The sequence below is a fragment of the Corvus moneduloides genome, chromosome 14 (genome assembly GCF_009650955.1).
Source record: "Corvus moneduloides isolate bCorMon1 chromosome 14, bCorMon1.pri, whole genome shotgun sequence".
In the NCBI taxonomy this organism is placed as follows: Eukaryota; Metazoa; Chordata; class Aves; order Passeriformes; family Corvidae; genus Corvus; species Corvus moneduloides.
In genome coordinates this window covers 4,790,482-4,934,660 of record NC_045489.1, presented here as the reverse complement: position 1 = coordinate 4,934,660, position 144,179 = coordinate 4,790,482, and the positions used below count along the sequence as shown (strand labels likewise).

Here is a 144,179-nt window from a genome sequence, read left to right as displayed (position 1 = left end):
TCAACATTAAATAGCACATTAGATAAATGCAGGCAGAATTCTCCAAATAACCTTAAAATATTAGCAGTTATCCTCTCAAACTGAAAAGCTGTGGTTTTCTTATTGGCTTTAATTGCCTTGATTGGGGAAAAAATAATCCAGAAGAGATTGTCCTTCACCTCTCCATTTGTTTTTATTCCCAGCAGAAGCCAAGGGATGCCTTTTGGACATTTTGGAGCCAGAGAACATGTCAGAAGCCTGAGCAGCCCTTGTTTTGCTCCCTTGTGCCTGGGGACAAATGGGGCATCCCTGAAGCCAAAATTGGGAAGGGAGAGGTCGATCCCTGTCCTTGCAACTCTTGCTGGGCTATTTTGAATTTCTGAGGATCAGCTAGTCAGTTTAATGATGTTAAAAACACAGTGAGAGAGACCCATGTCTACCATGTCTGCTCTCTGAGCAGTCAGCACTGAAAGTAGCAGGAATCTAGTTTTTCATATTTAATATGTTATGCCACGTCCTCTGCTCGGTTTTAGATCACAGAGATTACAGGATTATCCCTCTCCCAAACTTTGAATCATCTTCTCACATGTGATACTGTTAAAATTGCTTTCTGGCCTCTTTTCAAATGGTGGCTGCTGAATGATCTGCTCTGAATTCTAAATAAAGTGACACTTTAAATATCCCATGCTCTGTGCTTGGAGCATTCAGCTTTGGAATGTGCCAATTCCACATGCTCAGGAAAAAAAAAGTCCTTTTAATTAGCAGGTCAATCCATAAAGTCAGTGCTATTGTAACCTTCTGTGTAAGAAGGAGCTTTGCTGGATGCTCCAAACTCTCTGAGAACATCACAGAAACCCCAGGTGTGATAAAGAGGAGCACAAGAAATTGGCTCTATTTTTGTTTCTGGGATCTATTGTTACCTGGCACAAGAAATGGATGGAAACTTTTCAACCCGAACATTGAGATTATGCAAAGATCCCTGATGCACCTGGAAACAAAGCAGCAAAGTGAGAGATGCCTCATACAACACCCAAAAGGAAAGGACTGGAAAGCAAGTTTTCCAGTAAAAAAGATGAATAAAACAACGGATAATTGAAGTCAATTTGAATCTGGATTTTCTCATGAGAATTGCCATTTTATCCATGGCACTGAAGATGAGTGAAGAAGAATTTTTTTCACTGTTTGGGTTTTTTGGGGGGTTTGTTTGTGTGTTTCTTGGTTGGTTGGTTTGGGTTTTTTTTCCTCTTGGATTCCAGCAGAGATGATTGGCATCTTCCTTAAAAAAATAGTATTTTTTTCATGATTTCACATTTTGGTTGTTGCTTTAGTTACAAACTGCTCAGGCAAGGCAAGGAGCTCCAAAACCCTTTCCAGCCTGGACAAGTAAAAAAACCCCATCCCTATTCAGCAAAACCTGAAGTTTTGAGATGCTCTGATTTAAAGAGCTGTTCCCTTTCCAGGTAAACTCCACCAGGACACAGCTATAGCAGAGTTCCTGTCCCAGGATTTTGCCTGGAACACTGAGTAATCTTTAGGGATCTTCCTCTGGCCAATTTTTTTCCAAAAACCTTGAGCTGCCATGGGTTCAAGACAACCTGTATTACCAAAATTGGGGTAAATTCTGATTTTACTGCTAACATTTCTCAGGAGGACAAAGGAGTAAACCAATTTTTACAAACATGGACATAGGGAAACCTCTTGAGCCAAGTTCTTCCTTGTTGCCTGATGATTTAAGTATTTCACCACTTCACCTGACTACAAGAAATCCAGGTTTTCCAGCTCCTTTAGTGCTCCTAGACTGAGTAAGTGGATCCCCTACCCTTGACTCCCCACATTCCAGATGTGGCTGAGGGTGGTTCACATCTGGATGATTTAACCATTATACTCTGGTTTTGCTGCGCTGTCTCCAAAATGAATAATCCAACCTAAAGCTTTGCCGTGCCAAGAACCTGCAATTGTCCCCTGAAACCAAAGGTTTAATCACTGAGATCCAGCAATTCATGTGTCTTCATTTATTCCTGACATATATGTGTATATTTGACTTGTAAAATTTACTGGGTGGCTAAACGGGATTCAGTTGTTTATAAAGAATGTAATTTTCCCTGGAAAGTTTCCTACAAGTGCCTCATTGCTTTGGAACTATTTTCACATTCCTTGCTATTTTTTATTTTAATTTTTTTTTTTTTTTTACTTGCTAAAAGACTAAGCATTATCTACTAATAACGTGAAGATGCAGAAAAGAAAAGGTCAATTTAATTGGAGCTACTATTTCCTGGGGTTTAAAAGGAAAATGTTGAAGCTAAGATGACATTGACAAATTGCTACTATTTATTTAAATTGTGTAATGCAATCTACCAGTAGTTCTATAATCTGCATGTTTGAAGCAGTTGACCCGTCCAACTAATGCAAACAAATTAGCCTCCTGGGCCCTCCCTAGATCCTATAAGCCATTAAATATCCTAATCTAACATCATTTAACACACAAACTCTCTTAGTTAAAGTGTTACAGTGAATATGTGTTATAAAAATTACAATATACGGGGTCTAAGCGCACTGAAGCCCAGGTCAGCAAATTTGTCTTTTCTGCCACTCAGTCCATTATTTATTTATTTCTTTTACTATTTCTTGGCTATTTAACCACAATAGGGACTCATTTTGGGTTTCCCTGTGCCATGGGGTTCAGTCCCTCAAAAGTCCAGCACTGGTTTAAACGTTTTAAGTTCAAGAGTTCCTACCAGGAATATATTGTACAAATTTCATCCCAATCAGTAAACTGGTCTCAGGGAAGTATTTGCATGTTAAACGTTCCTAAGGAAATTAAGGCTCTATTATGCCCATGATACACAGGCTACCAACAACTCTACTTCTCCCCCTGATTTATAGAAATGCCAATCCCGAGACTTCACAATTCATGCAAATAAACTCACCTGACGGGAATGGGATTGTTTGTCTCAGTAAAAAATGAATAAAACCTGGTGTAATTAGTAAAGCAATAATTCCCCCGGGAACTCAATTCTGGTGCTTTGTGAAGAGGGAAAATTGCCTGTTCTCCATTATGATAAATACACCAATAGAAACCCATGTAATTATTATTTTATCATACTCAGAGGTCTGTTCTGGAATTTATCCATGAGTAAAGTCCACCTCAGGCAGGAGCAAAACCTAGAGACGTCTGAGGGCTGCCATGTCCTCCCCTTGATTTCTCTCGCCCTTGGATCAGTCCTTTAAAGAGCAGGGAGTCAATCGAGTTTCATAAGAGCGAGGAGATAGACAAAGGTAGCATGGAATGATTAAATCAATCAGGAAAGTAATAGTCCCATAACCAAAGGAAAGTCAATAGGTTATATATCACTGACAGCCTATAAAGTCATTACAGGAGCTTATGGGACTGAGTCATACAATTAATTGCCAAAGAAAAATCTCGTGGTTGCAGTAAAAAAGTGTATTTTTAGCATATTGGTACAAGAAAGCTGATCCTTTCCATGGACTCTTCTGGAAGATAACTAAGCAACAACAAAAATAACCCCACAAAACTGAATCCCCTCAAATTACCAAACCATGTGGAAGAAGCTTTTTCCAAGCTGTTATTAAACTTCCTTCTCACAAAATATGTTTTAGGTGGAAAAAGAGACCTTATAAATTTCATAAGGAACAAGCTGAACCTGTTTTTCACAATGGAAAGAAATAGATGGGATCAAGGACCACCTAGAGAAATTGCACAAATGAGGAGAAAAAAGAGAGATTCTGCAGAAATTTGGGAAATCTTGCTGCCAGAGTACAGATATTAATAGTTTCACGTGCCTGGTTGTGAAAAGCACAATGGATTTGAAGAGCTCTCTGAAGAGATTTAATTTCAATGAATGTAAGAGCGAGAAGGAGCTGAGCAAAGTGCTCTGATTCAGAGCCTGTGACCTTTCTCAGCAGAGTCATCAACAACTGCTCCACTTCTCATATTCACAAGTATAGAAAATAAACTCTTGTTGTTTTAAAACCTTGATCAATAAATTACAAAACCAAAGAGACTTAAGCCAATCCGATCACGAGACCCTGATCTCTGCCTCCTGCTGCAGGTGTGATGATTTTACCTCAAAGGGGGCTGTTTTTTCACTACAGAAATTACCACATATTTTCCTTTCTCTGAGGAGTAATTAAGTGACTCACGGATGAGATCTAGAAAATTGATACTTGTCAGAGGTAAAAACAATGATCAGTGGAAGAGGTAAGTTTATCATAGAATTGTGATTTTAGGCTTTTTTCACATTCCTTACCTAGTTTGGAACTGTTCTGGTTCATAACAATCAGCTATTGTCAGCTGCTAATTACTAATTTCTCTTGGTTTAAGATCTTTTAAGCTGAAATGACGTTGAAAGGAGGTTTGGAAGGTAAAGTCACTCAACCTTTTCTGACTTTCAGTTCAAAAACCTGTTCTTTAACTGGCCCAATACCAACTGGTGGTTCAATTTTCCCTTTCTATATCATATTGGAATACCTTGGACCTGCATTAAACATCCCATCACCCTGAGAAACCCGAATTACTTCACAGGTTACTTCAACCTGCATTTAGGATTTACAGAGAAACGTTTACAGAGAAACAAATCCGCATTACCATGAATGATAACATATGAGGTATTTTAAATGAATAGTAATTAAAATTTAGTAGGATGATAATATGGTAATTAAATATCAATTGTTTGCGCAGGACCACTTATTGAGTTTAATAAGTATGTAAAAGATATTAATCTAGTTGTCATGCAATTACCTCATTGAGGGGGAGTGGGAATATGTGCGTGTGTGTGGGAAGAACAAATCATGAAATGCAGAATTCAGTTTTAAAGCTGCCTTAAGGTTATGACAGAACCAAAGGAAAAAAAAAAAAAAATTAATAAATTGCTCTTCCTCTTCTCACTGTGGGGTATCCGGGGAGATGCAGTGGGGTGAGCTGTGGGCATGCAAAGGGCTGAGGAGGGGATGTGGGCAGGGAGCAGAATCACAGGATCATGGAATGGGTTTGGATGGGAGCGACCTTAAAGCCCATCCAGTGCCACCCCCTGCCATGGGCAGGGACAATTTCCACCAGCCCAGCTTGCTCCAAGCCCTGGCCAAGCACAAGAAACCATGGCAAACACAGCTCTCTAAATGTTTCATTTTAAAAGAGCATCTTTGCATTTATTATAACACCTGCACAAGATCAGGTATCAACCAGCACACCTAAAGCCCCTCTTTTAGCACTCAAAAGAATTATTTGGGTTTCTACCAGCTGTGGGCTGATGTTGCACTAAGTGTCCAATACATGAGAAGAAAATCTTTGGCCATTTCCCTGGGATTTGCACATTAATGACATTTTCTGCAAGGTTATTGTGACAATTGCACACATCCTTATCAACTTCACAACCCCCCTCCCCCCCCCCCCATCCCAAATCAAAATAGGCACTTAGGGATCATAATTCCAACCTGGCAGGTTTTGAAAACAGACGATGGGACAGTCCCCACATTTTTCTTATAAATTATCCATCCTTTCTGCAGCAACTTTGGAAGCAGTGCCAATTTTTTTATAGCTCAGAGCAGTTATAAAATATTAACCATATCAGACTTGATTTTTCCACAGCCCTGTGTGGAAAAAGGCAAGATTTTTATGCTCCTGTGTTTACATAGACATTAGAAGCAGAGAAGGGTGGTAGGAGATTTGAGTTCACTTCCCTGCCAACCAAGGGGAAAGGACTTCACCTACACTTTAACCAGCAGGACTTTGACAAACCTGTTCACGAAAACTCACTGAGAAGAGGAGGTCTCACTTTCCAATCTTAATGTTTAACCACCCTTTTTATCCAAAATCTTTGCTGCAGAGGAAGCTAATTCCTTCTTTTCCTAAGCCCAACAGAGAGAAAGAGATATTGACTTTTCTGCCAGCAAACCCAGCTCCTTCAGCCCTGTCTCCAACCCACTTTTCTGAATCTTTCATCAGTTTTGGTCCTTCTCAGAGCTCCGATTCCTGCACAGCATCCTTAAAGAACTGTGTTTTAAAAGGGATCCTGCGGCACCCAGAGCCTCTCCTGCCCCCAGGCTTCAGGAAAACAGCAGAGGCATCTTAGAAAAATGTTTTAAGCACAAACAGAAATGAACATGAGGAGAGGCTTCAAGGTAAATTACCGGGGACAGTGCTTTTCCCACCCCCTCCCAGCGCTGCTTTGTGAAGGCGCCAGATTTAGGAGCTGAGGGCAGAGAATGGGCAGCAAAATGTGTTTTCTTCTTTCAAACACGAGCTTTTAGACTATCAGAAAGCTTAATATGAAGAGAGAAAGGAAGAAAAGATGAGTGAGGTAAAAATTAGGGTTTGTGGAAGCAAATGGCACCCAGTCTGTGTGAAGACTGGAGTACCACCAGTGGGGTCACGGCACGGCAGCTCCCTGGAGCCTCTCAAGGGAGCTTCTCTCAGCCTGGTTTTTTTTCCCTGCCAGTCATCCCTGCAGCCCTACTTCAATGCATCCATGTTCTGAGCCTCTTTAATTAATTAAAAGGAGAGAATAATTAATGCATCAACTCTTATTCTGGTTTAGGCCATCACAGATAAGGTGGGAAGGGAGGTGGTGGGCAAATGCACCTGAAATCGAGCTCTTGGGTGAGGCAAAGCTGCTTCAAACCCAATAAAGAGGTAACTCCAAACAATTTTAATACAGTTCTACATCCCCCGAGGCAGCTGCAGGATACTGGTGAGTTCAAGCTGCAGAAACAGCCGAGCTGGAAACCTTTCTAGCAGAGAAAATACTCTCTCTAAATATTAGGAGCTTCTGTAGGCTCAGATATGTTGATGGGTCGCATCATTTTTGCAGATCATACCAGTAGATATTGGGAAGACTTGCTGTGCCCTATGTGCATCCTTCTTCTCTTTCAAAGCCATCACTTGTCGAAGGGAAAAAATAAAGAGTTGTGTTTGGGGGAGAAAAAGCAATATGCACTGAAGCTCAAAAGCAGGCACGCGTTTGAAGTGTCACTTTTGGTTTTTATCACCATTTTATCACCACTAAGGGAAAGTGCTCTGCAGCTCACAGAGCGCTGCCTCATCCAATAACCCGTTCGGAGCAGGCTTTTTAGCCTGGTGATAGAAACAAACAGAGGCAAAGGTAGAGGCAGATGATTAAATGGGCTGAAAATCCAGCCTGACACGTTGGTACCAACTGAACAAAACTGGGGTCGGGCGAGCGGTACAAGAGCACGAACCAGAGCTTAAATTATCCAGCCTTAATTCCTGCTTTTCACAGTACACCCCCAGCTCCTGGCATTGTATCACCTTGATTTCACGTCTGTATTCTGCAGATGGGGCAAAACCTCCTGATTTTGAGGGTGTAGATGAATATTTCCACAATTCTACGATTATGCAGGAGCCCAAACAGGCTCTTCCAGCATCATCCCCACACGGGTAGTGCTGTAAAATCCTGTTGTTGACTCAGACCACTGGGCCAATTCCCTGACAGGATTTCTTAGGAGATATTGCTCTCTAAGATCTCTAAACCTACTTACAGAATTTTTTTTCTTCATTTGAAGATCACTGACCTGGTGCAAGAAAATATTTTCTCTCCATAGGAGGCAGACCTCTTCCCTTCCTGTGACTTTCAAACCACCAGAACTTTGAAGAGTTACTGTGCATCTTTTCCCACTCTCTCGAGCACCCAGTTCCTTACCCAGGCAGACCCCCTGATGTTTTCAAAACATAAATAAACACTGTATACATTCAAACTTTCAACTTGCATTTATACCTGAGTATGTTGTGCAGCTTTCCCTCCCAGCCCACTAAAAGTTTATTTTTATCGACCTCTGTAAGGATTCAAATGAACAAAAAATGATTTTTATCCTTGATTCTGCCGCTCTTTAATATTGGATCCATGTGAAGTTCTTCCACACTTTTAGCAAATTAAGGCTTATTCCTAGATTTACCAGAATAGCAGGAAGCTGACCTTCCAACTGCTCTGACCTGGTCTTAGGAATGGTTTTTATTCTATTGCATAGATATTTGGGGTTGTAGCTACACAGAGCTGGGTGGGCCAGGTCAGTCTGGTTATGATAAAAGGCTGGTGGAGAGCTGGAACTTTGCTAGGCTGTTTTGGTGGCAGGCATTTGAATGTTCTGTAAAATCAAGGACAGTAGAGGAACCATAAAAAGGAGAATTCCGAGACTTAAAGAGCAAATTTTCACTGGATTTGAAATCAAAGTGAGGGAACCAAGTCATGGACGTAGCACATCCAAAAGAACCAGACTTCAGCCAAGCACCCAAACTGTGAGAATACAAAATCAGCTGGAAAGACCATTATTTGTCAAGGCATCACCATCTTTGGACTTTGAAAATGTCCTGCCTTTCTGTGGGAATTTCCATGTATAATAATGAAGAAAAAAAAAAAAAAACAACTTAAAAGAGAGCTTCCAGAAAAACAAATTAGAACTTTGTGGTTGTTTTCTATTCTAGTGCCTCTCCCTGCCCAGGGCTCTGCCCACACATCTTTTTCTATAAAATATTACTGTCAGGGTGCTCTGGAATGGCCATTACAGCTTCCTGCAGGGTCACAACAAAACCATTCTTAGAAATAAAGGAGTCACAGCATTCCCAGGTGGACAGAGCTGGAACAGGAGCTGGAGGACTCGGTCTGGTGCAATGCCTTCCACATCATTCTTTGCTCCTCAGTAGCCAACAGCTCCTCACAGAAAGGGCTAATCTTTCTTTTATTCACATTTACAAGATCTATAACAAATATACCCCAAAAATTAAAAGGGTCTGATCCTGCTTCCTCAACAGCAGTGTCTAAAGCAGCAGATGGACTGCGGCTGCAGTGCTTCAATATATTCATTATTTAGGCCATTAATTTCCTTTGCACTGAAAACATCTGGCTTCTGATGCTCAGGGGGAAAAACAACATGACCCAAAACTAGTTTTAACTACAGGTTCATCTTCTAGGAGGGCAGGTTAAATTCACAACCAAGTAAAAAAAAAAAAGCAGATTTTGTTCACTATTGGAGAGCGGGGAAGGAGATAAAATTTTTTTATAACATTCTTTAAGTGATTTTTGTAAGGAAAGCTCACTGGATACAGTTTTCTAATTGCTGCCTGGAAAACCCATGGGAAGAGCTGCTGCTTCTTCTTTTTCCTCGGGTGTTTTAGTTACTGTACCAGTAACTAAAGCAGTGGAGAATCCCACACGGGGGCTCAGAGCATCCCCTGTCCCCAAAAACCCTCTCCCTGAAAGATTCCAGCCCCGACAGGGATTCCCACACATTCCTGCTTCCCTTGGACCCTTCCCCATGACACTAAATGTGTTTCTTGTAAAACCAGCAGTGTCTGCTCAAATGTAGGTTTTTAAAAAGAGACTTTTATTGAGATTGCTGAGAAACTGGGGAGGGATTTCACACGAGGGAAGGCAAATCCCACCTAGTAAGACAGGAAGGTGTGGCACAATAGCCTGGAAATTAAACTGTATTTTCCTACAAATAATCTCAAATGAAAGGTTATTAAAACACAGTGAAACCAATTATTTTCAGGCTCTGACACTGTAATTAATTATCTTATGGCAGTGTCCCATGTTAGATGGAACTAAGGTTGTTGTTTAATAAACTAACAGTCCCAGGGAGAAATTATTAACCTGTTTCTAGATTATTATGATTTCTTAAACTCTCCAAGTTTCATGGTCTCAAGTAAAAAAGACAGGAAAAAATAATCTGGTGGGATTAAAGAACAGGAAACAGGTTTGTTTCCTCCAGATCATCTCCCTCACTCGCCCAACTGGTCAGAAAATTTGTCAAGATTTTCTGTGTTCTCATACCAAGATGAGCTTTCTCAAAATTACTTTTCTGACTTTTTACCTCTCAAATGACAGGGGTGGCACAAGTCTGTAGACAAATCAGAATTTCAGAGCCAACATGTGTTTTTTCCACACAAATTCATCTTTGATGAGGTAGAAACAAGCCTTTGAAGAGAGGTGACACCTCCAGCCACATGCTCTGTGTTGGGGACCTTATTTATAAACCACCCTCACCCACCAGGTTTGGAGAGAAGGGCTCCCAAAGTTTAACAAAAAAATGAATCACTGCTTTATGTTCCTGGGTTTGCAACTTTTTAATCTTTTTATAAAATACCTGTTCATTAAGCATCAGGAAAAAAATCCAGATAAGCCAAACTGTATTTCCAACATATCATTTTGCAATGAGCTGTCCTCTTTCCATGCCTGAAAGCTTCCAAACATGGAATATGAAAAATTTCTCAAGTGTTTGTGGTTACAGATGAGCTTATTTTTAAGCTGCTCACAAAAGGAGAGAACTCCACTAGCCTGTAAAATAATTATTCCTGCAAGAAGGTGGATTATGCATAAGAAAGATTTCAAAGTTTAGATTTTTCTCTAAGAAAATACTGCTTTAAATCTGAAGCTACTCTTCAGCTACAGCATCCCCCCAACTTTGGTGCTGGCCTAAACAGATGATTTGAGGAATTTCCTGCCCAAAATGTTTTACCTTTAAATTATTGGAAATTAAATTCCTGATGACAGATTGAGAGAACATGAAACAGATGATGATGTCCTGCTAAAAGCAGAGGGAGAACTTACAGAGCACCTTCTTCTGCAGTGGTAGCCTTTAAAATCTCTCATTAAAAGAGCTGTAATTTTAGATTTACAGATTCTCTGGTTCCTCCTCACCAGAAACCTGAAGTCCTCAGAATTCACCTGTAACTGGGACAAAGACACCTCTCCAAGAATTCCGTGTACAGCAATGAAAGAGTCAACAGTGCTGCACTAATCCAAGGGAGAAGCAGCTCTCATTAGATGACTATCTCTGCATGAATAATGCACTATTACCTGTTTGGGTTTAATTAAATGTAATACATAACATTTTCTTGTAATGACTATAGGTATCCATACACCTCTATTATACTTGACTTCAATAATTCATTCATTTTTCTCACACCCCTTCATTTGGACAATTTATCATTTTGCCAGGCTCCTAATGTAAGTAATTTATGAGAAAAGTTTTTATAGTGTTTTCCAGGCTAACGGGGATTATCACAGCCACTACAGACCCTCGGCACTCCTGGAAACTTGCACTGGACACTAATTCTGACTTGATAACTACCTTTGGAAGGAAAAACAAAGAGCATCCTGACATGATGAAAGGGTTTTAGGAGGATTTAGCCTTGGATTGCTCAATTCTTGTATAAAGATTGATGTGCACGTCGAAAATCCCATTTCTTTTCTATTGTCCCTTCCCAAAACGCAGGGAGAAGAGGGAAGGAATACTTTGCCCAGCCTGGGACAAACAGTAACTCAATCTGTACTGAAAGTTGGGATCTGCATAGATGAAGCTAAAAAGTGCTGGAGTCAACAGCCCTGGAAGGGTTTAAAAGATGTACAGATGTGGCTCCTGGGGACATGGGGCACGGGTGGCCTTGGCAGTGCTGGGGGAGTGGCTGACCTCTATTATCTTTGAGGGTTTTTCTAAGCAATGCTATGATTTTATAAAACATTTCTTTGCTCCTTTTATTCCCTTATTTTTGGTGCATAGCATTTTTGGTGTTGATGGATTCCACTCCTTTTCAGTCTCTGGGTACTTGGAAATCTCGCTACTTGCAGACTCCTAAACTTGGAAACTCTCCAGAAGAGCTTTTTTCCCTTTCTCAAGACTCACCTATTCCTGCAGAAGAGATTCCTATATCCCTGGGCTCCTTGTATTCAGTAAAACCTGCTTTGTTTTGGGATCCCAGCTGCAGGTCTGACCCACCCCAGCTCTCCCACCCCACCTGATTTCTGCAAAGCGAGGAGAATTACACCTCCACATTCCTTCCCCAGCATCTGCAGATCTGATTTCCCTCTGTAAATAGATTATATCCAATATTTATAAAAAGATTAAGCTAATCTGACATTTAATTAATGGAAACGGCAATGTTTGACTTTTTATTTTAATAAGCAACACCCTTTGTTCCCATAGAAATCATTACTAGAGGTACACTCGAAAAAAAAAAAAAAAAGGCAGAAAGATTTAACAAAAGGTTCCATTAAATTAGAGAGCAATAAACAAACACAGCCAATTTATGCATCAGAGTCATTAAATGTGTATCCTCTCCACCACTTCCTTCACAGACACTACTTAGGGCTGCTGCAATGGATCTGCAGGGAGCAGTTACCTTAATTATAAAATGAAACACCTCTGCTAATGCAGTCTTGGAGCCTTGTTAGTTTACACCCCAGACATGTGGCTCCGAATGGGCTCCAAATGCTAATTCCAGGGATGCTCCGAAGTGCCGTGCCCGGCGTTCCATGACCGCGCTGCCTACAGGGCTCCCTGGATTTCTTTCCCCTCCCTCTTGCCCTTGGGGTGGAGATAAAACGCAGGAACTCTTTGGTCCAGCTCAGCATGGACTTGTGAATAGTTCATTCATGGGCAGCCATTTGGACAAGCAGCCTCTTTATCTGATTATCTGCCCTCATTGTTAGAGCCGTGCCTCGATGTGATGAGCCTTGCAGGAAAAATTAAAGAAGATGTAAACAGTAAATGCAGACATTTTGCAACATAGCTAAAAATAAATTGCACTACAGGCAATTATGCAAGTTTTACTGGATACATTAAAAAGACATTAAATGCACAGCTGTTTTAAGTGTCTTTTAAGCTGATAAATTAACTGTCTAATAAATTGTAAGATTTGTCAGCTAATAATGCTATTTTATCTGCTTTAACATATGCCTTCCTAGTTCATGAAGCATTATTGTAAGTGCCAAAAGGAGATAATGTGCATTTTACAGTGTTATGTCTTAAGTGGAATGGATCATTGGCCATGAAGAAGTGTGTTAATAAATCTCCTAGGCTTTGTTAATTGCACTCAATGAAGTGTCACTGTTAAAACACAAAAGATGTGATAGAGAAAGCTGAACATAATGTCTTTCAGTTTTACAATTAACAGTTCACTAGGCAAATCGACCAAAAAGACCATAATTTGTTGAAGCCTTATTAACTTACATTTTCCTAGTCAAGGTCATAATTGTGAATGGCTCAAAGCTATCTTTTAATGCTCATCAAGAAGAGTAACCTTGCTGGAGAGAATGAACTTTTCCATCTCTCAGCAGCACTTATCCCTTGCTTTGCAGGTAGCAGACAAATAAAGCTGAACTTTGCTGTACACCCCCAATGAGCACCACTCCTGAGGTGGGAAACACGACTTCAACCAGCTTTCCTTTACAGCAAATAGAAAAAGTGACAACAAATTTTAAAAAAAAGGCTTTTGAAGAAGTGCATAAACCTATCAGCGCTGTTGTCATGCAGAAAGAGTGCTGTTAATTTTAATTTGAAGAATTACTCATCAAGATTTGAGGTTTTTCCCCTGGAAACTGAACCCAGCACAGAAGACAAAACAAATAACCCAACACACTTCGCAAACAATTATCAAAATCAAATACAATCACTAAATACCCTTCATGAAGAAGAGCTATTTCCATAATTCTTATTAAATATTGATTATTGAACATATTAACACATGTCAGCAACTCATCAGACTGACACTACTGGGCTTTGTTGCAAAATCCTCCCACTTCAGATTGTTTTGTGATAATGTAAAGTGTTTTCTCCACCAGGGTAATCAGAGTAAATACCAATGATGATGCCTTGGCACGCAAATACAGATATATGATCAGCAGCTTCCTAATCCTCATGAAGCAATGAGAGCACATGATTGAACAATAATGACCAAGTGTTAACTCAAGTCTTTCATTTCTTCCTAAAAGCCTCAAGATGCAGAACATGATGATTTAGTGGAAATCACCAAACATTTAAATCTCAGACCACAAATGCCACCACTCACCATTTGAGCACTTTAAAGTGCTCAGCACTGGTGGTTTGGTTGTGACACTCTGTGATGCACGAGATGTTGGGATATATAAAAATACACATTAATAAATCATTCAATGCATTAAAAATAATGAGAGTTGCCCACTCTGCTGCTCGGAGGTTACAGGTTGCACCCTGAGCCACGCAGGAGATCAGAGCCTGTTTCTCCTGAGCTCAGTGATTGCCTGTGACTGGACAAGGAGGGTGTTTCGCACTGCGGGACCAGGCTCCTTGCTGTAGGATAGGTCATGGAAGAAGGTAGAAGTTGAACAGGATGGGCATCATAGACAAGTATGTGCAAAAAACCACAGTTTGGGATGAGTCTGAGAGATTGCACTGGCACAAGACTCACAGGGATAAAACAGCCATCAGAAAACAAAGAGAATTCCTTCCCTTCCCATAAGGCTCTGCCTTAATGACAGGATTGTTTAATCATAAAATCCTGGTATGGTTTATGCTGGAAAGGACCTTAAAGCTCATCAAGTTCCACCCCCTGCCATGGGCAGGGACACCTTCCACTATCCCAGGTTGCTCCAAGCCCTGTTCAGCCTGGCCTTGAACAATTCCAAGGATGGGATGGACACCCAGCAGTGTATGTCCATGTTAGAGAACACCTATTATAAATTAATTAAATTAATATCTTCAATTATTATCTGTGAACATGGACCTGAGAAACTCCTCCAGAGGAAAGAACTCATCCAACCAGAACAGGGAGAGCGAACATATCACTCGTGTCCCTTTCAAACTCCATAGGCAGCAGAGGTCAGAAATTCTCCTTAAAAACTGTGCTGTGGATGATTTTCATAATTTTCTATTAATAAGTAGACTCGGTGGAAGAATTGGACTAAAACCTAATTGAGAATAGTATCTGATAGGGATGTTCACGCCCACAAGTAGAGAGTGAAATACAAAGGAGTACACATAAATATATTTCCAACTCCCAGTTACCCCACAGCTGACAGAAGCAATTTCAGGAACTCATATTGAAACCACTGACACCAAGATAACACAAAATAGCTGAAACACTGTGTTTTATAAATAAAGAGATTTATGTTTGCACTAGAATAGCTCAGCTCCATAAAGAGTAATAGCTATGGGAGCCAAACTGGAAAGCTGGGAGGCCTTTAAGGATTTGAACATCACTGTTGCAGCTGGCTCACTTTCTTCTTCACATTCCTTCCCAGCTGAAGGGCTGGGACAGGAGAACCTGCAGGAATTCAGGGATGTGCTGCTCTGCTTCCACTGGACTGCATCTTCTTGCACAAGACTTGATACCACAGCTCAGTCTTGTCCCTGCTCAGGTACAATCTCGCATCTGAACCATTAGGGGACAAGCAGGGGAACGCTGTGCTCCCAGCTACACCCAGACAGCTCCCACCCCTCTTACCAGTCGCTTTCTCACGGTTTTACAAATCAGAATGCCGAAGCCTGTTATTTGTCTTTGTGTGCTCTTTCTAGAAACATGATTAGCAGAAATGCCCTGAAGGTTTCGCGTTTGATTTCCTGTGTAAATCATGCAGGCATATGCCCATCATGAAAAGAACTGCAAACTTTGCTCAGTCTGGGGTTTCACACACTGCTTTAAACCATCTAATCAGGCTGTACAGTCAGATTCCAACCTCTTCGAGTGAAACTGAGTCCAGTTTTGAGAGCCTGGATTTACTTTATGATGATGCAATTTGATGAAGGAGAAGCCGTTGCTGTTCATGGACTACTAGAGTGAAACCAGGTGAACAGAGCTGGTTTGGCCTTGGCAAATTGAGATCCCTTTAAATCTCAACACCAATTGATGCTTTGGGAATCACAGCAGGAAGGTCTCGGCCATCCCCCATCGACCCAAGCCCCACAAACAACCTGCAAAAATGTACAGCACGAGTTTTGCGGAACTCAGGGAACGAATCTCCTGTGAAATATATAACAATTCCCTCCTCCAACCCCAAAATGTTTAACTTAAGTAGCAGGATTTCCTGAGATAATAATAAATTGCCATTATTTGGGTTGAAGGAGGTTTGCACAACCAGATACATTTCCTGGGCCTCTCCCACGGCACCCTGGAAACTGCACTTGGGTGGAAAGGTCCCCGTGGCTCCCTGGGAACAGCACTGGCTCCCCAACTTCAGAGATGCCCAGGCAAGAGCAAACAAAGCAAACTTCAAGGTGCTCTGCTCTGCTTTTTGTTTTAAGTTAGGTTCAGCAGTTCTTAAAGAGTTCTTAAATCACCTTGAATTTAATTTCTCTAAGCCACGTTTAAAGGGAAGAATTACCATCTGTCACAGTTGGTTAATCAGAATCAGCGCGCTCCATCTCACTCACTTTTTATTAAAAAATAACCCTTCAGTTACTAAAGTTTCTGGGATCTTTTCCATGAAGATGTAAGCCATGCTTATCCCATAGGAGCTACTGACACCACTCACAGAAGTTAACTAACCCATGAAAAAGCTCTGGATGCTGGTTTATATAATGTTACCACATCATTTTTATTACCCATGCCTATAGCAGTGGCTTCTTTTTTATTTCTTTAGTCTCTTGTGAAGCTCAGGAAACATTAACATGATTCAGATAAATGTCCACACCATAAAGAGATGGAAGTTTCAGAAAGTGGAGTCACCGCAACAATATTAAGATTGTAAAAATAAATGTTCTGCTGGTGTCAGTTTGAAAACAAAATACTCAAGGAAAAGCAGAAAAAAGAAAAAAAACCCCAACCCTGCTCACTCCCAGATTAGTGGATGTGAATGAATCCAGGGAAACCTGAGCGTTGGCTTAACCAAGCATGGCTAAAGCTGGAACAGTAGCAAGAAAAGATTGCAATTTTCTCCAAACTGTGAACAAAAGACCTGAACGCCGGCAAAAAGCAATGAATCCTCTTCATTCACCGAAACCAACTAAGTGGTAACAAATTGTGAGTTTCCAGTTGGAGACAATCGGGCAGGAATAATTATGCAGGATGCTAAAGGCTGATTTAACCCTTTCTTCCTCCATTTCTGGGAGGCATCACAGGGAGAACAGTCCTGAGCACACCCATACAACCAATTCACTTTCCCACAGAAGGTTCACCCTGCTGAGGAAGCAGGTTCCCACAGATAAAAGATGGGATCTCAAGACAAATTCAGGCTACATGGGGCCTGCCCATGTTTTTCTGGTGGCAGGGAGAAGGTGTTATGACTTAAGCAGGTACCCATCTGAGATATTTCAAATAAATGAAAGAGCTGAAGTTTCTTAATCAAGCCCAGAGCACTGGAAAGAACAATAGAGGCTGTAGCCTTTTCTTCCTCTAACATTTCAATCCTTCATTATTTAAGAGCAGCTTGGTGGGAAGTGTAGTCCTTAGGCCAAAAATAACCCCAAACCAATAAAAAATTAAAAAAAACAAAAATGTACTCAGAGATGGCACAGGATGATTTCAAAACCTTTTGTTTCAGATTATATTGAAGCACTGGGGAGGTATCCCACAAGTCTTTTGAGATGCTGTTGGATTTCACATTGAAATGTTACATTATCAGCTCCTTGTTTGGGTTTAGCAAGGAGTACAGATAAGAAGAGTTTTTTAAAGCACTTTTTTCTGAGTCATTTTGTTTACAAGCCAATTTTTTCGCATGCATCTCTGTGAAAGCACATTTGTTTTGACCCACCCTCCACGGCCTCGCAGAGAGGGGGAAATGGTGAAATTATTCGCAAACGAGAATCATCTTCACATCCAGAGACTGCAGAAGAGGCAGAGCAGAAATTGCCAATCCCAATAGAAATTGCTCAGCATAGGCATGTAATTAAATTTCTCACTGAAACAACAAAAAACCCCAACACCATTTGAAACATGAGAGACCTGAGCTTAAAACTTTGGCCAAAAGCTACATAAAGTCAGGCCTCTGAATTATTTCCTGTATCGTGGCATTGACATGGATTGAGCTGCAGGGGTTCTGAATCCCAGAATCCCTGAGACTGGAAAAGTCCAGCCTGTGTCTGATCCCCACCTTGTCACCAGCCCAGAGCACTGAGTGCCACGTCCAGGCCTTCCTTAGACACCTCCAGGGATGGGCACTCCAAACCTGCCTGGGCAGCTCCAATGTTTAACAACATTTCCATGAAGAAATTCTCCTGATGACAAACCCAAAGACTTTGCTTAGTTTCCTTTACTTATTTCTTTCTCTTCCCTAAGGTGTCCTCAACAGAACTCTGGCACTGCTTCCCTTTCAAACTCAGGGAGAATTGTTTGATCTTGGATTTAAGGAGAATCTATAAAGCAGCATTGGTGCATTATTATACTGGGTGTAATAATAGAATCATTGCAAGATAATTATACTGCAATAACATTATATTATTATAACAGCAATATAGCAATGCTATAATAACATAATACTATACATAATACTGTATAATAATAAAAATATATCCTAAGATTACACCCTTTAGTAATAATAAAATAATTACAAGATTAAATGCCTGCAGGGAAAAAAAACTTGTTGATACACCACCCTGCAAACCCTCCTTGCACAAGTAAAAGCCCAGTTCTTCCCAAATTCCCACTTCTGGCACTATTACTTTCTTATCCTCCTGTAGTACAGACCCAGGTGTTATTCACACCTTTAATTCACAGAGGTGATTTATTAGGAGATCTACTGGAATGCACTTGCCAAGGGAGGATGGGGAATTTACTTTTTCCTGATTATGGCCCATTCTTTAAGAGCTCAGTAAATATTTTCCTCATCCCTTTAACACACATTTGAAGGATAAACAACCCAAAGGAGGGAAATCAGTCAGATTAAAAAAAAAAAAAAGCCATGCAGGTTTCCATCAGCCTAAGTGTATATTTTGGCAACAAACAAAACAGATTGCAAGAATTTCCAAAAGACAAATGCACAGATTTGGGGAAAATTTGTCTATTAGTCTGCTCAGTGCACAGGACAAGCAGCCTCCTCACTGAACTCCAGGATATATATGTGCACCTTCTATATATAAAGGATTATAAATAAAGAAAACAAGGGGCTTGCTGTTATTTTAGATGAGATAAAGCCGAGCCCACCTTTGGTGTTTATATAATCTCAGTATTTTAGCACTTAACAACTTTCTCTCTTGCAGATGTGCGCGCATGGAAGCAAAGCCCAGCCTTGTCTTCAGGGTGTGGATTGGGAAGACAAAGCTGGGAACATCTCACTGAGGGGCCCAAGGACCAGGAAAAGGCATTTTCTGACCAAATATTGAAAAACAGCCTTTTACACCTGCCCTCATCCTCTTTTTCAGGCCAGCATTTACACACACACACACAGAACAGACTCACAGCTTCCACCCACCACACAAACTCGCCCCATTTCAGAAACTTTGTTTCAAAATAGAGATTAGCAGCAGCAAAACAAATTCTAACCAATCCTTTAATGATCTTAACCCCTTTTGAATCCTCCCTACAGGATTTATGCTCGTTATTCTGCATGATACTCCCCACAAAAGCCAAGCCTGCCTCCTTCACACCCGGGCTGGAGCAGCACTCCTGCTCTCTGATCCTCTTCTCAGCTTTTATCAAACTCTAACACTTTTTGAAGCCAAAAGCACTTTGGTCTAAAGACGTAAATTACATGCAGATATTGGCATAATCTTTCTTTTTATACTAATTAAAAATAATCAAGTGCTACCTTCATTCTGACCATTGAAAAATTGTGGTGAGGGTTTCAAAGTGGGGTGTTTTGATTCTTTATTTGTTCCATCAAATCCAGAAGATTTCTGGTGCAAGGAACCAGGATCAAAGAACACCAAATCATCTGCTTGGTTGCAATCTCCATCAGAATTTTATTTCCTCAAAGCACAGGAACACTTTATAACGTCACAAAACCTTACGCATGGACCCTAATGAACAAAGTCCTGGAAACCTCACATGAAACCCTCTGTGTCAGCCTCAAGTAGTAGCAGCAACATGCCTAAAATAAAAACTCAGGTTTAAACAGCAGTTCTTGACCCTTGGGTCTAAGCAGATGAGCAACATCCATCCATCAATCGCTCAGAATTGTTGTCATCCTCTACTCATATGCTTTCCATAAATCCCTGCTGAATCCAATGCAGCTGTGCTGTTGGAAACATAAACCTGGAGTAACCACCACCCAAACTCAACTACTCCCCAGCTCACCCTGTCCTTTTGCCCCACTTGCCCAAGATAATCTCCTTTCAATAGGCCATCGCCGAGGGTTAACAAAGCTCTTGTTACCTTCTGTGGGAATTTCAGCCCCAAAGTGTTTAGGAGCTTAAAAACCAGAAGGCAAACAAGCCTAACATTCACCACAGAGCTTGTAGCAGCCAGCAGGATTTACCATGGGTATTAAGGAGATTGTGGTGTGCATATGCCAACACCACGGCCCGCCGCCATCCCGCTGCTCCCACCACGCTCCAGCCACCCCTCCAGCGCCGCAGGACTCGGAGCTGCAGCTCCCTTTGTTTCCGTTTCGTGCAAGAAAAAACTTGAGTTACTAAAATATCCCCCTCTCTCTCTCCTTTTTTTCTTTTTTTTTTTTTTTTGCTATATTAGGTTGACACGTCGGTGTCAGAGCGAACCCTCCCGCTCTCCAGATGCTCCGCCCGCTCCCGCAGCACGCGCTGCGGAGGGGAAGGTGGCAGGGAGCCAGCTGGAGCGCTCATCCTGACAACATATTTTTGCAGATTATGCAAAAGCGGCAACATTTAGCTTTAGAGGAACATCACAGCTGTTCCCCTTCCCCTGTCAATCCCAGGCTCAAACCCGCAACAGGTTTCATTTAGGAAGGGCCAAAAGTGCTCCCAAAGCGGCGCTTTCCGCACGCGCGGCCACGCATGGGGAACGTGAGAAGTTGAAGAGCCACCCTTCAAGGACAGAACCAACTCTCCCAGCCAGCAGAGATATCACAGGCTGCCAGGAAGGAACCAGAACAGAAAACTGATCTTTGTCATCACTTTAGGTGCTTGTGCCAGATTTACTTCTTGATGAATTATTAAAAAAAAAAAAAAAATTAAAAAAATACAGTATCAGGCAGATTTCATTCATTCATAGTTGTACAAATGCTCAGAGCCCAGAAGGCTCCTGCTCTAACAGAGAGGCTGAAATCGAGGAGTCCTTCAACCACAGAGGTACCTCCCTGGCTCTGGCCAAGCTGAATGAGGCTCCCAAAGAGCACAGGAACACTCTAGAGACAGAAATCAGACTGAAACTCCCATTAACAGAGTCAGGGTGACTCAACAACGCACATTTAAGAGGATATTTTGATTTTAAAACTGGAGCGAGCATTGCACTTGCTGATACACAAACTATTACAATGCTCCAGTCATCCATAACCTGTAAACTCTTTGGTTCATGGCTCATTTTGGACCAAATGCCTTCACATGGTGCTAAAACCAGATTTTTGTCCATCAGCAGGAGGCTCATCTACTTATTAATGCATTGCTCCTAACAGCAGTACATGATGATTTTTCTAACATATTTCTAAAGGCCCATATGGGGAAAATAACTTGTGAAAAACTTGAATATTAAGCCCATAAATAAAATTAAACTTGACATCTTATTGCACGATAAACCAAATGGAGGTGACACTGAATGTGTAGGTGTGCTCAAAGGGAACAGAGATGCAACAGAACAAGCTGCATTCAAAGTCTCAAGATTTCTCCAAACACCCTTTAAGATAAGCGAAAAATTTCTGCCCCAGATTAAGACAGTTCCTATGGTAACTTTTCCCCCTGTATAAAACCTATAGAGCTTCCTGTACAGAAAGAAAAATGAGAGCCCCCACAGAAGACCAAAAAATTAAATTACTGTGAAAACTGTAGATAAAAGTGAGATCAGAGCCTCAGTTTCCTTAGGTTTTAACCTGTTTTCTTCAGTGTGGCTTCACACCAGGAGTTTATTTACACAATTTGTGGCAAAGGAACGTGGGGCTGGGTCCTGCCGTGGTGCCTCTGCTCAGCTCAGGCTCTGCAGCCATTCCTGCTGACACAGCTGAGACTCCATTCCTCCCATTGATTATTTTTTACTGTCCATTAGTGCCATTTCTGGATTTCTGACACAAACTACAACCAGGTCCCAGGTTTATGGCATCTTACAGTGCTCCACTGCCATGAGGGACAAGACCACTGAAAGGCAGAGGACTGTGCATAAAATCATTAAACCAGAGCAAACCTTCACTGATTTTTTATCTTATTTTTGTTACGATCTACCAAGAGACCTGTGAAAAAAGTATGAGCTATTGAAAGACTAAAAAATGTTGAAGGACTTGAAGCTCTGTGGCAAACTTCTTTCAGTGAACTGCAGAACAGGAAGGGCAATCACAGCCTCCTGTGTAATTCTAGAAAACCTTTGGTCACGACTTTTTTCTCTAATAAGGAGTTTATTCCATGGTTGATTGTTCCTGGCAGCCAGAAGGTGATGGTTGCTCTAGAGAAACTGCTGATAAATCTGAACCAGATGCTTTTTAAGGTCCCTTCCAACCAACACCACCCCATGAAGAAAAGCCAGTGACCAGGGATGAGCTGTGCTCACGTGATAACCTTGACACAGGGCAAGGCTGGACTCACAGGAAACGCCACATCCTTTTTTAGGTGCCTTTTAAACACTATTTAGGTTTGATCACATTGGTCTAGGCAAGCCCAGGGTTTGTCAGGTGGTACAATGAGGCAGAGCTGTTCCTGCTCCTGCATTACAGCTACATTTGCCATTCCACAAAACACATCCAACCCCACTCAGTGGAAAGAGGGCTACCTGAAAAGCTGGAAAGTTAAACTTCAGTTCTCCTAAGTTCTTCAGTTCATCTCTCTAAGATGTTTGAAGAGAGCAGAAGGGGTGGCTGTGAAATGGAGCAACAGATGGGAGGAAGATGGGGCTGCACAAAGGTTTGGTTTAAGTTGTAAATTTGCAGGATTACTGGTGTCCCCACTCCATGTATCAAGGCAGAGCATTGCCAACAGCTGCATTTGATGGGCAAAGGGAGCAATGAATTTCTTATCACAGAGAGACGTGAGTTCTCGGATCTAATCTTCACTGATATTGGCACAGAATTTTCACAGCTTCTTCATCTACTCATATTGAAGTCAGTTTTAAAATAATACAGGAAAATTTATTTTTATTAGAGGCTGTGAGCCTGGTTGTCCGCTCCAGTTTGCCCAGCAATGGACATCCAGAAAAGGTGGAGTTCAGAGCCAAACATCAGCACTGATATCCAGTGCAGGTAATGTCAAATTCTTCCTATGAGGCACAAAAAGGCACCAGGCTGGAAATCTTGTGCTGAATAAACATGTCACTTCAACAGCAGCGAGCATGAAACACCAGCCTGGCTCTGCACATTTCTAATACGTGTCAAGGTGTGTTAAAGGGCTCAGTGCAATGATTTTCAAAGGGCTGACATCAAGCACCAGGAAAAAAACCATCTCTTCCCTTTATTCATTAAAATACAGCCAGGACTGAAACACCCCATGAAGGGATTTGAGGGGTTAAATTGTTATTTCTGCTCAAATGTGTTGCAAAAGGCATTTGAAGAGGCTGTTGTGTGAAAGGAATGGAGGTGGTCTTTTTTTTTTTTTTTTTTAATTGAGAGTTAGAACTAAAAATTCCCATATACTCTCACTTCCCTTTAGAGGTCTGCTGGGCTTGGCTTATTCCTCTGCTTTGATATGCAAATGGGCAGCTTGCTTTCCTGCAGGGGACACTGGCTGGGGGCCAAGGAACACAGAGGAGATGTCCTGTCAGGAGAGCAGCCCGGCCACCTCGAACGCTCCTTGGGCAGCGCCGGAGCCAAGCTTGTGCTTTGGCTTCAAAATAAAATACCTTTGTTAATAGTTTCTCCTTCCAATATAAATGTTTATGTATTTACCCTTCAAGTAATCTCTGCTGGCCAATGGCAGGAGCATAACAGTTGAGCTGTTCCTTTCAGGCCAGAGTGGTGCTAAACTCAGATTCCCCTTTGAAGATGCTCTTTAAGCTGCCCTTCATTTAAATCATAGAATATGGATTATTTAAGGAACATTTAAACCATCCAGCTGCAGTGAACAGCCATATTTTTAGAAATGTGATAAATTTATTTCTACTGGGCAGTTTTCTCATCACTCTTCTATCTGGCCCATTTTGGGGGGCATGGTACAAGGGAGACCCCATTTAGTTTCTGTGTCCTGGTCCCTTTAAGTTCCACTCTCTCACTTTCTTGTTTTTCTGCCTTTTCTTTTAACTGACATAATGGAATACCTATAAAAAAAGATTAAATGGGACCATAAAGTTTTATTAATGCCTTACATCACTGATATCGTCTCTGTATTGATAGTTCCACTTCCATTATTGCTACTTAGGCATTTAATTAGTGATTCATACAGTATGTTGTAAACTACAGTATTAGCGTTAACCATCTATATAAAAGCCCTCATTATGTAAAAACTCTTCCCGATATCATAATTGGAGTATAGTTATCCACTTTAACTGACTTGAATTAGATTATTATAGATTAATTTATAAAAAGTTACTTGTAAAGGACATTGAAGATCATGGAATATTAAGAGTGGAACTTCATTACAATAAAATGGACTTCAAGAACAATGGCACTGTCTGAGTTTTATATAAATCCATTACAATCTTCTGGTAATATGAACAATAACTGTGTTATCTGGCAACTCAGTGATACTTAAGGATGGAAAGACAGAAGGTAAAAAAAGAAGTGCGCAGAATTAAAGGGAGGACGTGCTCTTAAATCCTGGATAAAGCAGCAGAGAGATTAATTGCTCTTTGCAGAGGAAATTTGGGTAAGAGCATAAGCTATAACAGATGCCTCACGTGGAAGAAGTGCGTGGGAATCTGTATTGTCCAGAGATTGATGGTTAAATATCAGAATCATCTAAGATTAATATGAACTCTTAAGAAACCTTTGATCCAAATGGAGTTGTTATTAGATCACCGTAAAAAAGAACAGAATTTGGGCCACCTCTCCAAAAAGCTATTCATATTTTCATCTTTCTTCTCTCCGCTGTCCCCATCTACATAATTCCACGCAGCTCCTGAAATTAAATGGTCTGATGCCCAATTTGCTGACCTGGCAAAGGAAGTGCTGAGCTCAGGCTGCAGTTCGGCCCCGGTGTAAGGGAAGATGCTGAAGTTCCTGTAAATGGGGTCTTGCCACACATAACCTCCACATGCCACTGGATCCCTCCTGGTGAGCAGGGGATGCAGAACCTGTTTTTCTGCCCCAGCTCCGTACTTCATCCTTTATGTCCAAGCCATCCACTCTTTGCCAAAGCCAAGAGATGAGCAGATACCTCTCTGCTCTTTGCTGCTGAGAGATTCCCCCTTCCTATGGGATTTCTTAGAGAATCTTCTCTACTGGCTTTATAGAGGCTTGGCACCATCAAGCCCAGTGTGAGCTTGGAATTTGTGGCCTCATTTCTCTGCAGTCATCCCAGGCTTTGGGGCGGGCAGAGTCACTTTTCCTCTGCAGTTTTGTCCTTTTCAGAAGGATTTCACTTTTCCTGACAGACAACACATTCAATAACACTCTCTCAAATATCCCAAGTCCATTTTTATGTGGTTGAGTATTTGCTTGCCTCCCAAAGAGGAGGTCTTCCCCCTGTTTCAGATTTAATAGGCACAACATGCCATGGGACAGCAATACCCCATTTGCCACCTGGATATTTGCAGGGTCCCTGAATGGCCAGGCTGTATTTCCTCTGGGATGCAGGAATTCCAGGAGTCCTTTCACTGAGCAAATCAACCAGCCTCTCTACCACCTGTCAGGTGAAGTTGATGGTCAGTAGGAAATTTCCTTCAGCACACACCTGCCCCAAATGGGCCAAGAGAAGCCTGTCAAAGCTATCACCCCTCTGCACTGATTTCCCATATAATGCAGAGTCATGTCAGAGGCTCAGACTACAGCTTTTATCTGGCTGTGGACCATCATGCACCTAAAAAAAGATTAATATGTAAAGGATGTCAAATAACTCCTTTCCCTGGCACAGTGAGATTTTCTAGATGTACCCCTGTGGGACACAACTTCCTTGGGAGCTGCTTCAGGAGGAAAGCTCATGGGGGAAAGCTCCAAGGGAGAAGATGAAAGACAGAAATCATCACTTTACAGTCACAGAACCAGACATGGTTCTTCAACATCAACCTTCATACCCACACACCAAGGGGTACCCCCCGAGTGAAACCTCGGAGGTGTCTGTATGGCTCTTGCTGCAGGAGAAATAAGTCCTCCAGTGTTTGGGGGCGTGGTTCCAGAGGTTAATGCGCAGCTGGAACAGGACCAAACAATGCTAACAAGGGCAGTGAGGAGAAGGGACTCGGCTGCAAGAGCACTTGCCATCTCAGGCCACTCCAGAGCTCTAATTAATTAATTTCCAACACTCATTTCCCTGCTCAACAGCACCATCTCTCCTTCTGCCTGTGGCCAGGTTGACTAAAGGCACTTCCATTACATCCCACCTCTATTAAAGCTGGTTTAGGTCACATTTTTTCTGTCTCTCACACACCTCAACCCCCAAAATTTTGTTTTAATTAAACTAATCTGACATCCTTTCCCAGCTCCCTCCTTGCTCTTTATTTCCCTTTTCTTCAACTATTCCAAACCCTTATATTTTTTAAAAACCTTAGTGCACTACAGAGAGTAGAATCCAGCTCTGCCTGCCCATACTGTTTCTTGCAGTCTCTCTCTGGCCATAAATTTTGTAGGAGAGCAATAGAATGCAAAACACATTAGCAGTAATGCGCCGAAATCCCTGTGCTACAGGGTAAATAGGAAATGGAACAGCACATTTACAATTTTGGCCAGCAAAGTACCAGCACTATTCATTGATCTCATTAAAGACCAATCTACATTCAGGGAAGAATAAGATTGATGAGCTGTTAGACTCTTTAAACACAAAAAAAAGTTACCAGCTACATGCATGTGTAAACAGCCCAAAGAGACGCACGAGGGGCTCTCTGCTCCTCCAGCCTAATGGCAATAATCACTGGGTAAAGGACGTGGAGCCTCCTGCCATTCCAAGAATTGCATGTGAACCTGCTCTGCCACTTTAGAATAAGCAGGAAAAAAAGTGATATATTGAAGTTTGATTTATCCTGGAAATTTAATATTTCGTTTAATTCTTATTTTATTGTAAAAGGAAAGGAGAAAAATACTTTCCTTTAGATATTTCTCATCTCTCACTAAGCATAAACAGGTTTAACTGCTGCACCTTCACCCACACTCAACCCAGACATTACAGGTGCCTCTTCCTAGGATCCTGAATTGTTATCCCAGTTCTGCCTCAGCCTTCACTCCCTTTGGAAAATGTTTTTTTTTTTTTCCCCTCTAATCTCAAGTTTCCCCAACTGAAAAATAGAAATGCTGATACTTGCACAGCTTTGGAGCCCAGAGATGTAAAGCACTCCATTGGTGCAAGGTATTACTGTGTTGATGATGATGAAATAAGCTTTCATACACCACTAAATTATTCAGGAACATCTACTTTGGTTTCACCCCTGGCACTCCCAGAATGCACCTCCAGTGCCATTACTCTGCAGGGAACAGCAGTGGTGAGTAAATGCCTATGAAACTCATATATTAACCTCACTTGGTGGCTGGAATATTCATTTCTTTTTGAGTCATTTCAAGCAAGAAAGGAAAATCTTCACTCTTGGAAATCATCTTTAGCTGACACATTAAGGAGCAGAGCTGAACAAATAATTTCCAGTGAATAATGGGATGAATTTATTTTCTTTTTCTCTGTCCCCAAGCAGACTGGGATTTCCTCAAATGTATTTGTTATTCAAATGTATTCCACAACTATCCTTTGCAGTGTTTTTCTTCTGTGTTTATCGTGCCTGAATGTGCTTAATATCCTTCTTTCCTTCTGCTTTCAGCTCTGGGGCTTTTCTGGGGTTTTTGGGGAGCAGAGTGTGGGGGATTGCTTTCATTGATCATCCAGGTGTATTAAAGGGATGTGAAAACATCTGATTTGCAATGTCCTGACATAGTAAAAAGGTATGACGGCTGGATGTGCCTGTCCAAACCCACTGCCCAGACCTCCCTGGAGAATTCACCAGGTTTTTGGGGGGATTTTGAGTGCCCTCTGTGTCTGGCACATAAAGGAGCAGGTGAGACACAACGTGTGTCCAACGTGCTGCCCAGGAGCTGCTCCTCACCCATCACCTGACGTGCAGCAGAGCCCTGCAACTCCAACCACCCGAGCACAGACTCTGTGACAGAAGGAGAGGAACTGCTGAGGATTTTTTTCTCAGTTTGGACAGCCTCTTAATGTGTTAAGAGAGACATCTTGTCAAGGATATTTTCAGTTTTGTCGTTTGCTTTATCCCAAGCTATGGAGTTGGCACATTTCGGAGCCATCCTAATGTATTAGCAAAAGTATGGCCTTGGCTGTTATCCTTAACTCTGCTGTAAACCTGGCACAGGACTCTTCCCTTTTCCTGCTGTAAGTTTTGCTCCATAAAAGGTGGATTATATCACTTTTTGAGAGCTCTTCCAAGACCCCCTGACCCAGGTATTACAGTCATTTATAGGTACAGAGCTAAAGAAGACACTTCCCAGCAACGAGTGCCCAGAGATGTATTTCCTGAGTTCAGAGAGTAAATCAAAGCTGGAGCTTGTACATTCCTGCTTAAGAAAAGTCTGAGCACATACTGCATATTTTAGATGATTTTAGTACCCTCTGATATGTCCCATGGTGGCTCCCCTCCATACCCAGAAATATTTGAAGCACAGGCTTACATGTTTTCTTACTGTGACTTTGCTACTGAGCAGCCTGGCCATACAAAGGGAAATAAAGCAGCTAATCAATACTCTGGGATTGTGATATATTAACAGGCATCCCCAACCATTAGCTGAGAATTACCCATTAACAGATTAATAAGCAAGGAACAGCTGGAAAAAATACGTTGTTATTGCTTGTGAGGCAGTGGTTTTTTTCCCCCTACAGCTTAATTCAAAATAAGCAGCCAAATTTCAAGAAACTCAGAGGTCCCTTCTTCCAGAAAACTTTTTCTGCCTTTAATTACATCAGCATATTCTCAAGAACCACCCCTACCAGAACCAATCCTTGGCAAAAATTGCCTCTTCAGTGACTGGAATTGAAACAATTCCATTATTTAACTGAAAAAAGGATATTTTCAGGCAGTTGCTGGCCCATGCTCAGGGCAGTCTCCCTTCCCTATGCGCTGCCGGAGAGGCCAGGTCTGGTTCTGTGAAAACTGACACTTTGTACAGGCTATGCCATTCTTATCCTGACATTCCTTTCCATTTCTTAAAAATTACATGCCATCAAGTTTAACACCACAGTTCGGAGTGTCATCGAGCCATTTCTAACCAAGAAGCCACACAGAAATATTTGGGGAGTTCCAAACCTGTCCTATTTCACGTGCCCCACCCTTAACAGGCACCCAACACCCGCATGAGAAACTGTGTGAAACATCATTTTTATAACAATTTTCCAAAAATATTTCCCTATTGAAATAAACAGAGACTTCAGTGACTCCTTTCTGCCTTTCTTCCCAGCCTCCACACCTCCCAAAGCCCGGGGAGTGGGAAGGAAATGTTTCTTTCAGCGAGATGCTTGTACCCCTCGCCTTTGAATTCTTAAAAGAAGAATATTGTTTCATACTCTTCCAAATCTGCTCTGCCTTCCCCAGCTCTCACCTTACCTTCTCTTCCTCCCTCTTCTTGATGACTATTTTCTTTCTTCCTCACTGTTTTTCTTTCCTCTCGTCTTCTCCTGCCTCTCCTGCTCTGGTTTCACCATCTGGTTCTGTTCTCCTTATCGCTCTCCTTCCCTCTGCCACAACCCGCGTTTCCCCCTCTCGCACCTTCCCCATCCTTGTTTCTCCTCTCCTTTCCACTCACTCCTTTCCTGTCTTATTTCCCCCAAGGTTTTCAAAGGGAAGCCCAGCCAGGGCCAGCTTTCCCTTCCTGCCTGCTGCTAATTGAGCAGTTCATGAATTCCCACTTCTGGTGGCGGCTTTGCAACTTTCCAGTTTGCCGTTCAACGAGACGGGGACAGCACAAGACAAATCTCAACCAGAAAATTATCCTGGAGGCTGAAAGTCACAGTTCCCACTTGGGTTTATTTTATTTTAGCACTTTCTTTTTAAAATTTCTTTACCATCTTCTCTGCTTCTTAAACAGGCGAGTTGGACTTTAATATACAGTTAAAAAATTCTTACCAAGAACCTTTATACGTTTTCAAGGCTGAAGCAACAAGTAACTAAATTGGGAGCCTTTTTGTTTCCTTATCGAGCAAATCTGTTCCTGAATGCTAACAAGCAGGTCTTTATATACTTTGTCCACTTGATAATAGACTAATAATCTTATCATGATGTTTTCTTGAACTTGAACTAGGTGTACAAAGTTAAGGCTGGAAATGTGGGAAATTACTAAATTATATAACGTGGCAGAGATATTACAAGGAATTTCTTATATTTCGCAGCGAAATATTGCCAATTATTGTAGCTGTCAATTTAACAATAGGCTTATTCACTATGGTGTTTGATTAATGTGAAATTATTCAGTTGGCTACCTTGTAGTTGGCCTATTTTTGTGTCCAATTAGTATGCTAATAATGGTAATTATGTTCTATACTGCATGTCTCATCACCTAGAGGGTTTTTAAAATGATAAAATAATGAGAATAAACAAGCTGATGCTGACATTCACTGGGCCATTCTAATTACTTACTGAGAGCACACTGGGGAATCAACACTCAACCAAAGAAAATGATTCTTGCTTACTTTGTTAAAACTACTCTTTTCAAAGAGCATTAATAGTTTGCTGCTGTTTTCTTTATTACAAGGGACTGCACTATTTTCCCTTTTATTTGCCCTGTTAATGTACAGTACCAGGAAAAAAGGAAAAAAAAGATAATTTGATTATGTTTGACTGAAGCGATAACTGTTTGCAGGGGGTGTCAGAAAAAACAAATAACTGTAATTGCTGAATTATACACCTTTGTAATGGCTCCCATTTATTTCTTGGCTGCGTGATAAACATACCATCACCTTTCTCACCACGGGAACGGGGCGTTTTTCCAGTGTGCTGGGCGTGCTGTGGGATGGAGAGCTGCCAGGGATATACCCGCGGGTGGGATGCCCGCGGCAGCCGGACCCGCTGCCTCCGCCTTCCCTCCATCCTCTTCCCCACACTTACACACCCCTCAGGGTTTGGGGCTTTTTGGTTATTTGGAAAGATTATGCCCTACAATTTTTTTCTGATAAAAGCTTCTGCAGTGCATAAGGAATGTTATCAATAAATAATAAATAGTAGCACATACTCTTGTTTATAGGCTCAGCTTTAAAACAGTGCCTGGCACCTTGTGAACAAACACACAGAGTTTGAAAACCCCTGCCATTCCTTAGTCCTCTCCTTTATCCAGCAGTAACAGCATCCCTACTCACTGGCTGCTCCAGAAACACCGGCTGAGCATGGGGCTCAGACATCTGTTGCACTGACACCGGAATAAAGAGTCAGGATTTTCCAGCTTCAGCACAAAAGAAAACAGAGCCAGGCACAGAGGGTAAAGCTGAGCCGAGCGTGTGGGAATTCTGAATCCTTCATAGAGCATTTTGAGATTCATGCACAGCTCTATTTTTTTTTAATTGAATTCAAGTGATAAATGATATAAAAGGAACAAATATGATAAAAGGAAAAATATTATTTGAAAAGTTTCTATGCCAGGTACAAGGGAAGCTGTACAAAAATTTAGGATGTTGGGAAAAAAATGCAAGGAAGTTGCAGACCCGAGGCAGACAGTTGGTCAGGTATGCCCTAACCCTCAGATTAATTGATTGTGCAGAAGAGGGGTACTGAAATACCTCCAAGCTTTAGAATCCAGGCTGCCTTGGGAAGCCTATTTAAAACTATGAGCTGTGATTAAAAAGATTGTTTGAATGGAAATCCCTACAAAGACAGTATAAAGGAAAAAACCCTCCATTATAGCAACACTGTGTGTTTATATGGATGCTAATATTTTACTCCACATACAACCAAGCTCCAGGACAATCCATCATAAAGCTGTGCTGGGGGATGGCTGGAAATGCTGTTCACCAACATGGAGCAGGGGCTGGTTTTAATAAAGGATGTAATACGTGACATGTTAACAGGGAGTCATTTGTGCACCATGTATTGGTTACTCCTGTCCTGTCATTTTGAATTATGTCTCAATAGATCTCACTTGCTAAAGGAACCAACTACCAGCAAACAAAAAGTTACTGTAACCCAGGAAAAACAACAAAAAAATATTGAGATAAGGAATTCCAAAAGACTTTTTCTTTGCACCAGAACATATATGCAACTTCGAAATACAGTTGAAGTGCCAAGCAGAAAATCCCTGGATGTGCCTGCTCCCCTTTCCCACCTCCTCCCACACCAGCAGCAAAATCTTACCCTCATCTCGTGGACTATGAGCTTAAATTTCTGTTTGGTGAATAATCTCCAGTGTTTATTTTCCACCTCACTGTACTGGTGTTTATGCAGACAGGGAGAGTTTGAAGAGGCTCAGGAATATTTGGAATTGCTGTTTGAACTCCGCAGCGTTCCCGCCGATGCGGGAAGTCTCCCTGTCACCTCCTAATTATTTTGGACATAACTTTTTTTTAATTTCAGAATAGCAAGCTACTGCAGGGAAGGGGAAACAACTGGGAATTTATTTGAGATCAGTGTTTATTTGTGCCTTTTGTGTGTCAGGGAGATCACCAGCAGTATTTATGCTGCAAATTGCTAAGAAATGATCCCTTTAATAATTCTCGAGACAAATTCTGAGCGACAGCTTCACTCCGAGGTGTGTGGAAAGAGTTCAGGGTGGAGAGTTTGAGTCACCAGTGCCCAAGATAAATTCATCAGCCTCGTGGCAAATATATTCCATAATCTTAAGCTGTTTTTAAAAGCAAGACTGAAGGAGCAAGGAGGTAATTTAGAAGTGAAAGCTGGTAGTGCAGGAGCTAATAATTAACTGCTGTACAAAGGTGATCTGGATCAACTCATCTGTAAATCCTGGAACTTTTACTAAGAGTTGTTATAAATGACAAATTATGCCACGCTGCAGATACCTTCTACTTGATACCCTCAGCAATTACCACCTCACAGTAAATTCTAGGCTGATATCTTTGATTTAGCATGGAATTTAGCACTATATTCATCATTAGCCTTGTAAGTTTTTCCCAAATTAATTAGCCATTAGCATGAACAAATAAGTACAACCAAGTATTAATAAACGAACATGCATTTGTAGATAATGCTTATATGGACATAATTTATATAAACATTCTTACAGTGTGTGCATCTTTGAGGAACAGTGGGAAAATCATAAGCAAGGAAAATTCTGCTCCAAATCTCCAGGTTTCACTGCAAAGGTGAACCATTAATGATTTGTAGGTATCCTGGATTATATTGTTCAATAGGCACGGTGTCAGAAAGCTGGGGACTTTTACAGACGGGTTGGAATCTGATAAAGAAAAATACAGAGAATGTGAACTTGGTAGTTCTGAGACTTCAGATCTCAGTAGCTACAGGAGATCGATCTGTAAAATCCAGATTGCTATCTTGGCATTGGCTGCTGCTATAAATTAGGGATTTTCAAATACTAGCTAGAAAAAGTAGCTGATATTTCTCACAAGTGCTTTACTGATAACTATTTGCTAAAACTTCATAGAGGGAAGAGGAAAACTGCCTGATTTTTTCTTCCACCCTGAAAGAATTAAGAGGGAAAAAATGTATTTTTCTCTTTGTGTTTGCTGAGCACTGCCTGGTGAATTATCTCAGAGCCGTATTTTCTTTTTGTTACCCAAGGGTGAGGTTTGGAGGGCTTTTATTACTTACTTAAATTTGCATTGCTGTTAGCAGTTGAACTTCTGAGTACTTTTACAACTAAGACAAGCCCCTCCATATCTTCCTGCGAGTCTGCTCCCTGTTAACAATTTCCCTGAAGTAAAAATATGGGGGATTCCAAAGGGGAAGGGGGGAGAAGGGAAAAAACAGTTTGGAAAATGACATAAGCAGCTGACAGTGCACACAGCAAAGCTTGAGAGGAGAATTTACCTACAGACCATCACTGCCTGCCATGACTGCCTTAAACCAGGGCACGATTTAACTAATTCTTCCCAAAACAAGGTAGCCACCCACCTTTTAAATCCCTCGTTCTCTTTAGAAGGGATGTTTTGGGATGAATTAACCTTTGTTGCTGTTAGTGAACATCTCTGTTGGAGATAGAGGGAAATCACCTGAGTTTAGCACCCTCTCAGCTTTTCCAAATTGAACAGAGGTGTTAGAACAGAGCGAGTAGGAGACAATGTTTCCTCTGGGGCTTCTGCTCCCCTTCTGCATTAAAAATCAGAGGGGAGAAAAAACAGATTTCTTAATTTTTATCAGAATTTGGATGGAGCAGGACAACGAAGTAGAAAAAAAGGGATGTGACCCTCATCCCCTACAACCACCACCAGGAACTGCAGCCAGTCACGGAGACATTTATATTTTATGCCATTTTAAGCCTGGCCTCTCATGTATTTTTGCACTCTAACATCTGATTTCCCAGCACATGACATCAGCAAGAAGTGGAATAGATAAGTATCTTCCACCAAAACATAGTTCAGTGACCTAAATTACATATTCAGCAATGGGAACGCTGCGAGTCCTAAATCTCACCACCATCTCTCTGGGATCAAAGGCTGTTTCTGCTACAGCAGCACTTTTGGGATGAGGAGTGATCCCTTCCTGAACTCAGTCTCTCCTCTGCTTCCCAAGATCAGCCATAGCAGCATAATGGGAAAGGCAGTGCACATACAAATAAATTGCACAGAATCCATTAATTAACGTAGGTTACAGGCAAACTTTGGATGTTTTCTTGTGCAAGAGTAATGCAAACATCAGGGCATTATGTTTCTTCTCTGGGTTGGTTCCTTTAGAACTGTAATTAAATCATAAAACACACTTTTGAATATGTATTAATGTATAAATTCACTCCTGATTCATCTGAACCTATATTGCTCACTTCAAAATGTGCAGCATATTATTACAGTTAATCACTTAATTATTAGCTAGTGTTGGGTTTTTCTCCTTTCAAGTCTGAAGATGCAATGCACTAAAAATAACATTTTCAGTGGACGTGAAAGACAAGCTCCTGGCCTCCACTGACACCTCTGATATAAAGACACTGAATTCATCCACTAGGATTTTGGAAACCTTTAGTGCTGTCCCAGCCAACCAGGGGGTTTCTCATCTTTGCAATATGTCTGAGATACAGGAGGGGGTTTGGAGCTGTGTTGCTTCCCCTGCCCTGGTGATGGGCTTCGTGAATACCCCAGGACAAAAGGCTCCAGACTGACCAAAGCGGGCTTTCCCAGCCCAGCTCTGCAGTTTTTGGGCCACCAGGTCAATAAAACAGACTGAGGAATGTTGGCCACTCCCAACCTTAAGTCCCAGACTGATACCAAGCCGTGCTCTACAGGCGGACTCAGGGCAAAAGCCTCGTCAAGGAAACTGGGTAGGGCAAATTTGGGTTTGTTTTCATTTTAAGGCATATCTATTTCTAAGATCTTTCTGTCTGTTTGTCTCATTGGTTTCATTTTACAGGAAATACTTGGTCAATTAGGAAGTCTCCCATATTTTCATTCAGCCCCAAATTCTCTCCCCTCTCCCCATCCAAATCTGTGGTAATTAATTACACAGTTAAAACCTCAACTGCTCTTCCTTTGCTGGAGCCAGGCAGCGATTCCCACTACCCAGAGCTACTCCTAGACACCACTTCAGTGCCAGCAGCTCCAACCTATTCTTGGCTGGGAATTGCCTTGCCAGGGGAAGCTCCGGTCCCTGCAGCATCATCCCATCCTCCCTGCCAAAGTAATTGGGGCCAGGCAGGGAGTACCCAGCACTCAGAAACCTGGGACTGCACGTGCCACTGGAAAGAGAAAACAAAGTGTTGCAGCCATTAGTGAGTTGTCATTAATTGTTCTCCCGGCGAAGGAATGAATGAGGAATCTTGGAGGGAAGAATTCCCACCTTCTCCCAGTAATAATTATTTCTGCCAGCCTGACAAGACGTCTCAAACCAGGAAATCCACACAGAAGGGAACACTTCCCTGTTTTATGTGAGTGTTGTTTAGGCTTGGATGGCACTTCAAGCATGTGCTGTGGGTTCAGTGGGAGCTGCCAGGAGTTTTATTCCCTGGCAATTATTTCTCACACACAGCCCTTCTGACTTGGGATAAACAATTGGATAAAGACTCCTCTGCATTATAAAAAGCCCAATTCTCCACACTGACAGCCCTCAGATCCCTACAAACACCCTGTCCAGTTCAAAACAACCTCAAACTGAACAAGATACAGCAAAATAAGCAGAAATTCCATACAGAGCAGTTTAAGTTTTATAAACAACCACAATTTCTCCTCCTCGGTTTAACACAGAAGGATTTGTAACCCTCATTTTAGGGACTAGATAGAGAGCTTTTTTGGGGTTGGGAAAACCCTTCTCCCAAAGATTTGCAATTATTGTGGTTTATTGGATGGGAATGGTCCAGCTTTTGATAATTTTCTTGGAAGATGCTTATTTACAGATTGGTGCTGTGGCCCCAGCTGACCTCCACATGGGTTTTCCAAGGGCTCTCTCCATCAGCAAAGCACAAAGATCTACATGTGACACTTTATCTGGTTTTTGCTCCAACAAACAGGAAACACCAACTGCAAATAAATGCCAGCAGTAAAAAAACTCTGTAAAATACTGGGAAAAGACCTCTCCTCACCTAAATATTTCACATTAAAAAAAAAAAAATCAAATAGGAGGTGGAACCAATGGGTCAAAAGTGCAAAAATCTCACCTCTGAGCATCTGCTTGAGCAACCCCTGGACTGGGCAAGCAGGGAGATGATGTTTTATTATTTGTGGGCTGCTGTAAGTGGTGTTTCAGGGAGCTGCAGGCCCAAGGAAGGGCATCCAGCATCCGTGTGAAGGACGTGTGTTTACAGCTATATTGAATATTGATCTATGCATACTCCACTGGCAATAAACTTCTTAATATGTACTTGAAAATCCCAACTCATACATCCTTCCCGCGAAGGCTCAAGGGCAGGGGGAGGTCTGATTGCTCTGTGTAAGTGAAATTTCTTCGTGTGTCTCTTGAAGGAGTTAAACAGGGTGTGATACATGGTCTGCCCTGAGGAGGGGAGAGCCAAGAGCAATTCTGCAGGTTGGTAAAAGCTACAGCAGGAACTATTGTGCATTGCTGAAATTTAAAATGGATGCACAAAAATTTTTTTGAATTCACCTCTTATTCTGCAACTGTTTTAACAGCCACTGTGAGAAAAATAATTTTTAAAAAAGTCAAGAAACTACCAAAAAATAAAAAGAAATATCAAGTGTTTTGACTTGCAAGTGCATGAAGAGCCCACCTCAGCTTTATATTGATGTACAGGAAGCCTAAAGCAAATCCAAGAGGCTTTAATACCAGCTCTGCCACTACAGTTCAGAAGTTACTGTGTAACCAACTCTTCCTGCCATTCCTTGGCCCTGGGAATCAGCACTAATAAATGTCAAGAACAGGACTGACCAGCTTCCATCTCTTATCAAAGGGCAATGGATGTGGTGCCTTAGGTGTCACTTTGATGCGATTTTTCATCAAAAATAGTAAATTATGTAAAATCGTGTGCAGGTGACTCTTACTGCAGGGGATTTTACACCTGAAAAGGTTGAAGATATCAAAGTCTTGCAAGTAAATTCAGACATTTGTTTCCATACTGCCAAACTCCAGCCACATTTTACACTCTTATCCAGTAAAAGAAAGGGGGAATAAAGCTTATTTGCTTTCCAGTCCCCACTGCAGCATTCCTTGTAAGTTAGTAGCAATTGCATATCCACAAAAGGCAAGTATGACCCCAGGTATGAGACTAACAAGAAAAAAACCCTTAATTTATTGCATTGCCTCTTTTTCCATGTGGATCTTCCAAGAAACAACATAGAACAGACCAAAATTACACACACAGAGACTCTTGCTGACTTTCATTTCAAATTTGACATTATCCTCCTCACCACTGCTTTAGCACTAAGTTGCCACAAAATTCATTCAAATTGGTTTCCCAAAACTACTGTAGAAGCTGGGTCTGGGGGAGAGGAGCATCCAGCCAGAGACTCCCCTCTGGCAGTGCCCTGTCCTGTCCTCTTCCCAACTAAATCCACCTCTTACTCTCTGTGCTGCCCCTTTCCCCCAAACCAAACCAGGTTCCTGCACCACAGACCAGGAGCTGCATAACCTCCCCAAGCCAGATTTAGCATGAGAGATGCAACCTCCAGGCCAATTTCCAGGCTTCTGGTGACCTTTGAACAAGAAATGGAAGTAGGAACAAGCCAGGATGAATTCCGACATCCGGAGTTCCAGTGAATCCTACGGACGGATTCAACACTTCCTCCACCACTTCCGCTAAACTCTGCAGCTAAGCGTTATTGGGAGTTTGTTTCATCTTTCTCGATCACCTCCCAGAGCATTTCCACTTGACAAGAGCTGAATCCAAGCTTCAGGGTGCAGGATTTGGATGCCTTGGTCCATCACTTTTGGTCAGCATCCTACGAGTCACAGAAATATCGCAGGAAGAGGGGCTGGGACATCCCCAGGAACAATGTGTTCTGATATCCATGAGCATTAACTTTGGCACAGTTAATATTCCCTGTCTTTCCCAATTTTTATGCTTTCACAGTTTTTCCCTGCCTGTGACACCACTCCCAAATAGACTTGTTGGTGTTTTGGCTCGTGGGCAGTCCCACCTGACACAGCTTGGCACAGCCACAGCAAAAAGTGAAGTTTGTGAAGCACAATGTCAAAAATATGACTTTAGAGGGAACAGAATCTGTTCCTGGGAGTCACATCCTCCTGCCTTTTCTGAGGAGAAAACAGGAGAAAACAAATGCTGGGAAAACATGGAGAAAAACAGGATGCCTAATTCTTGCCTTAAAGCACCGTGTTTAGGTTGAGGTCAGCTCCAATGGCAGAACACAATGACGGAACAAGTTGACCTTCTCTGGCATAGACATGATTTCTCAAGCAAATTAACCTTTTTCTCACCTACAGACAGAACAACAAAAACAAAACAAACAACCCATAAATCAACCCGTAAACCTGTTATTTTAGAAAAGACAGAGTAGTGAAGTAAATTCTTCCAAAATGCCCTTACATCATTCATAGAGACAGAAAAACAATTACAAAGCAAATCAGATCCTCTCTTTAATTGATTGCGCTCAAGTTCTTTCCTCAAGTAGAAATGTTGCAAAAAAAAAATAAAGTAAAAATCAACGAGCATTTCAGTTCCAGGCATCAGTGAAAGCATAACTGCCACTGGATTGCTTTCCAGCAGTTTATACACTACAGGAAAGATTAAAACAGTCCTTGATAATCCCTTCCAAAAATGAACTTCGAAATGTTGCCTTGGATTATTACACAAACACAAGAGATCATTAAAAATGCAACATGGAGCTCTGGAGAAGGTCCTGTAGGTGTGCAGTTTTTGCTATTTGGGAGCTTAAAACTTCTCTTTTAGCAAGAAGAGGGACAGAAGGGTTAAAGGAAAGCAGCAGGTTTGAAAGAAACCAACCAAAACCCTCTCGTCACATCTGTCATCAACCCTGGCCATGCCCTACTGACACAGAGCTTCAGCAGGAGCTGGAATGATCCTCTTCCATGGTGGGGACAGCTCTGGAACCCCGGTAGACCTGGGCTAAATGAAGCAAAACCAAATTAAAGCCATGAGAAGCCTGTTTTTTCCACATTTAGCATTGAAAGCAAGGTCAACCCACGCTGATGAGGAGTGTTGCACTTGTTCAGTTATTAAGGATGTACTAACTCAAAGTTTTTGCCCTAAAGCTTTAGTTTGGTGACTTCAGCTTTCAGCTGTCACTGCCCCAGCACATCAGTCCAAACACCACGGAAAATATCCTCACACATGCCCTGAAAAAGTGTCATACTTGGACCTACACAGTGCTCCTCTGCTCCTGCTGCAGATTTTCCTGGGAAAAACCTTCACTCCTTAATGCAAACTCCACCTGTCACAGCACCTGCCCTGTGCTGGAAAGGCACGAAGATGAATTGCCCTGATTTTGGAGCTTATAACAGTGCAGTGCCACTGTTGTCACCTTCTAGGAGTGCCAGAGTTCAGCAATGGGGAAGAAAGAAAATGGATTGAAGTCAGAATTCTTCATCATTTGAGATCCTAGGAGTGTAAAAAGTTACAGCAACTTGCATCCTTAATTAGGGGTGTTTCTCTGGGAAGGCTGACATTCCCATCCCTCTGGCTGGGGGGGATACAGCTCTGGTGCCCAGAAAAGCAGCTCCTGACAAAACCAGCTCTTCCCCTCTTGGCCCTTCACTGCAAGTCAAAATAAAATTCTTATAATGACCTGTCCAGTCTCTTCCCATAACTTGCTCAAGAATTTGTTTTCATTTACGAATCCCTCTTTTTCCCAGGTGGGGCTTCTGGCCCCTTGTCTCACTCAAAACATTTCCAATTCTCTTGGCTTCTGCCTTGGACTTCTTGCTCTTATATTCCAGTTGAAACAAGGCAGGGATCTGGATTGAAACCCTGTTGAATCACCTGACACAAAGTGGTCTAATGGAAAGTGCAGCCAAACCCAGGAATACTTTTCCTGTGTCAAGTCCCCGATTGCAGCTCAGAGGGCACTTTGGCCAAGCTGGGTGTTGAACTAATGACTGAACAAATTCCTGGGCAAAAGCCACCAGAAAGTGCTAATCCTTCTCCTGGAGAAAGTTTATCATGCTGGGGTTAGGTTACAGCCATGGCAGAGAGACCAGATAAATCCTTTTAAATTATATTCCACTAAATGATTATCCATTAAGTGGAAGAGGTATCTTCTGCGCTAAAAGCTTTGCTACTCAATAGAACTAATGACAAATTAAAGCTGACCGTGTAAATAAGCAAGATGGGAGCTGATCTGATTTTGCACTTTACTGAAAAAAGTGACAGATTAATCAATTCAAATTCACTACAGAAATATTTATTGTGAGACCCAACAGTTACAATTAGAGCTTTCTCCCCCTCCAAACAAACACTTACTTGTGAAGAATACTTTTCCAGTTTGAGCAGAAAGCACGGGTTCTGAGTGCAAGTTTCCGCTTGAGATTAAATACCAAATAAATAAAAAGAGATTTAAGTTGCTTTCATTTAACGCAAGAAACATTCCTTCTTATTTTTGTCAGCTGCCTTTCTGGGAAAAAAGGCAGTAGGTGGAAGACAGAAAAAGCAATGAAGGTAAAGACATGTTTTCATGTTGCACTTTATAAAAATTTAACTACACCCAGATATATCTTTTACTGTGCTTGAAAGAATTTCTGAAAAGCACTTGGCATTTCAATTGTATTTTCCAAAATACATGCACTCAATTTATGATAAACAAATGTATGTGATCATTCAACGGAGAGGGGGGAAAAAAAAGAACATTACATGATAAAAAGCTTAATAAGCCATGACATTGATGAGGTCAATTAAAGTCAGTATTAAATGTCTTAAATACATATAATATGAGAACTAGATAAATATATGGAAGAACAAGACAAACACTCAGGTTTCCACTCTGATAAATTCCCAATGCATATAAAATTCTATGTGGGTATAAAGAAGTGCTTTTAATGGAAATAACCACCAGGAGTTTCCTGAAAATAGTTTTTCAGGTCTAGAAAAGTCCAGGGCTCATCCAGAGTGTTTCAAGAATTGTGCTGATTAACATAAAGGCCTTGTGCTTAGCAATCCAAGTTGGTTCTTTTTTAGGGAAATGTATGGAAGTGTCAGAACTGCAGCACTTGAGACCCACGTCCCACTTGCTCAAAATCAGGCAGATGCTGAAACATTCAGCTGAGACCACATTAAGGGGAAAGAAATCTGGAGAGGGGGAGAGGATTGTGAGCAACACCTGGGGATTTGGAGAAAAATTATTTCTTTACTGTGCAGGGGGTCCCAACACATATTTTTTCATCATCTGAAGTATGTCTGGGAAGAAGGTGGCTTTTTATAAGGAATAATTCCTGAGCAAGGCTCCTGCACCAGCAATTATGAGTGGATGCGAGTGTGGGGGAGACTCTGGGCTCAGCCCTTAAGGATTTCACCAGGATTAATGTTCAACCAGAAGTTAGAAAACAAGCAGATTAGATTTTAGCAGAGCAAAGTTGGGAGAGTAAGTGCGGGGTGAAATTCAACATGATAAAGCTGGGGAGAGAAAGGACACAGAGGAAATAGAAAGTGTTCAAAGATAAATTAATGTATGCCCGGGGGTTGTGTGTGCCACCTCCCAGTAATTGCACAGGGAATGTTCAAGTTGGGTTGTTTTTTTTTTTTTTTCCCCTGTAAAGCCAGTGTGAAGGAACATCAAAATGTAAAAGTAATCAACAGTGGAAGAAAAGGCAGACACGAGTTATAAAACATCAAATACAGAGCAGGGTTGGAACAATTGCATAATGAAGTTGAGAGCATAAAAAGCGATAAGAAAAGCAAAGGCAGTGAATGAAAAGAAACTTTACAGGGAGGTAAAATAAAATTAGAACAGTTTTCAGGTCCAGGGAGGAAACAGGAGGCTGGAAAAGCAGCCCAGGTATCTGCCAGAGTCAGGACAAGGTGCTACCCAAAGAAGTGACAGTGCTCAAAGCCTAAAATATTGCTGTGTGATTGGGAAAATGACTAAAATTTCAACCATCTCACAGAAGGTGGCATGGAAGAAATGAATCCAAACGAGTTTTCTGTCCTTTGAACCGCCAAGGCAGCCCGATGAGGGCTCCTGGGTAAACACCTCAGCAAGCTGACCCAGTCCTGAGGATCGGGGGACGGAAAACACAACCCGTGGACAAGGTCTCCCAACCTGGATGAGCCCAGGAATCCACCACCATCCCTCAGAGCCCTGCCAGGATCCAGACTTCCTGTGCCAAGTCCTCTCCTCAGAGAGTCCTTACATGGAACAGGTCCCACAGAAACAGCCTCAGAAAGGACACAAGAAATATCATTAACTTTTGAAGAAAGAAGCTGGAATTCGGCTGCCTTGACAATTATCAATCCCAGTTGGAAGGAACAGAGTTTGCACTTCGCTCTGAAGTCATCAAGTTCCTCCCTCATGGAAGAGTTTCCAGTTCCTGGACTAATTCATGTGACCTCCCAGGTCAGCTGTGTCCCAGGGATGTAATAAGGTCACTACAGATTCTGGCCGTATTTTCCTCCTCAGGCCTTCCCAAGGCAGAGCTTTCCACCCCCGCAGGGCCAGATGGAGCTTCCCAAGGACGTGGGGGAGTCTGCACAAGTTCTCCCCCCAAACCAGCCAAGGGCAGTTGTTCTGCAGCCCCACATCAAAGGGGACCTGAGCTGCACCCCAATCACTTTGGGGTTGGGGGTGTCTTGTGTTCTCTGTTGATAACAGAACATCCTTTGGCTCCACACTATTTTCAGCACCAGAGCCTGAAGGACACATTCTCCCTGAATTTAAGATGCTGTTTCAACCTTCTCTCCATGTAATCTATTAAAGTGAGAGTTTACACTGAAATCCTCACAAAAAGCAGGGACTGAGTCATGGGGACTAAAACACCAATGACAGATCCAGAAGTCAACCAGGGACAAATGCTTGAGCCAGGCTCCCTCCACAGATCAACCTTTCTGCCCATCTAAAACAAGTATTAACGGGTTTATGCTCTTCTTGGGCAATTAAAGCACCATCAGGAGATGGAAAGCAGAAATAGGACAGAAGAGGGAGGTTTTATAGAATCCCAGGAGGGTGTGGGTGGGGAGAGATCTTGAAGCTCATCCCATTCCACCCCCTGCCATGGGCGGCAACACCTTCCACTATCCCAGGTTGCTCCAAGATCCATCCAACCTGGCCTTGGACACCTTCAGGGATCCAGGGGCAGCCACAACTTTTCTGTGTTCACTGTGCTTATTATTTGACTTACAGGTGCTGTTCAGCCTCTCCTGCTTAGATACAAAATGCTGTTCCCTTTCCTGTGGGGGCATAAGGACAGTTTAGTCCTTGAGAGCACATGGGTTTACATTTTACATGTCAAAGAAACACAGTAGCCCCAGATATGATTCAAACACTCCCCAAGGCAGTTCTCTGAATATCCTTATCCCTCCCCCTCTGCAGGCTGCACAGTGCCAGGCATTGCAGGGAGGGATGCTGAGCTGATTCCAGTGCTTATTCCCGAGCACGGTGTCTGCCACATGGCTCTGCCACCAAGAAATAGCAGGACGCCAAACTAACCAGAATCTGTGTTTCTCAAGTTGTCTCTGTTGTACTTTGAGCCTCAAAGTCTTTTTAAAAATTAGAGAAATACCCTTCAGTGTGTTGGTTTTAAAGTATTTCAGTGACTAAAGAGAACCAGGAGGAAGCTGCAGATATTTTGTGCCATATGAATATTTCTTTGAAGCTGTAAATAAACAGCAGCTCTTTTACCTCATATGATTTCCCAAAGGAAAAAAAAAGAAGGAACTGCCTGGTCCAAGAGCTCTGCATCTCCCTTTCTGCTGCCACTAGAGGGAGAAACCTATTCCTGGGATCCCATGGCTTCTAGGCTGTTTTTTGGAATAGAATCGGAATTATTCCTGTTACAGGGAAAGACGTTTGTCCCTCTGTGATAAGCAGGGATAAGGCAAAGGGAGAGCCTCTAAAATGAAGTGAGATAAACATTTCCTCCCCCCACCCTCAAATAAACTCCAACTACAATGCTCAAACCTTGTGAATTTAAACACTGCTGCAATTGTTCTTCTTTGTTGGAATACAAATCCTTCCACTGTGTTTACTCCCGTTGCATCCAGGGCAGAGGAGGGCAAACAGGAAGAAAGCAGAATACTGCGTTCCTATCAATATAGGAACAAAGGATGTTTTCTAGTGGCTTGAACTAATTCTGATTGAAAAACCATAAAATTTTCTATTAGCTGTAAGGAACAGTGGAAATTCATTGTGGACAGGAAAAGATCCTAAAGTAGCATTTAAATTAACTAAAAATCCTAGAATTCTGGATTTGCACTTCTTTTTCTTGTCCTAATTCAACTCAAAGGATCATACTGATGAATCATTCTTATGTCACTATATTTTAAAGGTTTGAACCAATAATGATTGCTTTGGATAAGTGTTTATAGCAGTGGCAAGGTCATTTCACTGCTATGGAAGATATTGCAAATCAGCCTCAAATGTGGGTGCAAAAAACTTTAGCACCTTCCCTAAATATGAAATGTCTCAGTCTCAGACATGCAGAGTTACCCCCAAAATGTGCTTTCAAACACAGGCTGCTGGTGGCCAACAATGTGCAACTCGACCTGGCTTTGTGACACAGAACCTGATGAACATAACACACTTAGAGGGTGAAAAAGTCATTTTTCCAGACAATGAGGCACTTTGCAGGCTCCAGGCTTGGCCACATCTCTTCTGGGATACTCGTTTTTCTCTCCAAAAAAGAGCAGCAACACTGATCCTTAAGGTCATCAACGATGAAACTTTGCTGATCTTAGGCTTAACAGCAGGTGCAAACGTCGCTGTATTTCTAGAGGAAAACATATCCCAAATCATTCCTTCCTGTCCTTTAATGGGTCTGAAAAGGGACTAAATCCACCCAAAAAAGCCTTCTCATGGTTCATCTGTCCCAGCCTGCTACTGCAGTGGCCAAGGTTAGCAAGTTAGCCCTCCTACATCCACTGTGTTTTCCCCCAAATATATCAGAGTATCCTGTCTATGGTTTTGACTGGAAGAATACCAGTCCCCACCTGCTCTTTTGTCACTGTCCTACAGCCTGGATACAATTAGCTTAGATATTGTTCCTCACCAACACAGCCTGAATTCTGCCTCTCCTCATCATGCACTAAACAGGAAAACTAGTTATTCCAAATGTAATCCCAATTCTCTGACAATTAATAAGGACATTTTTAAAAAGCAGGATGAGCAAAGCAACAGAAGGCTCCCAGGCTCAGTGCAGGGGCTGCCACTGAGGCTTGGAAAGAGGCACATCCTCACTCATCAGCCGAAAACCTGGGGAGCCAAAGCTTCAACTCCAACAAGCTTTTCTTTTCCTGGTGCTTTACTTGATGTTTTTTCAGACCAGCTGCAGTACTTCCCTCACTGAATGGGAGGTCACTTCAGCACTGTTTCTGTAAAAGAGGCTGGAATCTAAAATTGGTGTTAAAAGTTCAAACTCAGGACCCATCCCATCGACAGTATTTTGTTGTCATTTTTGTGAGAGTGACAGGGTTTGGGATTTAAAAACTGCAGCTATATTTGTATGATTCAAGTGATTTTCTTCTCCTATGATGATTTCATAGCAGAAAGCTTAAGACAACATTCCAGATTTTTCACCCTTTGGTGTGCATGTGTCTATGTACACGCACACATATACAGAAAATAGAAAACATTCCCCAGTAAGTTTTCCTTTCTGAAAGGATTTTCAGCAGCCTTGCAGAGTAACAGCATATGCAATATGTGTGTCACTCAAACATTTCCCTTAGCTGCAAAGTTTGTGTCAAAATCTGTTCTGAAACAACTCCACAACGTGCACTTCATATAACCCTGAGCTGCAGGTTAGGCTCCACTTTAAGCATGAAATATTAAGTGAGCTCATAATAGCTAAATCACTCCATTGTCATTCCAGCACTAACCCAGGTTGGCAGAGCTCACGCTCCATGATGTCACCATTCCTACCTTGCTGCAGTTGCCAGCAGAGCCCAGTTTGCATAAATTAGCTTTGATCGATGAAAAGTGTTAACATCTTTTATTTTTACCTTGGAGCACACTTGGAATGATCCTTTTTAGTGTTTTAAAAATGCATATGGGTGGCTTAAGTGCCAGGTTAGAACATACTGCGGTGCCAACCACATGAGAATGGTCAGTGGCAACCACAGGAGAATGGTCAGTGCACTGGAAACTGGAGGGACTGGGGACAACAAACACCTCAGACCATCAGCAACACCTTGATAACATCCAAAAAGCCACCTTCCAATTTGCAGGTTGGAAAGACTTTCAAAGCCAGCCCTGAAATAGCAAGGACAGCTGTAGGATGGATTTCACCATCCCTCCACACATTAAACCCCATCCCACTTTGCATCAACTCCCACTGAAATAAATAACTCAAGAACTACACAACATAAATAACAGCAGAATGGTTCAGGAAAAAAAAAATCATCTCTCCATCTTCTAAAAATAGCTTCCTTTTGGCTACGCTGCTCCTTTATGTCTTTCCTTGAGAAAGCAGGGATGAACTGAATACTGATTGGCATTCACTGGCAGAGGCAGCCTCAGGAGCAGCATTAGAGGCACATTTGTCCCCCAGCCTGCTGATTTTCTAGAAGGAGAGGGTATTTTCCATCTCCTTTTTCCCAAGGCTGGCTTTGTGGCTGCCCTTTCCCTGCTCCCCTTCATTCATGTGGCTCTCGAGGCTGTCTCTGCCAAAGATGTGCCATGGAGCGGCTGAGATTCTGAGCTCCCACACCACATCCAGCATGGCCCCAAAACTCCCTCTGGGCTTGCAGGGAAGTCTCAGAAGGACCTACAGACACACATGGAAGTGCAGGTTTATCCATCCAGCCTTCCACAGCCCTTCCCTGGCCATCTCTTATCATCAATTCTTATGTTCACAAATGCAGTGGTTAAACTCTGACCAGGGTTAAGCTGAGGACTCCCATCCTTGCTCTTTTCAATTTCCAAATCCTCATGGATCAAGTGAAATCTCCCTCACATCAGCAAGTTTAAGCTTGATCACAGTAGGTTCACACAAATCATGGAATCACAGAATGGTTTGGGCTGGAAGGGCTTTTCAACACCAGCTAATCCACCCCCTGCCATGGGCAGGGACACCTTCCCCTATCCCAGGCTGCTCCAAGCCCCATCCAGCCTGGCCTTGGACACTGCCAGGGATCCAGGGGCAGCCACAGCTTCTCTGGGCACCCTGTGCCAGGCCTTACCACCCTCAAAATAAGCTCTACTCCGCTGCTCCAAGATCTTTGCCCCAAAGCAGAAGAGATTGTAAAGGAATTTTTCATTTTTCTATTTTTTACTATGTACCTGATTGCAAGGGTATCTTTGGAAGGAGAAATCACCATCCTCTCCCTCCCTGGACTGAAGCCACAGAGACCTGGGATGCTGTTGGGACTTCACCCAGAGGCTGTGAGCAGATGGAAGGTTTGTTTTCCATCCAACCCCTCAAGCTCCTCCGAAGGAAGAGCTCGGGCACCCAAGAATTCCTTATTTTCCCACATTGCTGTATTTTTGAAATTCCCTGAAACACCGTGAAACGAAGGGAAAATACCTGTGCTGCTGGTGTTTGAGCTTTACAGGCTGAGGGGAGCAATGGGAGTCACACACACACTTACAGCCCAATAAATGGAGAAGAGGTCAAATCAAAGACTATCCCCATCTGAGGTTTATTTCGGGACCCCTTCTCCAGCACTACGAGGGGAGCCCCAGCCCTTTCAGAAACAAGCTGTTCCTGCTATTGCTGGCTTTGGACAAAAAGCACACTGCTGCTAACCTCTTACATAAAGTGAGCAGACAAACAGCTGAATTGCTGACCCCGTGTGGCCTTTCCCCCAGGATTTGCGGGTTTGCACAAAGAAGCCAACGTTTTACATGCAGCCCTCGATGGAGTTTGGAATTGTGCAGAAACCCTGTTTGGAGTGCACACTCTTAACCCAACTGTTTGTGTACGATGTTCCTCCACTCTGATGCCAAACACTGTAGGTCTCTGGGTTCTTTTTTCTATTTTTGTTTTATTTTTTAAAGCTGCTGGGTCATACACAACTTTGAGTGCCTGCATATACCTCCACTGCCATTAGTATTGCAATATAATAAAAGTCAGGGATGCTTTTTTTCCTAGGATCTATCCTTTTTTTTCGGCTGAGCACTCAGAGCTTGCTAGATATGAGCTCCAAAATTATTAAACACTCCTTGGCTCAGAGTTTTCTGTGCGGGCAGAGATATATATCAGGTTTATTTTGTGAGTGGGAGATACTTCGCAAGAGCAGTTGACTCAGTCTGCGTTTTGAGTAAACAATTCTCTTCATCTTTACTTGCAAATTGATTGATTTAAGATTTGTGGAGGCTTTTGCCAATTGGTAACAGATATAAAACATTCATAAGGAAGTGCCACTTCCCTTTGAGTGGGGAAAAAACCTCAGGCACAAGGTGCCAGCAGCTCCTTTCATTGAGCCAGAGGCTGCACTGACTTCCCCTGCTCAGCAAATCCCAGTGCCTCCAGCACTGCCCCCATTAGATCCATGAAAACCACTCGAGCACACCGGGAGAAGCCTGTGCTGCAGCAGGGCAGTTCAAGGACCACACACTCCTGTTCCCAACGCTCTGGATGTTTAAATCATCCCCGAGTAATCAAGTCTCACACCTCGGAGGATGAGAAAGTGCAAGTGATCCGAGAGCCCAACTGGTGGATTACACAAGGCGAGGATGAAAGCACAAAGCACCACAATGCTCGAATTCAACAACAACAAAACAGCATTGAGGCATCACAGCACAAAAATCCCCATTGTACGTTTGATTTCCAGCCATCCCAGCTCCGAGCTGCTAAAAACTACAGGGTATACCATTCCCTCCTCCCCAGCTATCCCAAATCCAACCTTGGCATTTTTGTTTTAATTCAAAGACACATTGATTGTTGTAAAGGCACAAAGTATTACCTGGAATAACACTTCAAATGCAAATTAAGGGCTGTGTAAAATTATTGTAGTGCAAGAGTACCATGGTTTATTAACAGCAGATTTGCAAGGTTAATTTTCAATTATGTATTTCTTATTAGTTTTCTAGCTGTCTTGCTATTATTAAATTTAAAGAGGAAGATACTTTCAATGTGTCCAGCTTCTGTGGCGTTATTACTGATAATTATTCCTATTTTCCAATTTGTGTTACTCTCATGTCTTGCAAAATTTGTAATTAATGAGCAAATAATTATAGCAGCACTTACTAGAGCTGCTTTAGTTAAAGCTGTGTCAGCTTTTGTATTAGGATCCCCATTTTTCAAGGGTTTATAACTCAAGCATGAAAATTCACTCTGGGCAGAGCCTTGTCATAAGAGCTGTCTGCTGAGCATGATTTTTTGTTTTTAAATATTTCTTAGCAGCATTATTTTGTTCTTTTTTCTTAAAGTTACGGACATTTTAACATAGCTTAAAGCTTCCAAGGGCACTAAGTTTACAGCACTCAGTTTTTCTATGCTCCAACATCTCAGAAATAAAGACATTTTATTTTAAGGTGAAGGCATTCACCTTTACAAATAGGAAACAAGATGCCTCAGCATCTCCAAAGCCCAAGATTGGGTTTTTAATGCCTGGTGGTCATTAGCTTTAGAAAACTGACACAGAAGAGAGCTTGACATTCGGGGATGTTTGCGCTGATCCCACCCAGTTAAAGCATTCAGGCACTGCCTCAATTAAGGCACACGAGTGGTCCTTGGGAGTCAACAGGGCTGGCCAGGCTCTCTGGGATGCCCAAACCATTCACTGCCCAGTTCAGCAGAACAAAGCTCTGCTTTTGACGGGAGTTTTCAGCTGTCCCCACGCCTGGGAGCACTGAGCACCACAGGGATCACTCCTTCAGGATGCTGAAGGCCCACAGGGCTTAAACAGCTCAGCACCTTCTCAACGAGGTGCTCAGAATCCCACAGGGGCCTGGCTGGTGCCAGTTTAAAATTTAGCACAAAACCGGTGTTTGGTTTTTTGTGTGGAAGAGGAAACCCCAAGGGAAAAGCAGCAGATCCCAACACACCAGGTTTGCTGGACACACTTCGCCACAAAATAAAATTGGAAAGTGACAGCTCTAGAACAGACATTCTGCAAAATTTGGGCCCTACAGGAGAGCCCATCACAGCTGCTACCTCCAAGAATTCCATGTGGTCATTCATCCAAAAACACAGGACACATCCCTTCATCTCTCCTGGTCTTCTGCACCCCTTCTCCTGCAAAGGGCCTTGGAGCAGTCACCCAGCTCCTGGAGAGCCACCATTAGAATCCTGGAATCATTAGGGTTGGAAAAGACCTCCAAAATCATCAAGTCACTCTTTGGAGTGTTTGACCTTTACACCAAGCTTAATACTGACCCTGTTTGACCTTAATGCTGAGCTTAATTAAAGCAAGATCACCATAACTCAGCAAAGAGGGAATAGCAGCAGGGCAGCAGTGCTGTGAATAGCAGCTTTAGTACATTCTACTTTGAAGAGCAAGGTGGATTTAGACTCTTCTAGTGATGCCTTTTCCTGGTTTTAAAATCAGGAGTCGAGCACGGTTAGAAGGGAAAAAGGGATTTTACCTTGGTATTTATTTTAGGGATCCTTAGGTGCACACGTCCAGGTCAAACGCACCAAAATGCACACCACAAATGCACACCCCCAAAAGATCTGGTCTAACATTATAGGTGTTACTAATTTGCAGATCTATCAATGATCCCCCAATGAGAGCCTCAAGTGAGCCCCCCTCCCCAAGGAATCTTCCCCTGGATGGTTCTATCTTGGTTTACAGAATGTATTCTGGAGAGGACCTTGGGGTCTGGGGCACACTGATCCCTGGCTACAAAGCTTCTAAAACGTTTAGTCTCTTACCTTGACAAATAAGTCCAAGAATGTAGGCAAAAAACAGTTGTAAAAAAGGTATAACCACTAAGAACACAGAAGTTTTAAAAAGGTATAACAGGAGCATAAAAGAAAAGGCAAAAAACTCTTCACGGCATCACCAGCGGCAAACAAACAGCAAAGATGCCCAGCAAAACCTCTCTTTTACTGGAAAACATGGTCAGAGATGAGCTAAAACCAGAGAATGATGAAACCTACCTGCATCAGCCAGAGCAAGTCATGGAATGCAAGGTTTGAGCTCTTGAAAATCCAGGCAATTTACTCCTTAAACCTCTTCAGCAGGAAAGGAGTCTGGGCCTTCCCTGCACCTTCTGTTTACCCTTCTGTGACTACCATCAGCTGAGGCTTTCCACACCCTCATTTGGGATAATTATCTCCTCGTGTTTGAGTTAATTGCTGATGAGGGGGACCCAGTTTTTAATCTGTTGGTTAATCCAGATTTGTGGCATTTGGAACCTTTTACTGGCCAAGGCATTCCAATGACTGAGAGATCCCAATATCCCTCTTCTCTGGTGCCACTCTCATGGCTAAACCATATTTTTAAAGCCTGCCCATACTGGCAACTCCCCAGTCATTTGCAAACCTGTCTGTGTTACAAGAATTCTGGTATCTTTATTTTACAAATATGCAGAGCCTGGTCCAAATAAGGCTGATAAATATATTGTATAAATAATATAACAAATATAATAAAACCCTGCCATCTAAACCAACTGCTCCCCCTCATTTTAGGGGCCTGTTTATCTTGCAGGTAAGTAATTTTCCCTAACTAACCTGCGTCATGAGTTTCCCCTGGTTCAGACTAGTCTGCAAAATCATGGGAATCTCTATGTGCTGATATTCCCTGGTTTCTGATGGCCTCTCATTTTGGCTGTAACCATGGTGCTGCTGGATTTATCATGGCTGCATGGCACAATGTGTATCTCATTCTCTCCTGGCAGCTTTGTATGGCTTTTATTTAGCTGTAAAAATAATTTCCATTTCTTGAGCATCTGAATTAAAGATAGAATAGAACTATGACATCGAGAGCTGGAGATTTTATGCAAATTTATTTATAAATATAAATCACATTTAGAATGCAAAATTACACAAATGTCTTCTACAGATTGCCCATCTCTTAAAGAAATGATTTCTTTACTTTTTTAAGGCTAATGCCTTAACATGTTATCCATGTATTTGCAATGGGAATGGAAACTCGGTAGAAAGTCCCAAGTGAAATTTGGGAACCCAGTGGGATCAGTTATGTGACGAGGAATTTTTCCAGTTCTACATCAGTGGCTTGACATCGCTCCACGTCACCAGCCCGTGTCACACTGGGATGGAATTCCAGCTCTGCTGAAGTCACTGACAGATTCCTGGCTGGATTTACCGGGATCACGATGCTCCAATGTGCCAAGGGATGCCCAGGAAGAGCAGTGACGAGTCCACCTCCCAGTGCTCCTGTGCCCACACCACACCCCCCAAGCGCCTGTGCTAGAACTTGTGTTACTCAAATATTCCAGCATAACATTCCTGGGAAAACCCAGCTTCTTGCATCTAATTCCAACACTCCCAAGCATCGTAAATTCAGGTGTTTTTCCTGCCTTTTGGGATTTCAGAATGGTATAAACTTATTAAAGTGGGATACAAGTGATGAGGGTTTTCTGACTATACAGCTCCTCCAAGCAAATAATTTAACAGTACTTCCTTGGATTTCAAAACAATCATGGATTTTGGATACAAATATGGCTTCATCAGATTTCTTTTACAAATTTTGATACTTTTTCTCTGCTCTAATCGCAGGTTTTCCCTTTTTCCTCTTTTGGGGCCAGGTTGTTTTCTCATTGTCTCCTCTAACACTGGTCCGGGGAAAAATTCGGTGGTTGTTTTCTTGACTGTCCAACAAAACAATCTGTGAGGTCTCGGTTTTGATGACCAGTTTTAGCATTACATTCCTTCTACTGGATGGAGGTGACATCCAAACCATCTCAGAAATCTCCATGCTGCCCATCCTTCTGCCACAAGGAATTTTCCACTGAGCAGTCCTATTCCCGTTGCACTTTATCCCCTCAAAAAGGGGAGAACTGTTTCCTAGGGAAAGAAAACAACAAAAAAAACCAAACAAAAAACCACTGTAAAAATATTGACTGCCAATGCCCTGCTCTTTCCTTAGCTCTGCTTCCACATGGAGGTTAAATAGAACTCCAGAATCAAAACTAACGCAGAAAATTACTTTTTCTTTAGTCAGAGCAGCTCCACAGGGTGTTTGCTACCCTGAACCTCTGTAATTCACATCAGGATCACAAAATCATTAAGTTTGGAAAAGACCTCCAAAGTCATCCATTCCAACCTTTGACCCAATTCCACCATATCCACTAAACCAAATCACCCACATTTCTGAGCCTCTGCTCACTATTTTACCTATTAAAGCGTCCAGCTGATGTCATTTGGGTTTTTTTTTTTTTAATTCCACCTTCTGAAAAACTGCAAAGGGAAGAAACTCCAGGGTTACAATTGAAAAACTCAAATGTTGATCCTCTGGAATTTACCAGGTCAGAAACTTCCTGTTGGTGTTTTTAACCATGCCACAAAATTCCTTAAAAGACACATAATTTTTGGTTCAGTGTCATGAAAAGCTTTTAACACAAATAAAATGGATATTCTGGTGGATGAACACTGAGGATACGTTTCTAATTTTATACATTTAGGGTGACAGAAGGAAAATACCTTTTCTGGGAAATTATTGCTTCATCAGCATGCTCAGAATTTGCCACGGTGTTGTGGGCAGAATAAAGTCTTATTCCTCAAAATCACATTAATCTGGGTATTTGGAAGACAGCAACATCTACTGTGAAGAGCAGGAGCATGATGGCCGTGGATGCTCAGCTTTGCATCCTGGCTGGTACTGGACCAAACACACCCATCAGGGCATCAGAACATTGGAGAAGAGATGAACATATTAAAAAGAAAAAGGACAAAAGGCAGGTGTAAGGATGAGAAAAGTTGTAATTAAGGAGAGCCGAGTTAACTGGAGACTGATTTAACAAATGTAGAATAATTTTGTACCTCAGGAGGGAATTGTGCTGGTACAACCTCAGGAGCAGTTGATGTGCTCCAGTCCCACCTCCGACAATTGGATTTAAGCACGAGTTTAAGGACAAAGCTGAGCTGGGATAGTTTGCAAAATCACTATAAAAGCACAACCTTCCGTTCTCCCAAACCATATGGGTTTGACTTCCCATATGGAGTCACAAAATAAAAATATAGTCTAAAAATAGCTCTCAAAAATGCACTGGCTGAAGGCTGCTTCCTGTGTCACGATTTGATTGGCCTTGTGTTTTATTTCTTCAGCAGCAATTTCCATTTATCTCTGATTTGGAGCATGAAAAGCTGCTTTTATAGTTGTAAGCAGAGGAGAAAAAGGCATCCGGGAAGGAAATATGGAGAGCTCTTCTGGCTTTACAGGAGCTGCAGGAACAAGGAAAATTATTTTAGAGCAGCACAAAACAAAGTGATGCAGGGAGAGGATCTCTCCTTGCAATCTGCACTGAAGTTCCCTGTCAGCCCAGTGCAGAGCATTATATATTCCGTGCAGCTCCGGAGGAACCTAAAGGAGCCAAAAATTGTCAGAGCAGAAATCCCCCGTGCACAGGGAGCGGTGCCAGCACGGCTCCCAGCCCGCCCGGCGCGCCGGCCCTGACAGCTCCTTCTGGCCACCAGCGGAGCCCGAGGAGCCGCTCCCGCCGTGATGGATGGCGTCGAACGCGAACATTCCCACTTGGGCTCTGCTGGATGGTGCCTTCTCAAAAATCAGAGATTTATTTTGGGGGTTTTTCAGGGGAGAAAATATACCAGCCACTCCTCGATTGCTGCGTTCAGTGTTGGGCTGCTCACTACAAGGGAGACTTCGAGGGGCTGGAGCGTGTTCATGGAAGGGAAAGGAGCTGGGGCTGGAGCACCAGGAGTGGCTGAGGGAGCTGGGAAAGGGGCTCAGCCTGGAGCAAAGGAGGCTCAGGGGGGACCTTGTGGCTCTGCACAACTCCCTGACAGGAGGGGGCAGCCGGGGGGGTCGGGCTCTGCTCCCAGGGAACAGGGACAGAAGGAGAGGGAACGGCCTCAAGTTGCACCAGATGAGGTTTAGATCGGATATTAGGGAAAATTTCTTCATGGAAAAGGTTTAAAGCATTGGAATGGGCTGCCCAGGGTGATGATGGAGTCACCATCCCTGGAAGTGTTCAAAAAACATGTGGATGTGGCACTTGGGGATATGGGTTAGTGGTGAACATTTGGGTGGTGCTGGGCTGACAGTTGGATTTGATGATCTTAAAGGTTTTTTCCAACCTTAATGATTCCATGATTCTAAATTTTAAATTCTTTCCTGCTTCAGCTGGGGCAGGAAACAGACCATCATCCAAGTACCTGGAGATCTGCTGGTGGCATCCAAGACCTGAAACCCCTGGCTCTGGAGGAGGAGAAGGAGGGAAGATCAGTCTTGGTGGGAGCCTCCTACCATTGAGGAAGACCTGAGCCACTACATGAAGACAAAAAGGAAATGTTCCAGCTGAGCTCCTCAGCGATTACTTCCCCCACACTGGAGAGCCCAAGCTCCAGTGAGGTATTTCTCATTATTTGTGACTTTTGCCAAAAAAAGGTGAAGAAATAAATAGCAGATAACTAAAAGAATTCATATACAACTTTTCAGGATAATGGAGAATATAATGTCTTGCTTTTTCAGCACTTCAGTTTTCCCACATCCATGGGTTGGCCTGGGTTTATGCAGGTTTGTGGGTTTCCTGCAGGCTCTGACACTGCACAATCTGGGACAGTTTCTGTCCTGTTTCTGCATTAACATTTGTTACTGTGCATGAAAAAGTGAAATAAAACTGAGAAAAAAAAGGTGTTTGCAAGAAAAAAATGCCCCTCTCCTCAGCACACGAGTGGCAGAGCAATGCCAGGGTGGGGTTGGGGAGGGAGGAGCAAATCCCGGCTCTGCTTCAGCCCAGAAGGAATGAACAACCAGCAAAGGGCCAACCCCTTCACTCTCCAGGAATCTGGAGTGAGGAAAAGCCAGAGTGAAGTCCAGCAGCCTGCTCTGGACACAGGTCAGGCTCTGGACACACATCTCCACACCGCGGCCCAACACCTGCCACAGTGCACAATAAAGTTCTTCTATTTGATGTTTTCTCTCTTTCTTCTCCAGTTTCTTAAAGCTCTAGGAATGATTTTCCCAATCTGAGCAAAAGCTCTGCACTCCCCCTTAATAAAGATTTTTATAATATCTAAGAAATATTAAAATCCAAAGAGGGGAAAGAAAATATATCTAGAGTGGGAAAAGGCTGTTTGTCATTGGCGGAATAAGGATTAGAAATCAGCTTTTCTCTGAAGAATTTATAGAGAAGGGAAAAAAAAAAAAAACCAACCCGACACTTTGGAAACAATTATTTACAAAGTTCAAAGTGTTTGGTGCCCTTTGCTTGGGTAAAATAAGGGGCAACACATAACACCCACAGTCACGAGGAGTTTAACCCAATTACTCCTGTCAGAAAAAACTAATTTTACAAAGCACATTTCTGCCAGGAAGAATCCTTTCCTTGCCTCCAATTCCTTTTTACATTGCTAATAAGTCTCTTAGCAGTCGATTAGAGGTGCCTCTTCAGCCAGGAGCAGGCGGATCGCCCTGAGCGCAGCCAGCGGTCCCTGCTCCGGAGAAAACCTGATTGGAGCCGAGGGGAATTTCGCCTGAGGAGCTTCCCTGCAGGTGTTTGGTCCCGTGGCAGTAACCTGTGTCACTACAGAAGCTGCTAATGGCTATTACACACTGACAGCTCTCAGGAACGGGATCTGGGACTGTTCTGACCCTTTTCCCCCTCTGACATCCAGAAATCAGAGGGTGTTTTTAGGGCTACATGCGCAGAGAGGGGAAGAGGACCCACCTGCCTGACAACTGGATAAGGCTCACAGACCTTAAAAATTTGTCCCAAATGATGCAAAATCTATCTGAAACATCCCCAAACTGTCACCTGCTGAGCCAGGTAAACCCTTTAAAGCAATGTGAGTTCAGAAGAATCTAATTTCAGTAAAAAAATGATGGATGAGAGACAAGGATGATCAAGGACAGCCCTCTCCGGGTGGGTGCCATTTTACCCAGCTCCACAGATGGGGAACATTTTCCCGAGGAGATGCTGAAAAGCCCCTGGCTGTGCTCTCTGGAAGTGAACAACAGCAGGAGCTGCACCAAGGCAGGAAGATGAGCAGGGGATATGGGAGACAGAGAATTTAAACTTTTTGACACATCTTCAGAACAATCTGAAAAAAAAATCAGTCTCTTTGTGGATAAATACAATTTTATCAACTCTGCTGAAGGCAGTGAGAAGCCCCAGGCTGCCCTTGGCACCTCACCTGTACCTGGAAAACAAATGCAGTGTCTTAATTCATCCAGAGAAATGCTCACTTATGCAAAGAAAATATTGAGATGATGGAGAAGAGGATCAGCTTCCAGCTTTGGATATTCTGGGCAACTCTGTGATCCGTGCGTAGGCATCTCTCTGGAGAACAGGGATTGGAGGTGTCCATGTCCATCCCAAATGTTGTAAGAAATCATCTGACATCTAAATCCAGCACATAGAAAAGAGGCTAAATTCATTAAGTCAAATTATTCCATTTTAATTCTCACTTCTTGGTTTTTGTTCCAAAGGCTTCGTGGCAATTCATGTCAAAGAGCCAAGTAAATATTTTCTTGTGCAGTGTGGAAGATGATGTCAGGCGGTGATGGGAGTGAAATATTGACTTTGTAAAACTATTTGTACCTCTGATAGGATTGAGTCATTTTGTGAGATTATAGGAAATGCATTCCATGATTACATACACCCCTCAAGGCCCTGTGGAGGTGAGATTCTGCATCTCACAATGTTATTTAACCAGAAAAAAAAAAAAATGGGCTAAGTAAATAAAAAATCTGCAGGATGTGACTTCATCGTGCACTGTTGACACCTGCTTCTATGATTTAAAGGATGTTACTAAGAATATCAGGGTTGCTAATATAAATGATGAAGAAATCAGAGGTCAATCATATAATAATAAATATTAGCATAGGTTTCCCAAGGCCAGAAGTGGCTGCAATGGTAATTGGAATTATGATTTTACTCTTGAATTATGTGATACTGAAAACACTTTGTTCTCTGCTGCTTTCCTGGAACAGCTCCATTAAAGCCAAGGAGACAAACTCTCCAATTTTTCTTAATCCAAGAATTAATGTCCCCTTTTTATAAGGATGCTTTTTTTTTCATGTAGGCACCCCCCTCGCCCTGTACATGAAGTTGTTGTGTTAGAGGGGTGTGCTGGGCTGCATGGACATGGTCCCTGTGCTCCTGCTGCTGATCTGAGGATGCAGCACCCCAACTCTGCCATGCCTGCTGGATATTCAGGATAAGGTGGAAAAAGAGGAAAACTCCTCCAAACAGCACTGCAAGCACAAAGGAAACCTAGAGTCCTTCCAAAACCACAAGCTAGTTCCCTATGGAACACCAGGATAAAATGCTCTGAGTGCATTAATGCAAGAGCCAATACACTAAATTTGATGAAAGACTGGTCCCAACTATACAGTTTAAATTGACAAAATAGCTGAAGCTCATGGCACTCTTTACAGCATCTCTGAATTACTCTGGACACACAGAAAACACCAAAAAACTGTGGCTGCAGCTTTAGAATGATTAATTTTGGAGTTATCTGGCAGCACCTTGTGCAGCAAAAAGTCAGCCCAGCAGCCAGGCTGGTGCTGGGAGGAAATTCCAGAGGGTGAAGGGCTGGCAGTGGCTTTAAAGCACAGAGTGACTCCTTCCCCTGCTTCTCCACCTCCAAACACCCCTCCCTGCACCGAAGGTAGCTGTCCCAGAGCAGTCTGAAATCCAGAACAGCTGCATGAAATGTTTTCAGGAACAGGAGTTGCTGGGTGCTGCCTGTCTTACCTGGGGATTCCTGCCAGCACCGCAGACGGCTTTGGAAATGCTGCTAAATCATATTTTTTACAGGGCAAAAAATGCCCCAAACTAATCCTATAATGCTGCCTGAATGTTGGTGGGCTCTTTTCCTTTCATGCCTGTGACTCCTTGCTGACGGGCAGCTCACAGAAGCCGTGCTGGAGCTGGTGTCAAATGCTGGAGCACTCCGTGTGAGGAAATCGGGATACGCCACGAGTGTTTCAACGTGGTTACACAAAAGTCTAAAATTAGGTCATAAATTATATAATCTTGCAAGGAAACAACAAATTTAATGACTATGCCAAACCAGAGATAAAAGCTGAGGAAGGAAATAGCATCTTGCTCATTAAATATTAAGGATCAGATCCTTCAAACATTTTCCAGTGATGAACTCTGTGGGAGTTTGGCATCTGTATTTGTGTGTGTTCTATAGAATGTGCTTATACATCATATACAAGTGCTGGGTGTGATTTATGGAGCACACACACCTAGTAAGTATATTTATAATGCATAAATACATTCCATCAAGAGCAGAGAAGGTGATTAGTGAGAGTTTCCTAAGAGGTTTAATCAGATATTTTGATGGCTTATTTCCAGTGTTGCTCCAAAAGCATTTTTCATTACAGGGCACTGGGAGAGAGCAGGTAGAGGCATCTCCCTTTTCCACTTACTGCAGCAGCAGCTTTCACAGACATCACATCCTCCGTGGGACTGAAGAACCCTGTAAAGGAAGAAAGATCACCAAGATGTAAAAATGGATTTGAAAATTCCCTGCAACCTTTGAATCCCTCCCCTAATGTTGCTGTGCCTCAGCCTTTCTTCTCACCTTACATGTGGCAAATCTGGTTTGATCTGTTTGAAACAACGCAGGGCTGAGGTCTTGTGCATATTCCCTTAAAAGTTGGAAGCGATTCCCTCGGGCCCGATGGCTGTGCTGATGTCCTGAGTATGTTAATGAGAGGGAATGGGAATCTCTGATGGAAAAAGGCAGATAGCACTCCCGTCCTTGCTGTCGTCAAAGCGCTTCTCTGATAACCATGTCCTTTTCTTCAAAGATTTGAGTCATCAGTGGATTGACTAAATCCTTGTGCTGGAGCCTGGGAAAACTGCTGTTGATGCCCTTGGCAAATTCTTAGCCTAAAAAAGCATGAAAAAGAGGACCAAGTAATTTCAATTCCATAAAATACATTAAGTGCAGCACACAGGTATGTAAATGGGAAACTCCATAACTGTAATTTTCCCATTTAGAGCCTGATCTAAAAGCTATAAATGTTAATTTGAAATCTTTTCATTGATTTTAATGGCCTTTAGATCAGGCCCATATTATTCACTACATATCATGTTTGTTTCAGTGCAATAGTGTATTTACGTAAAACGTGAGTTATGTGGATTATAACACATGCAGATCCACTGCTTATTGTGCAAGGGCAGAGATTGTGAAATTTATTGGCTTTAGCAACACACATAAAATACAAAAGCCAAAATAAAATCCCAAATAATGATTAGACTTTTTAAAAGTGAGATTTAAAAAAAAAGAAAAAGAAGAGGCCTTTTTTTCATTTTATACTAATACAACCTGAATGTATTTTAAGGATCATGAAATCCAAATGGAAATTCGTACAATTCCTCATTTCCGACTGCAGCGGTTCAACAAAAAAAAATTGCATTTAAATGATTCAAAATGTCTCAAAGAAACGGCATTTTTTTCTTCTAATTTGGGGAGAAGAAAAAAAAAAGAGTTTCAACCCAAGCTCAGCAAGGGATAACAGCATTACAGGCACTGCACAGAGAATTTAGCCACTCATAATTCCAAATCCTTCTCAAATGCTTTATTGCTATAAGGTGGCTCATAGCAGCCTCTACACAACAGGACTCCCATAGCATTAACCATGAGAGATAGGCTTCCAGAAAGAAACTATAGCAAAGTAATTGTAAATCTCTAATGATGCATAAAACCGAGCTGAATTGGTCCTGAATTCTCAGCATAAAAGAAATGAACCATCAGAAGAACCAATTCTGGTGGCAGTATAACACACCCCAGTGTGGAAACTGTTTATGGTGTTTGCTGCAGTGGAAATATTCCCACTAATATGCAAGGGATAGGAATTCATTAAAAAGGCCTGAATGCTGCAGCTTCTTGGGATGCCCCGTGTGACACTAAACGCAAATCGTTAGCCAAAAGGAAAACCTTGTCTGTGCCAAAGCAGGTCATTGGCTCTGTCAGGGCCAGTACAATAAATGCGGCGGGATCTGCAGGGTTTTAAACCCACCTTTCAAGACTTCCAGGGTGCTTTTGTGCATCTTGGGGGGTTCAGCTGCACTAGGCTGGGCTTTGTTGGAACTGTGCCCACCAAGATGTCCCCAGGAGTGTGTGGAGGGACCAGACTGAAGCCTCATCCCCCTCCAAAAAATCCTGTGCCCAACAGGACACCTGGGCTGGGACCTCCAGTGATGGCCTTCAAAGGGACATGGCCATAGATGGCACAGAGAGTTGTCTGTGTTAAAACCCAAGCTCTGCCATTTTCTCAGAAACTTTAGCCAATTCCCACCAGATAAGTGCCCAATAAAATATTTAAAACCATAATTAATGGTGCCATTTAATTAATTAACAATGCAATCCACAAAATCTACCGATGTACCTGGCTCATTCCAGAAACCTCAGTGCACAAACCTGGACTGTCACCCATTAATCCATCCCTGTCCGGAGGCACCTTGCTCCAGGAGCAGATCAGGTGGATTATCTAGGAGACCAGGAATCACTCACTCGTGCAGGAAGAAGAGCCTGCACACATTTCCCCACACAGCCTCACCCAGGAGCTCCAGCGTGGCCACAAACACCATTTCTTCGAGGTGAGGAACCGCCGCACTTTTGCGTCCAGTAGATCTCCGGCTTTTTTTTGGCACTGCCAAGAGGTGTGGGATCATGGGCTGAAGCTTTTCTGGCACCAGGGCATCTGTCCACTGAGAAGTAGATTGACAGGGCTGGAATGGCTGGGTTTGTTTGTTTTCTCATTTCACAACTCGGAAGAGCCAGACATCTGAGAGCTCGGATGCTTCATTGCACAGTGTCAAAACTGGCGGAGGCACAGATTTGAAATCTGCATACGTGGACAAAAAGAGGGTGTATTTGAAATTAATTACAATTTCTAGGCACTACCCAGAGAACAATATTTACCCATAATAAGCATGCACCAAGGAATGGCACATGTACTGCACAGTTTTTAGTGAAGCTGCAGTTTTCCACACTTGTGTCCAGGACTCCAAGGCTTAACCAGGACTTCTCATTTTATAAAAGCATTTAAAATAATTCTCTTCTAAAAAAAACAAAAAATATCACTGATTTAAAGTCAAGCTAAAATGAAATGAAACGCAAGTGACCCCACTGGGGCTTTCTATGCTTGCAGTTGCATTTATCTACATCACACACAACACATCAGTTATAAAACATCCAACACATGAGTTATAAAACATCCCATAACTCTGTCTATGTGTTACAGCCTTACCTATAACCCCCATGGAAGTTATGGGAAGAAAAGGTAAACAATTTTGCAAGGGATTAAAAAAAAATTTGGTCTCACTCTGTATCAACTGTAGATAATGAAATAGGTGAAGAAATGTTTTCCTAATAAATATCCTCCTTGTACATAAATATAACAGTAAAGGAATGGGGAAACTGAGGAAAGAGGGGTGACCACTGCAGGTGTAAATAAAAAATTAATTAATTCACACTGCTGCAAAATTTATTGTCATTGGCGAGGTGCTGGCACTGTAACCATCCTTTTATTTACCTCTGATTTAGGGGTTGTACCCTGTGAGCAATTTATAGCTGCTCATTTTGGAAATAGAAGTCCAAGCTACTTGACCCATTTCCCTGAGGATCCTGCAGTAGTAAGTGATGTCCAAGATGCTCCAGCTGACACCTCTCTATTCCAAGGTACCTCCATTTTTCCCAATCAAATCAGAATAAGTCTAATTAAAGGTAAACAAGAAGCTAAAGTGAGATGAATGTTTTGTAGGTGCTTCATGCTTCCCTACATTGATTAATAGATAACGAATTCATCCCTCCACCAAATTAGTTGACAAACCCTGCTGTAATTACTCCCTGTACATGATGATCTGTAGGCACGGGGAACTCCGGTAGGGACTGAGCTCCAGCTCCCTCCAAAGATATTTTGTGCTGGTTGGCTGCACTCACCAGGTATTTACATTCCTCAAATCTTGTGTTTGTATTCCAAGTTTCTCAATATGCTTTTCATTTGAAAATTAAAGTGGGGTGGTCACTCTCGCATGGAATGCCATTACTTGTGAATCAGGTTTGCAGCATGGGCAGCTGCCCTGGACTCTACTATTTCTTGGCTTTGGGAGTTTAATTTTTCCTTTTGCTTTCCCTATTGTTGTCCTGCACTTTGCTCTGTAAGTGAGCAGCAAATACAATTTTCTTCAGCTGTGGATGAAATTTTGTGAAAGCAGCACATTTGCCACCTCAAAATCAACCCCAAAGCGATCCAGAAGACACCTGACCACTCCTACAGCAGAACACTACAAGAGAAAGGCACTTTGGGGGCTGCACCAAACATTGCCTGGCCACCATGGACCAGGCTGGAGGCATCCAGAGATGGGCTCCAACTTTTGGAGAACACATTGATCGAGTTATTTTTAAGAGTTTACTCTTAGAATAATTAGCAGTTATTAGGGTAGAAACCAGCAGCTGGAGAGGGATGGATACAGGGCTTAGTCTCATTCACTGATTACTTTCCAGTTCAAGTTTTGCAAGGGGGATCCAGTCCTTGAGATGGAGATCCCTGTGCCGGAAGAATGGAAATCAATAAATCTATTCGGAAAAACATAATTTCATTTTGCTTCTTAACCAGAAATTGAGATACGCACATTTCTCCCTCCCTGCTTTTCCCTGACTTAAATATATCCTGTGTTATGTAAGTAATTGTTTTGAACCCACTCTAGGGCACAGCCAGAGACATGACTCCAATAACACATTATCAGTAAAACAAAGCAAAAGAGTTTCATGTCCCTGCTGGGTTTGTATATCCACTCTTAAATGAGCAGATTGTCTCATTATTCACCCTGATCTGGTCATTGTATGCTTAGTCACAGCTGTCACAACAGGTGCCCAAGCGGCCTCCCCCTCCATGGCACTGCCTTTGCTCTCTGGAGTTTGTTGTGAATTCCTCTGGTGGCTTTGCTGTTCCCTCTCTGGCTCTTTCCAGGCTCACCTTCGTCATTCCTTCTGAAATCATCCAGGCTTGGCTGACTCTGGATATAACAAACCTTCATCTTAGCCATCAGTTCTTTACAAGTCGGTGTTCCTTACCCCATCACGCAAAACCAGTTTATCCATCACCTTTGGCCATGGTTCTCTTTCTTGCCTGGACTTTTCCCACCTTCCTTGATACCTCCAGTGACCACTTCTCCTCATGGAATTAGGTATTCCTGGACTAGGCAGGGCTAGGGGCTGATTCCTCCACTAGACCAGATCATGCCAAGAGACAGCAGGAGTCTCCAGTGAGTTGAGAATTTCCCCAGGCTCTTGTCCAACATTATATTTAACAAGAAAATTCTTTGAAAACAGCTTTTAAGCCCCAAGATATCATCTCCTCCCTTTTATTTCTCTTTAACGTCCTTCAGTGGTGGTTTGGGGTTCCCAGGGTTGAGTGCAGAGATGCTCCCCTCCTGTTCCTCTGCTCTCACTGCAGATTTATACATCACATTTTCCCACTGAGCTTAGCACTCACTGGGGATCTTTTACTGCCGAAAATCCTGTGAGTTCTTCAATTATCAGCACTGTGCCACTGTGCACTAACAAACTTTATCTGATACAGCAGCATATCAAACATTTTTAGCTCTGTAACAAATGTTTTCTTAGCTGGAAGCAAATCTCCTCTGATATTAAAGTACCTCCAAATAAAGAGACAATTTTATGTGAATCTTCTTTCTATTGTCTTCAAGGAATATATTGCAGGTTGAGGACAAAATATACACAATTCAACCTCTTCTGTGTTCTGTAGGCATCAGAATTTAGGGCCTAATTCCTGAAATCCATCACTCCCACGGAATTCCAAAGGCTGGTGAGGGAGATACTAGACTGAAAGCCAGGAATGTAACCTGTATCAATCCCCTGCTGCACTGAAAAGATTTCTATAATTTTCCTTCAATAAAATTACAAAGGAGCAAGGAAAATATCCAGCTTTTGATTTACAGAAAAAATAAATTCAGTGCACTACTGCTACCATTTGTTTTCTCTCTGAAAACCCAGAGTTAGGGGCTAAAACAGGCACTTCTATCTCAAATTTCATCCATTTGGGATTGAAATCTTTTTTCTTCATAATTTTCTCTTCCAGCCCTGAATTTCCTGTCCTGCAGCACAGGATATCCCTACAGAAACCCAACTCCTTACAGCTGAGAACCAAGTTTTACCAAAATCTTCAATGCATTGCCACCATTTTAAATGCAATTTATTGCCTGAAAACCAAAAGTAGAGGCAGTGTCATCTTCATTCAGATTTCTCTTGGTCACCTACACTTTAAATAATTCATCCTCTCTGTTGTTACTCTTTAAAGCTCTTTGGGAGTATTAATTAGCACGGGGAGCTAAATTGACTTAAATTCTTGCTGCCTTAAAACTGAGTTGGGAATTCATTCCTCTCTTATTCTCCCTCTTTCCCACGTTACTTAAAAAACAAAATAATTATTTCTGGTGTTTGTGGCTCGACCCTTTCCAGGATGGGGAGTGCCCCAGGCTGGCATTGGGTCATCTGCTAAACTAAACAAGAGCAGCAGTACCTGAAAGCACCTAAATGAGGGTATGGACTGATGGTCAAGAGAACATAAATCTACAACAAACATAAAGAAATTTAGAGGGGTGAATTAATCAGAGAGCTTATTTGAGGGGGAACAAATCAGAACAGAAATTTGGTATCCTACAAAGTCAGCAGTGCCAAGGATCTGAGGCAAAGGAGCTTGGCCACTGCTTTGTTTTTGGTCTTTATTGGGGTTTTTGGTACGGGTGGTGGTTACAGGTTTTTTTTACCTTGTTCTGATTGCTTTATTTCACGGCTTTGCTTAACCTATTTTCTCCAAAAATCATTGACCAGGATAAAAGAAACCTCGATTGCTCCAGACATCCCTTCACCAAAGGGAGCAGGACATAACCCCTCCTATGGGGCAGAAAGCAGGATTTTTGAACCCACTCTCATTTTTGGCATTTCTATCCTTATAAAACCTTTATCTTCTTGATTATTAAGCTCTCCCTATTCAAAGATCCCAAAAAGGTGGCTGTGCCACCTACCCAGCCTGGAGTTCAAGGCCTTTATGGCTGAGGAGACATTTTAGAGCATAATAACAACACAAAATCTTTATCAAAGATTGTCAGAGAGTTGGAATTATCAGTGGCTCTCAGTCAATAATTGTTAGAGTACGTGATGGATAAGGGATAACCCTTCCCAAGCAATTCTGCTGTGGGAATGAGAAAAGCAGCTGGAAGGAATTCATAACAAGAACCTCGCAGAGCCCAGAGAAATGTGATGTATAAACAGATTATTATTTCCTGTGGATATTGATGATAAATGGACTGGATTTGGTATGTCTGGGAAATATCACCACCCTCTAAGCCACCTCAGCTCCCTGTGGCTGAAGGCAAAAAGCTCTCCTGTAACTTATGAGAACTTGGACAAGAAAGCACTGAATATCTGGGTCGTTAGAAATACAAAAGTTGCACATTCCTCTTGCACATTTTTCATTTAATTAGTATTTCCTGCGGGCTTTCAGCGTAATGAGTCATTGATTATTGCAAGGAGTGCTTTGTAGGGTAAATTAATTCGTTTAAGAGAAACAGTAAGAAGTGTTAAGTAGCTGGATAAATAAATAAAAGGCAAAGTGTTTTGGTCATTTGGTTGCAAGTCAGGCCCAGGAGACCCCCATTTCTGAAATCAGCTACTCAGTGAGCACACCACTACCTGCCCTACTCCTTCCTTATCTTTACCTGTACCTACATCTGTTATAAAATATGAAAAATCTCTACAGATAAAGCAAAAATAAAGAAAACTCTGTTCCTCTGCTGAAACTCAGATTACCTTTAACAATATGATAGCTAATTACATGAGAAAATATAAGCAAAAAATGGATTTTCCATTTAATTTAGAGAAAACTTCTATTTGCTACATGTTCATTTCGAGTAATTAACAGAATTTCTGATAAGAAAAGAAAGCAGAAAGAGTACATTAACATTTATGGCCAAAAAGAGAAAAAGGTGATGTTTGGAAGAGTTGGTTGTAATTGTGACAGTACTCTTAAAACATGGACATGGGGCAGGACTAAGGATATTTAAGGATATATTACGTGGCTTTTCACAGGGTTTCCAAAAAGATGATATTCTAAGGAAAAAGTCATCGAAACAAGAAACCTGTTCAGTGCAAACAAAGATGGAAAAGGAGTAATTTTCCTCCTTGGGACATCTCTGATTCTTCTTTAGCTGAAGACATATCAGGTATTTATCAATATATTTATGCAGGGTGGGATTTACCAACCCAGTCAGCAACTGGTTTTTGAGAATTCCACACAGGGGAAATAAAAAAACAATATAATTCCTCATGACCTTACCTTGAGCCCATTCCCACCACAAATGAGCCTGGATCATGAAAGATTTGGCACTGCTAAAATATGGGTTACAGTTTGTGAAGATCCCAAACTCCCTGCAGTGTTAAACTCCATAAATTCAGGGGAAATGTTGCCTCGTATTTGGACTGAACAGGGAGCTACAACATCCACACATATTGTGGTTCCTTTGGTGGTTTTTATTGTTGAGAAGGGTTCCCAATGTGCTGGGAGGAAATTTATTTCCATTGGTCACGTTTTGTCCCTGCAAAACCTGCCTTTTGCTGCTTCCAGCCTTGGGAACTGAATTTTAAGTGTTGGCCAGAAACATGCCATGAACACCCAAGCACAGAAACAATCACCTCAGCTTTCAAATATTTCTTCGATTCACACCACGAAGAAAGAGAGAAAAAAAAACCTTTATACAGGAGATTATGCCTAGAAATCACAATCCAAGCAGGCGAAATGGTAAATTCGAGAAGTAAATTAGTCATTTATAATATGCACTCAGATCTAGCCTGAGATGTGCTATTAACTCATTTTAAGCTGCAAAACTCTGGGGACAAGAGCCATATTTTCCATGTTGGGACTTGCAGAGTCAAATTTAAACCCATTAATGGTACTCACCGAGCACCAGTGCTCCGAGGTGGCCTCACTGAGCAAGGCAGAGCAAATTCCCTTTATCCAAGGTCCTTCCTCCTGTGAGGAACAGTTATCAGGCTACAGAAAAGCTGAATTAAAGACTTCAATTTAAAATAGGGTGTGCAAAAAGTAGCAAGGAGTCCTTCCCTCCCTGGAGATCCCTGCTTTCCCAACGAACAGGCGGATTATAAGGAGCCATTGTGTATTATTTTCTGCTGGTAAACGACTTCATTCCCATTCTGCAATACTTCAGTGGACATTCCAGCTTGGGGACAGATCTCCAGCTGGACTAACTCAGCCCTGCTCAGCGCGTCCAGGCACGGAGCCTCTCCCAGGGAACACAGGGAGCTCAGGGAGTTTCACTGCGTGGCTTGAAAGAGATGGGAAAGAAAGGTGCCTTTCCAACATCAGCAGACAGGTGAGTAGGAATGTATTTACAGACATGGATTTTGGGGTGACTTCAATGACAGAAGTTTACTTACTGAGAACTCACGAAGTTGGGGGTGTCTCTGAGAAGAATGCAGAGGTGGGGAGGCCCTGGCACAGGCTGCCCAGAGAAGTTGTGGCTGGTCCATCCCTGGAAGTGTTCAAATCCAGTTGGATGGGGTTTGGAACAACCTGGTCTGGTAGGAGGTCCCTGTCCACAGCAGGAGAGCTGGAATGAGGTGATCTTTGAGGTTCCTTTTAACCTAAACCATTTTGTGATTCTATGATTTAGATGTTTGACCTGGGACTGATGCTGCTGAAGTTAAAATGGTTGTTGACATCAGGCTTTCTCCCCCAGATCTGTTTGATTAGTAAAAATAATCATAGAATCATACAACAGTTTGGGTTGGAGGGGACCTTAAGGATCACCTAATAGCAGTATGCAGTGAGAATGTTCACAAAAAGAGCTGAGTTCTGCCCTATTATTATCTTCGTAAAATATTTTTTATTTTCCAGAAATTGCATATGTTGATCCTTGCAATGCCTTACAAATAATGCATTTATCCATCATTTAAACCGTACATTATAATTTATAGGTTAGTTATTTTATTTTGATGTCAATCAAAGTGGGAAGCTGTACAAAAGAACTTAGCTTAGGAGAAAGAGATTTTTCGTGATAAGCTTTAATAAACTAACAATGACATTATAAGAGCTATCAGAGAAAAACCTGCCATCTAATAATAAGCTTGTTCCTGTTTATTTAAATGCTCCACTTTGTGCTTGTTTGTAAAAAGTTAATCATTACAGCAAAGTTCAACCTGTGGAAATAGGTGAGCCTGCTCTGGCTATAACCTGCAGCACTGAGCGGTGAAAAGGGGATTGGAGATTTCAGCTCTTTTTATTGCAGGATAAAACATCCTTCTGGAGATGCATGGGATGCTTTGCCCAAATAACTCCTGCATTAGGCAGGATGAGGATGGTCCCTGTCCCAGCAGAGCCCTGTGCAATCCGACCTCAAACATTTCCAGGGATGGGGCACCCACCACCTCCCTGGGCAGCCTGTGCCAGTGTTTTGTAAAGGGATTTCCTCCTAAATGTGTCTTGCCCTTACTCCACCAGGCTGGAAGCTCCAGTAGCTCCCAGGGATGGTCCTGCTGGGCAGTCACCTGCTCACTTGCATTCTGCAGACTAAAATACATTCAAAATTTATTCATCAAAGTTGTTCTTGAGGAACCAGCTCTCCCAACATCCTGAACCCCAAAACATATCCATGTTCTCTGATCCCAGAGGAGCAGGTTCATCCTGACTGCTCCTATCCAAAGCTTCCCAGCAGGGACAAAGCAGGATGCCCTGACTCCCAGAGGTTGCTCAAACACTCTGTGCCTCCTGTGCCATGGAGGTTAAACTCTGACACTCCTGAATACATGGCAGAGCCCTGCCAGCTGCTGATAAATGAGATTTCAGGATGGGCCATGTTAAATCATGGATATGTGGACTTGTTACACCCTCTCCTGCTGTGACCCAGCCAGCCACGGCCATACGGAGTGGTGGGAGCACTGCTGGCCACACTCACTGATGGCCTCGAGTCAGCTTTGGCAGCAGCCCTGGCCAGAGCCCCTCCATAAATCACACACTAAACTCGTGTCTCCGGCCATCTGGAAGGCTCCCAGCTGGACCATGGGCATGGATCTCACACCTCTTGGCACTGTGGTGGTGGGCAGTGGCAACATGGGATGCTAAGTGTTCTCCATGGAAATGGGGTGTTCTCCATGGGAAACGAATGCCCTTGGAGCAGTGCAGGACACCAGCCCAAATCATCCCAAGACCTAAACAAACCCTGGACTTTCCACCACCCTGCAGAGGAATGAGTCCCCCTCACCTGACATCAGCATTTTGTCATACAGGTGTCTGGAAAGCAAAATTTCCTCTTTTGAAGACGAAAACCCCTCTTAGCCCCACCTCTTCCATAATTTTTCCTGTCTAGAGCAAATTGTTGTTGCTGCTGGTGCTGCTTTCCTGCAGAAAGGAGCAGGTTAACCTGTGTCATGTAGAAATAACATTTGCCTTCTTCCCTCCAGATGGAAACTCTTTGGTTTCTGCTATCACTAAACACACAACTAAATCAAGATACGATCTGCTAACATATTCAAAATGATGTTTGGCCTGAATATTTTTTTAGCTTCAAACATCAATTTCATTTCATAATGAATACATGCTTCATCTCATAACATTTCATTTTTCATACATTTAGCAAAATTGCTTAACTGATACTTTTTTTTTCCCAAACAGCTTTATTCCTACACTAAAGACATGCAAATCAGACTTGCACTCTTATATAATGTGCAGAATTCCCTACTGTTGGTTCAATTGCTAAATTATAAAATATTCATAATAACTATATTTTTTTACAATATTAATTTGGTATCCTGACTTTTTTTGTGGAAAGCACATTAAGATACACAAGCAGAATTTTACAGGTTTCTCTGTTCAATGATTTTCATTTTTATTTGCTCTGCTCTCCAGAGGGGAACCTCCCCAGCACCCGCCACGTGCTCCACATCCCGGGAATGTTATCAGGAACGCCGGCGAGGCACATCCAGCCTCACTTCCTAAGCCTAATGCCCTTTGCAATTCTTGTCTGAGCAGTTGTTAGCTGAAGACAAGACGACTTATTTCCATTCATTCCCTGCATAATCCACCTTACGAATTTCCACCTCACCTACCCGCACAGCCAAGGAGCCAGAAATACAAAATATTTCCTACTGTGTTTTAAGCCCACATCCTCCTGGATACACGATAAGAGCTTAATAGCTTTGATGCTGCACTGTTTTCATATTCATGCCTAAGTTATGGATACAGCAACAGATCAGCACTTCTTTGTGCTTGGCATTGGCTCTGCTTCGCTGCCTTAAACTGTCTGAGTCAAGGCCACGTTTTAATGCCATAGAGCTCTATTCAAATACCAGTATGACCACATTTTAAAAGCCACCCTGTACCACTTCATTGCCGCAGATGTCCTTTACATCTGGCAAGGGCCGTTTCTCTGCATGTCAACAGTAATTCAGTTTAACAGCTGTCTCTTTTGACAAGCTTAGTGTCAGACTCTAAAATGACAGGGTGACAGTTTTCCTTTTCTTTAACAGAACATAGTGCAAATTAACTGTTTGAATGCAGGAGCACCGAACGCCTCCCGAATACAGTTTGGAGTCAAGGGAATAGGACTGGGAATTGTTGGTATTAACAACCCAAACTGGAAGCCTGTAAGGTCTGACAAATCCTGGCACTGCCCCTGGAACTGAGATTTTCACCTGAAATCAAAGTGTTCAGCATCCAGAAAACCTTAAATTGAGTTGAAGTAGATGTCGGATGGAAACACTGGGTGTTTGGACACTGGCATGATGAGTGATTTTCCTGAACTGCATAAAGACACAGGCCAGTATTCCATGTACTTAGTTAACATGCTTGTTGATACAGCAACTAAAGGTACCCCATGTCTCTGCTTTCCAACATCACTCCATACACACAGGTTTCCCACAAATTCCAGGCCTCCAAAAACACCTCAGTATAATTTCTGTAGGATTACGACTGTTCCTGGAATAATACTGTACATCTTCGTGATTGAACCCTTAAACAGCAAAACCAGCTTGTGGACAGCAACAAAGTGCCACCATGATTTATGAACCACCAATAAATGCTACCAAGGCACTGCTTTAATCCGGTGCAAGAGTGATCTTTATGAGGCTGCTTGTATTAGGCTCACATAAAAGCGAATCAAAGGAATATAAACCTTACACTATGTGTATTTAAACCATGTACTGGTGGCAGCTGTACACTTGTGTCCTTGTTCTCCAGGACTGAGAAGTGAGGGTGGAAGATGCCTCCCCAGTTCAGTTCTTGGCCAACCTCAAAGTGACTGCAGTGACACTTGATTCTATCTCACACAACTTGTTTTAAAGAACTAAGAAAGCCTTTCCGCTGTTTGTTCCTGGGTAAACAGGTACAGCTAAAGCACCACAAAAAAAGAATAACCAACAAAAATCAAACAGGTTGAAATGAAACCAAGCATAATATCGAAATGCCTTTAGTAATTTGTAAAAGTAAAAAGTAAATTGCTTTTGTTTGCTTAATGTTGTCACAAGGAGGAATTTTTCTTACCAAAGTGGCAGAACACTGGCACAGATTTCTCAGAGAGGTGGAAGATGCCCCATCCCTGGAAACATTCAAGGTTATCTTGCACAGGGCTCTAAGCAACCTGGTCTAGCTAAAGATGCCCCTGCTCATGGCAGGGGGGTTGGACTGGATGGCATTTAGGGGTCCCTTCTGCCCCGAACCATTCTCTGATTCTATGATAAATATTTGTATGTAATACCCGTGATTACAACATGTGGCCACCTCATGATATTTAGAACAATTCACACTCAAATACCTACAAATACCTCTAAAAGCCATGCTCATTTTTGTCAGTTGGAACAGAGATTTCCCTTTCTCAGTCTCACTACACAGCCCAGGTCCTCCTCCTTTATTCAGCGCAGTTGATCATGACCTGCAGGAGTCACTTATTGTCCACCACTCTGTATCCAGGTCTCTCCTACAGCAAAACCTGTGTCCCTGTGCTGCAGGGGCTGGGACAGAGACGCTGACAGTGCCACCTCCCTCCCCGCTGCTTTCTCACCCACACACCACGTGTGCTTATTTCCATATCCCGAGAATTCGTACTTTCATAGCCAGAGGTGAGTCTCTGCAAAGGGAACACGTTGCTGGGGTTTTATTAATATATCATGAAGCTCAGTTAGCTGCAAACACATATTTTTAGCACAACATCAGCCCCAAGGGACGTGCAGGTCGCTGCCTTTGGAGGGGTGGGTTGTTATTGCTATTGCACTTAGAGCTCAGCTACACAAAACATAGAGTATCACCTTAAATACTTCATCTCCCTAAAATTTCTCACATGCCTGGAACACTAATAATTCTATAACTTAGGCTGAACAGAGTACTATTCAGCTGTAAATTTTATGGCTACCCTCTCCACCTCTTATGAAGTGTGAAAAGAGGCTTCATATCTGTCAGTCTTTGCTCAGAAATGACTTTCGCTGATTACTTAAACTTTCGTTAAATAAGCTTTCCACAAGCTGTAAAAACAGAACACAGTAGGGAAAAAATTGGCTCTCTTTTAAAAGTGCTGTAAAGTCTCTTTTTGAATGAGTAATTAGAAATGTGTAAACTCTTTTATGGATATGTGAGAAGCACACACAAAAAATTTGACATTCCATGCAAGTATTTCTGTGTGCTATCAGATTTCATTGTATTTCACAGAGACCCAAACTATACAGGCCCAAAATACACATACATTAGTGGACATGGGTTATTTGCCAAGGAGGAATTTACATACAGTACAAGTAAAACATCCTAATTTAAATCTACGACAATGGATACTCACATTCTTAAAGAGAAATCAGAGCTGTTTGTCTTTCCTCTCATATTTATACAGATTGCAAAGCTGTTGACAGAGCACGATTTGAGCTGGGCCTTTCCAACTGCTTACTGTTATTTTTATTGCCATTGTCAGCTATCTTTTCCATATCAAGAATTAAGCTTAGATGAAGAGGTTCTGATATCCCAAACCCATACAGGAACACCCAGGTGGTCAGGCAGGGAGTGGCAGTGACAGACCCCAAATCCCACTGCTGGTCCTCGTCCCCTTGAAATTCCCAAACCTCTTTAGTTAAACCAAGTTTCCATCTCCATTTCCCACACACACACAGGCTGCCCATCCCCAAACCAGACTCTGCAGATGCTCTGCAACCCCCTTATACCTTCATTTTTTAGGGCCCTTTCCCTCCCTTAAAACTTGCATTATTTGTGCGGAAAACTTGCTTTGCCTCCGAGCCTCATGCTCAGCTCCGTGGCAGGGGGTGAGCATCTCATCTCCAAAGAAGTGAAAGAAAGGCAGAGATGAGAGGAGATGGGTGGTACCCCTGTGTGATTTCCCACCTCCCTGGGAGAGGGCACAGGGCATCTCGGGGCCACGGAGCTGGAAAGCATCCCACCTCCAAACTGGTAGGATGTTTGCTCGGGGATGTCCCGCTGGGCACACGTACTGTGCACTATAAATAGTAATGTCTTCCATGCTCCTCTCAATGGAGAAATCTGCAGGAGGGGAAATAGTCTCAAATCTGTGTCATTTTCAAGGCAAACAGAGCCAGCCTCATTCCCTCCTCGGCAGGGAAGCCGGAGGTAGGGGGTACTCACCCCCAATCCTGTGGAGTTGGGAAAAAGCAGGGCCCAGCTGAAGACTCTGGGGGTGAAGAGCTGCTGCACCACCCACTCCCAACCTTTCCATCCCAGTATGTCCCACGGGTATTTTCCTTCCCCTCCATGAGCAAACTCAGCCCCTCTCCCAGGAAAATGGTGGTCATTGCAAAAGGTTTAAGGGGTGATATGAGCAGGTGGCATTAACTACTCCCCAAAGCATCTCTGCTGGAGGGGACTGCCAGATGCTGCTCTCCTTCTGAATCCCACAGATTTCCAGCATGGAAATGGTGCTGAGAAGAGCAAAGAGCACTGCAGTGCTCTCTCCCCTGAAGATATTAGTAAAATATCTCTCCCAGTAAAGATATTATGGTTGTTATTATTATTTTAATCCCCCCAGAGAGTGATCTGTACCCCACCTGCAAAGGCCAATAATCCTGTTGGTAGCAGAGCAATGCCCCTGCTCCTGCTTCTCACCATTGCTCCGAGCCAGTTCTCTGGCAAAACATCCCCAGGCCCAATTTGGTGCCAAGTCTGTTATAAAACCAACCACGGTGCAAATGTTTTCAAGGAGAAGAACAAAAGTATGAGAAAGGAAAAGGCTTCACACATCTTTAGCATGGAGAATGTATTTAGTGCTCCCAAAACCTATTACATGGGGTGATCCAGGCAATTTATTGTTTTGTCAATACCTTTTATTTTGATTTAATAACTTACAAACCCCACGGTCTATCTGTAGCACAGCCTCAACTTTCTTTACACAACCCCACTTAACTTCCAAACACTTTAACTTTCAGGTCAAATCTCTGTCATATTGATAAATGGGTCTATTTAAATTTTTATCACCAAAGAATTCTCCCTGGTGTCTTTTTCACTATCAGATTTCATGCCCAAAAAACCAGGATACTTATTATTTTCTGTTATCCACCACACAGGAGAAGAGTCGTTGCAGAAAGTCCATATGTGGTGGGGAAACAGCTGTAATTTGTCTGCAATAGTCTCGTTCCTACAGACATTTCATACAGAGCGTGGTGCAATATTTGCAAGAATACTGTGTAAAAACGGGGGAAAAAGCCCAGTATGGCACACATACACTAAATTCAGTCTGCCCTGTCTGTGTATTTTACCCTCCCAAGGCATTTCTGCGCACAATGTAGAGGCCCTGGGCAAACTTTAATCTGATTTGGCCATTGCTTCATTAAGCAGACTAAGAAAAACTGCTACAAAGTCAACAGATTTTTAGATATTATTAGAAATAATCACCTGGTTTTCCTGCCAATAATTAGGACCGAAACGACAATCCTTATAGCCCTAAGTAGGCTATGTATGTGTTTAACCTCTCCTTTAAATGGCATTAAAAGCTGAATTCAGTGGCTACTGTAAAGATAGTAAAAACAGATACTGCAGGAATAGAGAAGTGTTTAATGACAAGTCACAAAGAGTTCTACTGAAAGGAAAGCGAGAGCAAGAAAGGTTAAATAAACAGAACCCACAGTGCCTCCCATCTTTCTTACATTACCTTTCAATAACTCTAAGGGAAAATTTCTACTAGCCATGATTTGATTTCCCAGATTTGTGCATTAAATATTTACTTCTAACTATAAACTTATAGGAGACTCAAACAAAAACTAATTTGCATTATTAATGATGCAAGAAATGTGATGCTTAGTCCCTTAAGATTCATAATAAAGCAGGAAATGTTAGAGATTTACTTTCTTTTTCATTTTGAAAGGCAAGTTAAAGCGATAAAACTTATTTAATTAACAGAGAGTCTATTTATGAATTAGTTGTTTCTGCCAGCAAGAATGTTTTTTTTAAAAAAAACTGTCTGAAACGAGGCTGAGACTACAAAGAGTCCATTTTCAGCTTGGGAGTCTCAAGGGAAAAATCAAAGGGTTTCTTTCTTTCAACAGTTTGGGTGAGATGATATTTTGAGATGTTGACAGCTGCCAAACTGCAGAACCAGTGAAGAACTACCAAATTGAAGTCGTTTTTATCTTTTTGAATTTTCCTCAATATTCAGCTCAACTTCCTTTAACAGCTCATGACTGAAATTTCTGCTCGGTTAAAGGGTTTTTTCCCTTCCTTCAGGGCTCGTGTCGACTGCTCTGGGCCAAACATGAACTCTCTCTCTTCTAAAATCAACCATCAATAATAGAGAACCAGTATTATTACTCCTAGTAGTGTTGCTCTTTTAGTAATGCATTAATTGGCATCCTTTTCTCCCTCATGTGCCCAGTGTGGAACCAAATTTCAGTGGTTCATCATCTTTATCATCACTGAATTTTCTCACTCTGTTTACTTACAAGATATTAGCAAAACAGAACTAACAGTCCTTAATAAACAGGGTAGAATTAAAAGTCAACATTTACAGCTTGTTTTCTCCTTTTCTGGCAGAAGCTGTTTATAAGATTCAAGCCAGCCTTTAGTTAATATAATAATAGCAATAATTATAGTAATAATAATTAATAATAATAACAATAAACAATGCTTGCCATGTGGCTCAGAGTAGTCTTAATTTTCCGTTTTCTCGCTAGCTCCTGTTTCCACTGCTAAAGCCTCCCCTCCTTTTCTAACCCTTTCATTTGTGTTAGTCCCATGGCCAAACTTGTGGTGGTTTCTCCTCTGCCTCAGACATCTGTCCCATGTTTCCTCTTAAAACCTCTTGCCCCAGATAATCTGTGCTTATTTTGTCTTCACCACATATTCATTGACCAAATCAAAGTGGAACAAACCCCTTCCTCTCATTGTTCAAGGTTTCAGCCTCAGCTGCATCCTCCACTTCAGCTTCATTGACTGCTTCTGCTGCCTTCTTCCCTCTCACTGTCACATCTGTGACCTGAAGAAAAGCACTTTCATCTTCCTCCAAGCTACCATTTCTTTCTAAACGTGTCCTTTAAGGTCTGTCCAAGGTGTTCCTCTGTCCCCTGTCACCTCCTGGGCAGCCTTCCTTGACGAGACTCAAGTGGCCCCACCTCACTTCAGTTTGTTCCCACCAAAACCAGCTCAGGCAACCCCAGACTGAGCAAGGAGCAAGTCCAGAGTTGTGTTCCAGGAGGGGAGGGGCACAGGCTCTGGCACTGCTTTAGCACATCCAGCTTCTGATGTGTTTTGTCTTACAACACTGAGCATGAATGAGCATCTTCTGAGCCTGATCCCCACGCAGATACAGAGGAATTTCTGGAATCCTGCAACCTACCAAACGCTGCTCTGCCTTGTGAGATCTGAGGCAAATATTATTTGGAAATATCAAGAGTGAGCTCTGCTGGCACAAACACCTCAGAATTTGGATTACGTGCACTTTGGGACACTTTCTTATAAGAAAACAATCCCAACTTGATATTTAAGTTAAAAATCTTTCAAGAATAGAGGTTCAAGTATTGATCCCTGCAGACATTGGATAGCTTTAAAAAAGGGTGTTTTATGAATTATCATAAGAGTTCAATGCCCAGCAAAGGCAGTGGAGTAAAAGAGAATATCCCCAGCTGTACCACAGACCTGCTCCCATGAGTGACCTAAGGACTAATTCACAACTACATGATCAATTAGAAAGGATTTATATAATTAATTTTTTTTTAAAAGCTTTTTACTGCAGACTCTTTTGGGAGAGTTCCTGTCAACACTAAAGAAAAACATTCTCCCCTTTCCAGGGGACCCTCCCACACCATTATGCTCCTAAACTGGTGAGACACAATACACAAAGTCTTCCTTAACGCTGCAAATAAATAAAATATAGATATAAATACAAAGATTATTAATCTAACGCTATTTTAGGATTAATAAGCCACATGAAGACTCTCCAAATGATGCCTCTAACTCAGCAAATGCAGATCCAACTGGGCAGCCCACACAGGCCAGGTGAGTGTCCAGGGGTGAACCCAGCCTTGCCCGCTGCACTCATTAATTGATTTTGTTAATATCCTCAGAGGCTGACCCTTTGTTAGCACAGACTTGAAGCAGAGCAGTGCATCTCCCCAGGGCCAGGAGAAGCTCCCCATGGCCAGCAGCAGGACAGAGTACCACTAGATCCCAACGTTCCACAGCAACAGGAGTCCAAGCTGTGTTCGCCTCCCCTTCATCCCCTGCCCTGCTCTGGACATTTCCATTTGAAACCAGGATCTGTCACTCCCCCAAAACAGGTATTTTTCTTTTCTGTTTGAACCTGAATGAAAAAAACCTGAATCCCCGGGTGTCTGACATCAAAGTGTCATAGAAGGGAACTACTGGGATGGCGTTGTGGCATTAATGCTGCGCTAGAAAGAAAGAGCAGATGGGCAGCGAGGAAGCAAATCCTGTTGAAATACGATTAAGTGACACTGAAGATAAGGAAAACCATGAAAACTAAAGGGCAGGTAAGGAGATTTTAAGTGCAATATAAAAGGGGATTTGTGGCACATGTAATTCTTCTTTTAAATGTTTATTAAACATAGATTTTTTTGCCTCTCAATTATAGTTACAGATCATTTTGTTTCTCTCTGCGCTGTCTACGGGGATTAGGCAAAGCTGAAGGTTCTTGGTGCTTTTCTATCTACCGGATGTTTGTTTTATTCTCTCTTACAAAATACATTGCCAATTACAGATGAAAACAGGAGACATAAAGGGAGGAATGTGCCATTAAGTATCTCCAGGATTCCCAGAAAAAAGCCCAGGATTTCCTGGAAGACGATGGTTTCATTGCAACCACACTCCAAATCAAGATTTATCCATCTCCATCTTTGACCAGGCCAATCTGGTTTCTGATCATCTTGTTTCTTACCTGTTGTCTGCCAAATTAGAGTCTTCTGTAAGTATTATGGGATGGAGAATGTTGATTTTTTTTTTTAATCTACTTTTAAATTATTTGTGCTGATGCAATCAGTCACACCTTTCAATAAATTACTAATTGTGGGCGAATCCTCGTTCTCAGCACCAACAGAAATAGGTTTTGTTCTCACATCCCTGTACATGCCCACGGCCACCAAACCCAGCCCTTGCTGTGCCAGTTTTCCTGGGAGCTCATTTACAGCCCTAAGTGACCCAGAAGATCCTGACCTCCTGCTTCCTGGTGGGACAACCTGCTCCAGAGATGGCCCTTCATTCACGTGGTGCTGCTTCATCTCAGCATTTCTAATTTTTCTTCTGCCTCCCAGAGAAGATGATTTAATTGAGTCTTTAAATTCAGCAGGAATCCCTGATGGAAGAGGAAGACAGGGAAGGAGCAAGCATGGATGGATGGATAAGAAAAAACCTCATGTCTTTTTTGGCTAATCTTATGTGTTTTCCTGTACTTTTCCACAATCATAAATCCAATGGGCTCCTCAAACCCCTCTCTGAGCTGTGCTCTTGCTCTGCTCCAGCACAAACTCGGGATGAAGAGGGACAGGGAAAGGCAGTGAGTGCAAACTGAGCACTCGCAAAGGGGAGACCTCCCCACCAACCTTGCCAAATCAACACTGCACTGAGATAAATATGCACCATTCCTGCATATAAAATCTGCATTTCTTTTTTATTTGCATTGGAAATCCTGGCTCAGGCCTGTGGCTGGGATTGGGGTGGTGTGTGCTCATCTCGTATTGCTTGCGGCCAGTTAGAAAAATCACATAATCCACCACAGGTTTAAAACATAATTTAAACCTGCCAAGTCTCATAACTTCCAAGGAGGCAAATTTACCATAAAAAAAATGGTTTCCACTTACTAGATTTTATATTCAGATCTCTGGCACACGGGCTTGCCACCAAAGAAGCCTTTTATGCAAGCACATAATCAACGGAAGCCTTCATTTTCACTGCGGTTGGATTTAATGTGATAATGAATATTCCAGTGTCAGCTCTGGGTAAACGGATGGGGTTTCACCTCAGATTCCCTCCTCTCAGTATCTCACGCAGGCACAGGCTTGCTGAGTGGTAAATAATTTAGCAGCACCAGCAGAAGGACACCTGAGATGTGTTCCCAAGGCGGGCGGATGTGCTGCGCTTGTGTCCTGCCCCGTGTTCCTGCTCTTGTAAACAGCAGCCATGGAAAGGCTTTATTACCTATTTATATCTGGCCCTTGCAAAGGGGAACTCTTGGGAAAATGCACGGCTTCAGCGAGCTGCCTGGGGAAAAATCTCCCTTGGGTGGCCCATGGGCACCCAGGAAGGTCCATGGGTCCAGCACACAGTTCTGGGCAGGGAAGGTTGGTCGTGCATCCCAGACCAATGCCAGAGCCGTGAGGAATGCACGTTCCCTGATTAGCAGCATTTATTTTTATTGTCATTTGCAGAGCTACAGCTGATATTTCACATTGATTTGAGAGTCTCTCTGCGGTTTGCAAACATTTACTCACCCCATACGAGGTAAATTCTTTCATGCTCACTTTCAGGACACGGAATGTGGCTGAATTAATGTTACTGTGAAGCCCTTCCCTGCCAGATTCCCCTGTTTGTCCCCAGATTTAACCTTTATTACCCAACCAGGCCTGCCTGGGGGAGCAGCTTTCCAACACAATTGTTAGGGATCTGCTCTTTCTTTGGCCTTCTCACCTATATCCCAGTCATTGGCTGATGTTTTTCCTCTCCTTTTCTCCAGTTTCAAGTTTCCACTCCGACACCAAATGCTTCTCTCTTTTCCTACTGCTGTTAGCACGAGGCAGATCAAACAAACACAAAAGTGTTTTCTCACAAAATAATCATTAAGCGGATCGTGGAGTTTGGTTCTAGTGACAGCTGAGTATTTGTTTCATTAATAAGTCATTTGCAATTAATTCCTGGAGTCATTTCTAAAAGAACATTGTGATGTTTCCATGGTTTTAAAGTGACAAAACACCAGTCATTCTTTGACAAAATTTCAGAGCAAAGTGCTCATAGGCATCCACTGGAAAAATCCAGCCTCTGATGAGGAGTGTCCCCGTGACGTGGGAATGTGGCTCCCATCAGTGGTGAGGCACCTACTCACAACATGCAAAGAACTGCAGGATTTAAGGTTGGAATTTCAGGTGCCTGGGTGCTCATGCTGCTCCATTCAAATGGTTAGTAATGAAATTATTGTAGTTAAGGGGTTTTTTCCTTTTAAGGCTCATAAACAACTCTTCTCTATGCTGGAAACATAACAAAATCTCCAATGCAAACAGTTCAATTTTTCTCTCTTTTCAATCAAGAGGGTGGATGAACAAGTAATTGTTATCCTGCCTTTTGAAACTGAAGATGCTCCAGCTCACAAAGGTTCCTGAGGCTCTAAAATCACACCAGGATGAGCACCTTTCCTTGGAGATCCAAGGGGCTCCATCCTCAACCTCCCAAAGTCACCTTCTGCTGGGGATGGAATAGGCACCACTTGCATTGATGTTTCATTCAGAATTAAATAACAGTTTACTGTCTTTCACAGTGTTCTTTCTAACCTTACAATATGGCACAATTTGGGAATAAATAGCACAAGAAAGTGTCTCTAATTCTGGGCATCAGCTCCACTTTCACTCTAAATCCTGAGTCCTGACACGTGGCCAGCAAAGATGAAGGACATTTCTAAGCCATAAAAACAATTACAATTGTTGTCATCTCACCTTGTCAGTAACCTTCCCCCAAAATTACAGGTTAGAGAGGTGTCTGTAATCATTAACAGCCTGGAGGAGAAGCACATTACCAAAGCAACAAACCTCTAATCAACAGAGCGGGAGCGGTGCAGGAGAGAAAAATAACTCCTCAACGAGCCAGTAGAAATAATTTTGTTTAAAAAAATAAAGATCTTACTCAGTACATATAGTTACCACCCCACAGTGGCAAAATTGACATGTTGGAAAAAGTGAACATGATAAATTTCTGCCTACTTGGGAATGTAATTTGCTGGAATTACACTTTTAGAGGGAAGTGCTTGCAGGTTTTCATATTCAGCAGCAAGAGGACTAATTCTGTCCGTGAACTGACACAGCTCTGAAATGAGAGATCTAGCAAAAAAAAAAATTGTGAAATATTTGGTTTGCAATTAAAAATGAAGACAAAATATTTTTAAAACTTAAAAATGCCCAGTTTCAAGCATCCTAGTGGAGATGAACAGATAAACTTGGGATCTGGAAAGCAAAGTTCTAGATCCACTTAAAAAATTCTTCAAGAGGAAAAGTTTTTAATTTGTCATGAATATCAGGTTAAAATGAATCTTTTAAATGTTTTTGCAATGTCCTAACTTATGGGCTAAAAAATTAATAAAGTTGGATAAGAGAATCTATAAAATATCCAGTAAGAAAAAATGGAAACAATCAATTTTGCACCTTCCATCAATACCCCAGGAGCTGCTACACAACTATTTCTATGATAAGATGTGACTTTGCCTTGAATGCAATTTGCAATCTATTAACTTGATCCAGTTTTCACCGAAGGAAATGAAAAGATTACCATTGACTCCAGTGAAAGCTGGATTAGGCTCTGTTCACATTCACAGTGGGGAGAGAAAAAAAAAAAAAAACCCTTAATGATTATTTATGCCAGAAATTCCAGTGCAAAAAGCAAAACTGGTGCAAATGTGTTGAAGAATTTGAAGAGAAAAATGAGCACAGTTGATATAAAATATAACTCCACTAAAAAGTAGAAGATTACTAATTACTCTGAATACGCTTATAGAGAAGCTATAGATGTAATTAAATGGCACAAATATGCTTTGAAATCCAATTATAGCAACGGAGCAATGATTGCACAGTTGCATGAAGAGTTAAAATAAAATATGATAGCAGATAAATGGGTATATTAGAAAGGCATTATTAGATTTCCTTGCATTTATCCACCACTGAGTGCCACCAACCCTTCAAGCCAGGGACAAATAGGAGAAAACAGATAGAGGAGAGAGATTGAGGTCTCCTGCTAAATATAGACAGCAACAACTGAGATATTTCTACTAAAAAAGATAAAAGGAGAGATACCAGCTACCCATACATGACATATAACAAATCAAAATCCTGAGTCTTATTCACAGTCCTGCAGTTCCAGCAGAATTATCAACTTTTGTAAACACCAAACCATAAAAGGAGTAAAACTCCAAAAGGATTTACTGCAGGAAGTCGAAAAATCTCCAAGAAAACACAATATACCAATAAAGAGCCAATTATTGCACCATCAATATTCGGCAGTGGACTATCAGGGCAAAAATATGCAGATTCCATTAGGAAAAAATACAGCCATGCCTATCCTTTGGCAGGAGAACATTACTTAGAGATGAGAAAAGGGACCTGCACTTTATTTGTAGGTTTAAATAATAATTTGATACTTTACCCATTATGTTGAGAAATTAACATTTAGAGGAAACAAATGCGCTTTCCGTTCTGATTTAAAACTAAGTCAGTTCTTGCTCTGCTTTCTCTTGTCCTTGGAATTCACATTGCCTTAAAATATATGGATATTTATGGCATGTAAGAGGTATTTATAGTATATTCAAGGTTTGCCAAATTTTGAAATCCAAGGGAAATATTCACCAGTTGCCAGTAACTTGCTCATCTCTCTTACAGCCTTACCTGGTTTTAAAATTCAAACATAAACGAGGCACAACTTGCAAGAGGTTTTTGTGAGAACTCCTCTCTGGTGAATTGGTAAATGCTTCTTTGGGAGGTTCCCAATCAATAAACACCTGCATTCAGCCCTATTTCCCAGTTTATCCCCATTTTGCTGTCACAGGGAGAGGGCTCATAAGAGGTTTTATTTTATGAGGTCACATGGACTGTGTCTGCCCCTCCCCAGGTACAAGTTGGGCTATTAACTTAATCAAAGAGGGGGGGAAAAAAGATCAAAAATAACCCCTAAAAATAATCTCTCATCCTGCTTTTGCTGCAACACTACAAAGACAAACAGAAACATCCACATGCTCAGCTCTGCCTTGGCTAAGCAGGTCTCATAAATGTCTGAATTTCCCATTATGGCCATGATTTCTAGAGGGAGATGAAATCTTTACCTCTCTCTAAATTGATGGGAGTCTCCCTCCTCCCTTCAGATGCCAGAATATGGAAGTAGAAGACTCTCCCTCTGAAGGCTGTATTTTATAATACTCTGATGAGATGCCTTTTGATTTAGGGTTGGCATGAAGGAAGAAAAAAACCCCGTGTAGTCTGCCAGCTCATCTAACCCAACTTTAATCACTTACTGTGTAGACAGCTATATCTGAGCCACTCATCTAAAATCCCTTTAAAGTCAATGGTGAGAAATAGATGTTTTTAGGATGCAATTAATTGATTGGAAGGAAGTGGGATCTATCACATATGGAAAAGAATTATGACCCAAAGCGTTCTGCTTTTCCTCATTTACTTTAGAGGAGTTCGCACATCTGCATTTGAACAGTCACCCGGAACAGGTGAGAAGAATATCTCCAACCACTATTAACAAATCTCTCTTGGTGGTTTTTAATCTGTTTTCCTGTTCCCCTCCCTTCTGTTCCCACACCCAGTCTCTCCTGAGATACCAGTTCCATTTTTTTGCATCACAAGTCCATTAACTGCTCAAAGAGATGGGTTCATCCATCTGATGCTAATGAAAACTTTTGGATCGCACACTGGGGCCAGAAGAACTGATCCATCAGGTTTAAAAAAGATACTAATGGATATTTTCATGCCAACTGTCACAGTAATATTTGGAATAAGGCGAATAACAAAAAACTTCCTACAGCTGTGCCACCCCCCCAAGGGCCCTTCAGCTCCCAGGACTGTGGGTGGTCACCACCAAAATGTACCAGAAAACTATGGTGGATCCTGAGAGTTTAAGGAGCTGGGATGAGGATTTTCATGGAGACAAAGGAAAATATTCTCCCTCAAGAAGATGTGGCACATCTGTCACCTTGAACACACAGCAAAATTCTGGGGGAAGAAAAATTAATAATAATAAATTTCCCTTCATCAAGTGAGACCCAAGGAAGCCAACCTGAAACAAGTTTTGCCAGACTTGAATATTGTGGAGCCCCCCCAAAACCTTTCTTTTGCTGCTCTACCACCCAAAGCACAACCCTGTGCAATTTTACTCTGCTCTGACGAGCTGGTGAACCACAGGCTATTTCCTCTCACCCACCAAAGAACACCATTGTGCTGCAGGTCTTTGAGGAATCTGCTGCTCACTCTGACATAAGGGAGTCAGTTTTGTTTCATGTTTCCCTCATTCTGGGTATTCATCTTCAAAGTGCCTCACATGCAACCGGGGAGCCTTAGAAGCCTATCAGGGGCAATTCAAAGAGCTTTGCACAGAGCAGGAGGGGGCTCCTGTTCAAAGCTGCAGCTTTGCATCCGCCAGAGAGGAGCAGATTCAAACCCAAAGAGGTCACTTCACCTACCTGTAGTGGGATCTCATATTCAGAAGACTCTAACTAAAAATAAGGGATATTTAGACAGTGTGATAACTGAAACCCTTGAGGCGATGCTCTTTCTCACTCCCTCACACACAGAGCAATGTCTCCTTTAGAGAAAACCTCAAAACCCTGGGAGACATAATGGCCTCCAGAAAACTTACTCATGTATTAGCTCCAGCTGTAGCATCCTCCTGGTTTGAGCACAAAAGTTTCCAACAAGCTGGACCACCACAGACCTCTGTTCAAACTGCCTGAAACAAGGAAACTACAATAAACACTTGTTCAGCACAGGATGGAGCAGCAAAAACACTGATTTCTTTCAATTACCCAATTTAATGCCATAGGGAGGAAATATTTTGCTTGGTTCAGAAAGTACCTGTTCCGTGGTCAGACCTGGAAGCCCCCAGATAAGATAAGGGCTCTGCTTGGATGGGCACTGTCTAAACACAGAGTAATTCAGAGCTGCTTGCCCCAGAATTTACCACTTACACAGGAAATATAGAAAAGTACAGAAGAAAACTCTGTTGTCTGAAATTTAGACACGGAGAACTGAGACAAGGGGACATGCAGGTTCAGGTACAGATGTTTAATATCATTGATGAGGTTGAGAAAATCAGAAAAGGATTTGTAAAGAAACAGAAGCATAATGGTTTTACGGATTGTCTGTGGAGTCTTTGTAACAGACACTTGATACTTCTAAAAACTATTTCGATTAAGTCATTGTAACACCTCGTTTTATGAGATGTAGTAGCTCTGCATCTGCAAGGGAATCTCCTCTTTGCTACTGGGAGAGGCCAGTGGCATCTCCGGGATTTAATCCCACTGCACTGAGTTAGCAGGGTCTCTCTCCCTGCTCCCATCACACACCTGATGGGGCCACATTCCTCCTCCTTCCAACATCCACACCTCAGACACGAATCCCACCTCTGTACAGTTTCTCCCACCTGTAACAGTTCTTCAGTTTCTGTTGTCTCCAAGGACTTTTTTTCTCTTTTTTTAAATACTAGATTAAAATGCACATCATCCTGCACTGCTTTCTCAGCCTCCTCTTATTCACATTGTATTTTTATTAAAAGCTGTAAAGCCTTTGGGACAGTCTGTGCCTGAATGGCACTTCACAGATACACTTGCATTACTCCCCATATCAATTTTTTCTTTTTATTAGAAGTCCCTGGGTTTGTTTTTCTTTTAACCTCAATTTAAACATCCCCTCCATTGCCATGCTTCATTTTGCTGCAGTGCTGACTGTGATGTTTCAGGTTCACTGTGCTCCCTCCACATTTGGGTTATAACAGCAGGCCAAGATGGATCATAGACTTTATGTCTGATTCCTCTTCTTATGTAACATTTGTGGGATTTTTTCACATTTTTCTACTTAGCAAATGCATTACTCCTTAAAAGCACCTGATCAAGTTTACTGAGATCTGTGAGATAATGCTAAAATTTAATTTAATTGCCAAATTATGCTCGAGCTGCACATACACAGCTACAGCCCAGTTTGGACAAGGCATCTCTCCAGAAGAGCATTTTGAGGCCTCTTCACACTGTAAGGAACACACACTGTGCTCAAACCTGCTCTCAGAGGGTTTCCAACCCTGCTTTTGCAACATGATTCCTTTTGTCCGTGTTTTGTCCTCACTCCTGTTGCTCTTGCTCTGACCTCACCTGGAGCAAGGAGGCTGCAAGAGCAATCCATTTATGCCCCAAATGTTTCCTGGGTTGTAAAATAGCATAAAAGTACAAATGAAGAGCCTCACGCTATTTTTCTTCCTGCTGTGTGCAATCAAGCCAGAAAGTATCCCTTACTCCCAAAAAACCTGCAAATTACCTTGGCATACCTGAGCCACCAGCAGCAACACGACATTGGGAATATTTTCTCCCCCTGCTGAGCTCCTCCACAGGTCTGGGATGCTGTCTGCTTCCACAATGCCTGGTTGGAAACAAAAATCCTGCATGTGAATGAAATGCTAAACCTTTGCCACCAAAATATATGAAGTTTTAAAGAACTTCACATCACTTCAGATATTGCAGGGTTGACCCCATATATCTGTGGAGTCTGAAAGGGAAGTAGATTTAACACAGCCAAGAAATAATCACAGGAAGCATTTTGGATTCAGCCAAGGATGAAGTAAGGCAGTCTATTTTCTTCACAGCAAGCTGAGGCCACCGCTCACTGTATTCAAATACATCAATTAGAGAGAGCTTTAATGGAAAAGGATTAAAAAGTACAAAAGTAAAACAAACAGCATCACTGCAGTGTCCAGGAGGATGAAACAAATTCCTTTTGTGGTGGGCGTGATTACAGAATTGCTAAAAAAAGAAAGAGAGGAGAAATGGAAGAAAGGTTTTGTGTACCTTGACCAGAATTGCTGTGACAGCACCATAAGCCCAGGACACTGCAGCCACGTGCATTGTGGAATTCAGTCCCCACGCCCCTAGTCTCACTGGCAGCACTCAGATCTGAACTCCAGTTCTGTATTTCCTCTTTCCTTCTAGCCAGGGAAATGCAGTATTTCGTCAGTGCATAGCTTTAGATAAGGTTATCTTTCTTTAAGTCTCTTCAAATTGTATCTGTACTGTCCCAGGTTATTGCAAACTGTTTGCTTCACTCTACTTCCATCCACATTCTCATTTCCAAGACCTGTGCCATTCAGTTCCATCTTCCTTAAAAGTTTTGGTATTGAGTTCTTCATATGCCTAATTTGGGCTTAATTCGAGCCTGGGGTAAATCGTTACAACTCAGATGAAGTCAATAGGAGCACAGTGACTTACATCAGCTTTGTGTCAGTAAATACTGACAAGATTGATCTCAAACTTTTTCAGAACAAAAGATTTCTGAAGATGGATTAAACAACATAAATGCTGAGCTGTTTTGCCAGACTGCAAATGGCATAACACAAGCTTTGTGTGACATCTCTGAATTATCCCTTCGTGGTAATGTTGACATTACATGGTATTGACTCATGGAAGAAGCTTAAATACCCTTTTAAGTTTTCAAGACTCTTTGACAAAGCACTATTTCATTAACAAAATGTTAATGGAATCCAGGAAGCCTGAGTCTCCAGAAGAGCCTGCTGGCTGCAAGGAGCTCTGCTGGCTGGCCGGGGGATGTGGCTGCACAGAGCAAAGCAATCCTGAATTTTAGGCAACAGGAAAGGAAGCATTTCAAGCAGGGCACTCACTGGTTGAGGGAGAGGGACCCGAGGGCACTTCCACAGCCCTTCACTGAAGGACTACCACACCTTCTGCTGGAGAAGGTCAAAATAGCACAAATTAGGAAATGCATCACACAAAGTGAACTGGCAGAGGCAGCAGGGTTGGCATCAGCTTGGAGATAAAGCTTCTTGCTGGGAAAAGGAGAAGGACCTGGAGAGCATTGCCGCAGGGATCACCTGCTCTGGGGTCACCTTTGGGAACAGGGAATTATGTGCTAAAATTGCTCTAAGAATGCTGTTAATCACAGAACCACTTATATTGGAAAAGATCTCCAAGACCATCAAGTCCCTCTGTTAATAACAGAATGGCTCTCAAATAAGTACAGGGTTTCTATTTGATGGATTTGCTGCTAGGAACAGGTCTTGGCTTTCAGGTTCTTGACCCAGTCCAGACCAGGGACTTGGTGGGGAGGCAGGGGCAGCACAGCTGGCACAGGTGTCCCCTGTCACCCCCAGGACCATGGGGGGAATCACCACTGCACCAGTGAGGAGCACACCAGAGACTGGGTCTCACCCCAGCCAGAACCTCCCACCTGTGAAGAGCAGAGAGCAGGTTCTCTCCTTCAGAGAGCAGTAGATTGCTCTTGAATAGCCACTCACAAATCTTTTTATCAATAAACTTGGATTTATCTAAAATGCCTCTCAGGACTGTGCCATGCTCCCAGCACCTTTCCAACACTGATCTCTGTAGAGAAACCCTTTGTAAGTCAAAGGAAAGGTGACAGACCTTCTCAAGAGCAAAGTTTTCTCCCACACTGAGTACTCAGGTTTTCAAACTTCAGCTTTTCTGCCATTTCAATCATTTCTGTGATTGCTATGTAATAAGGCAAATCATTATTAACCAAAAAGATTGGAAGGGCTGGGCAGGGAAATAATAAACCTCTGTCCATTTGACAGCATTTTGTACACCAACAGCTTCCACATTCCCTCCCAATGGTTCATTTCATCTGCTCCATGGCCTCACATAAAGCAATGAGTGCAAGAAAATAATGTGGAAAAAAAAATTGAAAGTTCAGTGCATAAATGCAACACTTGACTGCAGCACTCAAGGGCCACCTTGCTGCCTGAAACCACTTCTTTTTAATTGTTTACATTTCAAGTTGATAAAATTCACAGTAGTAAAGATAACTTTGCCTGACTTCCAGCAGAAGCTGTGATGAGAAGCTGATGGGGAGGGGGGGAGGTCTCTGAGATGTGTTTGCATGCATTTGTGCAATATATTAAAAATAAAGAAATAAATGAGGAAAGAATCACACACGAATAACAGGTTCCATCAAACATGGCAGGGCTGTGAAACACAGCTGCACTCAGGTCCTGGTGGCTGGATCAAGGGGGAAGGAGCCCTGGTGTTAATGACAGGGTACCCTCACGGGACTGCACTCCACATCCATCATCACCTCCAGCACGGACCAGGGATCGAAAAGGAAGAAAAAGATCCCCTGACACATCTGAATGATGGACAAAGGGCTCATTCCCTGGCTGAAAACAGGCATTTGGGGACAATAGCAAAAACTTCCTACACCTCTCCCCAACTCCTATGTAGCCAGGTGTGTGAAGTGACGCTGATGGTCCCTTCTGTCCCCAGGGTGATGCTCCTCTCAACAGCACATCACCCTCGTGGGATAGTTGGCTTGAATTCAAGTCAAATGACCTGTGTCTTGAGAGGTGAACAAGCACAACCATCAGCAGTCTGATGCCCCAAGGAGAAGACAAAAACTCCTGCAGAAAGGGAGGAAAGATTTTGTGCCAGGAGATGATTCATTTTTCCAAGTACCTTGCTGCTCTCCAAAGGAGAGGAGGAAAGCTGCACTGCCTGAAGTCTGCTTGGCTGCACTGCACCGATGCCAAGGAGCCTGCAAATCCTCTGCTCAGGGGATTTGCTCCAGCACAAGGCAATCCCACCTCTCAATACTCCACCAAAACACAAGAGAAAAGTGCCCAGAACACATCCCTGGCAGCAAACCAGCTCCCAGTCTGCCCTCCAAAATCCTCCAGCTAAGAGACGTTCCTCAAATTCTTGATGTAATTAAACTGGAAATCAAAGATTGAGGCTCTTCAAGGATAACCAAATAAAGTCCTGGATGGTTGCTATGGTGATAATGGCCACACCAGAGCTCAGCATCTGCACAGACTATGAGCAAAGGATCCAGGTGAGATTTCAGGGCTCCATATTCCTACCAGTGTGGAAATTCAATAACTTAATAAAAGAGAAAGGGAAGAACACACAGAGCCTTCCTCAAAGTTTTCTTCGATAATACCATAGGTTTCAGTATAAAACAATTTAAAGAACTTCTAGAAAAATCAAAATTCAAGGGAATTCGAGGGAGAAAGACATTTTGATCTTGACTGCAAAGTGTGGCACTCGCTCAAGGACACTGAACTTTGTGATCTCTCCGGGGTCGCGAATTTTCCACATGAATTAACAGACGTCCTTTGAGCTGCAGAGACCGAGCAGGACTTTTATCCCGGCTGAAGATCTGCCCCACGATGTTCACATCCCATTGCCAGGAAAGCATCTCCCACCCTCCAGATAGCCTTGGTCAGAGCCCTCTGTGAATAAGCACTTTATAATGTGAGACACTTGCTGTGCAGTGGGTCACTGGAGCAGGGTTGAGAAAGGGACATTCACATCTGAAGTCACAAATCTCCACAGTCAACGCTGAAAAAATCAGCTCTGTCTCAAAGGCTCTTACAGACCTAAGAGAATCAACACGCTCAAAGAACACATTGCTGCAGTGTGTTAGCCAAGGTTAGGGAGAATGGGAAACCCTCAGGTTTTGGAAATCAATCTGTGCATGGCACAAGGCTTTCTCTCCTTCTAAACCTGAGACAAACGCAGGTTGTGTTTGTCGTACTCTCAGAGAAACCTGACATCAAAATCTCTCACTCTCATTTGAACAGGACAACAACACCCCAGAGGCACAAAGACAACTGGAAGGCAGCAGTTCTGCACAAGAGGCATTTTAATTCTAGAACTCCACTGCATGCCCCTCGTGCTTACACACATTTCTGTCCATTCTCTACATTTACACCCATTCTTTTTCTTCAGCTGCCACATTTAACCACAACTACTGTGACCATAAATTTTACAAAAACACTTAAAAGACCCCCAAACAGCAAACTCAACAACATTTGCAATTGCATTAATATAAAACTCACTAGACACAACTGGCACCACACAGGAGGATTTTTCTTTCCCAGTCCTAGGAAGGAGTTTAGTTGAGCTGAGATTAATTTAATTGAGCTGAGCTGTTGCTCACCCTCCTTCCTGCTACACAGGTGCCTCTCCCCAGCTGTTCCCCAAGGAAAACATTCACTCCTCCAGAAGGAAAACACCTGTGTGGTACCAGGCACTGCTGATTGTCATGAGCTGAGGGGGTAGTTACTATCTCTGCAGGACAACTCTAGGAATCAGCCCTCTTTTTTTAATCTCTGGATGGGTCTTTAAATCAAAGATTAAAGAAGCCAGATAAGGTTTACAAAAACTGATAATCCCAGCCCAGACACTTTCCAATCATAAATACTTGTCATTCTTAGCATAATATGCAACTGTCAATACACTGTTGTTTCAGGCACGTTTAGGTACCCCATAGAAATGACTTTATGCTGCTATTATTCCTAAAGAACTTCAGATGGGTTTGGATCCATCATCATTCATCATGTCAGCCCCTCTACGGGTAGTTACACACACTTTGTCTGCTCGGGTTTATCTAATAGCCAGCCTTGGGTTTTATTAATTTCCACTGGTTTGCAGAAACTACAGAGCTCCTATGCTCTTTTATAAATTATCTCTGAACTTATATCCATTTTCCATGAAAACCCAGACGTGCTTTAAAGGTACTTCAGCTCTTCCAGCGCTGCTGCTTCCTTAAGAAGGGCATCCCAAATGCCTGATGTGGTTTGGATTTCTCTGGTGTTTGTTTACTGGGATTTAAACTTAAGGAGAAGCATTTTTTGGGTGTTTCTGATAAATGGATTCCCAAGGGCAAAAAACTGATTTGTGTGGTGGGTTTTTCTCATCTTGAATGTTCAGCAGCCTGAGTTGAGCTCAAACCTTTTACTCTTCAATTTTGCATCTGTGGGATTAGGGAGCATCCCTATGGAAGTAGAGATAGAGAAAATCTGAATTTTCCTTGTCATTATTCCCTTGCCCAGAGAAGCTGTGGCTGCCCCTGGATCCCTGGAAGTGTCCAAGGCCAGGTTGGATGGGGCTTGGATCAACCTGGGATGGTGGAAGGTGTCCCTGCCTATGGCAGGGGATGGAACACGAAGGTCTTTGAGGTCCCTTTCAACCCAAACCGTTCCATGACTCTATGATGATTGAGGAAATAAATTCTCTTGATATATATATGAAGATTACAAAATACCTGCTTATCTATCAGGCATAAATCCCATTTAGATACCCAGGTGTAAGCGCACGGATCTGTTAAATCACTACAACTTTAGTTTCTGAACTTTCAGTTGAAATCCCCTCAGGTCACTGCCAAAACCATAATTGCTAATTTAGCAGTTCTGCTGCAGAGAAAGAAAAGAAAAACAGAACAAATATTTAATGTGTGTATATATATACGTGTATCTATGTATACGTATTCAAAACATTGCATATCTTTCCTCTAGAATGTTACTTTATTCTATTTTACAGAGGATTTCTCTGTTCCTCAGTGAGTTTATGCTCTGTGTAAGAGGCAGGTGTAGATCAGGGCAAGGCCTGATGAGGGAAGAAAGGCTGCCATGGCATCCAGAGTCCTGACCATGGGTACAGCCACCATCCCAAGGCCACACAAGTCCCATGTGCCTTCCACAGCATCAGTCCCACAAGCCAAGGCTCCAAAGAAACAGCTCCTGCTCAGGATGGGAACCACACTGGGGTGGCCTGGGGTCTGTGGCTCCCAAATGCCTTCCCTCACTCATGTCCAGCCCTTGGCCCACCTTGGGAGTCTCTGGAGTTGGAGCTCCTCCCTGCCCTGGGTTCCATGGGCACGGAGAGTCCCAGAGGTGCTTCCCATCTTCAAACACTTCCCCTTGGAGCACTCCGGCCACCTGTTCAGCACAGTAAAATATCCAACCCATTTAATGAGGCTTCTGGTAAAATCATCCCTTTGAAGTCCCTCAGACCATGACAGCAATTAACTCCAGACCCATCCTCACTTCTGTTGTTTTACCTCAGATCATTCAAGATCAACAACATCACCGAGAGTGCAAATTATTTCCCTGCAGAAGCAGTGAGGGAATGTCTCATATCCAGTGGTTCCAGTCAGCTGGCAAAGTGACCTGACTGCAATCACAGGCACAACCTGGGGGTCCTCCAGCGTCCCTGGGCTCATCCAGGAATTTTAATAATGTCCCTTTTGCAGACTGAAGCCTGTAAGGAAATTCATTGCGTTTAAGACTGGCAGCGTTTAGGGATGAATCTACTGTAGGTATAGAGAGGGCAGGTAATGATGGCATCACAGGACAACAAAATACACAAATGGGATCATGAACTGTGGCACCTCTCATTGACACTGTCCCCAAGCACATCCTGCTGCAGCATCACGTGTACATGTGGATATGCAAAAGCTTTTCCCCAAATGTGCACAATGTGGATTATTTCCATTGTAATTGTTTATAACAATGCACATTAAAAGCAAGCATGACATCAAGTGGACTATAAATAATAGAATTTTGAAAAGGCAAAAGGATCTCACTGAATATGAGTTTCTCCACATTAGAAATGGGAGAAATAATAAATGAAGAAGATCATGAGCAATAGATACACAGCCAGAGGTTGTTAGTCTAAAACTGCCCTTGGAAAAAACTTCTTCAAGGTTTTCTGTTTGCTTTATTTCTGTTTCTGGTTTTTTATTTGCTTTGGGTTTTGTTTTTAAAGCGAGCAAGAATAAGGATAAAAGGAAACTAATTCCCCACTAAAGGGCCTCCTACAGCCAGAGCAGGAAGACCTGCTGGCTCCAGGAACCCCTGCCAGGGGAGGGGACACACAGCCCCCCAAATGGGGCTCCAGACAATGATCCTCACTGGTGGCAACACGGATATCACAGGGAAAACAGCAGAGGATCCGATTCCTTCTCCTGCTCTGTGTCTGAGGACACCCCCCACACATTGATCCATTGGCCAAGACAGCATTTCCCAAACCCTGAGGGCAGAACAAGCCACTCCCCAGCTAAAAAAGCAGGAGAAATGGTCACAGTCTGGAATTCTGTGAGAAATCCCAGTATTTTCCCAAGTGCAGAACATAAAAGTTTCTTAAAAGACCTCTGAAAAGTTCCTAAAAAGATTCCGGCAAAGTTGAGTTTGAGAAAGCATTTTATGGAAATGTTCCATTTTAATGAGGTGCAGTGGGAGGCTGAAGATGTTCCAGTTGCCCAATTGGAACAAAATATAAGGCAAAGAACTGGGAAACAGGAAAATACACTATAAATAAATTAATTAATAAACAAACCAAAATTAAAGAAGCCTAAACAAACTAAAATATTTCAGCACTATCAAAATGGAACACCTCAACATTATACCGACAGAGATGAGAGTCAAATGGTGCATTGGAACATGTTTCCTCTCAAAAGTCATTATAATCAATAAAATACCAATAGAAAATTTCATTTTTGTTCAGACTGGGGTTTGGATTCTGAGCTGTTGGAACAGGCTGTGACTCTCTTTCCCCCCAAGAAAATTGCTGCTGTCCCAACATCCTCTGCAAAGCTGATGCAGGAGAATGGAATTGTTACTCATTCTTACTGAAGAAAACCTATGTTTCCTATCAAATTGGTGCTCTTGGCTGATTTCTCAGCAAAAATGCTTTAAGGAGAGGCAAAGCAAAGCTATTGTTCCCCAGACTTTCTTCCTGTAAGGACCCATCCTACAATGCATTTACTGGTATGCTCTGAAAAACCATAAATCATTTTGACAACGTGATACTTGTCAAAATAAAGGCATAAAATACATCTTGGAATAAAATCTCCTCAATCATATTTATTTGTTTGCTCGCTGGTGCCATTTGGCTTTTCTCAGTGGGTTTCCCAGTCGTTAGGGGGAATTAGTGAGATTCTGCTGGAAAAACAGCCCCATGTGCATATTCACACACTGAATTTCTGCATCCAGCACTGTGCACTCATTCAAGAGAACTAAAAATAAAGCTTTCAAAGGACACTTCAGCTTTCCTGCTGTATTTTTTTTCCCTTTTCCAGCTTTTTCCCCCATCCCCCTCACCAAATATTCCACTAATGCTCAACGGTGGCGTGGTTTAAGGGAGTCCTGCATGGAAAGCTCCTTCAGCTGCTTAGCCCAACAGCATAAATTTGATCTCGTAATTAGTATTCAGCTCAGCATCTTGGATAGAAACCAATGTTACAGCCAAGAGGTGGTTTAAATCACATAAATCATAGATCAATGACAGAACTCTAAGCACTGGATAGATTACAAAAGTAAGCTTTAGTTAAAAATAGATTAACCATTTCCCTGCAGGAATTCCTTCAAAAAAGCCCTGAATAAAAAACAAATAAAATTAAATCTGATAATTTTTTTTTCCTAATGTATGCATATACTAGATGAATTGTTCTTTCCCTTGACAGTTACACACTGATTAAAGAAATGTGTTAACATGCTATTTCAATGGAAAATATTGTAAATTGTGGGGACTTTAATTTTTTTAATGAGCCTTTAATAGTCAAAAAAGTACATCCCAGCAATATTGTGTACAGCCAGGCTTATAACACAAACCCAGCAGCTAACAGATACCTCTTCAGCTGCTGGTTCTATAAAAAGCGTAAAAATCATTCCAAAACCAAGAAAAATGTTTTTAAGGAGCATTTTAAAGTGTTTTGTGTTTTAAATTTAACTAAGGAAGCGCCCAGTCGTAGGAAGCATCACAAGCCATCAGCTGTCCTGATTAAGTGCCCACAGGGATACTCAGCGTCTTGAAGGATTGTGCCCAAGATCACCAAATTGTTACAAGTTCAAGGGACAAGGAAATATGAGGCTGAATCTCTTCTCCTTGACTAAGAAATGTAGGAGGGTTTGGCTCCTGCAAGGTAATTCTCTCTCAGTGTAAACTCCAGGACAGAGAGTGTCACCCAGGAATCTTCCCTGCAGCCTGGAAACTGCAGATGTAAATTTAAAGTGTGTTCCTGCTCCTGCACATTGCACTGTGTTTGCCTCCCATTGGGTCACAAATTATTCAAAAGAAATAAAAAATAAAGAAAGAAAAAAATTAAAACAAAAAAAGACTTGCCAGCGTCTGAAGGAGAATTTGCATGTCCGTTTTCTCAGTTGCAGATTTGAAAGCCAGGAATGCCTCAGCAGCACCTCAGCCATTCCTCAGGCCAGGGAATTGCAGAATTCCAGCCATCAGGTCTGGAATAACACCCTCAGGTTCCTCCTGGTGACCAGCACAGTGAAAAAGCCTGGAAAACACACATGGTCCAAAGCACTCCGGCCATATCAGAGAGGAAAAGCAGCCTGAGCATCCTCACCAGTCCTGTGCCCTTGTCCAGGCTGGAAATGCAGCTTCAAATTAGTAAACAAACAAAGGGAGGGAAACCCAACCTTTCCTACCCCTAGACTAACAAATTATGATCAAACAGAGAACTGAAAATGCAGAAATTCACCCCAATAAAAAGTTGCACAATTCTTCAACCAGTAAATAACTTTTATAGCCATGATATAGTGAAGCCAAACTTCCCAATCACCGATACCTGGCTGTATATTTAACTTTCTGCAGATGACAAAAGCGTGAACGTAATTGGTGTTGCCACAGCTTGAATTTTAAAAAAAAAATGTAATACTGCATTTACAGATATTAACATTTGTTTTCAAATACTCCAGCACCTTCAAAAAGAACATTTTTAAACTTTGAGTGCTTTATGGAAATGACTACTTTCAATTTCCAAGGATTTTTTTTCAGCGTAAGAAGAAATAATAAAGCAAGCTGCTCGATGGTTATACAAGGAACAACATTCAGATTTCAAAACTGGCTCTCTGTGTGATAGAAGACTGCAATATATGCAATCAAGACAGAGATTCAAACAATAATAACTAGCAGAGACTCCGGGGCATTGCAGAATGTGTCATTTACTTCAGCCCCGTTCCTTTAAACATCAGTCCTACAAGTAGTTCAGTGGAAAATAGATGGGGCTGCTCATGTAAGTAGAGACTATTCGTACAGGGAAGTTTTCAAAGGCTCTGCATTTTCCAAAGTGCTGAAAAATGCATATCAAGTTTAGTAAAACTAAAGAAGGAAAAAAAAAAAGAAAGGAAAAAAGGATCTCTTGTAACACGCCAAATTGTCGGAGAGATGTCAGGGTTAATTTTTAAAGGCACATTTCCCTCCAGCAACAATTCTCTTTAATTATTTCAATGTGAAACACATTATCAGACATGTTCCTTGCCTGTTCTCAGCTCGCTGACACAAGATAGGTACAAGATGTTCCCTCTCCTCCGCCGATGCTCACACATGGTGCTGGGCACTCCAGGGAGCGTGGGCAGCTCCTGCTGCACCTCCAGCCTCCTGCTCCTTCTACCAAACCCCTGGGACCACCTCCCCACAGCCACAGCACCAAAACAGGGAAGGAGAAGGTTGAGGAGAAACCACAGGATTTCAGAGTGTGGCCTTGGACACGTGCACTGGCACCAACAGCAGCACGGAGCTGCAGCCACGGCAGTTTATGGGTTATCAGGTAACTGTAACACACAGGCCAGCCTTCCAGCAGGTTTGCATGGGAATTTAGACAGATTTGGGGTTTTTTTTCCTTTACTTTGGTGTTTAATAGTCACGTGGAATAGACAGCAGATCAGGCAAATCCCAGTGAGGGAGTTACAGGCCCACTGCAGCACAACGAGCTGCTGCAGGACACGGTCCTGTTGGATTCTTCTCCAGGAATTTATGAGAAACACTTTATGTTCCTCCCAAGTGGGAAAGGACACTGCTCAGAGCCCCAGAATAAAATATCAGCTCAAAATCACGAGGGACAGTGGTTTCAAATTTAGACACGCAGAAGGAACCTTGATCTAACACATCGGCTCCGTGTTGCACAGCAGCATGGTTGGTCAAGTATTCCAGCTGGGAAAGGGGATTTCTGTTTTCCCACATGATTTCAGACTTGAGAGATATGTATTTAAAGTTCTTAAATATGCTAGAATCTCATCAATCTATTTAACCCTTGTTCTGGTGCAAGAAAAGTCTAATCCTTTTCTTGGGAGGGAAGAGGCTTCAGACCAACCCTACCAGATCGGCTGCAATCTAATGGCCTTTTTTATCTCAGCTCCAGTAAAACTCACTATAGAGCCAGTTGTGAGATTAAAAGCTTTTTTAAGTTGCTATCTTGGGAAATTTCTTTCAAGGAAATTACTACAAAGCCTTGTTTTAGTGTGTTCCCCTACTGTGAGTCCTACTGTGTTTTTTTAATAAGGAAAGCCATCCATCCGTAGAGGTGTATCCTGTTCTCCATGCTTGAGTGTCTAACAGCAGGCACATACAGTAGACACTCTGATGTTTTGCCTCTTTAATTTTCACTCCATAATGTTGGTGCCTGGTTCTCCTGACTGCACCTTTCAGAGCAGTTTAATTATGGGCGTGCACAGAATTTTGAGAGGGGATTTTCAGTGATAATATTCAGATGTTAGGGGCAAGTTTAATACATTAAGATATCCAGAGTTTGTGGGTTTTTTAACCACAAAATAAAGTCCTTCTATGCAGTTATCAGAGGATGGAAAGTGAGATAATATTACCAAGGGGAAAAAATAAAAATACTTCAAGGCTAAACCAGAAAAGACTATAGAGATGCTTCATTTAGTCTTTAAAAGATGCTTCATATAGAGATGCTTCATACAGATATAGAGATGCTTCATATAGATATAGAGATGCTTCATTTTAGCCTTTAAGAAGACAACCTTATGCTAAATATGAAAGTATGGCAGATCCATCACCGAGCTTTCAAGCAAATAGGACACAGCCATAGGTTTCCACACTTAAATTCCCAACCAAATGAAAATAGCTCATGCCACTGAATTTATTAGCCCAAGGATTTTACCCCTGATTTTGATGAAATTTTTAAATTGAGCCAAGCAGCTCCCTGATAAAAGGTTACTGTACCACTCAAATATCAGGCCTGGAATGTTTTTTTTATAATAACAGGCCAGGTACAGTGTTATAAATGAGCCCTGCTCCATTGACTCCAGACAGGGTATGAAAATTGATTCAATGGAGCACCATCAGTCCTCACCAGCTGAGTATCTGTCCCTCTAATCACAACTAAAAAGATTTTCCGAGTCAATTAAAGGCTTGAAGCCTTTACTCACTCACACAAAATCCCTGCTAACAATGCCTTCATTTAAATCCTAACAAACAGAGCACACGCTCTGCCTGGTGCCACGGGTGCTGCTGCAGATTGAAATCCCCGCTCATCCCAAGGCTTCGGACTCTTCCCTCCTGGCTCACGTGGCCCAGGATCACACCTGGCTGTCCCCCAGTCCTGACACTTTCCTTCGGTGTCTGACACAAAAATTAGCACATTCATTATTTTTGCCAAGGGGAGGGAGCACGAGCCACACGGAGCAAACATGTACCTTTGCTGCCAGAGTGGGAGTGCTTTAATTTCCAAATTACACCCATAAATAAATCAAGCCGCAGAAGCTGATAAATGAAAGATTATGAAAATAGTAATATCCCGCAAAATCTTGAAAGGCATCATAATTCCTCAAACAATTATCTTCTGTCATATTTGCGAGTAGCCCATGTAGTTCAAGAACAGAAAATACAAATGTGCTCCTTTAAAATTCATGAAACCACTCATTCTGTCATAAAAGCAGGCATCTTTCATGGCTACTTATTTCACACAGTCTCATAACTAATACTGACAGATACTTGGAATGCAAAAAAAAAAAAAGAAAAGCGCCGGACAAAGAACTAGAGCTGCCCAATTCTTACATTTTAATGCTCAAAATGGAAAATAAAATCATATATTATAGACGGCTGCAGAATTTCTGGTATAATTAAATCAAAATTTGTAGATAAAAATGAGATTGTACAAAGACTGGTGGTGTACTGCTCCCAGGATTGGGCTGTGCTGCATCCATGACAACAGGATGGAAGGTTGCTTTTAATACTATTATCTTACATACCCACAGCTGAATGCTAATGCAGCTATACTGAGGAAATCAAGTTTCAGATCTGTATCCACTGAACTTACATCCACCAGGCAGGGACTTTAAAAGCCAGGCGAGCACACAAAGACCAATATTATAGCTCTGTCAACTCCCCAAAGGTCACAGATTTCAAAAGGTATACACAAATATTAATTGTCAGGTAGTTCTGTGCCGAGGAGCAGAACTGAGGCAGAAATCAGGTTTTGTGGCCATAATTCCCTGCCAATTCCAGTTTATAAAATGGAGGTGCAGAAGGAAGCAGGGAAGATTAACTGGGATCAGTTCATGTTCCCTGCGCTGACACACGGTGACGTGTCCCTTGTGAACGTTATGTCAGGAAGGCTTTTCCCTCTTTTCCTCAGTGAAGGAGATAAAAAATGCAAGAAAGCAGCTGGGCAGCCTTGTTTTCCAAAACTTCTATTGACCCAGCCTACGGGCTGTGGACTCCACATCCCTGCAAGTGTCCAAGGCCAGGCTGGACAGGGATTGGAGCAACGTGGGATAGTGGAAGGTGTCCCTGCCCATGGCAGGGGGTGGCACTGGGTGAACTTTAAGGTCCTTCAAACCCAAACCATTCCATGATTCCATCCTGGCTGGGGGACAGACAGAGCTCCTGGTCCCTGCTTGCCCTGTGCCTGCACAAGGAGCCTCTGCTGTCCCATGGGAATCTCCATATCTGCCCAAGCTCCTTCTACAGATATCACCTCCAACTTCTCAATTCATCTTGCCCTAATTTAATAATATTTTGCCATAAAATCACATATCTATATTATGGATATCTAATTTTGGTTATAAAATCATAAAAACATAAAAAATACTGATCTACTTGGGGGCAACTGGATTAGTATTTCCAAAATTACGGAGTTCTCAGCTGTCCTGTGAAATCAGGGCGTCCTTCCTCCTCAGTGCCAACCAAAGCAGAAGGGTTCTGTGAGTTCCCAGGTGAAGACATCCTCTCAAGCCTTGTTCTACCAGAAGTGACCCCATGTGACTGACAACACTGACCCATCAGTGTTTCAAAGGGGAGCACAGCCTTTCCTTAGCATTCAGGTCACTCACACTATCTATTTTTCCTTCTCCAACTCCCCACACTTCCAGGTGGAGAACTCCAAACTATCTGAGCTACTGACCTCTCTCCTAAAATAGTTTGTAACCTGTAGTTATCCAAATCCTCCCTCTTCATAAACCATTGGCTCATACCCCGAGCAATTCATTTTTAGATGCGCTATGAGGTTGCTGCAGGAAATTCTGGATCTCTGGTGCTCTGGCTCTATTTCACACAGCCAAGCATGTGGACAGATTAAAATGCCCTTTTTTTTTTCTTTTTTTCTGAAAGCATTCTTAGAGTTACCTTACATGAAATAGAGATGGTAAAATAAATAATATATAAATAAATCTAAAAAAAAATGAAGATAACAAAGTAAACTGAGCCAACTGAGCTAAAATATGGAGAAGAGATGCTTGTGGTGAGGCTTTGCAAGTCCATCAGGACCTGCAGATGAAGCTCATGGTGTGCAAACCACTGCAGAAGTTCAGTTCCCAAGTGGTTTTTTCCCCTGTGCAAAGAACGCTTTCTCCACAAAACCATGGCTTCAGGGGGGCAGCAAAAAGATGCTTCATTTAAGAAAAGGGGGCAACAACAGCCACAGTGATGAAAGCCTTGGCCTCTAAGTGGCAGAATGTCAAAAAAAAGTTGTAGCATTTTATGAGACTGTAATTGAAAAAAGTACTAAGTTGTTAGTGGAAGTGTATTTAAGGGAAGCCCCACACGTGGATATAATAGAAAATTAATCCTCAGAGCTCAGAAAGTCCCTGAGGATGTAGAATCCATCATGAAGTTACCTCCTGTCCCAGATTTTCTTGTTGCTTGCCTCTGCTGACAACAGTTGTCTTTTCAATAGAGAATTTGATATCAATTTACTCAGACACCAGGGGCAAGAAAGGATTTCACTTTCTTCATCTGAAAGACACTGATCCACAGAATTAGGACTTTGAACTGACACCAGAGTAAAGTGGTGACACGTTCTCTAAACCAGTAACTACAGGTGGCCTCAGAAAATGGTCCAAAGCCTCTCAGGGCTGCCCAGGTAGCCACAACCCTCCCAGATTTCTGATGATTTCAGTAGGGACAACCTCCCTGATTGCAAAAGTCTCCTTCCAGGCAGCTCATGTTTCCAAACCAACCCCATAAATAAGTGTCCTGGTTGTTAATGCCCTCCTGCAGACAATCACAGAACAATGGATAAGGTTGGAAGCACCACTGGTGGGACCATCTGGTCCAATCTCCCTGCTGAAGCAAGGTCTTCCTGGAGCTCATGGCGCAGGGTTATGTGCAGATGGCTCTGGAATCCCAGAGCAGAGAGTACTCCTGCAGCAGAGAGTGCAGGGAGTGACTGCTCCCAGTGCATGTTCAGGTTAAAATCCCTCAGAACGGGTCTGTCTCTATTTTAAGCATTAAATTAGCTTCAGGTGATACAACAAATAACCCCAGGAATGGGGTCTACCTCCCCTAATTTGAAAACAGATCTGGCTGCCTTCTGCTTCTCACCGATTCCAGAGCTGCAAAACCAACGGGACAAAGCACCAGAAGTGATGACCCAGCAGGTTATCATGGAGATTATTCCCACCTGACTGGGCATCTGGTGAAACTTGGGCTGCATCCCAAGCTTGGAGTGAAACTTTCCCACTTAGAAGTGTTTTCAAAGGCTTTGGCTCCTTTCTTTTTCAAACCTTGCTTACACTGAGGATTTATCACAGAAACCTTCACAGAAAAACGAGCTGCCATGCAACAATTGGTTCTGCCCCCGCAAGGGACCTGATTTGGGTGCTCAGTGAGACCCCAGTGACTTGGTGGCAGCTCTGGCAGGGGAACAGCCCTGTCTGAGATGTGGAGCTGCTCCCACTGTACTTTCTGCTCACCCAGAGCTGGGCTCAAATGAGAATCTGACTCTGCAACTGAAGAGACCTGCAGCAAGCAGAGCTTCTGCTTTGTTACAGCCAGGAGCAAGCTAAATTGGACATCTAAATTAGATGGACATCTAAAATTAGACAGCTTGAATTTTATCCTGAGCATCCCTGCATCTTGATGGTGGAAGGGTGGAAAATGAAGGTGGAAAGCTGAGAGCACCAGAGACAGACCTTCTGCTTGCCAGCAGGCACCAGAGCCTCTGTACTCAGCACATCCCTGACCTTCCCTAATCCCTCACACCCAGCAAAGCCCTGGCAGGGTTTGGACTCAACCATGCTTCTAATAAGGTACAAAACCACAGTATTTTTATCAGAAGGCTCAAGGATCAAACTGAGACAAGCAATTTATTCCAAGAGAAACCAAGACATCACCTGAGAATACTCGCATGGAAGATTTCTCTCCAAAAACAGGGAGTGAAAGGAAATGTAAAGCCATCAGTTACTGCTGTTCCTCCATCATATTTTATCCTATTCCTTTGATGCTCCAGCGAGGTTCCCCACCCTGAGCCCCCCTCTCACACTGGTAATTTGGTACAAGATGTTAAAACCAGCCTGAAAAACTGCGAGACACCGAGCAGAGCTTCCCCTCAGCTCGGCTGCTTCACTGCCCTCATCTCAGCTGCAGCAGAGACCAAACACAAGACCTCCCTTTCTGCCCACAAACCCCATTTTCCGCCCATGGGGAAACCCTAAATGCTCCTATTTTATCCCACCGTCACTTTGCAACATGGAAAACACCCAAACCCATTAATCCAGCTACATTCAGATCACAGCTTCTGGTCCTAACAAGCAGCCCTGATGCAGGATGGGCTCTATGGGCAGGGGAGGGAGTGATGATCCCAGTCGTTGGAACAAAAATACTCAAACCAACTTGATCTTTGCCATAGTTGAATAATTTGGGCATGCAGGGGTACAACAGACTGAATATTTTTATTGGATGTTTTAAAAATAGAGAAATGATCTGGCTATGATTCTTTAGCATGTATTTCAGCAAAATTCTGAGGTCATGCTGTTTGTTAAAAAGGAAGCACAGAACAGTTTGGTTTGGAAGGGACATTAAAGCTCATCCAGTTTCAACTCCCCTGCCGTGGACAGGGACATCTTCCATTAGACCAGGTGGAAAAATCACATTCCCTCAGTCCAAGAGTTTTCCAGCTGTCAGTGGTAAACACTGCCTTCAACTCAGGTACTCAGTTTTCATTTTAAATGATTTCTCTCACATTTTGTTCTTTTTCTTACACAGATATTCCTGTTTTGCCAAAGACACACCAAAAATCATTTGGATTTGTGTTAGTAGGACAGAGGTTTTACCAGACAGGGGAGTTACGGGGGCAGAACTGGCTGCTCGAGCTGATGCTGAGTTGAAAAATGCCCTCCATAAACCCGACACTGGCATTGTTACAGCGCTGTAAAATCCCAGTCAGACCCTGCCAACATGGAAATCCCCGAGTTCCTCATCTCCCTGCGCCTGCAAAGCCAGGCTCTTGTTGCTGGGAGCTTCTGCACTCCGAGCCCCAGGGCCCAGCCTTCCCCACCGTGTTCCTCTCCCCTTCCCTGGAAGAGAGCTCAGCTCAACTCAACCTTTGCCCAACGACTTCGGATACAGGTCTCCCATTTTTCCCAGTTTTTACACTAATTCCCTGACAGCATTTTCTCGGCAGTGTTTGCAGGGTGGGCAGGGCTTTCCCTCCTCCTCCTCCTCCCTGGCAAAGAGCCCATCTGGCATCCATGTGGCAGCTCTTGCTAAGTGGGATCTGGCGGAAAAGTGCCACATTCCCAGTGGCAATTCCCGGCCACACCAGCACAAGGACACACAGAGAAATCACTTCCAGACTGTTTTATTTTTTTTCCCCAAAGTGTGGAGCATCTCATATGCATAAAATTCCATTTTCCTGCAACTCACAGTGGGGTTACTCTTTGCATGGGGCTGCAGGGATGTGTTTTTAAGCCACAGGTTCCTCTCCAAAGGCTTGAGGTCTTGCCTAATCTCGGCTCAAAGTTCCACCTAAGCTCAGCTCCAGCTGCATCACTCAAGGGGCTGAGTGCACAATGCTGATGAAAAGAGCAGGGAGAACACAGTTGCTACACCAGGTTACCTCAGTTAAAAGCTGTTTGGGTTTAATCCATCCCCTTTAGGACCTTTTGTGTTACAGGGGGAAGGGAGTCTATACAAACAGACTTGGAAAAAAAACCGCATTGCTCACATTTTTTAAAAGTTGCCTTGGGCAGTTATAAGTTACATAAAGTTGCTCCTGTTCCTGTTGTAGTTCTGCCAAAGTTATCTGAGGTGACGGACACAAAGTGAAAACTCCAAACTCGGAAAATAAAAGTTCCCAAACAGGGCCTTTTCACATACACAAAATCAGAATATAACCAATGGCCTGCAAATTCAGACGTGACTTCACAATTTCGTTGCGATCATGAGATTATTCTAATACTTTTTACAAAAAATATACAAAGTACCAACACTTAAAACCAGAACAATAACTTGTAGATTAGCAGGGTGTGAAAGAAACTATTCTTGTTTCCAGTAGTTGCAATCATGAACTTCATTTAGCCTGACACTTGTGTAATAACGTGAATATTTAGCTTTTCTGAGTATTTATTCCCTAAACTCATGACTTCTAGAAATCCTTCAAAATCTATCACTTGAGAAAGAGAAGTTAAAATGAGAGATATTCTGGGGAAAATTACTCCCTTTTCTTAACATTCTTCTTCCCCCCACACACACATTCCCAATTTCCCACACACATCTTTAAGGCACTGCAATACAAGTTTTCAGGAGCTAAATCTACGAGAGAAATCAAAAAGAAAGGCTATTTTAAAACAATCAAGACAAAAATAAAAGTCATCCTTAACTAAACACAATGGCAGAAAGTTGGACATCTTTTGTGTCTTTTATGAGTGAGAGAGAGAGGAATGATTAAAAATGTACCAAGAGCCCTGAATGCCATTTTACTGTCATTTCCTTTGATTAACCTTCACCTGACCTCAATCCCTAAGGCAATTTCAGTTTCTTTTTGTTCTTCCATTTAAATTCTCCCCTCCACCAGGTGAGTACAGCCCCGTCACTGCAGATCGGTTTGGGGGAGGATTGCACAGAAAATATTGGGTTTTTTTTCCTGGAGAATCACTTGCAAAAACCTTAACAGGGACAGTAACGGGTCTCATGTGCTCCAAAAGTGGGATTTTTACAATCCCTGTGGAATTATAGAATGATTTCTTTAGGTATTGATTGAAACAGAGTAGAACCAGTCACACCAGTTCCCACCAGTGCAGGAACTCGGTGCTACTGGCCAGTACAGACTGACCAACTACATCACCCTCACCACCACCCCCACTGTACATCAGCAATATCTGCTTCCACCTGATTTACAGATGTAGCATTCCCACCGGAATGGGGGGAAAAAAAAAGGCCAGCATGAATAAAAGCTTAAAAAATAGATTATAAACTCTTGGCACAAGGAATGGATCCAGAGCTTGCACAGGAATCTTACACTACAATTCTTTCTTGTTTTAAAGCTATTTTCCAACAGGTCTCATGATCTCAGGGGTTGAGCAGAAATTATGGAATGCTGCACACTTAGACTCTGTTTTTTAAGTGTTAATGGGATAATAAAAAAAAGGGACAAACTTGGATTCAGCAAAAAAAGGACTTGATGGTCTTAAAGGTCTTTTCCAACTAAACATTTCTAAGACTCTATATCTACAAAAATCCTGTAAGATCTATAAATTATGCCTGGTGATGAAATGTTGAGGAATTTTCTGACCTACTTACTACATCACAGACTGGTTTAAGGGATAAACCATCCTCATCCACGAGAACTGATGTGATGCTGAGGCTTCTGATGGCACATTTTTAATCTCTCAGCAAAAAGTATGAGATTTACCAGTCAAATTAAGCCTAGAACCAAAGTGCTTAGTTTCAGCTTGTGACACTGTTCCAGCTTACCTTGGGATGAGGAGATACTTCACTACACATGGCCTCTGTTATCATCCCAAAATATATATTATTCCATAAGCAGAAGTTATGGATTCAACGTAGGCTTTGCTTTTCTCTGCTGTCAACCCTATGTGGGATCTGACTGGATTCATAATAGTTCCATGTTGTTCTCTCTAGAGGAATTTCAGGAGAAAAAAAGATAAAATAAAATTGTCCCAAGCTGATGCAAACATCAGCATTTCTCATAAACCAGCAGGCAAAAAAAGCTCAGTTTGGCGTAACTGAAATTTTTGTAGGCATGCATCATTTTGAAATATTTTATTTCTTCTGGCCTTCCTAACTTTCATTTTCTTGCTACCTGTAGATAAAAATTGAGATGAACACAGATCTGTGGGGTTTCAAAATGATAGAATAGACGGCCCTGGCAATTTCCAAACTCTGTTGTCGTAAGGAGGCGACTCATTAACTCTGATCCCCTCCTGGTAGTGATTTTATTCTCCACAAACTGGCCCTTCCTGAGAACATGAAGGAGTTACAACAGAAAAGTCCTGTAGATCTCAGTCATGAACCTTTTATGATCTTAAATATTTCACAATATTCATAAAACACTTCATAGACACTCCGAAAATTCGGGTTTCTTCAACTGCTCTTATCCGAGCTCTGTTTCCTTTGCACTTCCAGCACATCCAGCTCTGGGTTGTGCAGTCCAGGGCAAATTCTGCCCAGTTTTCTGTCACAACATCTCCACTGGGTTCTCCAGGAACGTGTCCAGCTCCTGAGTGACAGAGGCACTCACCTGAGAGAGCACCAGGCTTAAGTGGAGGAACAACGGGATTGGAAAGTGCCTGGGGGAAGGAGGTCAGGTGAAGGTTAATCGAAGGAAATGACAGTTTGATGGTATGCACGGCCCTGGAGATCACATGTGTGGATTTTGTTGGGAAATATTTAACTGTTTTATCTCTATTTAGGAAGAAAGCAAAATAATGTGCATGAAAACGCAGGAGAAGACGTGGATGCCTCTTAGCCTGGCAGAGCTGGCACAGGTGGGATGCAAAAATTCCAGCTGGGAGGCAAAGGGAGCCAAAAGATGCCAATTTTTTCTGTGGTTTCACTTATATCAAACATTTCACTCCCATAAAACGCAGCACAGTAGCTGGGGAGGCAGGGAATTCAATAAACCTCTCATTTACCTTGCTCCCATATTTAGCTCAATATTTATTATTCTTCTCCCAAAACAGGTGCTGGAGCTAAGAAGGGAAATTTGTGGAAGCCTCAAACTTATTTGTGTCCTGTAATGAACTTGGCTTGGCCACATTCCTGCTTTATTTATGTTTCCTTTCCAACAATTTTCATGCATTCGGATTTTTACTTTCAAGAGTTCTTTCAAAACCTGATTTTAAGCTTGTGCGGGTGGAAAGGGATTTTTAAATACTCTCTCCTCAAATATTTAGTCATGAAATTTATTCTAGTATTTGTCCTCAATTAATTGGGGAATTAAACCAATACCACCTGACTGATCAATCACAAATACATAACACACCCCGAATTCTGATTTCTGCTTTGGATTAATAAAAAAACCCAACGAGTCAATAGAAAAAATTTGACAACTATTTTTTCTTCATTCTTCCTACAGAATAAGAGGCAAAATTCACTGAGTGAATTATTAATTCTGAGTTATTCATCCAGCCCTACTAAAAACTAATCTGTTTCTTTTTTTTAAGCATCAAAAAGGTCTTTCAAACGGAGGTTGCAATAATGAAATATGGCAGCAGATCTTGAAACGTGCCCTTAGCCAGGCTGCAGATATGGAAAAGGTTACAGAACCAGAGTTATTAATCCCCATCACTCTGACAATTGATTTTGAACACAGTCTGTTGGAGTCTTTATAATGCAAGATCATAAATGTTCAGAACTAATTTATTGCTCTTTGTTCCACCTGGCAAAAACACACTGTCAGATTGAGTTGTGTTGACACAACGACGCAGGTGAGGATTTAAGTTGTATTTTTATCCACATTTGTAAATTTGTTTGCCATACCTGTGTGTGGTTACAAGAAAAGAATTTAGAAACGTCCATGAAGGAGTTAAAAATGTCCACAGAAGAGCAAAAACAGAGGATGAGGTTATGCTGTCCTTCAAAAATCGGAAATGTTTACACACATAGCCATATATGTGAAATTTAATGGGAAAAGTCCTTATTTGAATTTGTCAGTATTGATATTTTTGGTTTGCACCCTGGTCCCTGGTATCTCTCAGATTTCCATAAGTAAACATGTAAAAACATTTGCTTTATTCACCTATTGACTTCCACCCTGGGCAAGGGTTCCCCACACACCAACGAGGGAGATGCAAAACCTTTCATCCTGACTGGCTTTTTCCTTTCTTTAATCAGTAATTTCGAAGCTTGAATCAATTCCATTCGTCCTGAAAATTCCTCAACTTGTCTTTTCTGCTTGCAGCAGTTGCCTCTACTCCTGCCCACGCCAGGGAGTGCCAGTCCCAAAGAGGGACAAACCAGGAAAGGAGGGGAGAAGGATCCCCTTTGCACTGACATAAAACACTCATTTGTAAAGATTAAGGGTTTTTCAAGGATCAAAAAGAATGTATTACAAAAAAGCTTATTTTAATCATAAAATCCTGTCCCACAGACCAAGAATACCATAAAGGATGAATTACAAGTTTTCCAAAGCCCTGTGGAAGCAGGGAAGTAAAACACGAAAAATAGAGATGGGGAAGGAAAAGAGGAGACCGTTTCCACATCAAAAATCCCAACATCTCCAAAGTATTTTTCCTCAGTACAAACTGGTAAAATTACCATTCTTTTCAAAATATCCACACAATACTTCTTTAATAACACCTCTCCCTCTTTCAGATTTTACAGTCCAAGAATACAAACTTCGTCCTTCCATTATCTGGAGGCAGAGTCATTTAATTGTCCTGGCAAGTTTATTCCTTTTGAATTCTTATTTTTACCACAATTAGGAACTAGGAGAGCTGTGGCTGCATGCTAAAACTGCTGCTTTCAGGACTTGTAGGCATCTGTATGATATTGAAATTAATTTCCAGTATAAAACAGTTAACAGAATAACCCTAGATAAAGGCAAATATAATATTAATTCCATTCTTTTTGTTGGCAATGTTGTAAAGTCCATTGCTCAAGTAAAGAGCACTTTGCTGAGCCAGATACAAATTAATTTTAACATTCTTCTTCAAATAGGAATTTTAAAAGTCAAGTAAAGGCTGCAATAGCTTTGAAACATTTCAGTGATTGTTTTAATTACCTATCATAGAGCTGTGAGCCACTGCAGAGGGACGAGTGCGAGGGGAAGGGAGAACAACACCTGGTGCATTAACAGTCATTTTTTTGCCATAAAGAAGAAAAAATACTTTCCAAGCCCTCAGACCAACAAAAAGCTCAACAAAGTCAACACAGATTGGGGGTTTGTCAGTGTATTAATGCTGTGATTTTATCCTGGACTACATGATCTTATTCTGTCAATAACAACTTTCACTGTTAAATAAACCCACCGAATCTCCAAACATTAAATATATGAATTCTGACAGCTTTAAAGCTTGTTTTTCCACCCAGAGCTGATGCATACGTGGGGCTTCTTTCCAGGGTCTGGCTCTACAGCAAATAAAAGGTCGCTTCACTTTTACCACAACTACACCAAAAAAAAGTATATTTTTTTGTCATTCCGACCCTAAATAGAATTGGAAACTGGAGGTTATTGGGACTCCCGCTGGCCTTTGACATCCAGCACCTCGGGAATCAGCAGTGCTGGGGGAAAGAAAGCCCCCTCAGATGCAGAGTTGTCATCCCCACCCTCCATCTGTGGCTGTGCTGGGAGGAAGTGCTGACCCCGTCATTCCACCGTAAACACTGCCGGAATCAACAACAACAAATCCAGAAATGAAAAAGGAAACGGGGTGTCAGGAGTCAGGTCAGCCCATTTTATTTGCACATGTGTCAGTAAAGATAGAAGGAATCACTGAATTAAATTAAATCAAAGCAAACCTGCTAATTAAAACAGCTAAAATTATGTTTGTGAAGATGTGTGACTGGTTTCCTGCTTATCTGCAAATAAGCCTCCCCATAATATAAACATGTTTCTATCTCCACTTCATTTATAATAAGTCTTTAGGCAGATTGTAATTAGTATTTTGAGTTTCTAATAGAAGATCTATTGTGCTGCTGGAGCAATATTTTCCCTGACCATCAAAACACTGATTATTTCTGCATCAGTCTCAAGGGTTCTCACCTGTTCTTCTCATTCTGGTCAAAGTCTTGCATCCAATTTATCAGAATCAAATTGGGTATTTGTCTGAACACCATCATCTTCAGAACATATTGCTTGTAGTTAACCACTGTATTCAGCTCCACCTACAAGCCAAACCAGAAATTATTACCAGTTCTGCTTGAATTTATCCTGTAGCTGGATTTTCATCCAACACTTAAAGAACGATCACGATAGGGAATAGCAAAATGGAAACAAACAGAAATTTTGCTTGGAAAAAAAATGGTACTATTTACAAAAATCAACTTTTTGTGTCTGTTTTACTTATTCCCAAGTTTGCAGTGCATAATTTTATACAAACCCAATTACATAGCTCAGTGATTTACTGGCAAAGCTGGCCAGGAGAAAATTATCTGGCTTTAGCTAATGTGTGTGCCTATTTACAATCAAAACAAACCCAGAGAAAATTGCAAAATGGCCACAAAGAAAAAAAAATAGTCACGTCAGAAATGCACCGGAGGTGACATAGTTTTCAGGCTGAAAAAAGTTCACCTTGTGTTATTATTTCACTGGATGAGCAACAAACTGTGGTTATGGGTATGGATTCAGCCTCTCAGATCATCTATTTACTTATTCCAGTATTTACCTTGAAGCCCGTCTGGGGTCTCACTGGTTTGGAAAGCGTGGTGCTTTCCTTTCGCCCTTTCCATCATTCCTGTAGGGATTTCTCTGCACAGTTAACGGGTGTGTGGGCTCTGCTCACCAGGATCACTCAGCTGTTTACAGCTCCCCTGGCTCTGGGCAGGTTTGGGATGCAGGGTTTGGGATGCAGGGTTGGGATGCAGGTTTGGGATTCAGGGTTGGGATGCAGGTTTGGGATGCAGGTTTGGGATTCAGGGTTGGGATGCAGGTTTGGGATGCAGGGTTGGGATGCAGGGTTGGGATGCAGGTTTGGGATTCAGGGTTGGGATGCAGGTTTGGGATGCAGGGTTTGGGATGCAGGGCTTAGGATGCAGGGGTTGGGATGCAGGGGTTGGGATGCAGGTTTGGGATGCAGGGTTCTGGGACGCAGGTTTGGGATTCAGGGTTGGGATGCAGGGTTTGGGATGCAGGGTTGGGATGCAGGGTTGAGATTCAGGGGTTGGGATTCAGGGGTTGGGGTGCAGGTTTGGGATGCAGGGTTTGGGATGCAGGTTCTGGGATACAGGTTTGGGATGCAGGTTTGGGATGCAGGGTTTGGGATACAGGTTTGGGATGCAGGGGTTGGGATGCAGGGGTTGGGATACAGGTTTGGGATGCAGGGGTTGGGATGCAGGGGTTGGATGCAGGGTTTGGGATGCAGGTTCTGGGATGCAGGGGTTGGATGCAGTTTTGGGATGCAGGTTCTGGGATACAGGGTTTGGGATGCAGGGCTTAGGATGCAGGGGTTGGATGCAAGGGTTGGATGCAGTTTTGGGATGCAGGGTTTGGGATGCAGGGTTTGGGATGCAAGGTTTAGGATACGGATTTGGGATGCAGGTTCTGGGATACAGGGTTTGGGATGCAGGTTCTGGGATGCAGGGTTTGGGATGCAGGGGTTTGGGATGCAGGTTTAGGATATGGGTTTGGGATGCAGGGTTGGGATACAGGTTCTGGGATGCAGGGTTGGGATGCAGGGGTTGGATGCAGTTTTGGGATGCAGGGTTTGGGATGCAGGTTTGGGATGCAGGTTCTGGGATGCAGGTTCTGGGATGCAGGGGTTGGGATGCAGGGGTTGGATGCAGTTTTGGGATGCAGGGTTTGGGATGCAGGTTTGGGATGCAGGTTCTGCGATGCAGGGCTTAGGATGCAGGGCTTAGGATGCAGGGGTTGGATGCAGTTTTGGGATGCAGGGTTTGGGATGCAGGTTTGGGATGCAGGTTCTGGGATGCAGGTTCTGGGATGCAGGGGTTGGATGCAGTTTTGGGATGCGGGGTTTGGGATGCAGGTTTGGGATGCAGGGTTTGGGATACAGGTTCTGGGATGCAGGTTCTGGGATGCAGGTTCTGGGATGCAGGGGTTGGATGCAGTTTTGGGATGCAGGGTTTGGGATGCAGGTTTGGGATGCAGGTTCTGGGATGCAGGGCTTAGGATGCAGGGCTTAGGATGCAGGGGTTGGATGCAGTTTTGGGATGCAGGGTTTGGGATGCAGGGTCTGAGATGCGGGTTTGGGATGCAGGGTTTAGGGTGCAGGGTTTAGGGTGCAGGGTTTAGGGTGCAGGTTTGGGATACAGGTTTGGGAAGCAGGGTTTAGGATGCAGGTTTGGGATGAAGGTTTGGGATGCAGGTTTTGGGACGCAGGTTCTGGGATGCAGGTTCTGGGATGCAGGTTTTGGGATTCAGAGCTCCAAGGCCACAGAACTGTGTGCACATCCCAGTAACAGAGGCTGAGCAGATTTTGGGATCTTGGAGATGAAAATCATAACCATCAGCACTGCACTAACATATGTGTGTTATTTATGCTGACAAATCCTATGGTTTTTGCTGTTGAAACATTTCTGACCCAACACAGAATGCCTTGAGGGAAGTGCAGGATCCTTTTTTATTTGTAGCAAGTGAAACTTCTAAGATAAAAATATGAACCAAACCTTTACAACTTTTTTTAATCACACCCCAAATTATTTCAGATCATTATATAATTTTCCCTGGCCCTTGGCACAACTGTTCAGTCAGAGATTTTGCTGGATGTGGCCCAGAGTTCATTTACTCACTCACCTCCAAGCAACAGCTTCCTAAAAATACAGTAAATTGCAAATATGCTAAACCCCAAATTTTGCTGTAATTGCATGTGCCAGCACTAAGTCCTGCATCAATAAGAAACCCCACTGATGTCAGCAGGACTTTTGACAACACAAGATTTCCCTCCCTTCAGTACGGCTCTGAAACTGGATCCTGGGCCAGCATGTTGGAATTATGTGGATTATATGTGATTAAACACATTTGGATTAAATCACAGCAATGGTTGTCTCCCCGAGAACACCCTGTCAGGACCACACTGATGTGCAGCAATCAAGGTGACCTTACAGACTCTGAACAACTTCAGTGAACGGGGATTTTTTTTTTTTTAGCTCTGAAGATCAGGTTGCAAAATGTAAGGAGTTAAAATGCTGCTGTCCTGAGGAAGAGCTTTCATGCCTTAAAATTATGATTCAGGCAAAGAGAAATTTTTCTTGCAGGGGAAGCCAATCTCAGCTCAACTCCTTGAGCTCTGTTTCATTTGTCAGGATGGAGAACACAGCTGCCTGTGCCTTATCCTAACACGCAGGAAATTTCAAATAAAGGAGAACAATGGCTGAATACAGAAATCCACCAAAATGCCACCAAATCCCAGCTCACCCTCCACTGCATCACTGCACTATCTCACTTAATTTTTTAAAAAAACTTTGTGAAACCTTACCTTTTATTACTATGGTTATTCTTCATTTAACCCAAAAATACAATCTATAATTTCTTATACAAATGTGCAATAGGATTAACCATAAACAATAGAAACTGTTTTCTTCCCCTCTAGAGGACACAGCTGAGAACAGAACTTTGTGAAACAAATCTCTACAGTAACTTTCCAGTTTAACTCCAAATGCTTCACACAATTCCAATATTCTGGAATTCTTCAATTCTTCAGCAGCCTGGGAGCATCTGCCCTGTGGATGTTGACACACAGCCTCATATCTAATACGGGTAACTTTTGGCAAATGCAGCCACAGAGGTCATGAGGGAGGGAGGAAAAAAGGCCTAACGGATATAAAAAGGCCCAGGTTGCCAAATACTGAGGGTTTGGCAGAGTAACAGAGATAAACTAATCAGCAGCACAGCCTTCCTGCACCGAGGCTTTCCGAGCTCCATGCAGAACTCTGTGTCTGCCTCCTTTGGATTAAGCAGCCCGGGTGTTCCTGGATCCATAGATAACATTGAAGAGAAAAAAGGAGAACAAGGGAAAGTAATGGGAATACTTTTCTGAAGTTTACTTCAAGTCATCCAGCAGCTCAAAAAGGTTTTCAGCCTAAGATACTTTATAAAATTTTCCAAAGGCTTGGAAAGGCTTGGGGGTGGGAAGCTGTTATATAATCCCTTAACACCTCCAAGAGTTTGTGCTGCTTTCTCTCCCACATGGACCCTGTAGTAAACATTGTGCTCTGAACCTCTGGATTCACATTTGAGCTGAAGGACTTGGCTTAAGCAACCAAGCTGTGGTGAAGCCACAGGTCTGGAAACTTCCTCCCCTTTAACATCCATCCTCTCCCACCCTGTCCTCTCCTCCACCAAGGACATTTTTAGCAAGATTGCTGTGCAGCTAATTACATTGCCATGGCATCCAAGTACCACACAGTCACGAGACCTTCTTCTTTTAACAGCCCTTGGGTTTGCAGAGAGGAGTTCATGGGGAAACATCCCTATATTTGGAGAGCTGAGGCACCGGGTCAGGGCCTTTGCCCAACACCTCTGCAGGGGAGGCACCAGGCAAGGACCTGCCCAGTGCCAGAGTGGCCAGAATGTCACAGCAGCTGCATGGCCACCAACTTACCCAGCCCTGTGCCCTCAGAGCTGCTCCAGGAGGCAGCACTGGGATTCCAGGGGGAAACCTTGAGTAAATAGAGCCAAATACCTGCTCACCACGAGCACTCTGCAGCCTCCAGCAGCCCTAGAGCGGTGCCAGGCTCAGCTGGTGGCCCCAGAGTCCTTCTGGAGGAGCCCAGATGCTCTATTCTGCACAGGCAGGGAGGTGTTGGGGCAGCCAGGCCCCAGGCAGAGCTCACCCTGCACATGGAGAGGGGGAGATGCCCATGCTGACCATCACAGTCTGTGGCTCTGTTTTTTCTGCACGAAACACATTTCTGTGGCAAACCTCAGGGAACATGGACTTTAACAGGGCCTCCCTCACCAGGCCTCTTGTCCAGTCTGGGGCTGGGGTTGTGCCGTGTGTTATCCACATGGTGTTCCCTGACTGAGTCTCCTACAGTCTGAGACAACTTCCAGGATTTCCCACATGTCCTCACTCCTGTGACCTTGCCTGGAACTTGACTTGCCTGAGACAGCTCCTCTGATCCCTTTCAGCTCTTGAAGAGCAGAGCACTGACTTGAAGATCTATTTTCCCTGTGCTATTCCTCTACACGGAACCAGATTACTCTTTATTTCTCATTTCTCTCACCAGTTTCTCTCATCTGTTTCCATTTGCTTCCTCTAACAGATTCTTTAGTCACATCTGTGCTACTGGAACAGTTTGGTCATGACTTACTGCAGCCTGGTGTTTATTTGCCTGTTTCTGCTGTTAGATCAGATGAAACTGTGTGTTATCTTTGGTGTCACCACCTCTCACTGCTCTGATGTTCAAATATTTCTTGCACAGCATTTTCACCAGATAATTATTTCAAAAATATATATATAAATATATAAAATAATATATAAAAAGCAACCACAACAAAACCTGGAGTGAGGGGATTAAGCCCCACTCATGGACAGCACAGTCCCACCTCCAGCCACTCCACCAGCACAAGCTCTATGAGGGAAACAGGCTCAACCACAGCAGTTTGACAGGCTCCTAATTTATTCAATTAACAATAAACTCACAGTACTGCGTCCTGAACCTGTCAGCCAGCTGAACTGAGACAACCAGCTGAATACTAAAATCTGTTCTGCCACTGAACTACCTTGGAGCTGAGGGCTGCTAAAATGGAGAGTGGACCCAAAATAGCCATGAGAGAAGGACTTTAGCCAAAGGTTTAACTCGCTAGAGAGCTCACAGAGGTGACAGAACTTGTTCCAACTGTGCCAAAAAACCATAGACGTCACGTTGTCAGTCTGCTCTACATCACTCAACATGCAATACTTGCTGTGGCAGACAGATTAATTAATAGAGATAACAGAAACAGTAGTATATAATCATAAAAGAGAGAGCTGAAACCACAAAGGACTACAGCTTCCCTATGGCACAGCAGTGATTTTTTTTTTAAGCGTCCAGTCCCTTTTCAACAGCATTTTTAGAGGAATTGCAGTCAGCCAGATACAGCCACGGATAATCAGTGGTGGATAAAGAAAACCCTTCTCCTGACAATCAGCATCTACACTTTAAGCTGCAGAAGAAACAGCTGCCTCACTGTTCATTAGAGAAGGGATTTGCCAAACACCCTCCCTGGTGCTCTGTTATGCAAGGTAGTACGATGTGTGTTCTCCCCTTCCTCAGAGATGGAGCCTAAAATCATCCGTATTTAGTCCTCCCATCCCCCTAAATCTTCTCCACAAAGGACACTGTCACCACCAAAGCTCTGCAACAAGGATCGTTTATATATCTGACAACCTTTAAACCCCCGAAGAAAGGGAGAGGGAAGCGGTAAAGCTCTCTGAAGAGCTCTTTGGTGGAACAAGCAGAATTATGAGCAGCAGGAGAAATATGAGTAATTAAGACAACAGTATATCTATATCTTACAGCTGACAGAGTGAAGCTGCAAGTTAGCTCTGGGCAAGATGTTAGCAGAGGAAAGAACTGAGCAGACTGTTTCTAATGTTCATGTTGAAAAGCCAGCCCAGGAAAAAGGCTAAAGGGACAATTTCATTAAAAAGAAGGAAGTAGGTTGGATTAAGAGAGCAGTTAGATGCAGACTTGTAACATTAAAGGAGCAGGTCAACAGCTCTCTGTCACAAGACAAGCAATCATTTGGGGAATCAGCCGATGTGCCACTCTTGCTGTTCTTAAAAGAAAACGCTCTTAAATTATCTATGGGTGGCTTATAGAGAAAATGAATGCTGGGGAATGGCACCACGGCACAAAACAAAGCCCTGGGGTGGACAGAGGCTGCAGGAGAGCAAAGCACAGCAAGCCAGCATGTTTACACCAAACAGCCCAAACCAGGGATGGTTTTAGGCAGTGGGCACTGACCCAGAGCTGGCCAGGACACAGCTCTGCCTCCTGCCTGTCCCTGCACTGACCGGGCTGAGCTGGGACTGGAACCACCCCAGGGAAGGGCTGGACCTGCTCCCACACCACAGCCCCTCTGACAAGTGCATCCCCCGGATTTGAGTCCTTCCCCGGCCCCTGACGCTCCGCATGCTCCAGCGATTCCCAGCTGGCAGGACAGCCCTTTGTGGCTCCAGCAGCATGGTTTATAGCAGCCCCGGGGCTGTGTTTTCCATCTAGGATATATAAGTGAATTAGTGGAAAATTTGAGCTTACACAAATCACGGAGCCAATGCACAGTTTGTCATGGCCAGGCAGCCTTTTCTCCGGGCTGAATCTGCAGCCACGAGGTGCAGGGAAGAAACTGGGGGTGCATCCTTGGGTCCTGAGCCATGGCTGGGTTTGGAGCTGGGAAGGAAGTGCTGTTAAATGAGAGGGGCGAAAAAAGACCAAGGGCAGCTCCCCCATCCTCACAGATTAATTGTGTGGCTGGTGCAGTCACCTGAGGCTCACAGCCGAGGAGGTGGATGTGGGGATGTTGGGAAGGAGCTTCCCTCGCCTCCCAGGCTCCATCTGCACGAAGCAGGAGATGGGAATTACCCCAGTGTAATATTTGTGCTGGAGAAATGGCAGAGGGGCTGCTCCAAATTCCCATTACTGCAAACAAGAGCAGCATTTACCCAAACGATAAGAGCCGGAGCGAAGGCAGAGCCAAAGGGCACCAAACGAGGGTCACCAGCTGCAAGTGCTGCTGCCACCCAAGGAGAGGAGCTCCAGTCTGCAGCAGGATGGGGACAGGGGAGCCTGGCAGGTGCCAAAACCTCTCACTGTGGGTTTCAAGGGATTGTCCTGATGTGTCTCTCCCAATATTTAGGACACTCCAGTTTCTGGCCGAGCTCCTTCCTGCTGTGCTTTGCTTTACTTGCATCTACAAGCCCCAACACTTCTCAAGCATTTCCCTATCAACAGCACCAACACTGATTTAGATTAAAAATACACCTGGAATAGATGTTTCGCAGTGAAGCACAGCACAGGCAGTCCCTATCTCTTTTCCTTCCCTACTTTCTCATGGATCATGCCATTCCTGACCACTCCATCATTTAAATTGGTGTTAAGAGTCTGAGGTGAAGGGTTTTCTTCCTACAGACAATTCTCTGCCATTTTCGCTACTATAAAGAAGTAAGTGGGGCTGTATAAGGAGCCTGGGCACCCTTTCCTACACAAACCCGCATATTTCAAACCACAAACTCTAATGACTCCTTAAAATACACATTTATATTCAGCCCGTAAATCAAAGCAGAATGTCAAATCCTGCTTGGAGATCAAAATCCTCCCTTGTAGCTCCACTCCATACCCAAAGTACCACAGTGCCTGTGGATTTCTGCCTCCAGCTTCAGACACATCCTCGCACTGATGGAGAGCACCAGAGGATGGAACCCCTAAAAATTCACAAATTTCTCACTTTCCCAAGTACTAAAATGCAGCTGAAATTAGGAAAAATGGCCTCCTGTCGTTTTGTTGACTTGACAATGAGTTTATTTACTCACTCAGCCCACAGAGCAATTGCTCCTTGGAAATGCAGAAATGGTTAATATCCCACCACAAGGCCAGGGACAGGTACCCAACTCTCTCCCTGTGCCAGGAAAAGACAGGAACTGCTCATCAGCTGCTCTTCCCATAAAGGCGAGCATCCTGACAATTCTTTAGGATATATTGTCAGAAAGAGAGCTCAGAATTTCATATTATTATCATATTACAGACGGCATTCCTTTGATAAAGGGTCAGAGATCGGGAAGACAAGAAAAATAAGGAAATAAAGCCCAGCAACAGACAGATCTTTAGCTGGCATAATTGGACACCCAAGTCCAGGGAACTGTGTCCATTAGCAGGAGTGGGTGATCTGACCCATATGCTTTGCCACTTTCAAGTATAAAGATTAGAACAAGGCACCTAAGAGCAGAAATGGGTTATATTCCATTTCAGAGAGGCTCGGGTTGCCTAAAATTCCGGAGAAATTTCCAGCCTGCCATCATAAAGACTTCAAGGCTGTTTACCCAAACTTCTCAATAGCTCCTTCTAAAAAAGGATGATGAGCAACCATGTTGGGGTAAGACAGATTTTTAATGTAATCTGTTTATAGTTTTAGAACAATTTCCAGAATAGAACATTTTTTAAATGTCCTGAGCCTTTTGCATTCTCACTTTGATCATCTCCCATCACATTATCGTTCAGAGCAGAACGTGATGGAGCCAGGCTAACGAAGCTGCCAGAAATGACATCAGAAAGCCAAGTGACCTGAAAAAAAAGTGCTCTATTTGAGCACCATGCTCTTCTTGAACATTTCCCTTTTTTTTATTTTTTTTTAATACATTTTAATTAATGTTTTACTTTCACTGGATTTATCTTACTTGCATGAAAGCTCAGAGCTTTGTCTTAGAAAAAACTCCTATTGAAAACAAAAAGAGCCTTATTTGACCAAGGGAAGGCTGTAGGAGGTCCTCAGATAACAATAACTAACAATTCTTTTTGGGGTTGAACAGTTTCAGTAAGGAACACTTTCTGAGGAGGTTAACTCTAAATAATGATTGTGGATTTTGCAGCCTGTGGAAGGCAGAGATTGCTCTCTGACAGAGTTTATATTACTAACCTGATGCCAACAGACAGCTGCAAAAATGAAGTGATATCAGTGATAAAAATATTCTTTCTCAGTGCAGGCAGGAGGAATTGCATGGAAGCAAAGGGCAAATCCCAGTGGCCTCCGTGCACACCAGATCCAACACATGAAGACAGGGCCTGGCTGACGTGGCACGGCTGATCTGTGCACGTCCTGACTCACTGTGCACTTACTTTAAATATTTTTTAACTCCTTGCGTTAAATTTCACAGAGATATCTTGCCTTCCTTAGAAAAACTTTATCTACACAACATCATTTACTGCCCTTTAATTCAAGCCACGTCAGAACTGGTAAATAACTTGGTTAAAAAATAAAATATCATAATGATGCCCCCCCTCCCCCCCGCCTTCTATCCGGCATAGAAATAGATAATTTCTAGTACTAAAAGTGATTAAACCTGGTGCATTTCCAACTTGTATTTTAACAATGCATTACCTCCTGAATTGCTGCATAAATATTAATAGACAGCCTGCTATGGAACTTCTGCCCGTGGTGCCCTTGGAGAACCATAATCACGGCGAGTGGAGCAAAGGAGATGAGAGAGAGCCCTGAAGATGGAGGTTCTATCCCCAGCTTCACAGAGCTACTCTGGGTCAGGCACTTTCTGTGCAGTCTCACAGATCAGCACTATCTCAAAGCCTAGACTTTGTCTGGTAGGAGATGAAAATCCTGCAGACATTAATCTGCCCCGTGCTCATCTGAAATACAACCACAAAAACCCCACTGATGCCATGGAGAGCTGCACCGATTTTTCTCCAAATTAGCCAGACTTTATTTTTGACATAGTATGTGCTTTTAAATTTCATCTGCAGATGTTTGCTCCTCTAATCACCTCCAAAATGGGTACATGGCATTTATCTACCTGCATTTCCTCCCTCTGATATAATCTCATTAAAAGTCACAGTCGCTCTGGCTGCCATTTGAAAGAGGCCAAGTGCCCACAGATCCCCTGAAGTCATGCTCAGCCTTCATGAAAATTGGCCAATTATTTAGTTCCCTAAATATGGACTTTGGGGGCTGAAATTCAGGATATCCTCTTGGAAAACCATTCTGGTCTGCCATAAACCAGCTCTCTGAGAAGACAACACCATTGATTTTTGTCACCCTAATACAAGAACACCACTCAAAACTTTAAAATACTGGCAGTAAAATGGTCGAGGAGAAAATATTTCTGCCTGCAAACATCCATTGCCCAGCTGTGTTTTGGACACAGGTGGACTGTGCTAAGGGTTAAGTTAATTTAACTTTCACCAAGTTAGAAAGCTCCAAAAGTTTAATCACAAATGAACTCCAGTGGGCAGTTTGGTAGCTCCTAGACAAATGTTCTCATTTTTATTCTTTATAGGCACTGCTCAAATCCTCGTAAACCATATTTAAGGAGGGAGAAATTTCATGAGGGGAGGGATCTGTTTTATATGACAGAATAAGAGAAAAATGCAACTTACTGTTTTAAAATTTAAATCCGGCCAAATTACCAGAAATGCTGCTGGAAACAGAACGCTGAGAATTCATTATTTTGTTTCAAAGTTAGTTTATCATAAATCTGCCCTCTGACACGTAATAACTAGTAACATTTCGAAGGTTATTTGATAGTAAGTTCAACAGTGTAGGTGACTGAACATGTGAGCTGCATGATAATGAGTCCCAGGGGAAATCAGGCTTTAGGATGCAGGGTGAAGCATCCCTAGGCTTGTATTCAAATGGAAAAAACATATTCAGAAGTTTATTGTTTATCTCCTAAGAACATCAAATAACACACAGGCCTTTGAATCAAATGCATAAAGCACACAGGAGAACTATTTGCTGGGGGGAAAATGCCTGATTTGATCCAAATTCAAAAAAACTAATAGCTCATACACCGAAATGCACAGAGTGATTTTGATATAAAAAGTGGAGGGGAGCTTTTGGGTTTGTTCTTTTGCAGAACTAAGAGGCACAGCCAGTCAATTTGCTCCTGCAGCAGGCTCTAGAAAGAGGAGCTCGACGGCTTTAAACCCAGTTGTTCTCAAATCCTCTGCCTTTCGGTACAATAGAGTCCCTTAAGTGTGACAAATACAAATTGCCCTGCTCGGCCTGAATTTCATCTCCAAAATACGGTGGCGGTAATTGATTAATTTGTAGTGTACAAACTAATTTGAAGCCAATACTGAAAGTGAAAGGGTTTATTTCTCAGCAGGGAGGTGGGGTGCAAACAGCCCGCTCTGCCAAGATGACACAGTCCCACCTCTCAGCTCGTTAAGCTCTTACCTAATGAATCTGCTGCTGCCCTTATCAAAGTCAGGGGTAGTCTGGGCATTGGCTGTGCTGGAAAAGCACGTGAGATGGGACTTTTTTGTTTATAAACCCTCTGCATGGCAAATGCTGAGGGCAGGGACATTCCAAGCCCGTAACCACGAAGCCACTGGCACGCTGCCACCCCACTGGGAGCAGGGATGGAGGGATGGGCATGCTTCACCCACCTGCAACTGCCCTGCTGGGCACGACCCATCCACAGCAACACATCACTGCTCGTTTCCAGCCCTGCAGTGTTTCCATAGGTGGGAAAGTTTGCAGAGGAGACATCGTGTTCAAGGATCCCTGAGTTTGGATACATCAAGTGCTGAGTTTTCATCTCCAGAGAAACATCTGCCCCATTAAAAGTGATCAAACAGGACTCCTGTTGCTCAGGTGCACAGCCATACCTGTCAAGGGAACCAGCTGCCTTGGAGAATCACAGAGTGTCTGAGGTTGGGAAAGTCCTTTAGGATCATCCCTTTATAGTTGCACAGTCCCCTCTGCATCATAGGCTGTTATTTCATACTTTGGACATTGAGAACAAAATTAGCTGTTAATTTCGAGGTATCTTTCAATAATAAAACCTATTTTTCCACACATCTTTTTAGCTTGTCCTCCTTTTTTTTAACTCGTCGCTTAAATCATGATATGCCATGTGCTTGAACAGTGAAAAGTTATACAACATCTCTCTTACTCAACATCACCCTATCAGTCCTAACTCTTAATATTATGATTACTTTTTTCAGAGATGCAAGTGGCAGAGGTTTACTGACATGCCACAAATCCTAATTATCATCAAAACTCTAAATTCTATGTTAATGAATATCAGGGGTTGAAACACTCTTATCTTGACAAGTTCTAAAATATCCACTGAATGTTTGTTTATTCACTTCCTATATCAGTATATATTTCCATCCCCTAACTTTGGGAAAAAACCAGCATTTAAATAAGCAAAGGCAAAGATAAATAAAAGCAAGCAAACAGGCAATAACTCTGTCTAAAATGCTTTTTACTATTTTTAAGGAGGAATTACCGCAAAGGAGATGATTGAACCCTGAACTCCCACGTCCCAAAGAAAATACATAGATGGAGAAGTTTTTGAATTCATTCCTTGAAATATAATCTTACCCACTGTCCAATTTTTGCTAATGTTTACACGTGGAAGATGCACTGAGGAAACTAGAGCTGTATTAAAACAACACATGAAAAATGGCCCCGGAGCTGTTAATATGAAAATTAAATAAGAATGGGCTGAACCGGATCAGCCTCAAACTTTTGTCTTCATTCCCAAAAAGAGTTAAAAATGCTCGTTGGAGCTGCAGTGAGCCCTGCCCAGTGCTGGGATATTAAAGCCTGCATAAATCAGGGGGCTCATTTTCCTATCAGGCGTTAAAGCTCCCGGCTCCGTTATCGGAGGCATCCGCGGATCCGCACCGAGCGCCTCGGCTCGGGCTCCGGCCTCTGTGTGGTCTTTCAGAACTGTCGTTATCAGCTTTCTGTTTATTATTGTGCTCAGTTTAAAGGGAATTTGCCAAGTGATCCCTGGACTCCAATCTTTAGGCCTGTTGTCAGGACAAATTAATTTCTGTGGAAACCCACTGTGCCTCAGATACCATCTAGGAAATGTAGGATTAATGGAGTCCCTGTACAACACGCTTTGTAGTGCGCTGCTGGGGGAGGGGAGCGGGGCTGCCAAGGCAGAAATCACACAAATAAAGCCCCTGCACTTTAGGGGACTTTGGGGGGACTTCATCTTTTTTTACTCCATCAGATCACATCAGTAATATTTAAAATAAAGCCCAGTCGTCGAAAGGAGCGGGCAACTTTTAACAAAAAGAGCAGTGAATGGAAACTCTCAGCTGCCAAAGATGAGGGACCTGAGGTCTAATTATCAATATTTTGTATTTTACCAGCTCAAGCCAATCTCATCAGTGGGAAAAACAGGATATTAAAAGAAACAGTCTCCTGTGAATCTTACTAGAAAATAATGAAACTCCACACATGATCCTTTGGAAAAGGGGTATTAAAGCTGGATTTCCTACAGGGCTGGGTCGTTGCTGTGCTAGCTGATATTTGGAGCTGTTTTTAATAAGTGTGTATTATTTCATTGTCGAAAATGTTTGTTGTCACAAAAAGTAAACTTAAAAAATTATTTTCCTGGGGGAAAAAAAAAAAAGGAGTGATTACATTTCTTAGTGATGCAAGAGAAGAGAGAAGAGAAGAGAAGAGAAGAGAAGAGAAGAGAAGAGAAAACTCCAATATGTTTTTATCAATTCTTTCTCATTTTCAGGAGGATGACTCTGCCCACGGTGAGATATCCAGGTTTAATATCAAACAAATTCTTGCCCTTATTTTTTTCTCTCCAAAGATAAATCAGTTGACAATATACAGGACAAACATAGCAGACCCACAGGTTCACATTTTCTGTCGTTTTATATCTCATGACTCCTCTGTGGAATCAGAGAGTTAAGTCAGCCCAAAGTTGCACAAAAACACCAACGGGATCACAAAATAAAAATAAAAATTAATTTTTTAAAAAGAAGAGCTAATGTGCCTTTGTAAACACTACAGCAAAATCTGACTTTCTAGCACAGTGTTCCAATATTACCCTGTTAATAGCAGGGCTCTTTTGGCAGCAGGACATTTTTAGAGCACTCCTAATGCCTCACAAGCCTGGCAGATGCAGAGGCTGCAGCTCCTCTACCGTGGCTCTCCAGCTCACAAACACCTCGGGCACGCTGCTTTTCCTTCTTAGAGCATTGCAAAAATCCCTGGCTTCCGTGTTTGGAGCAGCATTTATGGACAAGGTTCATTTGGGGAGGTTAATTTATCAGTCTTAAGCTCACTTGCTTATGAGAACTGCTTTCGTTTTATTCAGTATTCCAAAGGAGCGTGTTCTTCCCTAACTAAAACATTTAATCTTGAGAGACTTTTATATGCCTGTTTTTGACTATTGCAGAAATTCAATTAACTCCATAATTATGAACACAATTACCATGGAGTGTTACATGTGATTTGGTGGTAGCAGTTACATGGCACACACATACACTCTGGTTTATGATTTCAAAACTAATAACAATGATAATAAAAGCCAAAAAATCCCAAATATCATCCTTATTCTTTGGATTGCATGTACAAATAGTTTTTTAAATGCTGTTTATATTTTTTTTGCCTGCCCACGGCAGGGGGGTTGGAATGAGATGATCTTTAAGGTCTCTTCCAACCCAAACCATTCCAGTATTCTATGATTTTGGTGATGAAAGGTTTGATTGTAGAAAGCACATTATTTGCAACCAAATAGGCTGGACTGCCAGCGGATCGAAGTCACCCAGACTGTGACAATCCACCCCAAACCTGGCCTCATTAACTCATTCCACTGCAAACTCCCAGCAAGGGCAGTAAATGGAGCCCCAGCGATTTTCGCATGGAGGGGGAAAGAGAAACTAAAATAAATTAGGAGAAAGAAAGGAAAATATCTAAGTAAGAGGATGGGGTACTCTAAAAATTCTTCAAAACTTTCCACAGGGGCACTGCCAAGGAGCCCAGTGCCCAGCGCAGAGCAGGTGCTCCGGGCGGAGGTGGCGGGTCAGGAGCAGGATGTGCCCGGCTGTGCCAGGGGCTGCCTGGCAGGAGCCATCCCACAAACCCTCCACAGGTGGCCACGAGCAGGGGCTGTGGCCACGAGCCGGGGCCGTGGGTTGGCCACCTGCCAGGCTCAGCCTGAGCCCTTCCCTGCCTTGGAAGACCTAAAACACGCCGGGGTTACACCACAAGGTGAGGCACCAGGCAGGGTCAGCAAGGGCTCTGAGGATGTTACACTTTGGGGGTTTTAGGGCTGACTTAGCTGAATGGAAAGTACAGGAGGACAGGTGTGGTCTGGTTGTAGTCAGGGAAACAGTGAGTTCAGGATGGGCTTAGGCTGAGTACAGAAATACCTGGGTGATATTCACCATGCCAAAGTCTCCATCTGCCCACTGCTGTCCCACAGCTGAGGATCTGTGGCACCTCCTGGGCACAGGAATCTGCTGGCTCCTCACTGATCCTCCCTGCTCACACCCTCATCACATCAATACTGCACAACCAGGGCACGTTCATTGCCAGGCAAAACCACCAAGGAGGACAAGGAGCTAATTTACAGGGGCTTAGATTATTGCAGACATTACCCAAAATCATTCTGGTACCACTCGTGCAGCGTTTGGGGACGCTACATACATCCTCTGCTCCTGTAACCCAGCCTTGCTCCCCAGATTTCAGCACCACCCTGCCCAGTGATGCCAGCTCAAGGCCCAGCCCCACATTCTCCTCTTAATCGAATAAAACCCCATTTCTGCTGACACAGCAATATCTGCAGAGATCTCCACCTTCACCCACCCCTTCTACAAGAGCTTTGTTCCCACATACAAGTGCACAGGTGGCAAAGACTCCCTCAGACTGCATCCAGGGTTTCATCCAGAGATGCCCATGGACTTCAAACACACAAGGAATCAACAGTCTTTTACCATAATCAGTCTTCAAGTAATTGAAAATCAGAATTACCCATGTGGCTTCTCTACATAAAAAGTGATCTGCAACCTCCAAATCTGAATTCCAAACATGCTCATGTGAAACGTTCGAAATACAAAATGCACTTCCAGCTCAGTCCTTGGCGGATGTCAGGCACGGCTGGAAAACTATTGCAAGTGTTATTTTAAATGAAAAAAAAGTGAAGGGTGTAATAAGAATGGAGGTCAAAGCATTTCCAGACTTGCCAAGGGTTAGATCTCACCAACAGAGTAAAATATTTAAGCTTTAACAGAAAGCTATAAATGCAAATATATATAAAATGAAGCATAAAATAGGCTTCTTATAGAAATTCATCTCTCCTAACACGAACAGTACAAATATTTCACAACATGTCAAACCCACTGTATCTGTACATTCATGCTTCCCTCACTCCCGGCTCTGTAACCACACAGAAATGTAGCTTAACAGCACTGGTAAGAGTTTTCCAATCTTGGGGCATGGAACCTCTATCCCAAGGACCTGGTTAATAAATGGCAATGAATAGAAACAAAAGACAGAAGGAGGAGAGAGCAGCAGAGGGCTCAAACCAGCCCCAGCCCAGCCCAGCTGCCCTCACCCTCAGCCATCCCCTAAAATCACCCCAGATCCATCCTTGCAGATCGAGCTGCCATGTGGTTGTTTTCTAAAACATCTCACTCTGTTGTGGAAGAAATTTAGTCCCTATTCCTCTTTAATATTCATATGGAACAGAGCTACATTAACACTAAGTTTTAATTTCAGAAACATTCTGACCTTTACAGAGAACAGATTCCAGCCCTGGTTTCACACCAGGTTTTTTTTTCCATTATCACTGTTATTACTGGTATTAGTATCACTGTAGAAGTGATTAAAAGGTCCTGGATGTCTTATTAAAATAGTCTGGATCTACCTCCTTCTTCAGCATCAAGATACAATCTGTTGTTTTATAAATGGGAACCATCTTCCTGGAAATTAAATTTGAAGTATTGCCTGTTCCTCTTTTCCTTGTGAAATACAGGCACATTTTGCTGTTTAAATTGCACATAAGAAATATTCGAAATATTTGAAGCAGAGAAAAAAATAGTTATTACTAAATGCTGAACACTCCCCAGATCTACTCATAAAATGTGAAAATAATAAGAGAGCAGCAACAAACAACTCCTCAAAACTCTCGGGGAGGTTGAGGAGAGAGATCCCTCATGGAAGTCAACAGTTTTGGTCCCTACATCTATTTTCAGGTGCTCATTTCAGCACAGGATTATGATTTTCCGAAAGGACTGGTTTAGCTGCAATTGTGGAAAAATGCATTTTTGTTTCCCGAGATAGCCCAGCAGTTTAAGTGTGAATGTTTGTGTCTCAGAGCTCTTTTCCGTATCCCCCACTAAATAGGAATTCAAAGAGTCTTAGGCGTAGATTAAACGCTTTCGAAAATCAATTCTAGGCTGGCATAGAAGTCAACCAGTCTGACCTCGTGATTACAGACTAAACACTTCCTTAGGAAGCAAAGTGGAGCAATATTTCATGTTTCAATGATTATTGAGATAGCCCCACCACAAATAAAAATGAGAAACCATGGCAATATTTTAAAAAGTTTGTCTAGGGATAATTGCATGAGGAATTAAAAGAGGCCTCATCAGAGGGGCGGGATATTGTAGTATTAAAATCCATTAACAAAAGGCAGTATCCAAGAAACAGCTCATCCAAACTCTAACAAACACTTCGGATCTCATGGAGCTTTGAGAAAAAGAGAATCACATAACTCAGTTTCTACCTGATTACTCTGATTTTTTTACTTCTGGAACCTTAATCTCAAGACACAAAATGGCAAAGGGAGCAGTAGCGAGATATGTGCTTATCCTAATGGCTAAAGATCCTCTTCCAAGCTACCTTGGGACTGATACAAAAATAGGCTCCTTCCATTCCATATTCCTGAGGACAGAGCTCAGATCTAATGCCCAAGCACTCCTGTGCCTTGCAACAGCATTTTTATTTTCCTTCTTACCAGTGTCAATGGCAGGGTAACCCCAGAGCTTTCACATAAATGTTTGCCTTGGTTTGATCCTCTAAATGTGCTAGCCAGTAATTAAATCCAGTTTGTATTTTTAAAGTGCACATGGAGCACTGTTACACACAGAGCCAAACTGCCTTGCATTTGTCTCCACCATCTCTCAGTTCTGGGAAATCCATAAATTCATTTGTCAAAGGTAAAAATACTCCAGCAAAACTCCTTCTAAATCTTTTGAAATGGTTTGTTCAAACTCTTGACATAGCGTTTTGCTCTAAACAAATTTCTAGACAACCCTGTGATTTTCCATCTCAAAATATACTGTTTCCCTGCCATGAAACTAGAACAGAGGGTCTGAGAGAAAGGAAATTATTAAGCATTCTAGTGGGTTTTTTTCCAACAAAAACTAAGATAGAGGTCAATGAATAAGTATGTGCAGGCTGGAACTTAAATCCTCTGGGGTGACTGTAGGCTAATTAATAATTAATGCCAGAGACATGGTGTTTGAAATGCAGATGTGATAACTGGAGGCCTGGCAAAGCTGTTCAGAGGAAGCAGATTTGGATGCTATAGGGAATAGGCACTCCCTTGCCGGCTGGCTCTGAAAGCAGACCTGGGTGCAAAGCAGGGCCTATGGTTTAGATTATATTCCCCTCAGCTGTTAATTACCTGAACCTACTTTGAAGTTTTTCTCTTTTTATCCTCTGCATGAAAAGAGATTGGTTCAGCCAAGGGACTTGAAAAAATGATCAAATACATGGAGTAGAGGAGGGGAATAGAACTTCAGATATAAAAAAGATAAGGAAGAAAAACACTCAGGGAAACACACAGGAACATATTAGGAAGTGCCCGAGTGTGGCTCGATGTTTCAAGCGAGTTGTGCTGCTCTAAGTTATTTCAGCCATTAAGCAGAACCCCCCCGTGTTTTAGGAACAGATTTGTTAAAAGGGATCTCTTGCTGTATGTATAGAGTTTACAGTAATTATTTGATGAAGGTACCATAGGTGATTTCCTATGCTATTTTTAATTCAATAAAGTCATTTAAACCTCCTTGTGTTTGGGGCTATTTAATGAGGTGTGCAACATTAGCAGAATCACCAATGAGCTGTTACTACAAGTATTCAGATTTTGCTAAAAAACGCTCATTTTTGCCAAGGAGAGAGACGGGCACAGGCTGGGCTCCTCGCTGGCACTGCAAGGAGAGGGGGCAGGCGCCCTCAGCACTGAGGCTCCTCGGGCCTCCGGGGGGCACCTGAGGGCAACTGAACCATTTCACAGCCAGTGGGGAGTGGGGTGGCCCAGCGGGCCCTGGCACAGGCAGGAGTGGGGAGGCAGGGGAGTGGGGATGAAGACACAAGCAGGCGTGGTGAGGATGAAGATAGAGGGACGCGGGGGCGATGGCGATGAAGGCAGCGGTGGCAATGCTGGGGGGCAGACAGAGGTGATGGGGATGAAGTTGGGGGGGAGGCACAGGTGATGAGGATGAAGACTATGGGGAGGATGCTGCCCGCATCCCACACGGGAAGTGTTTGGGATAACGCAGAAGCTCCCCCTGAGCTCAGGGAAACACCCCGTGACCAAAGGGAGTGTGGGGGACCCTCTTGCGACACCGCTGTCCCAGCGAAGGAGCCGCAGGGTGCGCGGGGCCGGTCCCCCGGTGCCCCGGTCCCGGTGCGGGCTCCCCGGGCGCTGCCGGCCCCGCTCGCCCGGAGCCGCCCGGGTCCCTGCGGTCAGAGAGGCCGCGGAATCGCCTCTTGCCCTGGCTCGCTTTGCTGTGGCACATCGTTCCCTTTTCAAAGCGACTCCAGAGTCGCTTTTTTTGACGCTCTTCCCCGCTCGTTAGAGCCCGCCCGTTCAAAGGCGAAACTTCCCAGCAACTTCACTAAAACCCTTTGAACCAGAGGGAAGACAGTGGTATAATAATTTTTTTCCTTGCTCTTCCTTTTTTTTCTTTTTTTCTTTTTTTTTCCTGCAGTAGGGTGAAGCAATCTCTGATGAACTCAGGGCTGGCTGTGTTTAAAAATTAATTGGAAAATGCCCGTCCTCAAGGCGCAGGCGTCTCGCGTTTACACCTATCACCTTGGCATCGCGGCACAGCTTCTCCTCCTGCTGATGCGGAGAACCCACCTCGGCCCAAACCAAAAATTTTTATCCATTTTTCTCTTTCCCAGCATCGTCTTTCACCGTGACGTAAGGAACACGCGGCTGTACTACAGCCTTACGCATAGGTGTACACCTGTGTGATGCTCTGGCTCCTTTGAGGGGTAATCCCCGCTGCCGCCGGGTTCTCCAGCCCTGGAATAGTTACCTGCGGCTGAAGCTCCCAGGTGAAGGGGATGAGTCCGTCCCAGGGCGGAAAATGCCTCGATTTCCGCCAAAACGGGCGTGGGAAGAGCCTCCGTGTCCGCGTCACGGGCGTGGGGTGGCCCGGGAGAGCCACGCCTGGGGAGGAGAGGGGCTTTTAATGGAATCACAAAAGCCACACGGTTCCCTATTAAATCCTGCTAATTTTCTAGGTGAAGGCTGTGAAGTGAATGTGAGGAAGCATTAAAAGGGAATTGAATTTGCATTCCTTATGCTACAGGCACATGTTTACATGACCTTTAAAACAGAATTAAAGCTGTATCATCAGCAGCTGTAGGCAATTCACATTACTAAGGCAATCAAATCAGAAGGCTAAACTAACTATAAAACATAAATTAAACTGATAGAGAATCATCCTAATTCACTAGGTTTACTTGCAATTTACTTATCCGCTACTAGTAATTTCTAAACAGTTTGGAGAAGAGGCAAATAGGAAATACTTGGATGTGGCACTTCAAAAACGCGTTGTCCGAGGGGGAGAGCCGGCTCTCCCGGGGTTCTCCATCAGGGAGCGCGGGGATAACACGGGACCCCAGGGCTCCACGAAGGGCCTGCAAACTGATACCTGCATGGCTAAAGCCCAGCTTTGTGAGTTGGCTCAAGCCCCCCCGGAGTCCTTTCCTCTCCGGAGCACCCTCAGAGACGCCGTTGATTTTCTAAAATATGAAATAACTCAATATCCAATACAGCTCGCGTTGCACCGCTGCCTTCTGCCCCCTCCCCCATCCCCAGAGGGACACTTTCCAATGTCTGAAGCACGGTAAAAAAACCCACAAAAATCGATACCGCCGGTGATTTCATTAAAAGTTTGCAGAGTGCCTTTCCCCGTCTCCGCTCCGGCGCTCCCGGGCGGAGCGGGGCGGGCTCCGGGCACCCCCTGCCCCGGGCAGCCCCCACTTTGATTTATTCCCATTTATTTCTCGCAGCCGAGGGCTGTCTCCCCCGCTTTGATGGCGACTCTCCCGTGTGCGCTTCCCCGTGCCCCGGGGCCCGCGGTGATTTATCGCCCGTCCCCCCTCCCCCTGAACTTTTCCCCCGCAGCCCCCGGGACCCCCCGCCACGGGCAGGGCACGGAGGGGAAGGGATGCTGCAGCCTCCGGAGCCTTTCACCGGGAGTCTGCTGGGCGGGGGGGAGAGAAAAAAAGCTGCCAGGAGGTGCCAGGGAACCGCACACGCCGGGGATGGAGCGGATGGAGCTTTTGCAGGGGCTGTTGGGGTTTTTGGGGGGGGGCCCACGGAGGGCTCGCGGTCTCGGCCACGCGTGACGGAACGACACCCAGCCTGCCTCACCATCACCATCACCATCCTGCACTGCCCAAGCGCGATTCTCGAAGGAAACATCTTTTAGCAACGCAGCCTGGCCTGAAAGTTCATTTTTATAACAGCTTTGGTTGGCGCGATCTGAATGAAGCGGGGAGGAAACTTTCCACCGAGCTGTAAACACACGAAGGTCTGTCAGAAAACCAAGAATTAGCAGCAGCATCTACGTATTTATAAACGTAAATCTAGGGATGACGAGGCGCTTCAAAATGCAGGAGGCGTTTCAATCCCTCTGCGAGATCAGGAGCATCGCTGGATGCTTTGCATGCCGAGTGCTACAGCTGGAAAAGCGTATAGTTAAATAAATAATAAATAAATAAATAAAAGGGAAAACACAACACATGAACACAAACCCCACATGGAAATCGCTCGGTAAGCTACCAAACAGCAACGCAGGTATTTATCATCCAAGGAACAGAGGGATTTGTCTTCAATGTCTCATTAGTCAACAGAGGTTAACTAGCGAGCCAGTTAGTGCGTGTTCAAATCCAGCCCATTCTCCTTTAAATATGTCTGAGCAGAAATCTGTCCGGTCGGGAATTGTATTTGGATTATTTCTAAAGCACAGGCGGGATGGCCTCTGGGGTGGCAGGAGCTGGGTGCGACCCCCCGCGCCCAGGGGCTGGGGATGCCCATCTCTGACCGCATCCCCCCGTTTGCTGGGAGAAGCTTCACAGGAAAAAAAAAAATAAAAAAACAAAACACAACCAACAACCAAAAAACCACGGGTTTTCGGTCCGGGATGAAACCAGCGCGTTCTTGTCATCACGCCTGTTTGAATGGCACGGTGAGGAAAGTGCCTACGTAAAAGGGAAGGGATCGGCATTGTTGTGGGGTCTATTAACTCCTGCCGTGACCTCAGGAGCTGCCACGCACCGCCCGAGCAGGAGAGGGGAGCGGGGCCGCAGCCCCTTCTCCCGCTGCCTCTCCCCATCCACACTTCTCCACTAGACACAACAAAACCCGACCTTTCAGTTCGTGGATTTCATAAACGGCGAGACCGGTCCCGCAGTAAAAATGTGCACTTTGGAGAGACTTCCCGGAATATTTATGGTTTTTCGCTCCATCAACCAAATGTTCGAGACAAGACCTGCTAAAACCGACCCAGCTCAAAAATAACAGTGACCTGAACATGACGGGGTAGTGCACGAATGAACGACATTTTTTTTTCCCGCAGCAAGTACATTTTCCAACCATCAACAACGTGGAAAAAAAGATATTAATGATAATAATAATAATAACAATAAGAGGCGATTCGAGCAGAGGAGCAAGGAGTCGCCCAAACCGCTTCGGAAATCGCAGCAGTTAGAATACAAATACTATTTACCTTGTGATTTTTTCTGCCCGGGACTGGCTTTATTGTCCCTCCCTGGACCAGCCCAGCCGCAGCCACGCTCCCTCCGTGCCGGGCTCTTTGCTGCCGGGCTGGTGCTGGGAGAGATTTGGGGGGGGGGGGGGGGGGGGGGGCGCATTCATTCTTACATTAGGACTAGTTTAATTTGCAATCTGTCAGTCCATCTCCTGGCTGTGGCTCGGAGATGGCAGTGTGGCTCTCTCCCTCCTCTCTCCCTGCTCAGCATTTACTCACGTTCAAGAGCAGCCAACAGAGACCGAAAAAAAAAAAAAAAAAGGAACTAATTGAGCTTGTGTCGGTATTGGCTAATTTCTGCTAATACTCTGTAAATTCCTTTTTGCTTCCTAAGCTTCCCCCACGCTGGTTAGGTGTTCCCAAAGCCTCTCCGGAGCTCCAGGAGCCGGTTTCTCAGCCCTGATGGGTGGCTGGGCTTCAGCAGGAGCCCCAGCGCCTGGATGTACACAATGCAAACCTTAACTCCTGGCTCCAGAAACGGTTAAATTGCCCTTTCCCAGCCCCCACCCCCGTTATGATTGACTCTGTTTTTAAATTTGCACTTGTTCCCACCAAGCGCAATCTAACTCGTCCTGTCTCTAAAGTGAACTTGTGTTGAAGGTGAAGTTTTCAATATAGAGGTCACGACACCGAGGCACAGCTTACCGCTCCGAGCTTCATGCTGTATTAAACACAATCAAAACGAACCCCTTTTAGACCTTTTTTTTTTTTGTCTCTCCTTCCCCTCCCGCGGATGAACAATGAGAGGAGGGGGAGAAAAAAAAAATCTCTTAAATATAATAAAATCAGCTCTGTCACGATAATAAGCGCGTCCCTCCCGCTCCTGGGTTCAGGTCCCAACCTCCAGCCCATGGAGCCGGTGGGGGACATCAGCACATCCCGACCAGAGCTCTTAAAGGGGAATGTGTGGGGCTGGAGCGGGGAGAGCCAGCCCTGCCCCACGCGTGGGTGACACCGCCGCTGCCACCGAGGGGACGGCGACGGCCGAGCCACGCACCCGGGTGATCCCAGCAAGCCCCGGTGCCGCCTGTGCCAGGGGGACTCGACACAATCCCAGCTCCTGCACTTCAAAGCGGGGCGTTCTCTATAGCGACTTCTCGCTGCCCCAGGACGGTGGCTGCCTCCAGCTATTGTACGAGCTTTTTCACGCCAAAGATTTAGCAGAAAAAATAGATATTAAAGCGAGTTATTTGCTGAGGAAAGGCGGGTCTCTCCGGGGCGGGGGCACCCAGAGCCAAAGGGCTCGAGCGCACAGTCCGAACCCAAAAACTTTTTTTGAATTTTTTTTTTAATAAAAAAACAAACTTTAATGGGTTTCGGTCTATGAAAAATAAGTTACAAATTCTTGCAACAGTAGCTTTGCATGTACTTATTTTTCTCCCATGTCCAGACGGGGTCGGCTATTGAATAAGGCTCTTTTATTCTGCATGGGGCAGGGGATTTGTGGCCATGGTCCCCCTTTTATTCCTCTCTCTATGGAAACCCAGATCATGGGGAGAAATATGCGAGGCTGAATAAAGAAAAGCAGCAGAAAGGACCGCTTGAGAGCGGCATCTGTTACACTTGGGAAGTTAGACTGACAGGAAAGAGCTAAAGAAACCCTCTCCAGCAGATTAGTTAGAACAGCAAAAAGATTTAACTATATGCAGATAAAAACACTATAAAATCCACCATACTCTGCTATAGGCGAGGTGAGAGCCGCCTCGGCAGGAGCAGAGCCGGGCTCTGCCTTAGCTACATTTGCAGCAAAGATTAAAATGGGACGTTCGGGGTTTTATTTCCCTGCCAGAGACTCTGCCTTAATTAAACGGCGGATCTGAACATCTATTTTCACGGGCAATGGGATTTGAAAAATTGTTTCGGAAGCTAAAGTGCAAATTAATTTTAAATAATTTAGTTACGTTTTTATACAGTGCGGATTTGATGTTGTTGTGGGGGGGGGGGGTTGGTGTGGGGTTTTTTTTTTTTTATTTTTTTTTTTTTTTTTCCCGCGGGCTCCGGTGATGTTTATTTCGAGGAGCTTGTGAAGGCGGAGAGTGGGGAAGAGAAAAAAAAAAAAAAAAAAGGAAAGGGGGGAGGGAGGAAAAAAAGAAAAAGGGAAAAGGGAAAAAAATAAAAAGGAAAGGCTAAAAAAACCAACAAGGAAGAGGCTGCTGCTATAACTCCTTCCCTGCCCTCCCCGCGCACGGGCGGGCTCGGCCGCGGAGCTGCGCGCCCCGCACCGCCCGCACAGCCCAGCGCCGGGAACGCGGCTCCAGCAGGGACATTCCCATCTCCCGACCCTCCCGCTGACCCCCCCGCCACAACCCCCCCCACCGCCGCCCCTCTACCCGCAAACTTCATTTTTTATTTACTTTTCCTTATTTTTTATTTATTTTCCCAGTCGCCCCCCCCCTCCCCGCACCCCCGCGGGTGCGCAGCGCAGCGCTCGCCCGCCGGGGACCCGCAGCGTCCCCGATATATCGCGATCTTGCCCCAGCCAGGCAGCCCGCTCTGCTCCTCGCCACCCAGCCCTGCCTTTACCCCTCTCACACGCTGCCCCGGCGAGAAATTATTGTGATTATTATTATTATAATGAGGAAAGCGATGGGACCCGGCTCCGAAGGAACCAGAGGAGCGCTCACCTTATTTAGATCTATTTTCTCATTTTCTTGAATTTTCTTCAGATCTGTCTTCTCAGAGAAACTAATGCCTTAATGACTTTCTGGTAGCTGCAAGCCTTCTTTTATTTCTGCTAAATATATGAAAATGTATGCAAATTTAAATCAAGCTTAACCTAGGAGCTCTTGCAATATATTTAATGGAATTTCAAACCAATAAGGGGACTCTGATGCAGTCTTCTGGAAGTGCAAATATAATTACGCAGCTCGGTTACCTCCAAAACGATGCAGGGAAAGGTCATTTTGGAACTCGGGAGAGGGTCGGGGGTCCCGGGGCTGCGCCTCTCCCCGCCCCGCCGGGGCTCCGCGGGTGCGGAGCTCTGCCCGCCGGGCCCGAGCGAGCCGGGGGGCTCCGCGCTCCCCCCGCTCCTCCCGCGGGGGGGGGGGGGGGGGCTGGGGACCGCACGCGTTTTTTCCCCATTCTTTTCCCTTTTCTCACGGCTTTTCCCCGTTTTTCTCCTTTTCCCCCCGGTTTTGCCCTGCAGCCCGCCCGCCAGGCGCGCACCGGCGGCGCACCGCGCCCGCGCTGCGAACTTTGAGGAGCATCCACCGGGATTTACCGGCGGCGAGGCCGGGAAGCTCCTTTTTGGGGCTGCTTTTTATTATTTGGAGCTTTTCTCAGATTTTTCCTCCCGACCGAGCGCGGCGGCAGCGCACGGCCCGGGGCAGGCGGGGACGCGCGGCTCGGGGCAGCCGCACCGGGGGAGGAGCGGAGCGGGCGCCGCGCACCCGGAGCGCGCCCGGGCCGGCGGGCGGGGGCAGCGCCGGGGTGGTCCCGCGGGGCTGCCGCCGGGGCGCCGCCGTTTAACCTCTGCCCGCCGCTAATCGCTCCCCATTTAAGCCGTGCCCCCCGCGCCCCCCCGTTCCCAGGCGCTCCCCATTTAAGCCGTGCCCCCCCGCGGGCCCCTCCGCTCCCCGCCCGGCGCGGAAGGAGTTAAGCGGCGGGGCCGCCTCGCGCCCGGCCCCCGGTGCCGGCGGAGTGATTCACTTCCTGCCTCGCGCCCGCGCGGCCCCGCGGCCCCGCCCCCCGCGGGCTCGCCCCGCCCCCGCGCCGCGGCCATTGGCCCGCTCGGCCGGCGGCGCGCTCCCATTGGGCAGCGCCGGTGCCAGTCCTGGCGCGGCCGCCGGCGGGCCGCCGTGCCGGTGGATGTCAAAGGCTGGCGCGGCGGCGGCGGCACAGTATAACTCGTGGGGCTGCCGCGGCCATGGCCACAGCCGCCTCCAACCCCTACGGCCTGCTGGGCGCCGGCGCGCTCGCCCACGCCGAGGGCGCGGGCATGCAGCAGGGCAGCCCGTTCCGCAGCCCGCAGAAGCTGCTGCAGAGCGAGTACCTGCAGGGCGTCCCCGGCAATGGGCACCCGCTGGGGCATCACTGGGTGACCAGTCTGAGCGACGGCGCGCCCTGGCCCGCGGCGCTGGCGGGCGGCCCGCTGGAGCAGCCCGACGTGAAGCCGGGCCGCGAGGACCTGCAGCTGGGCGCCATCATCCACCACCGCTCGCCCCACGTCTCCCACCACTCGCCCCACGCCAACCATCCCAGCGCCTGGGGCGCCAGCCCGGCGCACAGCGCCTCGCTGGCCGCCCCCCCCGCCGCCGCCGCCGCCGCCGGGCAGCCCCTGAGCGTGTACTCGCAGGGCGGGTTCGCGGTGGGCGGTATGCTGGAGCACGGAGGGCTCACCCCGCCGCCCGCCGCCGCCGCCGGGCAGGGCTTGCACCCGGGGCTGCGCGGCGAGGCCGGCGGCGAGCACGGCGAGCTGGGCGGCCACCACTGCCAGGACCACTCGGACGAGGAGACGCCGACCTCGGACGAGCTGGAGCAGTTCGCCAAGCAGTTCAAGCAGCGCCGCATCAAGCTCGGCTTCACCCAGGCCGACGTGGGGCTGGCGCTGGGCACCCTCTACGGCAACGTCTTCTCGCAGACCACCATCTGCCGCTTCGAGGCCCTGCAGCTCAGCTTCAAGAACATGTGCAAGCTGAAGCCGCTGCTGAACAAGTGGCTGGAGGAGGCCGACTCCTCCACCGGCAGCCCCACGAGCATCGACAAGATCGCGGCGCAGGGAAGGAAGAGGAAGAAGCGGACCTCCATCGAGGTGAGTGTCAAGGGCGTGCTGGAGACGCACTTCCTCAAGTGCCCCAAGCCGGCCGCCCAGGAGATCTCCTCGCTGGCGGACAGCCTGCAGCTGGAGAAGGAGGTGGTGCGGGTCTGGTTCTGCAACCGGCGGCAGAAGGAGAAGCGCATGACCCCGCCGGGCGAGCAGCCGCAGCACGACGTGTACTCGCACGGCGTGAAAACGGACACGGCCTGCCACGACCTCTGACCGCGGGCTCCGGCCACGGGACTGCCCGGCCGCGGGACTGCCCGCCGGGCTTTAACTTATGGTTTCGGGAGACGCGGCGAGGGGTCCCCGCCCGCCGCCGCCTCGGCAATATTTTTTTTCCTCTCTCCGACCTTTCCGCTGATCACACACGGTGTTTACTCGCAGACAAGGTTTGTTTTCGGTCTCCGCTAGGACGAAGGAAAAAAAAAAGACAAAAAAACCCACCACAAAACAAAATCCAAACTAAAAGGAAGAAAAAAAAAACAGAAAAAAAAAAAAAAGGAAAACCCACGGAAAAAATAGAAAATTTAAAAACAAAACAAAAAAAAAAAAAGAACGAAAAACCCGACAGAAAAGGAAAGACAGATGTGTGCCTATGAATAACCTTCCAGCGCCTTGGTTATATCAGCTGTATTTCAGGTGAATCTGTTTTACAATAGACTAGTTTTGCATTTTTAAAGACTTATATAGCGTTTTTAAATGTCTGAGGTGTTTTACTACAAACTGTACACAATATTTGTGACCTAATTTGTATCGAATTGAGCAGTCCAAACGTTCCTCCCTTCCCCACGCACCGGCAATGTCACCCAGCGGGGCCGGAGCAGGGCGGCCGCGGCCCTTCCTCACCCCCCCGAGGAGATGGGGCTCCCTCCGCGCCCGCGGAGCCCCGCACCGATGTGAAGAACAGGCTTATTCGTTGCAGCTTTTTCCTTCCTTTTCAAGAACTTCCCAACACCGTAGAACGGTCTGGTCATAAGCCTGACCTCCCCCCTTCTTCTCCCAAGGAAAAAAAAATTATATATATATATAATAATTATTTCTAAGAGATTTACCCGAAATTAAGCATCACAACCAAACCCGTGGCATTTGCCAGTCTTTTTCTTTCCGAAGATGAGTTGGGCTTTTTGATCAGCGCCAGACTGAGAGGTCTGTAGTAAAACACCTTTATCCTTCTGCGCTTTCGCTTCGGAAATCGGTTTCTCTGTATTATGTTTCGATAGTGAAGAGGAATGAGGTGTCGGGGGGGGGGCGGGAGGGAGGGAAGGGGACAGAAAACGCCCGCATTTGGTTCACGCTGAGCTTCTTTCCGCGTCACAGGGAGATGCTGGATTTGTGGAAAAGCTTTTCTAGGGGGGAGGGAGGTAGGAAAAAAATAATCATAATAATCACCGACAAAACAGGGAGAAAAAAAAAAAAAAAACCCAACCACCAAAACAAAGTCACTAAAATGCTAACGCCGGGAGCCGTTTTTTGGGCACAGGGAAGTGCTGAGCTGTACCCGCCCCCTCTCCCCCTGTCCCTCCCAGCCCGTGGCTGTGTTGTCCCTAAGGGCGGGGGGTGCGGTGGCCACGCACCCACCCGCGAGGGGTCCGTGTGTGTGTGTGTGTGTCTGTCTGTCTGTGTGCGTGCACCCCCGAGCCCCGCGCTGCTCCCGCACTCCCGGGGCCGCCGGGCAGGGCCGGGCCGGGCTCCCCCCGCTCCCGGGGCTGCACCCGCGGCCCCCCGAGGGCCGGGCCGGTCCCCGCTCCGCAGCTCCCGCACAGCACCCCCTCCTCCTCTCCCCGCCCTCCTCCAGATTTTTTCCTTTCGACATTTATATTTTTCAAGTATTTTTCAGTAAGCGCTAAAAAAAAAAAAAAAAAAAAGAAAGAAAGAAAAAAAAAAAAGAAAAAAAAGAAATTAAGAGAAAAAAAAAAGAAAAAAAAAACTCGACACTGAGGACCTGCCTATTTCTGCCAACTTTATAACTGTACAGTTTTGTATATTAAACGTTTTTTGGAAGTTATTAATTTAAAGAAAGATCATTTAGTTTATTCATTTAGTAACTGATGTATAATAAACGCTATTTTCATTAAAGGTTGCTTTTTTCAACTATTTTATCCAAAATTGCCTATTGCAGTTGCCAACAATTATTTATTTTCAATAAATTCCGCATTATGTTTAAAAAAAAAAAAAGAAAGAGAAAAAAAAAAAACGTTTCAGAAAGAAACAACAAAAAAAAAGAAGCCTAAATGGGTGTCGGATAAAAATAATAACGAAACACACGAGTGGCTGTAACGTTTGGTTGTCGACGAGTTTTAGTCAAGGGGTTTATATTGACGCAATATTTTATTGTTGTAAAAGGAAAAAAAAAATTTTAAAAAAAAAAAGGTTTAAATAAACATTTTTACGAAAGAAAAACAAAATAGATGGAAAACTGCGGGTGCGTGGTTTGTGCGCTGGCCGAGCCGGGGTGCGGGGACTCCTCCGACCCCCCCAGCCCCGGGCACGGCCAGGGGGGCTCGAGGGGCCGATCCCGGCAGTGCCGCTGACACCTGCCGGGGCTTTGGGGTGGAAAAAACGCTTTTGGGGTGGAAAAAGGTCTGTGCGGCTTTTGCGGGGCGTGTGTCCATCGCCGGAGCCGCGTGTCGGTGCGTTCCGTTTGTATCAATATTTGTGCGCGTCCCGGGGATGTCCTCGCTGCCCCCGCGCAGCCCCCGCGGCCCCGCCTGGGGGTCCCGGCCCCGCCGAGCGGCAGCGAGCGGGGCACCGGGGAAGTTTCTTTTGTTCCGCCCGTCCCCCCGCCCACCCTGCCCGGGCCGCGGCCGCCGGGAGCGGAGGGGCCGCGGGGGCCGCAGCGCCGAGCCCCGAGCCCCGTCCCCGCCCCGGGCCGCCCCCCGCTCCCCCCGGCGTGCGGGAAGAACAATAACACTTAATCACATCTAACGGGGTGAAACGGGGAGGCTCCGGCCCCGGCAGCCGGGTGGGTGCTGGGGGAGGCAGGGAAGCAGCAAAA

The 144,179-nt window shown here is 43.6% G+C and overlaps 1 protein-coding gene and 1 long non-coding RNA gene across 10 annotated transcripts; one reads left to right on the top strand and one right to left on the bottom strand.

The window, feature by feature from the left end:
* Window positions 1-52,382: 52,382 nt before the first annotated feature.
* On the bottom strand, window positions 52,383-139,767 carry LOC116451012. 9 transcript variants are annotated; one of them, XR_004243044.1, is made up of 10 exons: window positions 139,050-139,767; window positions 113,015-113,136; window positions 108,763-108,926; window positions 88,322-88,423; window positions 86,655-86,744; window positions 62,118-62,405; window positions 60,134-60,444; window positions 59,979-60,028; window positions 54,059-54,799; window positions 52,383-53,422 (listed from the first exon to the last, which is right to left on the bottom strand). It is a non-coding gene; the product is annotated as an uncharacterized LOC116451012 (long non-coding RNA). The 9 variants fall into 9 exon arrangements; XR_004243051.1 differs by having other exon boundaries at window positions 52,383-54,230; window positions 54,398-54,799; XR_004243043.1 differs by having other exon boundaries at window positions 52,383-54,799.
* A 454-nt stretch (window positions 139,768-140,221) lies between these two features.
* On the top strand, window positions 140,222-143,537 carry POU3F4 (POU class 3 homeobox 4). Its single transcript, XM_032124102.1, has one exon. It carries the CDS (start codon window positions 140,291-140,293, stop codon window positions 141,401-141,403), a length of 1,113 nt encoding a protein of 370 aa, XP_031979993.1. The 5' UTR covers window positions 140,222-140,290; the 3' UTR covers window positions 141,404-143,537.
* The last annotated feature ends 642 nt before the right edge of the window (window positions 143,538-144,179 follow it).

Excerpts from the sequence above, each read along its gene's own strand:
- POU3F4 (XM_032124102.1), top strand. The coding sequence starts at position 140,291 with ATGGCCACAGCCGCCTCCAACCCCTACGGCCTGCTGGGCGCCGGCGCG.